This window comes from Dreissena polymorpha, chromosome 1 (assembly GCF_020536995.1).
Source record: "Dreissena polymorpha isolate Duluth1 chromosome 1, UMN_Dpol_1.0, whole genome shotgun sequence".
Taxonomy (NCBI): domain Eukaryota; kingdom Metazoa; phylum Mollusca; class Bivalvia; order Myida; family Dreissenidae; genus Dreissena; species Dreissena polymorpha.
In genome coordinates this window covers 116,302,024-116,443,329 of record NC_068355.1, presented here as the reverse complement: position 1 = coordinate 116,443,329, position 141,306 = coordinate 116,302,024, and the positions used below count along the sequence as shown (strand labels likewise).

General features: G+C 34.6%; 3 protein-coding genes and 1 long non-coding RNA gene across 8 annotated transcripts; 3 read left to right on the top strand and 1 right to left on the bottom strand.

The window, feature by feature from the left end:
* Nucleotides 1-25,445: 25,445 nt before the first annotated feature.
* Nucleotides 25,446-69,339, top strand: LOC127846228 (inner centromere protein A-like). 4 transcript variants are annotated; one of them, XR_008033456.1, is made up of 5 exons: nucleotides 25,446-25,754; nucleotides 38,274-38,344; nucleotides 52,817-56,765; nucleotides 61,546-68,303; nucleotides 68,455-69,339. XR_008033456.1 is itself a non-coding variant. In XM_052377400.1 (4 exons), the coding sequence occupies exons 3-4, from the start codon at nucleotides 52,852-52,854 to the stop codon at nucleotides 61,571-61,573; spliced, it is 3,942 nt and encodes a 1,313-aa protein (XP_052233360.1). In that variant the 5' UTR covers nucleotides 25,446-25,754; nucleotides 38,274-38,344; nucleotides 52,817-52,851; the 3' UTR covers nucleotides 61,574-69,339. The 4 variants fall into 4 exon arrangements, 3 of the variants coding, with proteins under 3 accessions (XP_052233360.1, XP_052233366.1, XP_052233376.1); XM_052377400.1 differs by having other exon boundaries at nucleotides 61,546-69,339; XM_052377416.1 differs by lacking the exon at nucleotides 38,274-38,344 and having other exon boundaries at nucleotides 25,484-25,502; nucleotides 25,679-25,754; nucleotides 52,819-56,765; nucleotides 61,546-69,339.
* Nucleotides 69,340-74,232: 4,893 nt separating this feature from the next.
* On the top strand, nucleotides 74,233-80,254 carry LOC127866881 (calponin homology domain-containing protein DDB_G0272472-like). Its single transcript, XM_052407716.1, has 6 exons — nucleotides 74,233-74,695; nucleotides 75,514-75,606; nucleotides 77,160-77,254; nucleotides 77,787-77,895; nucleotides 79,206-79,288; nucleotides 79,701-80,254. Exons 1-6 carry the CDS (start codon nucleotides 74,383-74,385, stop codon nucleotides 80,067-80,069), a joined length of 1,062 nt encoding a protein of 353 aa, XP_052263676.1. The 5' UTR covers nucleotides 74,233-74,382; the 3' UTR covers nucleotides 80,070-80,254.
* Nucleotides 80,255-85,859: 5,605 nt separating this feature from the next.
* LOC127846220 (uncharacterized) lies at nucleotides 85,860-87,396 on the top strand. Its single transcript, XR_008033455.1, has 2 exons — nucleotides 85,860-85,947; nucleotides 86,883-87,396. It is a non-coding gene; the product is annotated as an uncharacterized LOC127846220 (long non-coding RNA).
* Nucleotides 87,397-87,862: 466 nt separating this feature from the next.
* On the bottom strand, nucleotides 87,863-90,958 carry LOC127846207 (gastrula zinc finger protein XlCGF26.1-like). Of its 2 annotated transcripts, XR_008033454.1 has the most exons (3): nucleotides 90,868-90,958; nucleotides 89,913-90,059; nucleotides 87,863-89,377 (listed from the first exon to the last, which is right to left on the bottom strand). XR_008033454.1 is itself a non-coding variant. In XM_052377381.1 (2 exons), the coding sequence occupies exons 1-2, from the start codon at nucleotides 90,053-90,055 to the stop codon at nucleotides 89,101-89,103; spliced, it is 420 nt and encodes a 139-aa protein (XP_052233341.1). In that variant the 5' UTR covers nucleotides 90,056-90,770; the 3' UTR covers nucleotides 87,863-89,100. The 2 variants fall into 2 exon arrangements, 1 of the variants encoding a protein (XP_052233341.1); XM_052377381.1 differs by lacking the exon at nucleotides 90,868-90,958 and having other exon boundaries at nucleotides 89,913-90,770.
* Between the last annotated feature and the right edge of the window lie 50,348 nt (nucleotides 90,959-141,306).

Sequence of the window (141,306 nt, the reverse complement as noted above, 5' to 3'; positions counted from 1 at the left end):
TTTTCCTTTTTTTAAAATTGTTTTCTTGTTTTTTTACTGGAAATTTTTAGTTAAAATGTTTAAATTTATCAATATAAAGCATTAAAAGCATTTAATGACAATACATGTTAAAATCTGTTGGACGGCGCCTTGAATATTAAGTATCACTTACAAAATATTGATTGATGTGAATCCATTTTTGTAAAAAGACATTCTGTTAAGGACATACAGTGAGAAAGGATGTGTACTATTATTTTCAGTTTTAGTAGGTACTGAGTATTTCACAAATGTATTCATATCTTTGATTAAAGCACTTATGTACATAATTGTGTTATTTTAATCCCCTAAGTTTGCAGCAGTCATTGAGAAACAATAAACCGTTGTTGCATGTTTGCATTTCCTAACTCATAAAAAATGAGCAATACTAGTATACTAGCAATGCACCCCCCCCCCCCACACACACACACACACAATGCCATGGCACTTAATCTAAGTCAACAGCCATGTTTAATCCAACTATTCACCTTAAACGACCTTTTACATAACGCCAGCAGACCCGAATGAAAACAGTGCTTTATTCTTTGGGCTGATTTGAGCACAATCCCCCGGAACATTAACAACATCAGTTCGTCTTTGTAGTATAGGATGCAACAATGTTCAGTGTAGGGAGATGCGGACTACTCTCTGCATAAGCATACGCAAATTGACACACATTTTGGCAACATCACTTCGTCTTTGTAGTATAGGATGCAACAATGTTCAGTGTAGGGAGATGCGGACTACTCTCTGCATATGCATATATATGCAAATTGACGCACATTTTGGCTCAGTTAGAATTGCGGTAAATGCTATCCCCAAGACTTTAAGGGTAAGTAAATCGCCAGGGAAATACGGACTGTTATATCAGTAAACGCCGTATGTTGATAAAACAGTATTGCTTTCAAAATATCAAATGACACGAATACTAGGGAAAGAAATTAATAAAGACCTATCGGTAAATGCCGTTTGTCTTGTATTGGGAATCAAAACTAGTGTTCATTATAGAAGGGAAATTGTTTAATTATCTAGCCATACATGTGTGGCGTATGCAAGTCCGAATAACATACCGACATTTGCCCGTTTGATAATAACACAGTGTGACTTCAAGTTTCTATCGGAATGTATAGTGGTTTGATGTTCGATTTACATGACTGAATGCGATTTTAAAAGACCCGCTTCATGCGAAAATGGGTCTTCTGCAATATGCTGCCAGCGTAGCTCCAGCCCAGCCTGCGCAGTGATGTTATGACATGCATACTGAACAGGCAAAGATACCACAAAACCTTGCTTGCCTTTTGACAACGGAAAGCGTGGCCCCTGACCAGACTTCGCAAGCGCGCAGGCCATATGACAAATTCTCGCATGACGAGGATGTAACAGTGTTATTTTAATGTGTTGAAAGAAAACTGTTTCGATGAGGAAGACATACATTTGCAATAAACCATGTTATGACACATAATTATAATGTGATCCCACGCAGTAAAATTTGTACCTACGAACACGGATATGTGTGGTTTAATACACGTGCGCTTCATAACAAACAGAACCAACATTGTTCTAATTAAATCTATCATGTTGGATCTGATAATCTTCAATTTTAATATAATTATTGAGGAACAATTACGCATGAAACGTGAGGATAACTCTGTACATGGTATATTGATGGTATATTTTTCCTGTGCTTTCTCTTAAATCCCGTTTATAATTTATTGAGTTTATGTAAATAAATTAAATAATGTACATGTTATAATTTGCCTAAGAAATTATGTCTTTCGTTATCAAAAATATGTAAAAAAGCAACAAATTCGTTGAATTGATACAAATGTATCTCCCTCAAAATAAAGCTTGTTTATGGATCGGTGCAAATCCCCTTATTTACAGTAGAATCATTAAAGGTAGGGTAATAATAAATGGGTAATAATTAAGTGCATGGTAATTGTTTTATAGATTGCAATTCTCCTCATTGATATCTACACACCCATGCAGTTTCATGTTAAAATCTTGAAGCGTATCTGAGATATAGCCTTGCAAGGTTACATCATACAAAAACAAGAAAGGGCAATAACTCTATGTTAAGAAAGTGCATGGTTATGGTTCTTGTGCATTACACTTCTTCTCATTCTACACATCCATGATGTTTCATGTTGAAATGTTGCTTCATATCTGAGATATAGCCCAGAAAAGTTACATCATAAACAAGAGGGCCATGATGGCCCTGTATCGCTCCACTATTTTTATGCGAAAAAAGCGTGTAATGCGCATGGGTTGAAATGTACTGAAGCATGTGACTTTCTCTTTCTATCCATTGTCCCACTGGGCGCTTAAAGTTGGAAGGGTGAGCATTTTTATATATGGAAAACGTTACTACGGTTTTAACTAAACAGACTAAAAAGCCCGGGAATTGTCGCACAGGTCCTTTGCATATAACGTAGGTACATTTATCTCTCCAAAAGATATTGTAGTTCTTTCTATTTAACATATTTTTAGATGCTGAAGATCAAATCTACGCATGTTCTACAAGATTAAGTTCATTCATTCAATCATGAATCTTTTTCCAAAATTCCAAATAGTGTTTGTAGGTTTCAAAGTTTCTGTTACCTATATCGTTCATAGCATAAATTATGCAAAATACCTAATGACGTAGATCACCTGAACTTTACTTCATTCTTGAGGCATAAGTGAGTGTAGCAGGATTGTTAACGTGGTGAAGAAATTGTTTATTGTACAAAGAAGATATTTTCCTGAGGAAACATAAAGTTACGAGTTTTTCAGGTTCATGAGGTGCCGAAAGGCAGTAGGAATGATAACTTTGTAGAGTTTTTTTGTTAAACAAAGTAAATGTTTATGGGACAAAAAAATAAATTATAATTCATCAAGATGTTGCGATCATGGCAACACTACTTACATATGGCGTGAGGTTTAAAGAGATATCATGACAAACAATTAGCTTGACCTAACTTTCCTTTACTTTTTCGGCGTAGCTGTATTAAGCCAGCTTTTCACCTTACCTGACCTTTGTAAGTGTCCAATAAAATTCAAATAAAATTTCCCGCGGCTAGGTACGAATGAATACACTTCATTTGTTCCATTGACTGATTTAAGACAGAGTATACCACCAGAAAATTGGAAACATATCCGCGTCTTTGTAACACTGTTTGACTGCATGAAACAATTTTATCTCTAATGAAAAGGCTTAATTACACTCAATTCTCGACATCAATACAGTTTGTGCGTGCACCTTTATTTTCAGAGGATTGCCAGGGCAAAAGCGTTCTCATATTCAGTACTCACTTCCATATTCCTGTCAACGTGTTAACATGTAAAAGTATAAAGAGCAGTGGAAGCAATGCCTCACTTTAAAGCATTGCATTTCAACCCGCGAGGTATCGGGTCAATTCGCGGCCAGTCTGTGAATGTCAGAGTTTACATACAGGTCATCACCGGAGTTCGCGGCCAGTAAAATAATCGTTATATAATAAAGACGCTATCCGTGAACTAGGTGACCTGGAATTTTCTTTAGACCAGAAATATGTTAAATGAAGATATTCAGCAATATAATTATGGTATGTCAATAATAGATTCTTAATGTGTTTTCAACAATGCAATGATTATGGACAGGAAGATTTTTAAAGCTTACACAAAAATAGGCTTTATATAAGCATATGTTTAATTTTGTGACCCCAGGGGCAGGGTCAAAGTTGACCCCAGGGGCATAATTTGAACAAATTTGAAAGAGGTTCGTCCCAGGAACAATTGTGAGAAGTTTTATCAGAATTGGACTTGTAGTTTAGGAGAAGATGTTTGAAGAAAAAGTTAACGCACGCACGAACGGACGCACGACGGACACAGGACCATAACATAAGCCCCGCTGGCCTCTGGCCAGTGGAGCTAAAATCAACGTGCAATAACTGCTATTTAAGAAGGTGAATGTTATGGTTCTTGGAGCATGGTACTTCTCTTCATGGATATCAATACACCAATGAAGTTTCATGTTGAAATCTTGCATGGTATTAGAGATATAGCCATGATACAATTCATCATACAAAACAAAACAAAGGGCAATATCTTATAAAAGAAAGTGCATGGTTGCGGTTCTTATGCATGGAACTTCTCCTCATTGAGATATATATACACATCGTATTGTCGCACTGTCGTCATTGTATTATCGCACTATCGCATTGTCGCCATCGTACTATCCCCATCTTATTGTCGCACTGTCGTCATCGTATTATCGCATTGTCGCCATCGTACTATCGCGTTATCGCACTGTCGTCATCGTATTATCGAATTGTCGCCATTGTACTATCGCACTGTCGCCATCGTATTGTCGCACTGTAGCCATCGTACTATCGCATTGTGACCATCCTAATATCGCATTGTGACCATCATACTATCGCGTTGTCGCCATCGTACTATCGCACTGTCGCCCTCTGGATTTTAATGTGTAACCACGATGACCCTGACGGTATTCCGTTGTGTTTGGTTTAGTGACTTGCTTGTGTGTCTCAATGTTTGGCAATTGGTTCCTTCTCATAAATTGAATGGCCGCGTCGTATGGTAAGAGATTACTCCCCTGTTGGTGCAGCTTGAGTTACAATGTATGTGTATTTATTTTGTACAGCGGTAAGCTCGACCTCTCTCTGGATCAGCAGATGATTTATTTCATACACAGGAGTCCGGAGATTGCCGGTATATCGCAATTGGCTCGACCTTAGTACACATCTGTAACCGGAAAGCTTAAGACTGTTCAAATGTTCGGCGTCGTTTGTCTGCAATTCCGAGAACGAGCCTCTCGTTCGGAATCACGAAGAAGATACTGCGTCAGTTTCAATTCGAAGAGACTACCACAATTAAAGCCTCGCCGTCACCTACCTTGGGTCGTTACTGTTCATTTTTAACCCACATGTGTTATTAAACCTTCAATGTATTAATGGGACAGTTTTCATGTGTGAACTTCTTGTAACTCATTGAGAGAAACTCGATAAAAATATATTTCTTTCGATCAATATTGTTTATGGTGGCTTAGAGGTGACATTCACTCCTCTTGTTGTTTTTTTAATTGCCACGAGTTACTAAGTCGAGGCCACCAGATAGTAAAAAGGGGAGTGTAAAACTAAATAAAAGAGGAGTGCAATTTAAAAAAAAGAACGATGCCGCTCGTTTTTTTTTAAATTGCACTCCTCTTTTATTTAGTTGTCCACTCCTCTTTTTTCTATCTCGTGGCCTCGACTTAGTAACTCGAGGCCACGACATAGCTAACTCGTGGCCAAGATTTAGTAAGTCGTGGCCTTGAGTTACTAAGTCGAGGCCACGAGATATAAAACAGATGAGTGCAATTTAAAAAAAAGAGGAGTGAATGTCACCTCTATGCCACAGTAATTGTTTGCATTATTATACACTGACTGAGAATGTTTCCAATCCGTATGTTTGAATCAAAAGCGCTAGAATTAATGTACAATTAAGGATAGAGAGTAAACCTTTATCCAGTGACATAGTTGAATGCGGGGAACAACTCTGTTTAAGCAAAAAGGTAAATTGCTTGACAATATTGTGTCCCCTGTATAATTTACTAATTGGAATCTGTAAAACCTGTTCTTTTAAACCGAAATGATTTTACTACGTACTCTTGTATTTTGCAAAAAAGCAGGATACACCATTAGCGTTAATACCGGTACTAAAAGAAAGAAACTTTATATAAAACAATGGCTTTATGCCTAAACTAACAATTCTTCAGTCAATGCTGAAATTTCGTTATGTATTTATGGTGACTATTTAAGTACAATAAGACCAATCAATATAATAATAGTAGTTTCAGTAAAAGTAGTAAAAGTATGAGAAGTAGAAGTAGAAGTAGTGGTGGTGGAAGTAGTAGTAGTAGTAGTTGTAGAAGTAGTAGTAGTAGTAGTAATAGTTGCAGCAGCAGCAGCAGCAGCAGCAGTAGTAGTAGTAGTAGTAGTAGTAGAAGTTGTAGTAGTAGTAGTAGAAGAAATAGTTGCAGCAGCAGCAGCAGCAGCAGTAGTAGTAGTAGTAGTAGTAGTAGTAGTAGAAGTAGTAGTAGTAGTAGTAGTAGTAGTAGTAGTAGTAGTAGTAATAGTTGCAGCAGCAGCAGCAGCAGCAGCAGTAGTAGTAGTAGTAGTAGTAGTAGTAGAAGTAGTAGTAGTAGTAGTAGTAGTAGTAGTAGTAGTAGTAGTAATAGTTGCAGCAGCAGCAGCAGCAGCAGCAGTAGTAGTAGTAGTAGTAGTAGTAGTAGTAGTAGTAGAAGTAGTAGTAGTAGTAGTAGTAGTAGTAGTAGTAGTAGTAGTAGTAGTAGTAGTAGTAGTAGTAGTAGTAGTAGAAGTAGTAGTAGTAGTAGTAGTAGTAGTAGTAGTAGTAGTAGTAGTAGTAATAGTTGCAGCAGCAGCAGCAGCAGCAGCAGCAGCAGCAGTAGTAGTAGTAGTAGTAGTAGTAGTAGTAGTAGTAGTAGTAGTAGTAGTAGTAGTAATAGTTGCAGCAGTAGCAGCAGTAGTAGTAGTAGTAGTAGTAGTAGTAGTAGTAGTAGTAGAAGTAGTAGTAGTAGTAGTAGTAGTAGAAGTAGTAGAAGTAGTAGTAGTAGTAGTAGTAGTAGTAGTAGTAGTAGTAGTAGTAGTAGTAGTAGTAGTAATAATAATTGCAGCAGCAGCAGCAGTAGTAGTAATAGTAGTAGTAGTAGAAGAAGTAGTAGTAGCTGTTGTTCTTGTTGTTGTTGTTGTTTTAAATGCCACGAACACGATTTCGTCTCAACTGATTTGAAATTAAAAAACTTAATCACGGATAAACTGATATGAGCCTAATATACACGGGTTCAGACGAGGTTTTTAAGGTTTCCACAAATATTTGCTTTATATTGCGAGCACTCAGTTGTACATTAAGGTTCTTTAAATTGACATTTATGTCCTCAATTGCGCCCAAATATATACATACTTCCATATTTCGATTCCGAATGGTGCCAAATATATTGTTTATGGGGCTATTAACTTTACTAAACGGGTGAATACAGAAGTCGAGTGTCGGACTACAATAGAGAGGCATTATTTAAAAGGGTCAAGAGTTTCAAACGCCGGCCTCTTAAAGTTTGCTGTTCACGGTACCAGTTGTAGATGGTCTTGGTAGAGTGCCAAACAACCAACGAACATGAGAGCATGTGGGATACATGTAAGCGATATGCTGACTTTAAATACCCAATATATGCATATACATGCACCCTTTTATATTAAAATATGAAGAAAATGAAAGTTTGAAAATATATAATTTACTTGCTGCACAGAATGAGGATAATATGCCTCTTCATCTTCATAAACCAACTTAAGTTTTTTTTAAATAACTTAAATGCTTTTTCAAGCCCATTGCCAGGGATAATTCTAAGATACCGGTTCCATGTCATGGATTCTAAAGAACGTATTTATTTTTGTATCTCTATTATTTGTAATAACCTATGTAACGGTCTCTCTCCCTGAACAACACGTTAACCAACAAAAACCTCTTCTTGTGGCTATTTGACAGCTGAGTAAATGACACAGCGCGAATCGCACATAATGTTATTGCACTTATCACCGCGCACCTATCTAAATGAAGTAATCATCGCGCATTTATCTCACTGCACTAATCATCAAACACATATGTCACTGAAGTAATCACCACACACGTGTGCCACTGCACTAATTACCATGAAAATATGGCATTTCATTATTCACCGAGCACATGTGCCACTGTACTAATTACTAGGAGCATATGCCACTTCAATAATAACAACATACATATGCCACTGCACTAATCACAACAACATATGCCACTGCACAAATCATAACAACATACGCTATTGCACTAACCACAACAAACATATACCACTGCACTAATCACAACAACATACGTTACTGCACTAATCACAACAAAAATATGTCACTGCACTAATCTCAACAAACACATGCCACTGCACTAATCACAACAATCATATGTCATTGCACTAATCAAAACAAACATATGCCAATGCACTAATCACAACAAACATATGCCACTGCATCTATCACAACAAACATATGCCACTGCATTAATCAAAGCAACATATGTCACTGCAATAATCAAAACAAACATATTCCACTGCACTTATCACAACAAACCTATGCAACTGCACTAATCACAACAAGCATATGCCACTACACTTATACCAACAACATATGTCACTGCACTAATAAAAACAAACATATGTCAGTGCACTTATCACAACAAACAAATGCCATTGCACTAAACACAACAAACATATGCCACTGCACCAATAACAACAAACATTTGCCACTGCACAAATCACAAAAACATATGCCACTGCACTTATTACAAAAAAAACATGTGTCACTGCACTAATCACAACATCATGTGACACAGCACTAATCACAACAACATACGGTACTGCACTAATCACAACAAACATATGTCAGTGCACTAATCACAACTACATACGCCACTGCACTAATCACAACAAACATATGTCAAAGCACTAATCACAACAACATATGCCACTGCACTAATCACAACAAACATATGCAACTGCACTTAAAACAACAAACATATGCCACTGCACAAATCACAACACACATAATGTCACTGCACTAATCACAACAACTTATGCCAATGTACTAATCAAAACAACATACGCCAATGCACTTATCACACAAAACATATGTCACTGCATTAATCACAACAAAATACGCCACTGCACTAATCACAACAAACATATGCCACTGCACTAATCAAAAGAACAGACCCCACTACACTTATCACAGCAAAAATATTTCACTGCACTAATCACAACAGCATACGCCACTGCACTAATCACAAAACATATGTCACTGCACTTATCACAACAAACATATTCCAATGCACTAATCACAACAAACATATGTAACTGCACTTAGCACAACAGACATATGCCACTGCACTAATCACAACAACATATACCACTGCACTTATCACAACAATCATATACCACTGCACCTATCACAACAAGCATATTCCACTGCACTAATCACAACAACATACGCCACTGCACTAATCACAACAAACATATGTCACTGTACTAATCACAACAACATATTTCACTGCGCTTATAACAACAAACATATGTCACTGCACTAATCACAACAACATATGCCACTGCACTTATCAAAACAAACATATGCCACTGCACTAATCACATCAACATATGCCACTGCGCTAATCACAACAACAACAATTGCCACTGCACTAATCACAACAACATGTTCCACTGCACCAATCACAACAAGATATGTCACTGCACTTATCAAAACAAACATATGCTTCTACATTAATGAAAACAAACATATGCAACTGCATTAATCACAATAAACATGTGCCACTGCACTAATCACAACAAACATATACCACTGCACCAATCACAACATACATATACCAATGCACCAATCACAACAAACATATACCACTGCACCACTCACAGCATACAACGCACACATGCCTCTGCCCAATCACAACGCACACATGCCTCTGCACCAATCACAACGCTCGGGTGCCACTGCACTTATAACCACGCTCGTGTGCCACTGCACTCATCAACGCGCATATATGCAACTGCACTTATCACTACGCACATATGCTTCTGCATTTATCACCACGCACATAAAGCTATGCACTGATCACTACGCACATATGCAATTGCACTTATCACTTCGCAAATAGAGCTATGCACTGATCACTACGCACATATGCTTCTGTGCTTCACATATTGCAATGCATTTATTACTACTCACATATGCAACTGCACTTGCCCACATACCTACTAGCACTGAACTTATCACCTAATGCAGAATAGCACTGCACGTATCGCTACTCACATATGCCACTGCACTATACTCCACGCAGATATGCCACTGTACCAATCACAACGCACACATGCCATCGCACTAATCACCAAGGAAATATGCCACTGCACTAATCAGCACGCACATACCACTGTACTAATCATCCTGCGCATATGACATTTCAATTATTACCACGCAGATATGCTACTGCACCAATTACAACGCACATATGCCGCTGCACCTGCACTTATTACAACACATATGTGCCATTTCAGTAACTACCACGCACTGAATAGAACTGCACTAATCGCCCATTATACTTATGACATATACAAATGCACTAATCGCCATGCACATATTGCGTTATACTTATGACGTATACTAATGCACTTATCGCCATGCACATATCGCGTTATACTTATGACCTATACTTATGCACTAAACGCCATGCACATATTGCGTTATACTTATGACATATACTAATGCACTTATCGCCACACACATATTGCGGTATACTTATGCATATACTAATGCACTTTTCGCCACGCACGTATTGCATTATACTTAAGGCATATACTAATTCACTTCTCGCTACGCACATATTGCATTATACTCATGACATATTCTAATGCACTTATCGCTGTGCACATAGGCACTGCACTAATCATCCAGCATATAATAGAATACGTTTGAGTCAGTTCTTATGAGTGCGGATCGAGTTGTAGACATAATTATAAGGGATATTTGCAAAATGAGACTTTGACTCAGTGGTGTTTTTACGCTTAAAGTGACCTTTTCACGTTTCGGTAAATTGACAAACTTAAAAAAAGTTGTTTCAGATTCGCAAATTTTCGTTTTAGTTATGATATTTGTGAGGAAATAGTAATACTGAACATTTACCATGCTCTAAAATATCAATTATAATGCATCTTTTGACGATTTAAAAACTTGAAAATTATAAAGCGTTGCAACGCGAAACAATTTAATAATTTGGAAAGTTCTGTTGTTGTCGTTATATTTTGTGAAACTACGAGGATTGCTTATATAAAGTGAAAAAATTCATTCTCTCAAAGCATGAGCACGGATAGCCGAGGGCGGAAGCGGAAGACTTACTCCAGGGGTCAGTGGTTCTAGCCCAGTTGAGGGTTACTTTTTTCTTTTCTTTTTTTAAATTGTATTCTTGGTGTTTTTGTACAAGAGATTTTTAGGTCCAATGTTTATATTTATCAATAGAACGCATTAAATGACAAGTTTCAGTACATGCCAAAATCTGTGAAAAGGCCCCTTTAATAGCTTCCGAAATTGTAAATTTATGTGAAACGAGGCTGTACAATGTTCTTTTCAACTGCACAATACATCGTTTTCCCCGGTCCTTTGAAAGAATCTTAATAATTGCACAAAATATTGAAAATTAATACTAATTCGCAAAAATGTTTTTATCTGTTATGTTAACAGTTTAAAGCCCACTAATTATTAGGAAACCTACATTGTGAGATAAATAAATAATCAAAACAATTGACACATATGGAACTTCTGAAAACAAAACTCTTAATTGTTAAGTGTTGTTTAAATAGTGAATAATTCCAGTTTAACGGCATCTGTTGGGGGGTGGATGTGAAAGAAAAAGCTAGTCATTTCGGACTTACCCCGCTCGATATACGCAATAGAGAAATAAAGATGATTTGAAACATGACTGAAATATAAATTAACCTGGTTTTGTAGTCAACACTTGTTGATTTCATTCGTAAAAAGTTCAAGAGACACTTGCCGGTTGTTTATCAGCTATCAGAAGCCGTGTGGGGTGTCGTTAGCTACCCGGCGTCGCGTTAAATAGATAGGGACATACATGAATGGAACGTGCATATGCCAAGTATATCCTCACGCTGATAGAGGCGGCATCGCATGGTTATCTCATTCATGTTCATGTCGCATATTTGTGGGAGATTTATTTTTAAAATAGTGAGGTAAGCTTCTCAATCCATGCTTATTGCTTTCATAAGAAAATATGTAAAACGGGCTATTTACAGCGTGGGTTGTTGTTGAAACGATTGGGCGCTGAAGCTATTTTGAGTATACATGTATAGTAAAACTGATATGTTTACGTGACAAGATCCCAAATCAAAATAAAAATATTAATATTACTATTCGTGCTTCCAATATGATACACTTCACATGTACACGTATATGCTATCAACATGCACTTAAAACTTTACACTGGTTTTATTTAGCCCACATCAATTCCGTAGAGGACTTGTTTTTGATTGAATAAAAATATACTAAAATATACGAGAACCATTCACTCGTAATGTAAATTATGTGAAATGTGAAATTTGCCGAAATAAATTCGTCAATATGTCCATTGTCATATTAAAGTCTTGAAACGTTAGAAACATTCGCAATATCATTTCTATATTATTGCATAACTATATACCGAGATTACTCATACAATCATTTTCAATAATGGTGATTGTCTGTGGGCTATATCGAAATGTCGGAAGGGTGTGTATTTAAAAGCTAAAATGTCAAAACCTCAATTAGGCTCAATAATATCAACAAATCGTATGTCAAACTTTCAACTTTCTTGTTGATATGTTGACAATGGAACGCAATTAGGTAAATTGAAACCAACAATAACTCTGTTAAGAATGTATTATGTGAAAAATTAGTGAAAATTGATACTCGAACAAAACCAAAGTATACAAAAATGTACACTAAAAGTTGAATGAAAAAACTTCGTTCCATTTTTCTTGTGAGGTTTAATGGCCTCCTATCGACGTAACCGGAATTGACGTAATATAAATCCCCGGTCAGTCGGAGTTTTCGTGGTTCTGTGTGTCATGCAGAAAAAAGATGAGGATGGTGCGATATTTCAAACAGAACTTAAGATTGATGAAACTCAGTACGTCGATGGAGTTCCACAGGGTGAATATGCACGTTATGGCAATTTTTGTCAAACAAAATAAGGCTGCTGTGGTGACATAAATAAATTAAAAAAAATACAATATGCATCCTGAAATATCAAATATATATATTCTAAAAAATGCTAGGTTAATGAAACTTGTGGATTTCCGCTTCTTACCCCGAATCAATTAACGCTTGATTGGCCATTTTCGGCTCGGGTACTTCTTAAATGTACCCCGGGTACACTTAAGTATACTTAGATGTACATGTACACAGGGTACGGAAAAAATACTAAAACGTACCCGAACCTCCGCGCAGAGATTTGACTGGAACCAGCATAGCTTAATCAAATCCCCGCCTTCATAACCAACCACGTGATAATAGCCTAGCCACGTGATACAATAATTTTACCGTTGTTATTTGAACTTTTCTTAATCTGGGTATGTTTTTATATTAAAAATCTAAACGTTTACAGTATTTTTAAAATATAAAAGAAATTGATACTACTTTTCATAATATAATATTTAATAAAAACAATAATATCCTACCAAATCTGGTATGATTTTTTGCGATGGCAGAGATTGTATGTGAGAGCATAGAGCGACAACTCTGCATAGAGATTGAAACGTACCCGGCAAAATAGCACTGTAGGTTACAATATACTAAACCATTTTGATGTTCAATGCTATACCCTCTAAAAAATGGAACGTCATTTATTTTAAGACACAATTCTCTGTATGTGCACTTGCCATGACTTTATTTTTGAATATTTCTGTGTGCATGTGGTAGGGAAAACATTGTTGTATACTACAAATTCAGTGTTTTGCTTATAGATTGGAGACTACATGAGATTTTGACAGATGGCGGGAAACCCTCATCAACTGGAGATCAGCCGGTAAAAAGGTGGCCTTAAAACAGTGACCGTTGATTCGCGTCGAGTTCTTTCTTTCATACTGCATGACCTATCTTTTTTATTGTTTAAATCCATTCGGCTTGGCATGCTCTTTAAGAAAAGGTATGGGTATGGGGGTGTCTACGCGCAAAAGTTTGACTTTATTTTTCGTTGAAGTTGTTGATTTTACATTGAATTTGTTAAGGAAATCTTTTGGTATATTATAACCTGTACGCAAGTTTTATTCCCGCCCAAAATCAGATGTCGTAAAACGCGCAAGTGAATATGAAACAAAAGTCTCTTTGAACAAAACCTGCATCTATTTTCTTTTTTGAGTATGTGTTTCGATAATATAGAGGGGAGTTTACAAAATATGTTCATAAATGTGAACATAATTAATTTGAGGAAAAGGCCGACAAAGTCCAATTAAGCGTTTTTCGGGTACGCTTTAGTATATTTTATGTACCCGGGGTACATTTAAGTATACTCAAGAGTAATCGGGGTACTTTAAAGTTGTACCCGAATGACAATGACCGGTCGAGCACAATTAACTGTGTAGGGCACGGCTTGTTTCACAGCGACAAAGATCGTGTTGGTATACCTCATTATATATTTGGACCGTACTCTGTGAAAAGGGGGTTTAATTCATGTGCGTAAAGTGTCGTCCAAAATAAGCCTGTGCAGTTCGCACAGGCTAATCAGGGACGCCACTTTCCGCTTTTATGATATTTTTCGTTTCAATGACGTTCCTTCTTAGCAAAAATCCAGTTTAGGCGGACTGTGTCGTCCCTAATTAGCCTGTGCGGACTTCACATGTAAATCTGGGACGACACTTTACGCACATGCATTAAACCTCAATTCCACAAGTCGCGGCTCATTTTGAACGAAACATATATTCAAAACTCTCATCTAAATATTGTATGTGTAAAAGATGGATGTTTTGCCTTAAAATAAAAAAGTGAACGTTTTATTTAATGCGTACTGTCTATGCCCATGTGTATTCTTTATTATGCATTATAATGTAATATAAAATATATATGGGTATGTTTTAAACATTTGAAAACAACACATCAACAGCATGTCTTCAAATTATTGGTAAATGCATTTTATAATGTTATACACAAAACATTTTGCGAGTATAATTTTGTTTCATTATCTCTCATGCGGATATTCCAGCATTAGAGTATGTTTGGACACAGGCAGCCATTTTTGTAGCTTAATTTCTCAACCCGCACAATGGTTCCTACATGTACGTGCCCTTACAATACCGGGCCAGGGTTTGTATGTCATGTTTGAAAATCGAACCACCGTTTGTATATTTTCTATTCTTTAACCCGGGTCGTATGCAGTACGTTGTTTAAGTATTTTCTATTTTTGTTAGACTTTCGATGAAAAAAATCTTATTGTAGTTCAACCTTTCGCAAAACAACGATAGTAAGCATAGGAGTGAATCTCTAGGTTGTCAAACACACTTTGGAAACAATGTCAGAGCTGTCAAATTTTCGTTGAAACCAATGTCTGAGTTGTCAAACCAACGTTGGAACCAATGTCCGGGCTATCTAACTAACAGTACCGGTAATGCCAATGTCAGGGCTGTCAAACTAACGTTTGAGCCAATGCAAGGTCTGTGAAACCCACTTCGAAACCACTGTACGGACTGCCAAACTGACGTTGGAACCACTGTCCGGCAGTCAAAATTGCATAGACATCATTGTTTGGATTGTTAAATAACGTGGAAACCATTAGCCGCCTGTTTCAAAAGTAGAGCAGAAACCATTGTCCGTATGAACTGATATCCTAGATTATATTTCAACATGTACAATCTTCTATACAATTTGCGTGACTTATCACGCCAGAGAACGTTTTTAAACACTGAAAGCAGCAGCTAACAACTTTAAACAATAGTATTGTTTTGTTTCAACCGTAAGGAAGGGCATCTTCTAAGCATATTTTTTCAGAAATCTTTTAAATACGAATGCAGTGCAAAATAAAATTTCTTTCATTTCTATAGAACATATTCAAGTCACGTTTGCAGTGTTTTAGTTAATTTAACTGTTGTATTCTAGTTAAAGGCCAATAAGAAGCAGCGTCTGTAAACTTGAAACCATTAGCTGACTACCGTTACACTGTTAAATATGATATTGCAAAACGTAATACTATTCAACCCAGTGTAAAACATTGCTTTTAAACGTTGATAATCATCCCGTGACACATGCAGTGAACCCATCGAAACGGTTACTATGACCGCTGTCAGATTCAAAATCTGCGTCTGCATTAACATTCTACTGGATCGACTTTCTTTCAAATTCAAACGTTCAAAAGTTCAAACGGCCAGTTTAAAGTTGACTTGCCCGCAATGTCCAGTGGACCTTCCCATAAACTACACAGAGACTAATTATTGACATGTTCATAAATACCGATATAATTGTATCCATCTAGAATCAGTAATCGTCATTCTCTCGTAAACTTTACCGTTCTAGTACTTTCATAATATATCCATATTGTATTTATAAAATCTACGCTTTGGATATTACCGTAGTCGGTTTGTTGCATAAAAATATATGTGTATGTATCTGCACAAATTGACAAAACGTTTTAAAACAGAAATAGTTTATAATATGTCCGACTTAAACTGATGACCTTCTATGGTATTCAAAAATATTCCTACCCATGCCTGTAACGTGTATGGATATTGCCAAATGCACTAGAGCAGGCATTGTTTCGGGATGCATGTGTTTCTTTTCTACGAGCTTGATATTTGTCGTTTAGATATACTACCATGCTTACTAATGTATGCTTTGTTTTGATACCGTTAAGGCATTATATTACATTAAAACGTCTCGAACAATGATATTAGCTTGTCTAATTAATTACGCCAAACCAATGACGATGACCAATGTCGAATCCATTACAGAATATTTCAAGAAATGACCATCGCATGCGAGTTTTCAGAACTTCCGTTTCCGATGTTTGCAATTTCATTTTCAGGATTTAAATAAATTTTGAAAAAAGGGTACAGATACGAGTATGTTATGTTGTTTATTAATTTTGAAAATACATAAAAGGGTAAGTAGGAAGTCAAGCGATCTGATGGAGGTTTCAGTATCTTTTTAACGGCCACGTCCATTGGCGATGTAAACATCTCTAATCCTCCCCATTAGCCGTATACTGTCACACGTAAGCTCACTTTTATACAACATTAAACATCCAAAAGGTGAAAATACCCATAAAATGTTCCACAATGGTTAATATCTCATTAGTCAGTACTTACCTGTCATTACCCAAAACGAAATCAGTGTTGCAATCTAAAGACATTCGCTGTATTATCTATGTTCAGTGTCGCTTAAGGCCATTGCCATTTTAGTCAATTTCTACGCAAACAAATGATCCTTACAGACACTGGCAGAAGCATCTACCACAAACCAAGTGCCACCGTGTCATTACCTTAAATTTGGTTGCTTCACGCTCCGCTGTATTTAGTACGTAAATGCAAGTTTTTTCTGTGATGTCTTGTTTTATGAATGAAAGATTGAGATCGAGCTATTACATTCGATTACATTCAACCCTTTGAACATTTTATTGCATTTGACACGTGAGACGGTGAATGGAGTAATAAGATACTACTTCGGGCTTTGGTGATGACTCAAATTAAATTCGCGACTTTTTCTGCGTAGCTTTTTATGATGGATGATGACCTAGACTTCGTATTATATTTAACCCATTTATGCTTAGTGGACTCTCCCATCCTTCTAAATTGGATCAATTTATTTCCAAAACTAGGGATGTCTAGTATATATATTTCTATATTTAGAATATTTATTACAAAAAATCCTTTAAGCAAACAGCGCAGACCCTGATGAGACGCCGCATCATGTCTCATCTGGGTCTACGCTGTTTGCCAAGGCCTTTTTTTCTAGACGCTAGGCATGAATCGGTTAATGTATATTCAGCGGAAACATTGACTGTTGATAGAATTGTGCACATGTTCATTTTCAAAGCTTTTCAAACTTTATAACAATGGTTTAGTGTACAACAAACACGGTTGCAGATTAATATTCGCACATTGTTTAAAGTAACAAGTTCAAATAAAACAAAAGCCATGTTATCGCCCTATTTTCTAGAAATGCACATCTTAATGCTGTTGTTTATTGTATGTCAGGACCTGAATGCTACATACGTACACAAAAGGAATACATTTTTTATTTAACCTAAAAAAGGAAATCATGTATGCAGGACTCATACCTAATTTGATTACTAGACTCACGAAAGTTTGGACGAATTTTTAATTAAAGTAGTGCCAGGAAAAAACCCACCTGTCCAGTATGATTCCCAACAACCAAAACTCCAAAGCGCCGGGAATTGGCATTATATGCCTATAATCATTTTGTTAAAACGCTATTTCATGTTGTCAGTGAGCATTTCCGTATCAATAGAAGCGCGACACATTTTTTTATGAACACAAATTTATTTAAAAAGAGAAAGGAAAAATAATTGAACAAAGAATTGTATTAAATGGAGAATAAATGCGCATAAACATAACATGTCGAATATTCCGTTTCCGAACGATATCAAGAAAATGACGGTCACATGGGATGTAAGGAATACGCATATCATTTTGACATCAACCGGTCAAAGGTAAAGGCCACGTGGGCTTTTAAAATGAAATGCTGGCCATTTCGTTTTCAAAGTTCAAATTCACAAAGAGAATATTAGAATATATATTAACAATTGTACATATTGGCGCTTCGATTGGGCTGCTTATCAGGAGCGGGGATGGGTATATATCTTTCACAACCGTGTATTGTTGGATAGGAAAACGTACAGCTTCTAGACACATCAACGAGATACGCTTTATGACCTTTTTGCTTGGTTAAGTGAAGTGAAATGGACATATTTTCTCCGACTTATTGGCAGGACAAACGGGTGTGTGCACTTAAAAGGCTTCATTTTATGTTATTCTGACCAAACGGCAAACATTCAATTTAAAGTAGCAAGATATAAAAGTACCGCAAAAAAATAAGTCTGTAATAACAGTCAATATTTTTACATATCTGAAGACATGCTTTTGGTTTAAATAAACTCAGACAATCATGCTTATTAAGAAATGGTTTGGTTATGGAGGTCTGCTTGCAAAAAAGTATATAAGGATAAGAAGTAGTTTAGAATCACATAAAATATGTTTTATTTAATCTCCTTATTGTGTGGCAATTTTAAATTTGTGAAAGGGGCCTTTTCACAGATTTTGGCATGTATTGACGTTTGTCATTTAATGCTTTGTATTGATAAATGTAAACAAACACGAATAAAATTAAAGAAAGAAAAAAGTAACCCTCAACTGGTTTCGAACCACTGACCCCCAGAGTAAAAGTTTTACGCTGAGACCACTCGGCCATTCGTGCTCATACAATGAATGATGTAATTTATACTTTAACTTTATATAAGCAATCCTCGAAGTGTCGATATAACAACAGACCTCTAAAAATTATTAAGTCGTTTCGCGATATAACGCTTTATAATTTTAAGGTTTTTAAATCGTAAAAAGATGTCTATAATGGATATTTTAGAGCACCGGTGGTTAACGTGTGGCTATGATATTAATTAGTGAAAACATCATTGGTGTGGTCTGATCGTTGACGAGTGGGTCACACGAGAAGTGTATCGTGTTATTTCTTAAAATTCGCCCAAGCATTTGTAAACAATATTGATAGATATGTTCATTTCTACAAAGGAAATTCATTTATGTGTGTAATAAGACCAAGTTCGTTGAAATCGCAGCACAATTGATGAAGTAATGGCTATTCAAAGCTTGTTATATGTATAATCATTTGATATTTATAGATATTTTTCAGAGAGGTTGATATTTCGTTAGAATTTGATTATTTGCCATTCAAAATGCTTTTATTAATTAATATCATAGCCACACGCTAACCACCTGTGTTTTAGAGAATGGTAAATGTTCAGTATAACTGTTTCCTCACAAATATCATAACTAAAACGAAAATTTGCGAATCTGAAACATTTTTTTTAATTTTGTCAATTTACCAAAACGTGAAATAGCCCCCTTTTAAATTTGCCCGGCAATTTATTTATCAATTATTTATGATCAGCATTCCGTTGTTTTGAGTTTTTGCTTTGAATTTCACAGTACCGGGGTAAGTTATATTAATATATGATTTGATTTATAATTTTGAGTAAATCTCCAAAAAGGTGTTGGACATTTGTGTCCGAAAAAAACCCGTTTGAGAATGGTCATTACGAGCAAATATATGGGGTTCAAAAAGACATGTAACTACACATGTTAGTCTTTGTGTTGTATGTGTAAGATAAAAGTGGCATCATGTCAATGAATTGACAACTGGTACGTACTGACGCGTATAAAGAACAAGAAATATCTTTAAAAAAGATATACGGCGTTGATTGTGGTCGATGTTTATGAACGATCAAAAGTTATCTCTATGAGATAAAAAGTAGCGGATGCCTTTTTTCTGCGCAGTTCTTAGCTACATTATAAGCAAATCAATTACGGGGTGTTGCGCCAGATTTCGTGGCTTATTATGCTTTATGTGATATTATTACTCAGATATCTATATTAACAGAATAAAAAAACACAAGAAACATGAAAATAAACGAGTGCATATAGGTCAGCCGGCAATACTCGAATCTTATTTAATTGCATAATTATAGTATAGTGAATTATTGTGCTCATGCTTAATAAACTGGTCTAAATGGATAAATATTTCTAATTAATTTTATCAAAATTGGTCCTTATCATGCCAATGTTGAAACCATATTAAAAATCGATGATTGACATACCACAATAATATCGCCGAATATCTTTATTTAGTATCTTTCTGATCAAAACAGACTTCAAGTGCACAAAGTTTACGAGACGGCGTTTATATAAAGATTTCTGCAACTGACCGCAAACTGACAAACTGACCTTGATACCTTGCGGATTGGAATGCAATGCATTACAGTCACTACGTTATTGTCAGTAAGACCGGTGTAACACAATGATCGCAACCCCTTCTGCGAACTCCGACGATGAACTGTATATAAACTATGACTTTCACAAATAGCCGCTTATTGACCCGAAACCTCGCGGGTTGAAATGCAATGCAAGTAAGTACTAAATATGACAACATAGCCTTTAGTATAAACGCTTTTGCGCTGGTAATTCTCTGAAAATAAAAGGTGAACGCACAAACTGTATTTATGTCGAAAATTGATTGTAAAACTGTTCTATCTATTGAGCCTTTTCATTAGAGATAAAATTGTTTCATGCAGTAAAACAGTGTTACAAAGACGCGGATATGTTTCCAATGTTCTGGTGTTATACTCAAATCAGCCAATGGAATAAATGAAGTGTATTCATTCGTACCTAGCCGCGGGAAATTTTATTTGTGTATTATTGGACCCTTACAAAGGTCAAGTCAGGGTGAAAAGCTGGCGTAATACAGCTTACGCCGAAAAATGACTTCTTAGGCGTATTGACGCGTAGATTAAGTTGCAATTGATGCGTACTGACGCGCATATGTTGTGGATGTTGATGCGTATCTACGCATCGTTTACGTTTAGCTGAATGAGTATTGGCGTATTGATTCAGTCATGTCAAATGCGAACTGATATGTATATATAGTGATATGTGATTCGTATTAATGCGTGAATTAAGTGGAAACGGATGCGTATTGACGAGTTGATGGAATAAATTATAAAACGTCGATAAAGTGACGGCTTATGCGCATAGACTCCTATAATGAAGCGAGATCTGGTGTTTAAATATAAGTTGTTGAAGTTACGACAAAATTCAATATGCATTAATTACTTCTATTAAGTGACAACTGATGTGTATTTTCGCGTCGCTGAGGAAACAACTGATCTCTTGACGCATCGATGAAGTGACGTCTGATGCGTATTGACGCGTTGATTAAGTGACGACCAATCAATTTAGACTCGCGTGTGGTAATACGTTAGTTGCATATCGATGCTTATGCGAAGTGACGAAGAAATTGCGTATTGACGCGCTGATGAATTAACCACTGATCCGTATTGAGACTCTAATTGGAACCCCGGTGCGCATTCGATCGATTAAGGGACGCCCAATTAAAAGTGTAGACGCGACGATACATACTTATTTATGCCGTTTGTGCAATTAACGACAATTTAACGAAGCGTATAGAGTGACGATTGTGCAATACCATTTAATTATTGGCTATGCGTATTAAATTCCAAGTCTCACTAATGCCGGTAGAGCCCCGATCCATCCCGGTTTGCAAACGCCGGTCGACCGGCGAGAACCGGGATGATGCGTATAATTTTTTAACGCGGTCACACTATTTCCCGGTGCCGCCCCGGTTGGAGCCGGTCAACAACCCGGCAGAGGCCCGGTCAGCCCCGGACTAGCTACGGTTTATCTCGGTAAAGCCCCGGCAGAGCCACGTTTATCGCCGGTAATGCCCAGGTGGAGCCCCGGTGAAAGCCGGCAGCGTCCCGGCAGAGCCCCGGTATACCGTATTTCCACCGGCACTCACCGGGGCTATACCGGCATCAGACACCGTCAGAGCTACGGCAACGCCCCGGTCGTCTCCGGTAATGCCAAGGCGGAGCCCCGATGAATGCCGGTGGCGTCCCGGCAGAGCGCCGGTTTACCGATGTACCGTAGCTATACCGAGACTATGCCGGCATTCACCGGGGCTCCAACGGGGCAACACCGGCGACAAACGGGATTGCCGTACCTGCCAGGGTCTGAGTGGGCCAGGTGCCGAACCGGTTGTTCCCAGTGCCGTCCCCGTTTTTCCCGGTGCCGCGCCGGTCTTGCCCGATCCTTCCCGGAGGTATCAAACATTTCAATACTTTCCCGGTGGAGCCCTTGTCCCCGGTTCATCCCGGTGGAGCCCCGGTTCATCCCGATAGAGCCCCGGTTCATCCCGGTAGATCCCGGATCACGCAACCGGGCTCCACCGGCATCATAGTGAGACTGGGCCTTAAGTTATGATGAATTTATATTTCCAAGTCGACTCGACAAAATGACAAATATTGCGCATGGACGCAAAGGTTGAGCGACCGATCCAACTTGATGATACCGAAAAAGCCGCTCTTTCGTAAAATTCGTGATAAAATGCTCATTATTTCCTCCACATAGTTCAAATGCGACATTCTTATTTCGTTATTGTAATCAATGGAATGTCTTGACCCACCTGAATGAACGGGGCTTATCGTTTAATATGCCACTATTGTGCTATTTGGGAGAAGGCGAGCCAGCTATGGGGTGATTTATCAACATAAAATGACTATTACATTATATAGAATCCCCCTCCCAGTGACACAGTTACTGATAAGACCAGTTGTTGAGAAGCTTCTCCGATACAGAACAAACCAAAAGTAATTGAAAAGTCTTAGTTGGTTTCAAATATCTATTCGGCGCAAGTATGAAAACTTAAATATTGTCATCATATTTCGCATCATATTATGTATCGTATGAGAGTGTACAAATCCCATGTTTCAAGGCAAAAACAGAGTGACAAGACCGTTGCATGTGTTATATTTACCTGCAACGCAGCATGTTGAGGGCCGAATGCAACATTGATAATCTGATTACGAGAAGCTAATAATGATGATAATGGTGCTGCTGGTGCTGCTGATGATAATGGTTCCTATAGATTTGTTAATAACTGTGCTTTCGACAGGTATTTGATTCGATTGCCTGTATCTACAGTTTAGGCTGAAATAATTGGTCAAATTGATGGTATGATTCATATAAAAATAATCATACAATGATTTATGTAATGCTGTTGTTAAAAAGACACTAATAATATATTTTTTAATAAGTAAGTATTTACCTTTCCCTGTGTGCATGATAGATTTTGCGTGCCACGATCAGCTTCTTGTAAGATATTTCTGGTCTAAAGAAAACTCGTGCTTCGCCTGCGTAGACGCGATAGGAATGAAACGACGATTTCCTGACAGGGCAGACCGCACGGACCACTCTGAATCCATGGGATCAGCAGACGATTTATTCCATAAATAAGGGCGAGTCCGGAGATAGCCGATGTATCACGATTGCGCACGGACTTTAGTTCCGTGCTTGGTGGCATATTTTAAGGCAATAGAAAAGTGGTCACATTTGCGTCTTTTTAACGCTTCATATAAAGGTTATATATTTTTAAACCAATAGATTTTTATTAAGGCACCGCACCAACACTGCAAAGTTTTATATTTATACTAATGGTACAGCCCAGTAAAATCGGGCTGTCCATTTTATGGCCTTTTTTATGCAGAGTTCTATGTTAAGCAGTGTGCTCGGGCAATGGTTTTTAACCGAAGTCCCGAGGGTAAATAACCCCATAAGTCAGTCGGTCACATTTGGTCTCGGTCAGCTGCTGGAGCGTGCGCGTCGCGACCGAGGCGAGAGTCGCCCGCAGAAGATTTTCTCACCTGTACATATTTCCTTATAGAGGGGAACTTCTGCGGGCGGCTCTGCTAATCCAGCAGAGTCCGTCACCCTCGAGCCGGACGTCTTCCACACTGCTGGGATTGCTGTCTTCTCCAAGATGCAGCGGACTTGTCACCCGCTGTTTATCGTCGAGAGTTCGCCGGCCCGGACCTGCCAGAGGTCCCGTCTGAAGAGGGCCGGGGACGGCAGGACAGCAAGACCACCAGTGTGGGGGACATACGGGACGGACCTGGGTCTGTGCTTTGAGCGGGGGGGACCCAAGAACATCGAGGGGTGGCTTTAAAGAGGGACCCCGGGGCGGCGGTACCTAGTGCGCTCAACGCGCTGGGGAACCGTCTCGGGGATGAAGACGACGGCTGATGACAACAAGTGGGCCATAAAGGCGGAGCTGTGTGCTGCAGCGGTGCTGCGTTCAGACATGAATTTGTCTTTTGAGATTGTCTAACTACCAGTGCACATTAAGGTCTCATTGGCCACCGTGCACTGGTCTATTTGAATCTAAATTATTTCTTTGGCGAATACCCGGGAAGCCGGGGTAAATTTGACCTACTTTGGCTCTAAATTAATCTTTCTCCCCTGAAAGGTCACAGGGGCAGGTCGGGCTACTATAACCTCGTGAAGAGGCCAGTAGGACCTGTAAATAAACTCTGAAATACACACACACACGGTCACATTTGGTACCAGTGCACATTAAGGTCTCATTGGCCACCGTGCACTGGTCTATTTGGATCTAAATTATATCTTTGGCGAATACCCGGAAAGCCGGGGTAAATTTGACCTACTTTGGCTCTAAATTAAATTTTCTCCCCTGAAAGATCACAGGGGCAGATCCAGCTAAAATGGCTCCGTGAAGGGGCGTGGGACCTGAAAATAAACTCAGAACAACAACAACGGTCACATTTGCACGACCAGACCGAATCATGTAACGCTCAATATTTTAAATATGTTTAAAAATGAATAATGAAAACGAAAAAAAAACAGCATGTTTTTTTCAGAATATCATGGGAACATGCAGAAGAAGAATTATTTTATTTGTATTGTACAAAAAATAGATAGTCACTTACATTTTTGTTAATGCAAATGTGTCAAAATATTGAACGCTGCACATTTTCTATTTCGCGCATTTATTTTTATTTCTTAAAAATAAGAATACTCCAGTTAGTCTTACGAGCCTTCTGGTGGGATTTTTTTTCAAGATTTCTTGCGACAATTATAAAGGTCGAAAAAGATCAATATCAAGGTAAAAGAATTGAGCCGAAAAAAGAACGAGACATTAAACGCGACGACCTTACCCGTGGATAAATCCTACCTTGACACCGCTACGCTGTACTGACTCGCATTAAATAACTCTCCGCCTTTGATGACAGTTTACACACAGTAGTCGCGGTTGTCTGTATGAAAAAAATAACAAATGTTGGAAATAATATCTTAATAAACCGTGCATTATTTTGTGTTTTCGTAAAAGGTGCCGGTCGATAAAAGCTGGTTTGAGATTCACATACCGTAATGGCGAGAAATTGGAATTTAAATTGAGTTTATTAACTGGTTATTTAATTATTTGTTTGACAGCTGCAGACGACTTTTTGAAGTTATTCACAGACACGAGAGGATTTTTGAGTTACACCTGAAGGGATTTGATCTATGGGTGAATATTATACATGTACTCCATTTTATATGCCTCTCAAATAACTTTAGGGCATTTTCCGTTGTTATCAAATGGTCTTGTAACTGATAAATAATTTAAAACACCAACTTGGTTTAAGCTTATTAGCTGCGCCATTCTTGACCAATTTATTTTTGTAAATTCTCATTTATAAACTTTAATCTACACAATTATATAACTTATATAATTATTAGTCTCTATAAAAACATATCCATTAATTATTAATAATTAGAAACTATTTGTTACATATTAACCAACTACATCATGTGGAAAGTTTGGAATCCTAATAATACTTTCTTATTTTTACATAAATGAAATTCAATTTAATGGTCTTATGGACAATACTGGGTAAAACTTGGTATCCGTGTTTTATCTGTTTATATAACTTATATAATTATTAGTCTCTATAAAAACATATCCATTAATTATTAATAATTAGAAACTATTTTTTACATATTAACCAACTACATCATGTGGAAAAGTTTGGAATACTAATCATACTTTCTTATTTTTACATAAATGAAAATCATTTTAATGGTCTTATGATTTACATTTTATTAACAAAAATATTATTTTTCTACAAATATGATATGATATGTAACAGAATGGTATTTATGCAGGAAAAGGGAAATGGGTAGAGACATGAGGGATTATACATGTAATATATATTTTTGTTATCATTCAAATAATTAAGTTGATCTTATGTTGCATTAAGACTCATGCCCCAATTTAGTGTTTTAAATCATTGACACAGTTTTGTGTCATCATTTATGAAACACAGTGTGTAAAACTAACAGTAACACTGGGCCACTTAGATAAACATAGGACCTATTTGGGCCACATTAGGGCCAGACAAAGACCCTCTAACTGTTTATTAGGGGCCATAAAAGATACACAGACTTGTGCCAATTAGGGCCCTCCCATAAACTGTGAAAATATGCTTTGATTGCTACAGTAAGTGACAGATTCCTGTTAATTGTGTTTCAATGTCTGAATTGATAATGAGGGATCATTGAAGAAAAACTTTTTAGTATTTCTTCAATGATCCCTCATTATCAATTCAGACTTTAAAGTTTAATGATTTTGTAATTAATGAACTTTGAGGTCTGCAGTAAAATTTTATATATTATACAGTGACAATATGTTACTTCTATTGCAATATCTAACAAACTCACTGAAACCAACAGATATAGGATATTTTTACTTTATTAATACTTGCTTTAAATTTAATGATTTAGATGCATATTATTACATTTTGGTGAAATAAAAAGAAATGTATAAATTTAAGATTGTGTTTTGTTTATTCTAAATATTTTTTTTTATTTATCATTATTTTTATTTTATTTTCAAAGTTTTTTCTGTCTGTATATTCTTGAAAAAAGTATTTATGATTTATATGCATATAATAACATTATGGTGAAATAAAAATAAATGTATATGAATTAAGATTGTGTTTTGTTTATTCTAAATATTTATTTTATTTATCTTTATTTTTATTTCTTCAAGTTTTTTTCTGTCTGTATATTCTTAAAAAAAAGTATTTATTATTAAGATGCATATTGTTACAGTCATTCTGGTGAAATAAAAAATAATGTTTTAAATGATGGCTGCTCAGTAAAATAATTTGAGCAACCATTAATCTCATCAGTGTCATCTTACATGACAAATCCAATTAGTGGTTCATAAGTTGATTACACCTTTCTAATCTAATCAATATCTTGGTGGGTGTAATGTCCAGGCTTAGAGGGTGTAATGACCAGGGGTGTAACGTCCAGGGGGTGTAATGACTGGACACCGTTTAAAAACTTACATGACAGTTATTGTGAGCCTCCTAAAGTATATAAGCTTATTTCTACTGAATCTGTTCTCATATCAAACTCTAGAAAATATTGTAATCAAAATTGTATAGATAATTTAAGTTGCATGATTTACGTTTAACACATGAAGGTCGGTCTTAAAGGAAACATCCTATAGCTTAAAAGGTGATGGAACCTGCCAGGGTCCTCTGAATGGTAATAAATAAATTGCTAAGGAGCTAGTCCAACACCAAGACTGTTGGAAATTTAATTATTTTTCATGACCGATCTAAAATTAAGTTTATAAAAACTAGCTTTTTCATTTAGCAGAATTAATAAAATTGACAAATAATTTTACATGGTATTTAGGTTTGATATGTATGGGTGTTGATCAATCTGAATGTTGTTGATGTCATATCTGTCACTATTGTTTTTATGTAAAAGTTATCCATATGACCACATCAACCCTACATGTACATACCACCATCCTAGAATACATAATAACTTCAAATCATTAAGCAGTCAAACAAATAATTGCTGTAAAATCAAAAGCCCCTAAATTGGAAATGCAAGACAGAAAGGCAAACCAGTTGCAACAATAACAGAAAGCGGCTGAAATAAGTAATAATCTATTTAATGTCAAAACAAAAAGTGCCACATACCTTTAAAATAAATTATAGCAAAGTCATTTTCATGCAAGTGATTTATAATTCCATTTTCACACATGGTATTCCACAAAGTAAAACAAAATTTGTAAAGAAAAACTTATCTTAAATAAATCATAAATCAATTATTTCCATTTGTATACGAAATGTACATTATTTTGTTTAGGATAATGATTTGCCTTTTCCAATTTGTTGTTTGAACTTCGTTTTTATTGCTTTTTTATGTTAAATATCATAACTTATTAACTTTAAAGCAAAGATAATTATTATGTGTAATTAGAAATAGCCTTTATATTATAATCACAGACGAAATACCAATGTTGAACATCTAAGTGTTTTATCTGGGGCATATTGCATATAAATGCATTACTTACTGTTATCTCAGTTACATTTTTATTCAACAGAAATCATTCTATAATGACCCTACAAGGAAACTGCCCTATGACTACTGAATAGTACATGAGAACAGAGAGGTCAGCCAACCACAAACATTGCATTCCATTACCATTGATAAAAATCACCACTATCAAATTTTAAATCTATGTGGGTGGCACCTTTGGGTAGGTATTTGGATAGTTTGAAGTAAATTTAATTTAGGGATTTTGAATTTGTGAGCTTGGTCAATATATACTGAAATATCATAGACTGTGCGTTGATGTTGTAAATATCAGACACTGTATGTTGATGTTGTAAATATCAGAGACTGTGCGTTGATGTTGTAAATATCAGAGACTGTGTGTTGATGTAAATATCAGAGACTGTGCATTGATGTTGTTACTTGTAAATATCAGAGACTGTGCGTTGATGTTGTAAATATCAGAGACTGTGCGTTGATGTTGTAAATATCAGAGACTGTGTGTTGATGTTAAAATTATATCAGAGACTGTGCGTTGATGTTGTAAATATCAGAGACTGTGCATTGATGTTGTAAATATCAGAGACTGTGCGTTGATGTTGTAAATATCAGAGACTGTGTGTTGATGTTGTAAATATCAGAGACTGTGTGTTGATGTTAAAATTATATCAGAGACTGTGCGTTGATGTTGTAAATATCAGAGACTGTGCATTGATGTTGTAAATATCAGAGACTGTGCGTTGATGTTGTAAATATCAGAGACTGTGTGTTGATGTTGTAAATATCAGAGACTGTGCGTTGATGTTGTAAATATCAGAGACTGTGTGTTGATGTTGTAAATATCAGAGACTGTGTGTTGATGTTGTAAATATCAGAGACTGTGTGTTGATGTTGTAAATATCAGAGACTGTGCGTTGATGTTGTAAATTATATCAGATACTGTGCGTTGATGTTGTAAATATCAGAGACTGTGTGTTGATGTTGTAAATATCAGAGACTGTGCGTTGATGTTGTAAATTATATCAGAGACTGTGCGTTGATGTTGTAAATCTCAGAGACTACAGTGCGTTGATGTTGTAAATATCAGAGACTGTGTGTGGATGTTGTTGTCTAAAAGCCAAAGTCTGCAACCACTGGAAACAAAATCTTTGTTAAAAGGTATCCTATTCTGATGAACATCTTACTAAAAAAAAAAGGAAAACCCATTTTAATAGGTCAAATAATAACAGATTGATGACTACCAATTGCAAAAGATTACCAATTGCACAGTTTCAATACATGAAATTACATGGAATGTTCATCTAGAAAAGCGAGAAACATACTACGTAACATAAGTAATGTAAATTAAGCATATGTTTTACTCACACCAAGTACTTTGACAAATTAAAATAATAAAATGTATTTACAGCAAATAAAATCTTTTTAACTTGCATAATGTTGTTCTCTTCAAACATCCAAAAGCATGCGTGATCAATTATTTATTTATGGAAATAGGTTTTATGAGTACCGGTTGGAATACTGTAACAAACGATTATTCAGGTCTGTAGATAAATAAAACACTGACACAAAAATGAATATCCGTTTACATGGGTGTACCTACTAAACACGATCATCCATGAATCCTGATAAATGTTCAATAGGCTTTTCTACAAATCAGTCAACAATGACAAATGATTACCAATTAAATTAGTCACTTCAGCTCTCATCCCTTACAGAGTTTCAAATATCATAAAATTGTTCATGCATTTTATGTTAAAATTGTATCAATTTATTACCCAACCTTTGAGTTTTAAGTGTTTTGATATTTTAATATTTGAACTTAAGTTGGCAAAAATATTTTTATTTTATTATAAAATATTTTTTTAACCACTGAGATTAACCGTGAAGATTAGGTTGCAATATATCAATCATTGAAATTAAAACTGTTGAACATGCTTTTTATTTGTAAATGAGATACACTAGTTTATAGGGACCTTTTCACAGATTTTGGCAGATATTGAAGTTTGTCATTACATGCTTTACATTGATATATTTAAACATTGGATCTAAAAAGCTCTAAAAAGTAAAAACCTAGATTAAATTAAAGAAAGAAAAAAACGTAAACCACAACCGGGCTTGAACCACTGACCCCTGGAGTAAAAGTATAATGCTTAGACCACTCAGCCATCCGTGCTCATGCTATGATTGCTGTATTTTATACTTAACCCTTTGCATGCTGGGAAATTTGTCGTCTGCTAAAATGTCTTCTGCTGAATTTGTAAAATAAGCATTTTCTTCATTTTTTTTCAAAGAATACAATCAGAATAGCAAACAGTTTGGATCCAGATGAGACGCCACGTTCTGTGGCGTCTCATCTGGATCCAAACTGTTTGCAAAGGCCTTTAAAATTCGGTTCCCGCACTGAAAGGGTTAATATAACCAACTCGAAGTAACACAAAATAAAACAACAACGAAATTCTCCAAAATTATTAAATCATTTCACGTTTCAACGCTTCATAATTTTCAGGTTTTTAAATCATCAAAAGATGCATAAAATGGATATTTTAGATCATGGTAAATGTTCAGTATTACTGCTTCCTCACAAATATCATAATTATTATGAAAATTTGCGAATTTGAAACAATGTTTTTAGTTTTTCAATTTACCAAAACATGAAGAGGTCCCTTTAAGAATTATGAAGGGCTATGCATCATGGTCCTTAAGGTTTTAAAAAAAAATCTAGTTTATACTGAGTATTAAAAATGTAAGATTGTTTACATTTTTTAAATGGATTTTTTGTCAATAGAATGATGTTATTTTTTAGACAGAAAACATCGTAGAATTATTATTTCGTCTTTACCATACCTGTAATGACAAACTTGCAAACCCTATGTTAGCTAGTACTTAATTGTCCTACATAACAATACCATCTGCATGTAAACTGGCAGGTTGCTACACACCCTGTCAACAGGCCAATATCCTACCCTTCCATCAATCTTGTGTTGCATTGTCCTGTTCAGTCAGGCTACATGCTGCGACTGTCATATCAACATCATGGACATCATTAGCATTTTATAAGTTCTTTAATTAATTGGCAATGAGTGATGTTTCATGTTCCATGTGACAGGTACGGTACACTTGTTTGCATTTTTGGCGAGGGCTTTAACATCTCCTGTACAAGACATCAGAAGCCACGTACCAAATTAATTAGTTTTTTCGGCGTAAGCTGTATTAAGCCAGCTTTTCACCTTACCTGACCTTTGTAAGTGTCCAATAAAATTCAAATAAAATTTCCCGCGGCCAGGTACGAATGAATATACTTCATTTATTCGATTGGCTGATTTGAGTAATATTACCACCAGAACATTGGAAACATATCCGCGTCTTTGTAACACTGTTTTACTGCATGAAACAATTTTATTTCTAATGAAAAGGCTTAATAGATAGAACAGTTTTACACTCAATTCTCGACATCAATACAGTTTGTGCAGGCACCTTATATTTTCAGAGAATTACTAGCGCAACGCGTTTATACTTAAAGGCTATGTTTTCATATTTAGTACTTACTTCCATATTCTTGTCAACATGTTAAAATGTAAAAGTATAAAGAGCAGTGGAAGCGAGGCCTCACTTTAATACATTGCATTTCAACCCGCGAGGTATCGGGTCAATTCGCGGCCAGTGTATGAATGTCAGAGTTTATATACAGGTCATCACCGGAGTTCGCGGCCAGTAAAATAATCAGTTATATAATAAATACGCTATCCGTGAACTAGGTGACCTGGAATTTTATTTAGACCAGAAATATGTAGATTCTTAATGTGTTTTCAACAATACAATGATAAATATTATTTTTGATTAATTTAAAAATAATTATTCCACCATATTGACCAATGTATTAAGCATGAGCGCAATGATTATCAATACTAGCTGTTAATAATCGAATCAAATAGCAATACCCGACAAACCACTAAAACAGGTTTGTTCGAAGAACGCGCCTATAAATACGGATATTTCGCGTGTGACCGGTTGACTCGTATGTTTTAATTTCACTTCCATTCTTCTTTTGGTTTTCTATTTTGTATCTATAGGTTTATGACCAGCAATATGTAATAATGTAAAATAAGCCGCGAAAACTCCGCGTAACATCCCGTACTGCGTGTGATGCAGCTAAGAACTGCACAGAAAAAAGACATTCGCTATCCTTGATCTCATTCATTGAACTATCAACGCCGTATATCTTTTTAAAAGATATTTCTTGTTAATATTACTGCAAGGTATGTGTTATTTTTTCATTTGTTTTCACAACATTTAAATATAACTGAGACTGAGTATGGTCATTTTTAGCTGTTTGAAAAATGTCAGCATAATGTTCTTGCTTGCTCATTGCATTAATTGCATGAAATTATTTAAAACACATGCATTTAATTGAACGATATTTATTCAAACATGTATCGAAGAACATAAAAAAGTACAATGTGCTTAATACAAAATATGGAAAAAAATGAGTAAAAACTGATATTTGGGTAGATCTTTGATGTTTATTGACTTAGTTATCTAATATACTGTACTTGACTTCAAGTTATCTAATATACTGTACTTGACTTCAAGTTATCTAATATACTGTACTTGAGTAATTCTGTTATCTACCATAATGTTCTTTCAGTTAAACAGAAGCTTAAATGTACGTAGGACAAAAATAATTGCTTTTGTATTTGATGCATTTAACGCGCTTGTCAATTTTTATGACAATTGATGACAAGATACCATTTAATTTTTATCTCATTGTTTATTTCTTCAACCGTTTGTGCCAAAACTGATGTGTTTAGAAATGTGTACCATGGAGTATATCTGAACCTTGAGCAAAATGCCTTTTTTGTTATTTACCTGTCCCACAATGCTGTTTAGGTATTGTACTTCTACAACAATTATCTCCACACATTGTACTTTATATACTAAAAGGGATTGAAATATCTTGAAACCTTATCCTGTTTAATGGTTTCACACAAGTCTGGCATATTGTTCTGTGCAATTGTACCAAATCAAGCCCGATGGCTTTAAAAAAACGCTAAGAGCAGATAAGGGCATGTATGAAATTGGAAACCCTAATTTCGTATGTTGTATTGTCCCTGGTGAATTTTTCGTACTCATTTAATGTAGATAATAGAAATTCAGCCCAGTTTTCAATGTTCATAGACTGACAGGGTATAAGATATATTTAGTAGCGATTCCTGATTTAAAAAACAGTTTTAATGTTACTTCATGTGTATGAACTCCATTTTAAGTTAATAATATTTGGTAGCCTATTCAATAAATCAATTGACGCTTGATATAGAGATCAGGAAATGCTAGGTAGGATACCTGGAAGTGTTCTTTAAGACCTCTTACGAAATCAAAAACAATCAAAGCGCTGAAGGCACTGAAGATGTTCGCTATTGCATAATTTAACATGCAATTCATTTTTCAAAATCAATCACAAGTTTGAAATGAACACATGCCATTCAACTTTATAAAGTGTGTGTCATAGCGCACGGGTTGAGTTTTGTGTGCACTTTTTATCATCCTTATTATTTCATTGAAAAAACTAAGACAAAATATAAACAACATGCTTTTTGGACGTTCTGAAAGCATAGAAAGTATGATAAAAATGGTAATGAGAACTTCATATAAAGAAAATTTGCAGTCACCATCATATTAAAGGAATATTTTTTCTAATATCAAATAACTATCTCACCAAGAATATAAATTCATAATGAAATTTCAGTGTACAAAACTTTTGATTTTTGACACCATATACAAAGTCAAAATATACAATAATCTCCGTATCTTGTATATGGAGGAATAAAAGTATATAAACACTGCTGTTTATGCTTTACTTGTTACCCGAGCAGTTCACACGGTGTCAACAACGCTGACTTAAACATAGGTATAGAGCTGACTAATGCGCTTTTAGGCGTAGCTGTTTTACTCAGTTTTCATCTTAGTGACTTTTACATAACGCCAACAGACACGCATGAATATTTTTGAATATTTAATAAGCTGATTCGAGATAATACCTCTAAATTTTTGCTACATTACTGCGTATGTGCTCAATTCAAAGGATGTAGCACTGTTCAGTGTTAGGAATTCCAGACTACTCTCTGTATGCTCAAACGACACAAATTGTGGCCCTGTTACAATTACGCATTACAATCCATCTCGCAGAATTTCATTTTCGCCTCCAAGATGAGAAAACAATCATTAGCGAAATAGTATAATGTCACGATAAGAGAAAATCGTTTAATTATCATACCACAATGTTTGCCGTACTTGGTCAGCACGTCTGGAAATCATTCCTTAATGTGTGGATAGGCTGCCATTATTAACAAGTTTGCTATTTTGAATTCAATTTTGTATCAAAAAGCATTGTTCTTAAATGTGGCATTTTCAATTCGCAATGAGATTTGTAATGACCCTCGTCATGCGAAAATGGGTCTTATTCCATATGCGCCCATCATATAAATAGCCCACTCAACTATCTCTCCTTCTGGTAAGGAGAAACATAACATTTTGAGGGATTTTATAGCGAACAGCATGGCCTATGGCCTGACTGCCCAAAAGCACATGTTGGGTTTAACAAACTCTTGCCGAAACGCATAAGACCCATTTTTGCATGACGGCGCTATTGAGGTGTGATTTTAATGTGTCGAAAGAAAACTGCGTTTAAATCAAATATCAACGTACGATATATTTCGATAGTGAAGAAAGATACTCATAACAAGGCATATGAGGACACATAATGAAGTGCTCTCCCGTAGTATATTTTTATCTTCTCACACTAATGTGTGGTTTGACAATGCTAACACACATTTCATGCGGTGAAAATGCAACTTACAAGTGAAAAACACAACACAAAAGTTTAACTTTTGTTTAATTGTATTTATTTATTTAGAAAAGTAATTTGCAATCTATATTACAAAGTCAGCGTATATGCCGACTACATTTTTAAAAGATATTTATTGTTATAAATAATATATTAAGTTGTTTTCGGTTTTAGCGATTATAAAGCATTTTCGAGGTTGCCTATAGTATGCCTGTAGTAATTGATGAACTCATATACAACTGTCTATGTATTGAGAACTGTGAATATAAACAAGCTAAACCTTCTACTAACCTTCTACTATTGCATTGCTAGCACCCATAAATACAAAAGATCGCCGCTATCTGTTGAGAACCAAAGAACGTTTTCCAGAAATACCCGCTGTAGTAGTATGAACGAGGTTAAGAAACAGGTCATTCGTATTATTATTATAAATTGTTTGTTATATTCGGGTTTAGCGATTATGAAACATTTTTTTGTTTTTGTCTATCGTATCGCTGAAACTATTGTTGAACTTATGTTCAATGTTTTATAAATTGAGAATATAAATAAGCGTTAACTTTTTCCCAATTCTATTAATAGCCTCAATTTACGACCTGTAATACGTCATTGAGGTGTATGTGAGAGCGTAACCTATTGCGTTGTTATCGCCCGTGGACTTCCCTTTGTTTATTGACAGGCGCATCTATTAATAGCCTCATATCAGGAATGGACTGTGCAAAAATACTACGTCATGAAGACGCTGCAGAAAGTGGACTATTTTATTCATTCATAAACAATCTCCTCCGCGACACGTACAATACGATCATTGTTTATTGATTCTTTTCTATAAAAGCACCGTTTGAAACTATTGCATTTAACACGATATTAATATCATGTTCCCATTTGTGAATGAATATAATTGGAGAGCTCAAACCTCTTGCATAAATTATACAACTCTTTCTCGCGCGGATACGCATAGTAAGCGGGTATTGGGCTACTAGTAGCTAAGGCGTATCGACCTGAATTTTAGACTAACCACCTTAGACGGTCGCTAAGCGACCATCTAAAAACTCCGAGTTTTTGGCTTAAAGCAAGATACCTGGCAAGACGCTCAAACTATTTTAAGTTTGGGGTGTCATATGTACAGAGGAAGGGAATTACCAAAATATTAATTTTAACACATTTTGGGGGAAATATGCATGATGAAAGAGACATTTTACTGGGTGTGGGAGTTGACAAGTGAAGAAGCCTGTTATTGGAGGTAAAAAACACTTGAATATGTATTATCATAGCAACCACGCCCACTAATTACAAAATAATCTTTAATTTAAAACATTTAATGGAGCTGCAGAGACTACATGCTGTCATCTCATAATTAATGGACTGAAATGAAAAAATATTCAGTTACTTTTAATGTATTTGCTGCTTTCCCTGCAAAAGAATTCAAGAAATGCCCATGAACAAGTTCAATGAAAATATTAAAGAAGAAGTTCATGAAGGTGTTCAAGATATATAATGATATTTGCAATTGTGATGATGGTCATGAAATTGTGATAAAATGATGATGACAATGATGATAAATTATTACATCTATAATGATTATTAGCTCGGCGTTTTTGGAGAAAACCCGAAGTATTGTCATAGCCAGCTCGTCATCCACCGTCTGACATCCGCGTCGTGCTAAAACCTTAAAATTGGCTCTAAAATAAAAGTGCTTCCACCTACAACTTTGAAACTTCATATGGTGATGCACCTTGATGAGTTCTACACGCCACACGTATTTTGAGGTCACTATGTCAAAGGTCAAGGTCACTGTGACCTCTTAAAAAAAAAAAAAAAAATCTGACAAGCTTTCATTTATTCAAAACTGCACCCGTAGCCGAGTGTGGCATCCGTTTTGTGGTGCTCTTGTTATAATAATTATCTTTTTTTTAATAGCTAGAAGGTTGAATTATACTGTTTTTAGCTCTGATGTTTTTGGAGAAAACCCTGAGGTATTGTCATAAAAAGCATAGACTTTTTTTGCAAATATTAATAAATAATCCAATTTGCATTCCAGTAATATTCTTTTTTCCCTCCCTGTAGAGTTTGAAATGGAGACCAATAAGAGACAATGTAATTAACAGTTGGATAAACTGACTATCAGGAACAGTGAAATGAAACACTGGATATAATCAACTGTCTAGGGATGATAGGTGTTGATGTCTGTGTGTTTAAAATCATGGTATAAATTAAGCATGTTAAATAACTGGTCATTGAAATTTATACTAACAAATTACCAGTCATTAACAATTTTTGAATTCATTTCTCATACAGTGAAACAATTTCTTAAGAGTTGAAAGTTAATGAACCAAATGTTCATGAACATTTGGTTGAGTTAATGAACTAGTCGTTTCATGAACAACAAAGTCCCTAACCTTTTTAGTTCATGAACTACTTTGAATGAACTTTTTAGTTTGTAAATCATGAAATAATGAACTGTGTTTGTGAAAACTTTTAGAGTTCATGGTCACTGTTTATTAGCCATTTCAAGAAGTTGACTGTTCATAAGCTTAATAAATGGTTAATGAACAGTTCATAAACTAAAGAAATGATTTATGAACAGTTTGTAATTTTTTCAACATAGGGTCATGAACTTTGTTGGATTTGTTAATAATTTCTTGAACATGACATCCCAAGGTTGTGAGTAAATTATTTCAGATGTTCATGAAAGATTCATGAACAATTGATAAACATTCGTTGATTTTTTTGCAGGGGTTAATTAGCCTTATAGATCTAAAATTATATCTGGAATTGCGACTTCAACTGGTCCATTTTACCAATTTGTGTGTCTTCTTTTTTAAGGTATGATTTGTTTATTTTCAGGTTGCTTTGGAATGAAACTAATTAACACATTTGTATGGATCACCTTGCATGATTTAGCAACCGCAGTAAACTGAGGTAATTACATATGTATTTGCTTAAGATCAGATTTCATATACCCTTGAAGCTTAATGTGGACTATATTGTCTTGGGAGAGACAAGACGCTTCTCTTTATAATGCTTATATATGAAATATCTTGTGTAAGAATGAACATTCCATAGCATGTAAAAAAATATGTGTCAATTAGATAGATTATTACATGATTAGTTGGAATTCCTAGAGTGCATATTTTGTCTCATCATTTAGCAAGGAGTCTCAGAAACGGAAATAACAATCATAAAATATTCAATTGCTGTAAAATGATGTAATTCATTATCATTTTTTCAATTGGTTAATGGAAAACAAGTGTGCACTGTCTCGATCAAGTTAACACACTTGTGTATGTCTTAAAATAGTACAATCAAAAATTTGCAATTTGATCCATTACATGAAATTATGTACAAGATATTAAACAAAATCATGCATATTAACTATTGTTTTAATAGTATCGCACTGACAATGTTTAAGCGGTTTTACAGATTGGAAGCTTTAAATAATGTGTTGAAAGGTTTTTGAGTATTTAGACCAATCTTAATTCTCATTGTTGAAAGCCTATTGTTAAGTTTGATCGTTTTAAGTCCATAGTTGGCAGTATACAATCAGAAAAAGTAGACCATGATATAACATAAGTACAACTGTAGGTTTAACTATGTATGAGTCATTTTGTTGTTGATTGCAGGGCTCGAATTTAACTTTTTATTCTACTTGCAAAACATTGCGAGCAGCTTTAATACCAACTCGCAAAATCAAAAACATTCTCGCAAATTTTGCTGGAAACATAATTTAATTTCGTTTTTTTTAATTCAACAGTTAACTTTGCTTTATCTTTGGTATTGTTATTTCCATCTGTGGGCAAAAAGAAACTAGTTATTTTTCGCTTCGACGCCATGTCTGTTCAAGTTCAATGAACACGTGTGAATTAGTCGACTGTTTAACGTTCTTTGTACCAATACCATCCTCGTATCTGTACTATAAGTATACTAGTCTATATACAAGGTGCGCACTTCCGCATACGGATATTAGGACGTTCTATGACCTATGGTTTAGCGTTCAGGACGTCGAACGCATTTAGCAATATTACTTTTTTTTTCACTATTTCTTTACTCGCAAAAAATTACTAGTGGCTTAAAACTTAACTCGCAATCGGTATTTTTCACTCGCATTTTGCGAGTGTGCGAGTGTTAATTTCGAGCCCTGGATTGAACACTTCTTATTGCAAGAGCTCTAAATGTAGGCTCTTTCAATTTAATTTTAAATGGAAAACTTCTTAACGACATTTTCAAGGACCTTGTTTTTGTGTATCGATTTTTGCTCATTCCATTACATTATCAAAAAGCATATATTTTTTTAGGGTTTCAAGGTTTTTATTTGTGAGCGTTAAATCACAAATAATGTAGAGGCAATTTTGCAAATCAGTATGGGCTTAACTACGCTAGGAACCGTAACCCGTGACTGCCTGTGTGGATAACTGCAGTAAAATTAAGCAGACGACAAATGCTAAAATGCTCTAACCACTGCATCTGCCTGTTTATAGTTCCCACTGGTACACTACATTAAGTGTGTATGTATTCAAAAGTATTTAACAGCTTGTAAGACAACGTTTGCCATGCAGTCTAGTGTTTATCATTGAAATCTGTACATATTGGCTGCTTTCAGGGAAAACAGGGCTTAATGCATGTCAAATAAGATTAACCTGTGCACACTGATTAGCTGTATCAATGATTTGAAAAAAACCACATCTCAACCTGTGCTCTAAGACACACTCTTTATAAATTTGAATCGGTTGTGGTCATTTCAAACTTGTGATATAAAAAGCTATAACATAATTTTGAAAACTGGGTTGCGTCTAAGATTAAACAACAGCGAACAAATTCAGTACCTTCAGCGCTTTGATTCATATCAATATAAAATACTGAAAACACTTTATTCTCAATTTTGTGGTATTTATGTTAACTAAAAAATTCTAGTACAGATTTCTCAAACTTAGTTATTTATCATTTCCAAAATTAAATGTCCCAGCCTTTTCCCCAAGTATTGATGAAAAAACACACTCAGAATTGTATTGAAATGCTCTAATCCACTACTTATAATGCGAATGGATTTTGTAGTTCATTTATCATGTTGTTAGTTTTGCTTGGATATTATAAAACAGATAGGAATTTTCAAAAGTCCAAAGTTTGTGTATTTTTGGGATATATCTCACATACTTATATTAAATCTCAAAGATTCCTTAACAGGTAAGGAATTTAATAAATGGAAATTTAAAAATGAAATCTACTTGAACAACCTGTGTGTTTATATAATATTAATATTTAAACCATTTATGCCTAGCGTCTAGAAAAAAGGATGCGGCATCTCATCAGGGTCTGCGCTGTTTGCTAACAGGAATTTCTGTTAGAAATACCGTATATGCCCTCATTGACTCTCATGCCCTTATAGACGCACAGGCCATCATATCTAGAGTTCATCAGACTTTATCGGAACCATAAGATAAGATTTATGTAGCCTGTAATTGAAGAGTGGCACATAACATCTGAAAACACTGTTTTTGCAGCCATTTTGTTTGCAACACGGTGACATCGTAAAAAGCTACCGTGCGAGTATACTACGTAGATTACAAACCAACAATAATAATAATTATTGTCATCAGCACAGGTGAGTGATTAATCATAGAGATAGAGACTCGTTTTATTGTCCCCAACCGGTTTCACCAGAGGAGACTTATGGTTTGCGCTCCGTCTGTCAGTCAGTCACACTTTTCAAGATCCTGCGATAACTTTAAAAGTTCTTAATATTTTTCATGAAACTTGAAAACATGGATAGATGGCAATATGGACATTATGCACGTTATTTCATTTTGTTCCTACGTCAAAAATTCTGGTTGCTATGGCAACAAATAGACTAGAAATACCGCTGAAAATGGTGGTTTTCTGGATATTGGATAACTTTTAAAGTTCTTAATTTTTTTTCCTGAAACTTAAAACATGGATAGATGGAAATATGGACATTATGCACGTCATTTCATTTTGTTTCTACGTAAAAAACTCTGGTAGCTATGGCAACAACAACAATTCTGAAAATGGTGGAATTTCTGACAATTGTGGAGCCGGTAGGGGACTTTATTGCTTGGCAATAGTCTTGTTTCTTCTTTCATTACAGACAAACAAATGATATTGGTCTAATGACCAAAACTATCATAGTCTGTTTCAACATCCAGCTCCTCGTCATCCACTTGATGATCGTGATCGCATACAATAATTATGCATTTGATTTCTTAAAACAAAACGGAACGAGTACGCTGTTTCTGTTAAGCAATTACCATTTACATTGTTCATTATTGATTATACATTTTGTCGATGTATAGTCCTCGAGGACTGCGTGTAACTCGGGTGCTAGGCAACAGTGAAAGGACGTTGTCATGGGTTGCATGTGCACTTTACGCCTATGACGCCAACTGAATGGTATTGAGCGTTCTGGTGTATTGTTTGTCACACTATAAATGCTTATCAACTAGACGCAGTGAAGGCACAAATTACTGGGTCAAACTGGATTTAATGGTGAGCGTCTCAGACTCAATGGGGAAATATTTAAGTCGATGAAAAATAAAATGGGATCCACGGGCATTTGCGTTAAATTGGACATCGCGATGTAGCGGGTCTGCAGCAGAAATGTCATACGTTTGGATTAAACAATGGTCAATGTTGTGAGCGGCAGGTAATAAAAATGTTACACTGTTCAAATGTGAGGAACAGGTAATAGTGGTTCGTATTTAACGCGCAGGGGTCTTGAAAAACACGTGCAGTGCGCGTCAGTAAGGACATATACGGTATACTATATATAGAAATAAATATACTAGACATCCCTTATTTTGGAAATAAATTGATCCAACATATAGAAGGATGGGAGAGTCCACTAGGCATAAATGGGTTTAAAAGCTCAGTGACTCTGAATGAGTTAAAAAAAAAAATTTGTTTCTTATTGTTGTTTGAAAAATACAAAGTATGTTTAACATTTCCTATCTCAATATTTCTTTTTAATTATGATGAAATATACGCATGAAAGAAATCTGATTGTTGAGATCGAGTTACATGTACACATGTGATTCAAAAAGTCAATGTTAGTTCCAGCCACGCTTATTCTTCATGAATATGGAATGTAATTGATGTAAAAAGTGGGTCAGAATGATGATTATAAAATCTGTTCAAGTCTGTGAAGGGTACATTGTATATGGACAAACACAGTTTGGTCCATGTTGAAAAAAGGTGCAATTGTTCTCAATTGTAGTTTGCTATTTCCCTTAAATGCAACATATGTGACAGTTATTTATTGTTATCATAACCTTGTTTAAATAAATACTGTATTACAATGTACCATGCTATTTTCACATGGGTGGATGGTTCTTTTGTGTTGTTTCAAAATAGTCATTGTCAAAAATGTACCTATACACAGAGTAAGAATTTAATATTGGAATTTAATAAGTGACTCACTGAAATGGTAGACAAGTAAATAGTGGTATTGAAATAAAATCCACAAATACATGTATTATATGATTGTTTGTAAAATCAAATCAAAATTTAATGTTTCCATAATTTTATCAAAGTGAACATTATTATGTATTAGGAAATAAATTAAAACAAAATGGCCAGAATACTTTTTTAATGTACTTGTTCATTTGCCTTGTCATAAATAATGTTTTTTTCGATTATGCTACACATATTGATAAAAAAAAGTATAACATGTCACTATGATTGCATTTAATATTAATTCAACAAGAACAGAATGATAATAACAAAATTAAAAAAAAAACGTCTTAACAGGCGTAGCTCTGGCCAAGAGTTGGCATAAAAGCAGCCAGGTCAGATTAGCTCCCCTGTCAGTACCGGGTATATTAATTGACTTTATAGCAGAAAGCATGGTTCTTGACCAGACTGTTCAATTACTCAGGCTGGTCTGGAACTATGCTGGATGAACATTGCGTAAGACCCATGTTCGCATGAGGCGGCTTATACTGGTCTCAAGAGAGCTCCAAACATTAATAGAAAGCATATAACTGTCAACAGATTTATGGTTACACATGAATCTGATTGGATTGTTGAATTTGTGCAAGATTTTAACTCAGATTAGCCTTTGTCATTTACTTTAGATGGATGGTTTTGTGACTGAGTGATTTTCATGAAAAATGATTATTGTAGAATGTTTGTTTTGTAAACTAAAAAATCCACAAAATATAAACATGACATTATATAATATACAATTATTATAATTGTCATGCAAAGTAAAGAGCGCAATTAAATATTTAAAGGATCAAACTGACTATTCAAAATTATAAATTGTTCCTTGTGAATGACTGCAGTAGGCATGAATCAATAAAGTACTCAATAAAATACGGAAGATATACAAATACAATTGTACCACCAAGTACTTTGAATGCTTCTTGAAAAGGTGTGTTTGAATCTACAAATATTTATACAGGAATTTTAATTCGATCTTAAGAGGCCTGTGTATGCATTTGTCTACATACACACCGATACTGTAGGATTAAATTTATACCTGGTTTTAGGTAAATTTGTTTGAAAGAAATATGATTTGCAAACATTTCATGTTTGATTAAATAGGTAAAGATTTTGGCTCAACTTCAAACAAACTGGTGCTTGATTTACAAATGCCTATTTATTCATATTTTCAAATGTACGTATGCAATCACCTGGTTTCTTCCCATGGTAAAGTGACATTTCACTTTCATTATTTGAATTTCATTATTTATATAATAGGTAAAAATAACATGGTTTTTATGCCCCCAATAGGGTGGCACATAGCATTTGAACTGTCCGTCCGTCCGTCAGTCTGTCCGTCCGTCTGGGAACTTTAACATTGGCCATAACTTTTGCAATATTGAAGATTAATTTAAGCAACTTGATAGTTGGCATGCATGTGTATCTCATGGAGCTGCACATTTTGAGTGGTGAAAGGTCAAGGTCAGCCTTCAAGGTTAAACGTCAAAAAATACAATCCAAGGGAAGTAATAAGCTTTAAAAGGGAGATAATTTCTAAACCTGCCAAATGATATATTGACATTTTATTTCAAAGCGGCGCAATAGGGGGCATTATGTTTCTGACAAACACATCTCTTGTTGGTATCAATAAATTGTCATTATTTAATATATTTATGCCCCCGGTAGGGTGGCATATAGCATTTGAACTGTCTGTCCGTCTGTAAGTCCGTCAGAATACTTTAACATTTGCCGTAACTTTTGCAATATTGAAGATAGCAACTTGATATTTGGCATGCATGTGTATCTCACGGAGCTGCACATTTTGAGTGGTGAAAGGTCAAGGTCACCCTTCAAAGTCAAAAGTCAAAAAATACAATCCAAAGGAAGTAATAAGCTTTTAAAGGGAGATAATTTTTAAAAGTGTCAAATGATATTTTAAAATTTACTTCAAAGCGGCGCAATAGGGGGCATTGTGTTTCTGACAAACACATCTCTTGTTTTTATATCAAAACATGGTCATCCAGGGAATCATTATGGGTGCATCAATATTCATAATTGTGGTCAGTGTTTTATCATTTAAAATTGGTCAAAGTAGATAGATGCCCCCCCCCCCCCCCCCTCTTTCATAGTAAATAAATGATAACCAACACTGCATTCCACTGTATGAAATATATACGCATATAACTTTTAAACAATATTTTTTTTTTTTAAATCTTGTTGCAACTTTTAGCATATTAAAGCATAATTATTAATGTCTACCACTAGTAGAGTGGAATTAGAAGTTTGTTTAAACTCACTGTAACCTTTTTGAACCTTAACAAATCTTTTCAAACATTAAAAACTCATTTGTCAGTAACTTTTTTCTGTTATGCGTTTAATGTCAATGCAAGTTTTAAACAAGAAAATCATAATTAAATGTCATAGGCAGTAAAAATATAAGGTAAAGCATAAAAGCAAATGGTGCAAGAGGCATTTCTGCAAATAAAACTTAAACATCTATTGTTTGGCAAGAATTTTGGACACACATAACTTATTTGACTCACACAGCCATTACCTCACCCACTACTGAGGAGTGAATCAGGCAATAATTGTTAGAACACTTAAGTAATTTGGAAAGTTTTGGTAAAACTGTTTTTAGTTGTGAATAGTTATTTCTTTGTTTTATGTAATTAAAATCATCTGTTTCAAGATGTTAAACTTATAAGTACACACAGGTATACAGTAAGCAAACAAAATACATTTTAAATCTGGTCATAAAATAGTTAATATGTTGAAGTAGAAAAACTACATTAACTGCATTTTAGTCGTCCTGTTATCAGGGGTTATATTAAGTTAATTAGCGAATGCCAGTCACGTGGTCTTGTTCACATACTTATTTTAAAGTGTTAACATTTGATAAATGTTGTGACCAAACGTCACAGAAACTGTTTGTTTTGTTTTCTTCTCCTACTTCATTTCAAAATTTTGCCTTAAAAATCTTAAATCTGGCCTTGATTGTCAAGGTAAGACTTCAGTATGAACCTTTCTACAGACACTTATAATTTCCCTGATCAGACAATGTGTTGAACTTGAATTGAACTTTCTAAACTAGTTAAGTTGGTTGAGACTGTTAATGTTCAAAATGTTAAATTGTTAAGTACTTACACACATTCCATAGCCTGTTTTCAGTAATGTAAAAAGTGGAATGGAAGTGTTCAAATTTCCAGAATTCCATTTGTTTTATTTTTACATGAAAATAACTGTAAATTTTTTTAATATGTCTAGACGTTTATTGTTTAGATCATTTGCTTTCATCATATTAAGTTCACCTACATAGCCATGTAAACCTAAGAATTAAATAATTTCTTTATAATAATTTTGAAAATATTTATATAACTTTTTCATAAATGTCCGTGCCACTCTTAACTATTTATGCATCCAGATCAAGTGTTACAAACTCTTTTAACTTTAATTCAAATGATGATTAGCCATAAATGAACCAATATCTTCAACATTTTTCTTAGTAAATCACGTTATTTTGCTTGTTTAAACATAATTCATAAATTCTTTTTTGAATATGTGACAATTATTTAGACAATATTCATTTCACCTATCTTTGAGTCCCTTTAATATTAGATTGATTATACGAAATTGTATTGATTATTAATTGCTTACGATCAAATTCAGAAGACACATTAATGAATTATTGATCAGATAAGTAGTTAAGAAATACTTGTGGACAAATACTTTCACATTTTAAGCCTGTCAGGCATAATACTGCATAATCGGCCATTGCTGTCAGTTTTTTAATAGCCTTGGGGCAATATAAACAGTCTTCCTTTGATAAAACATGAAGTTTTCAGTAACTGTCTAATTAGGGACTTATCAGTTTCAAGAATCTAATTTGCATCCTGTGAAATAACTTTATTAAGATTGCCGTTGTGATACATATAAATGACAGTTTTAAACCTGGTGTGTGTTTTTTGTCAAAGTTTTTACCATCTGTATCATAATTACAAATCATATTTAACATTTTTGTTCTGAAATATATACAAACTTGTAAAGGCCCACAAATGAAGTTCTATTGTGAAACTGATCAGGTTTACATGTTGACAGCTTATTTTATTAAAGTGTAAATTATTCTATGTAAGGATGGAGGAATTACATTTTCAGTCATGGGTGAGTTAATATGAAATTGAATAATACTAGGAGGTGGCATGCAGCTGAGTTGAGGCAAGATTGGAGAAGTAACCTGCTTGTAATTGCAAACCAATCGGTGACCATTATAGTGTGTCATTTGGGGAACGTGTTTTAGCTCTGCCATAACCCTGAAGATTGGTGCATGTTTGCTGTTACAAAAGCATTTCATGCCAGTGACTAGAATGTTTGTGGATTTATTTAAGCAGTGCTTAAGAAAAAGTCATTGTTAAAATCGGATTTAATTCATTGAAACAGGTGATACACTATTACTAGTTAGTAATTGTTTCTGAGTGCTGGGGACGCTTCATATGGTTTATAACGTTTATATTATGGAATCTTTGAGTACACATGTAGATTGATCACTGTGAATATTTATCCTTTCCCCCAAACGAATGAAAGTGAAAACGGCTTTTGCAACCAGCATAAAACCAGAACAGCCTGCAAGTAAATTACAGTCTGTTCTGAGGTTTTATGCTGTTTGCTGCTCATCAGTAACTAAAGATTTGAAATGAAGCCTTTACAACTTGAATTAAGTAACAAAGGTATTTAAATAAATGTAACTTTCTGAAGGACTACAATTGCATCAAAATATGATTCTAAGTGATAAAGGGTTATACATTGATTGCATTTGAGCTGTGTTATGAGAAAATATGTATCAGGCCAATATGTTTGCAAGGCCAGCATACCTCCTGACCAGCCCACTTAATGTTGCAATCTTGTAAGGAAATATGTACTCTGCTTATTATTGTCCCCTACCAGTTTCACCGGAGGGGACTTATGGTTTGCGCTCTGTGTGTCCGTCTGTCTGTCTGTGAGTCTGTCTGTCACACTTTTCTGGATCCTGCGATTACTTAAAGTTCTTAATAATTTTTCATGAAACTTGAAACATGGATAGATGGCAATATGGACATTATGCACGTCATTTCATTTTGTTCCTACGTCAAAAATTGTGGTTGCTATGGCAACAAATGGACTAGAAATACTGCTGAAAATGGTGGTTTTCTGGATCCTGTGATAACTTTAAGTTCTTAATATTTTTTCATGAAACTTGCAACATGGATAGATGGCAATATGGACATTATGCACGTCATTTCATTTTGTTCCTATGTCAAAAATTGTGGTTGCTATGGCAACCCAAAAAAAAAAATTCTGAAAATGGTGGAATTTCTTACAAATTTTGGAGCCGGTAGGGGACCATATTGCTTGACAATAGCCTTGTTAAAACTATATTTTGAGGTCTCATAAGTGGACAGGGTTACCTTCAACCTGAGACTGCATGGATGTGCGCGCTGACCTGGAGCTAGTCGCTGACCACACATGGCGTTAACTTAATGTTTTTAAGGATTAAACTTAATTATGTTTATCTATGCATTGAATGATTAAAATTTCCATTACTGTGGATTAAAATGACAACGTCAGAATTAACAAGGCTGACACATCTATGTAATTTATTTATGCTAATTATTTGGTGAAGATTTCATTTCAACATTTGAATCAAAATCAAGTAATTTCCAATCTGGCTGGAGCCTTGAGAAACAGGATAATTGCCAGAGCCCTTGTTATCTCCACCATAGGGTAAGAAACTTGAAATAATGCAAAAGAGTTGAAGCGTTGGATATGGACATGTAACAATCAAGCTGTTGACATTGCCCAGGTAAATTGATTCAAGGTTTTCTGTATTAAGTGGCTGTTCTTAATGTAATACATTGTCATCGGATGGTGTGTTTAATGCACCATAAGTCACTTGATAATCCAAATTAAAACACAATTATTGCCTGAGTTAGTTATGTTTCAGCTTGACTATTTGTCGATTTGTTTGAGCTTTGCAGTGCATTTTATTTAAGCGACTTTTTTTCTGCATTTTATGGTTAAAGTTTTTTTGTATTTAACAATTTATGGCTAATTTTACATCTTTTTGTAATGAAAAATAAATGTTGTAATTTGCAAATAACTTATTCTTAAGATTAATTATTTCTCTGTTTCAGTGATCTTTTTTATGCTCCCCCCAAAATTTTTGGGGGGAGCATATAGTCGCCACTACGTCTGTCCGTGTGTGTGTCCGTCCGTCCATGCACAATTTTTGTCGGGGCTATTTCTCAGCAATTAAATGACCGGAATTCAATTAAACTTTATGGGAAGCTTCACTACCAAGAGGAGATGTGCATATTATCAGCTGGTTCTGGTCGGATGCTTTTTCACAGAGTTATGGCCCTTTGAAATTTTATTTAAACTGTACATATAGTGCAATTCTTGTCCCCCCAACTACTAGACGTTTCCGTTTATCTGAATATATAATGCAATATTGTGACCAAAAAAAACTTGGGTAAGTATCACCCGTCTTCAACGGTTTCTTGTTCCCCTGCGAAATGTTGTTCTGCAGTTCACAAATAATTCGTGAACAGTTCATGAACTGTTCATGAACTGTGTTCATGAACTGTTCACGAATAGTTCGTGAACAGAAAATGAGCCACGTCTGTGAAAAGTTCTTGAAATTTTAGTTCATGAACTGTTCATGAACACTAATGGCATGAAGTGTTCATGAAAAATTCTTGAAACCTAATTGCATGAAAAGTTCATGAACTATTCTTGAACCCTTAATGCATGAAGTGTTCATGAACTATTCTTGAACCCATGTGGCATGAAGTGTTCATGAACTATTCTTGAACCATTATGGCATGAAATGTTCATGAACTATTCATGAACATCAATGGCATGAAGTGTTCTTGAACAGTTCATGAACAACACAATTCTTGAAAAATTCTTCAGGGTTTTGCTGTTCACGAACAGTTCATGAACATTTTCCTTCTATTTTTCAATGGCTCATTTTCTGTTCACGAACTGTAAGTGAATAGTTCATGAACCATAGTTCTTCAAGAGTTCATGAACTGGGGTGGCATGAAGTGTTCATGAACTATTCATGAACAAGAATTTGTCAATTTATGCAAAGGTTATCATAAGTGTTACTAAAGCTCAACAAACAGGTCAGGGTAAGAAGAAACAAGTCTTGTATTAGCACTTAACATATTGATAGCAACATATAACAATAACTTAAATATAACACTAATAACTGAGATACAAGTGGTTTGATAATACTCTTTAAATTTCATAATACAACTTTGCACTATATGTTCATGAATAATTCATGTATTGAAAAGATTATGAATAGTCTCATTTTCAGTTCAAGAATCATTTACTAATCAATGGTTTCCCTGAAATGGTTACACTTACAGTGCCAAAGAACTTGAAATGGAACCAATGGCTCAGATCAGTTCAGCCGGTAATTTATTAAAGACTTACATTTTCAAATATAACATAAACCATGTGCCTTCCGTTTCAACTTCCTGTGCACACAATATTCTTTCTTTGTAAAAACAGCAATGCAATGTACATTGAGTTCTTGATATCATCTTAAACTGTTCTTGAAATAAGATGTCCTTAAAACGTTCTTAAACTTGTCTTTTAAGTCTTCCAAGAACAATGACAGATCCTTTTAAGAACATATTGGATTCTTAAAAAGTCCATCATACGTTCAAAAACATTGTGTAGACCTGTTTAAGAACATCAGAAGGAAACATGTTGTTCAAAAAAGTTCTTAAAGTGTTCAAGAATAGTTTAAGAATAATTCAAGAACAGAAAAGGTCCTTAAAAGTTATTGAAGTGTTCCTGAAGGCAGTTCTTGAACAGTTCTTGTACAAATGTTCTTAAAATTCTCTAGAACAGGTCAAGAACTCTAACTTACAGTGGTGAAAGTACTATGCATATTCATACTAACTTCACAGGTTTCACAAATCTACAAGATTTGTATGCTAGACATTTCAATATTACTTTCAAAAATATGTATGAAACATCTAGCACAAAGGAATTCATGAATTATTCATGATGGATCCTTAAAGTCTGTCTCAGAAAAGTCATTAGAAATACTTGTGCATGAAATGTTCATCACTAAGTATTTATGGTTAGATGAAGAACTGTTCATGAACTTTGAAATGTTCAACAATAATTCATAAACAGTTCATGAACATGTCTTAAGAACAGTTCATGTCCAAAAGTTCATGAACCAAGCTCAGGAACTTTTTCAGAACCGTTCATGAACAGTTCTTGATTGGCTTGAAGTGTTCATGAAATCATGAACAACATTTCGCCGGGGTTGTATTTGTTTTTCAAATTTATCATATTGGGCAGTTATAATTGCTAAAGAAAATTTAAAAGAAATCAATAATATCCTGGTGTGTAAAGTCTTCTTCATATCACAAGTCTCACCTGCCAATAAATATAGAATCACCTAAAGCAACAATATGTTTTAAATATATAGAAAATCTGGTATTGTATATCCAATACAAAATGATTATTTAATTCTCTGAAGTTTTTTCATCATCAGAAATCAATGCATTAAAATGGAAAGGAATGTTAAATAAGAAATATAAAATATCATATACCATACCAAAGTTAAATGTTTTGTGTTTTTTTTGCAATTAAATTCAAAACAGCCATGTTAATGATACCTACACGATTTCTTATATTTAGTTTAGTATTGTATCACTGTGTCGTTTGAACAAATATGCGTTTAATATTGGAGATTTCCCAACAGTGGACATAACTTCAGTACACGAATGAGGTTTCGACTGTACAGCTGAAAATTATTTGCGCTTGTTTACAAATTTTAAATTTGTTAATTTCGGCTTTTTGGGTGGCATCTTTTCAACTTCTTTTTTAGTTTTTTACTTAGCCATTTTAATTATCCCTTAAATTTTTTTTTTTTACTAAGATTGTATGTACTGGCATTAATATTAACACTTTTAACTGGCTAGATCAATAATATAATGTTATTATTTATTTCTCCAATTGTCGGCAAGGTATCTACTTTAAATATTTGTGTATTCTCAATAAAAGCATTAATATTATATCCTATAACTGGAACTCAGCCATGGTGTTAAGTCAAGTTGCCAGAAATTTGCAGCATGTCTTGATCTATTCAGTCTACAATTGTACATGTACATTCCTAGTTTAATGTATGATATACAATGAGGTCAATAATTATCAATTGCTTCTACAGTTATTGCCCTGATTTTCATATCTGATCATGGCCAATATTCAAAACTGCAAAGTCATTATTGAATAGTTATTCAGAATGTAAACAGATTAAAAAGCATTATATCAATTATTACAATAACCAATTCAATGTGTTCATGTTGTATTACATGTAGGTTCACATTCTGAAAAACTTTATCCGATTAACTTTCTAAATGGACATTGTACTATTAGTCCTGGTTATACTTAAGTTGGTAAAAGTTGCACTACATATCTGAAGGTCATGCATGGTTTTGTTTTCCAGTTCAGCAAAATTCTTGTGGGAGATTGGCCATGAAATTATTTCTTTTACCATTATCATTTTACCTTCCTCTGATTGAATCCTTTCCCCGGAGTCAGAAGCAAACTGAAAATGGCTATGTGCAAACAGCATAAAACCAGAACACGCAGCCTGCGAGTAACTCGCAGTCTGTTCAGGTTTTATGCTGTTTGCTGCTAATCAGTATCTAAGGGTTAGAAATTAAGGGCAGAGGGCAGTTGTGTCAGTAATTGACACTTAGTATACCAAAAAATAGTGACCAGTTCAACTCAGAAATTATCTAACTGAAAAAAAAACTGTTTTTTAAAAATCCACTTTTTATGATTCTTAAAACATTTTATTCAGGTGCAGTTAAATGAAAAGTTAAATATCATTTTACCATTTGTTGTTGATGGTATACTGATATTGATCATGATGATATATTTACAGATTTCTGAATGAGCCGGTGAGATCTCTGTAACCATGGGTAATAACCATTCTCGCCAGCCTGTGACCCCCAGCACAGATGTGGTGCGGAGTCCTCCCGCCAGGCCAGATGCCCCACCCAGCGCCCGCCCGGTCAGTTCCTTGGGGCCCCAGGGTCCAACCTACAACAACCCAGTAAATCGTGTTCTTCCAAAGGAGCTGCCTTCTATCCTTAAACTCCGACCTGTGTCTATGGAATTGAGTAAATACAATTCTGACTATGAGAACTTATACTCCTATCAAAATGAAGGCACAGATGTTGATGCCAATAAGAACAATATTGAAAAGAATGACCAACCGTCTGGGTCTGAGCCGCAAAATGATATGATTTCAAGTGCTCCTGCTCCACCTATGAATGGTTATATTCCTAATGGTTCTCCACCAGTTGTTCCTCCAGTTTCGAATGGAGATGTGCAATCTACCATGCCTGTACCCAGCGTTTCTACCAAGCAAGCTCCATACAGACCAAGTCATAGACGACAAATGTCCCTTGGTCAGCAGGAGCATACTATTATGGAAGAACCAGAAGAAAGCATTGAGTCTCGTGTTAAACTTGATCCTTTCATGCAGTCGTACCCGGGCGCCGTTGGTCCTTCCCTTCCTGTGAAAAATAACTTTAATCTGGATTATTCTTACCAACTCACATATGTTCAGCTGGCTGAACATAGACGAAGCAAGACTATTGAAGAACTTGAAAAACGGACTGGGAAAAAGCTTAGTGATCTGACTGCTGACTTGAATGAACATTCTGAAAAGCCAGCCTTTGTGCGGGAATCAGCTAGTCGGGTGTCATCCCGTAGTGCAGGCTCTGCCCTGAGCAGTAAGAAAAAGAAAGCCCCCGCTCCCCCTGTCCAGGTGCCACCACCACATTCTTCCAAGAGTACACCATCAACGCCTAGAAAAGATACCTATTCAGTTGACAATGAACCCCCAATAGATTATGACATTGAATCACCAAGGAGACCGCCTCCACCTGCTCAGAATTTTAAACTTCCACGATATTCAGTAGTTCCGGTTTCTCGTTCACAATCATCAGTTAAGATGCCACCAGCACCTCCACCCCCTCCCATGGGTATGACAACAAAGCAGCCGAACACTTCCTTGACAAGGAGTGAAAGTTTGAATGCAAAACCAGAGCTTGTGCTGAAGAGAACACCAGATTTGAAGCCAGCTCCAAAAACAGCTGATGCAAATATAGGGGGTCAAGTTCCTTGGTTGCTTGAAATGAAGAACCTTTCAGAGACAAAGGCTGCTAGAAGGCAGCAGTCACAGGAAAAACAAGGAACAGCAACTGTAGATGCAGAAGAAGAGAAAAATGAAACCAAAAATAGCAGCACTGTGAATGGTAGTGAGAGACAGGAACCTGCAGCTAAACTGGTGTTTGAAAGTGCTAAGAATGAAACAGATTCTGTGCAACCGAAAGCAAACATTGAAAGAAGTAATTCAATGAAAGACAAAGATTTACCTGTGAGTGGAGCTCCAAAAGTTCTGCGACATTCGTCAACCACAACTTATGACCGACTTCCACAGCCAAGTTTTCAGAGGCAGAGTTCTGATCCTGCTGAACTTGGGGTATCACAATCAAGTACTGATCCTGTTAGAAGGCTGAACTCACTTCTGCAGCATGATATTATGACTGCAGCAAATGCAAAATGTGTGAAAGTGGTTAAACAAACAACTCCTGTACCTCCAAAACCAAAGGACCCACATACAGTTTTTCGAGAGCAGTTGCAAAAAGCTTGTGCTGCAAGAGATGAAAGGGCAAAGGTTGAGGGAACTATTGATGACAAGTTGAAGCAGAACACAAGCAACACAAGTCTTGATATGGAAGAAGTTCTTGATGATGACAAACCCTCATCTTCAAGAAAGGAATCAACTGCTAGTAGTAGGTCTAGTGAACCTCCTGAGATACTTCCTAAGCCTCCAAGATATCATAAAAATGTGACCATGAACAAAACTGGGAATGTCTATAGCAAGGCCCAGAAAGCTTCAGTAGGTCCAAATGCCTCCAATAGGCAGCAAGTTCCAGCTTCCCAAGACTGGACTCCTGAGGATGACCTAGATTCAGATGATGACATATCTGATAGAGAGATTGTCACCGGGCGCAATGCCTCTGCAGATGGCTTCAAGTCCACAATAATTCCTAAGTCTATGAATGATTTGAAGGTCCAGAAAAATTCAAAGAAAGACAAAAAGGCTAATAAATTGGTTCAAAATGAAGAACAAAAAGCAAAATTTGGAAGTGTTAAAAGGTTTAAGAAGTCAATGCATAAAGGTGTTAGAAATGCATTTGGTTCTATAAGCAAAGCATCAGGAAAAATTCTACGCAGACAGAAGGCTGAAGATCTTGAAACGGTCGATGATACCCCCAAAAATTGGAGTTTAGATGCAAGTAGTGGGGAAAATTCAACTTCACGGTCAAATGGATACCACATTCCAAAGTATGGGGAATATGATGACGATCCAGATGACTCTGATGTGGAGCAGAATGGTCTTGATCATGACGCTGCTGAGGTTGAATACAGGACAAATCGCCTTGGAGAATCTGACAATAGTGATGAGGATATTGATGAACCAAAGTTTGTCAGTCCTAGATATGAAAAGGTCAAATCACTGGACAGGAAGAAGCATTCCAATGATCATTTTAGGAAAGAAAACCTTTCATTAGAAAGGGCAACTGAAGAGCGCTGGGCTAAGGAAAGAAAACTTGAAGAGGAAAAAAGAAAGCAGCTGGAATTAGAACTGGAAATGCATAAATTGAGAGAAGCAGAGACTAGGGAAAGACTTAAGCGTCTAGAAACAGCACATCTTCAGCAGCAGTTGGCAGCGGCCCAGCTTCTACAGCAACAGCAGCAGCACTATGCTCCATCAGTGCCCCATCAGAACCTGAGCCTGATGCCAGCTCCTACCCTGCCGCCTGTCAATGGCTTCCATAACTACGGGACTTTGCCCGATCCCAATCAGCCACAGAATTTCTCAAATACAATGTTTAATCAACAAATGCCTCGTAACGGTTTTCAGTCAAATTTCGGACATTATTCCCAGACATCCCCTTTCCTCAGTACCTCCATGTCTGGCAGCATGCCATATGACCTCAATGAGTACATGAGAATGCTGAGTGTTCCGACTCCCCCAACATCACAACAAATGGCTTTCTTTTTAAATAGTATGACACTGACTGGGCAGCCTTTTGAAAGGAAGTCGAATCCATTATTGTTTGACATGTTCAGCAAGCCACAATATCCAAGTAGCGGTGATGGATTTCAAAGGCTAGATCCCACTGACTTGAAGAAGCAGGGGTTTCAAAGTTGGGCAAGTTCTCCGAATATAAATTCAACAGCAAGTGTTAATACTGGGAATGGTGGTGTGCAGCTGTCAGATTTTGTTGCTAGTTATAATGGTGCTAATAGTGGAAATAACTCTGTTGTAGATCCTAATGACATGAAAGTGAAGCCAACAAACCCTTTGTATAACAGTGATTCTGATTCTGAACTTTCTCCAGGAAAAACTGTCGTTGCTCGTGTCCAGGTAAAGGACTATAGGAAAGTGCCAGTTCGAACTGAATCTGGAAAATTTATGAAAAAATATGCTAGTGAACATTTAATTCCCAGTGGTAACCTAAATTTTGACACAAACTCCACACAATCTTTAAATAGGAAATCATCTTTTGACATTTCGGAACAGCTTAACCACCATCGTCAGAGAAGTGTATCCCCAAGCAATAGTGTTTCCACTGTGGATAGTGCCATCTCATCCTCAGTGACCCTGAGTACACCCTCATCTCCCACCCACTCAGTTGGGGCTCCTGGCTCACCTCAGGTGTGTCCAAGGTCACATAGCTCCACCCCCAGCTTCAGGACAGTTGTGGACCTCTCCAATCCCGTCACCGCTGGCTCTGCACAAATTATTGTGTAAGTAGCTAATTTGATTCTTCTTTGTTCACCACCACCCCCCTCTCTCCATCCCCAACCAAGCAGCAATTCTGTTCATTCATTCTTCTGTCTATGTTACAATAAGCGATATTTCCTACATTGTTCTTAGGATATGAAGTTGTGGATGTGCAATTTATTTTTATGCAACAAATTTATGCAAAGGAGGTTATTAGAAATCCACCCATTTACTCCTTACTCGAAGTTGCTTTTTAAGTTTATGCTCCCCTTTTTTAAATTAAGATTTTTTAAACAAATATTCAAAAATTGTTATTGCTGCTATTTATCATATTACATAGTATACATCAAAGTCTAACCCTTTTGATCCAATTCTGTAGGCAATTGTTGTTTCTCAGAATATATTAGAGATGTCCTATGCTATCAAAGTTTATAAACTGGATCTCACATCAATATGTCATTGTAAACAACAATCTCTATTCAATGTTTAGGATTTAATGCCAGTTTTATGACCCATTATGAAGGATAAGGTCCAGCAATCTAATTAGAATAAGGACAGTGAACTTAATTTCTCGACTTATTTATTGTGTAACATTGCAATTTCTTGTTACAGTATCAAATCATTGTATGTTTTATATCTGGTTTATGTATCAAATCACTGTCAACTTGGGATTTAATTATCTTATTAATTGGAGTATTATGTAAAATCTAAAGTGTTTTTTTTACAAAGAAGAACTTTGGTTTGAATTATTAAAATTACAGACAGTATGGAAATTCGCTCGTGGAGGTTTCTCTGCTCTGGTTGATGCATTATTGAGTAAATTCTTGGACTCAGAGCCGAATTTTTTACCTTGGAATTTTCGAAGATATCACATCTTCTTCATCAGCTGATCACTGGCTAACTGACGTCACAGTCACTTTTGTGTTACCCCTCCAACCATCCCCATAAATGAAATCATCGCTTCCACAGAACAGGTTTGCTACCAATTAGAGGATAAATCGGCCGCTGAAAGTTTAAGGGGAGAAGTTGTAAAGATTCTAAAAAGTGCCACCAAACCTAAAAGCAACATCACCACCAAGGAAAGAGATGCCTTGCGTGACTTAGGTAAACGGAAAGACATTGTAATTCTACCTGCCGATAAGGGTCGTACTACGGTTGTGATGAACAAAACTGAGTATGTAGCCAAGATGGATAAGCTCACGAGCGACAAGGATACCTATGAACCACTGAAAAAGGACCCAACCAGGCAAGTGAAAACTAGATTGGTTAACATCTTAAAGAAATGGAAGAATGAAAATCTAATCTCAGATAAACTGTACCATCAACTATATCCCACAGCAGAAAACGTCCCAAAATTATATGGACTACCCAAAATTCATAAAAAGGATGCTCCTTTAAGACCAATTGTATCGAGCACAGGAAGCGTATTGTATGCAACCGCTAAATACATTGCTTCGGTCATTGGCCCCTTGGCGGGTAAAACGGAACACCACATAGTTAACTCGGTGGATTTCGTTCAGAAGATCAAGGATCTTGAAGTACCCCCAGGCACGAAATTGGTATCCTATGATGTCTCAGCACTTTTCACTTCAATTCCAGTACCTAAAGCACTCACAGTGATCAAGAACAAATTGGCTGGAGACACCAAACTCAACGAACGATCTGAACTCAGTGTTGAACAAGTGACCGAGTTGTTAGACCTCTGCCTTAGTAGCACATACTTCATATACAATGAACAATTCTTCCAACAGAAGCAAGGTGCAGCCATGGGTTCTCCCGTATCGCCGATTGTCGCGAACTTATATATGGAGTTCTTTGAGAAGCAGGCATTGGAAACTGCAAGGAATCCACCGTCCCTCTGGCTGAGGTACGTGGATGATACCATGACTAAAATCCATGAATACAACATCCAAGAATTCACGGACCACATCAACTCAATAGACGAACATATCAAGTTCACTTCAGAGCAGGAGGAAGAAGGCCGTATTCCGTTCCTGGACACATGTGTTCACGTGGCAGACGATGGGTCGACGAAAACCACGGTTTACAGGAAACCGACGCACACCGACCAGTATCTGAACTTTCAGTCCAACCACCACCTTGAACACAAACGATCAGTTGTACGTACCCTACTACACAGAGCCAAAACCCTAATAACAAAAGAAAAAGACCAGAAAGACGAAATTGAACATGTGAAATCCGCTTTAAGAACCAACGGATACCCGGATTGGATATTCAGACTACCCAAAAAGAAAGAGAAAACACTAGACAAAGATAAGGGAACACAAAAGAGACCGACTGCAGGAATACCTTATATCAGGGGCACCTCAGAAGTTTTGGCTAGAGTATTCAAAAAACATGGAGCCAACATCTTCCACAAACCTTTCAATTCCATCAGACAGAACCTCACCATAGTTAAAGACAAAACAGATAAAATGAAGAAATGTGGTGTGATCTATCATGTCCAATGTGAGGACTGTAAAAATGACTATGTAGGTGAAACAGCGAGACAATTAGACACTAGATTGAAAGAACACCTTACACGAACTTCTTCTGCCATATATGAACATTGTAAACAAACAGGTCACAAGATCGACCCTAACAAAACTAAAGTACTCACCTCCGAAGAACATCTATGGAAACGCAAGGTGAAAGAAGCAATTGAGATTAAACAGCGGCGGCCATCACTTAACAGGGACGAGGGACTCGAGCTACCCCGGGTTTATGACAGTCTCCTCATGTCACGTGACCCTTCACCGGTCATGTGACTGTGACGTCAGTTAGCCAGTGATCAGCTGATGAAGAAGATGTGATATCTTCGAAAATTCCAAGGTAAAAAATTCGGCTCTGAGTCCAAGAATTTACTCAATAAAGTATGGAAATTGTCTGATGAAAATTGTTACTTTTGAAAAAAAAGGTTTATACAATTTTTCACTATTGGTCGAGGATTAATAAGCCATTACAAGACCAATGGCCATTATAAATTTGCATAATTGATTAAAATCCTTTCAAACATGTAGAGCGAGCGCACCTTTTGTTGCAGAAAAACATTTTTCAGAAAAATCTTTGTTATACATTCAGAAAATTTTGAACTGTTGCTGGGAAATTATACTGGCTTCATATAAAATGTGATTAAAATCTTGTGTTAAACATAACAAAATATAGCAAAACAGAATAAAATAATATTTCAATATCGACTTTAGCAAGATATCACACAAACAATTATTTCAGGAAGCATATTTCCTCAATCACATAGTGTAGTCAATGGGCACATGCCTAAATGCAGTTGTTATTTGTACTGCTGTATGTTTAGCCCTTTCCCCTAAACATGTAAGAAGCAAATTAAAAATTGCTTAAATTGCAACCAGCGTAAAACCAGAACAGCCTGTGAGTAACTCGCAGCCTGTTCAGATTTTATGATGTTTGCTGCTCATCAGTATCTTAGGGTTGGAAATGAAGCCTTTAAAACTTGAATACAGTATGAATTTTTTAAAATTATATTTAACTTTTTAAGGGACTACATATGCGTAAAAATATGTATCTAAGTGGTAAAGGATTATGCCGATGATTTATAACTTATAAATAGCAAAAATAATCTATCAGGATATAAAGTGTATAATGTTCATTATCACTGGTGGGGACAAACCTACAAACTCAAGTCCTTTAAACTAGCACTGAACTGTATTAGGCTCATTTATCACTTTAAAAGAATCACTTCTTTTGATAGAGTGTGATTTATGCTGATCCCAGTTTTAGAATACTTACTGATGAATTGTTTGAGAACAATCAAGCATCAATTTATTATGCTTGGTAATAAAACCTCTAGCAACTTGCACACTTCATTGAAACAGTCTATGTTCAACAAAATGCAGACAAACTACTGGTGTGCAACATGGTAATAAATGCAGAAATATCAAATAATAGCTGCTATACTAAATGAGTGGTTACAAACAAGAATTTTGTGTGCATGTATAAATGACGAAGCATGTGTGCATGTGCAAATGACTAAGCAAGATTATTTTCAAATTTGGGATGTACAGTATTTGCACTAATCATGCGGTTAATGTTCCGCTTGATTTGTACACCTATTAGGTATGCACCGGCAATGTCAAATAACCTGACAAAATGTGATGATTACCATTAATAAAGTAATCCAGTAATCTAAATTCATTAGTTTTTTGGTATATACTTGTTATCATTATATATATGCAGCACTCTATTCTCCCATTATAACACAAATGTCATTATTGACAAGATGCACATTGCACAAGAATCATAACTCTTGCTGTTTTGAAAGTTATTGCTGTTTGCTTATGTATTGCATTTGAATTTTGAATGGTTTATACTTTGCAAACTGTAATGGGTAATTGCATTGTACATGAACTTGACATTAATGAGGTAGGTAGATCGTTCATATTGAAATGTGTGTTCAAGGCATACATGTATCTATACTACAATATGAGGTATAAATGCAAAACTTCATAAGTGTAAAGCATGCATGGTAAGGAGACCAGTTCTTAAAACTGAAAAGCACATGCTGTATGACACAGCGGCATGTGTTTTTTTTTCAGACATGCAGTGACAGCTCTAGTTTTGAATGGTTCACTGTTTGCTTAAAAATAGCTGATTAAATTGAATGATTAATAAATTGTAATATGTCTTAGACATTTTGAAGGCCTGCATGATGGGTTTGAAATTATCATGACAAACTTCATCATCAATGTGAATAGTATCAGATACAATATAAGTCTACTCCCAGCTTTTCTAAAACTTAAAAACTGATTGAGTTGCTCTTAATTTCAGATCAAATGTGGATGATGTCAAACTGTAAGGCAGAACTTGATTGATTATGGGTTCTTAAGAGGATCTTTACCTGCACTGGGAGACCTTGTACAGTGGCAACTCAACCCAACTGCAAGTGAATTGTTTGGCAGGAGATCAAGTGGAAATCTTCCTGAACACCATATCTTACTTTGCAGTATATAAAGATGGGAAGTTTGTGGAGTATTGTTACTTCCCTTATACGTTTCTATACCACTTGTTCCCATTCAATCAAGCTGTGGAAGTAGATCTATTATAAGAAGTGTTTGTCAAGTTTGATTGGAAATACTTTGAAATTATCAGATTGATTTTATATAAAAACTAAAGTTGTTAATATTTAAAATGTATATCAGTGATGAGAAGTCCAACAAAATAAATACATATTGTTGTCTTTGTACAAACTGTATTAAATTATTTGTAATACAAACCTTTGAAAGGTTATTATACTGTCATAACTAAAAAGCCTTAGTTTTCAAATACCTTGCACAACACCTTTAAAGCCATTTAAATATTTGAGTAGCTGTCCTTTTAAAATGTTTGGCACTGATTTATACCAACTGAAGATGGTCAAGACAGATTATGTGTGATGACTGAACAGTCAAAATTATCTTCAGTCAGAGGGTGTGTTTGTTAAATGACATCAATTGGTACAAATATTTTGGGACAATCACTGCTGGCAATCTTTGCGATTTGGCATTTTGGATATGGCCATTACAAATTACTTGGATGGTATCAGAAGTTAGTTGTTTGACAATTTGTGTTCATGCTCTTGACCATTTAGGGGTGGACAGGTAGCGTCAAACTATTTTTTCATGTGCAAACCATTTAGAAGAACATCAAATACGGTGATTGTTGTTGATAAGAATCATTATTAATATGGTATTGATTTGGAATGTTTTAGGATAGTATATTTGCAATGCAGTTCATACTTCAATGTATGTCCAACCTTTTTATTAATTATTCAGCATTTTGAAATTAGTAGTACTTTGGTCTGTAATACATTTTTGGTTACTGAACATTAAAACATGTCAAAATAAGCACTGCAAATGTTCATATTCATGTTAGAATAGGCAATATGGGCACACATTAGTGCTGTTTTTTATTATTTCTTGTATATTTTCAGATATCAGTTTATTCTAAATAGGACATGTTATTCTATTTATTTGGAACTAAGAAGTCCTCAGCCCTTTCCCACTCAAAAGCAAAGTACAAATGGCTATGTGCAAACAGCATAAAACCAGAACAGCCTGAAAGTAACTCGCTGTCTGTTCAGGTGTTATGCTGTTTGCTGCTTATCAGCATCTAAGGGTTGGAAATAAAGCCTTAAAAAGTTGAATCCAGATAGAACGTTTTTTAATTAAATTTAACTATCTAAGGCACTACAAATGCGTCAAAACACGAGTGTTAAAAGGTTAATTAGTTACATATTGGTTGTTGGTAATCTGAATAAAACAAACTCTTAGTAACGTTTTGTGCAAGAAATTCCTATGGATGCATAAACATAGTGTTATTGTTTTGTAATGTTGCATATACATTTATGTTTTTATGGCTTTTAACATTTCAATTTTTTAGCCTTTTGTGACCGGTCTTTGTCCGTTGTCCGTTCGTCTGTCGTCCGTCCGTCCACATTTGTTTGTAAACACTCTAGAGGCCACATTTATTGTCCGATCTTCATGAAACTTGGTCCCAATGAAATCTCGGTCAAGTTCGAAACTGGGTCTGCTGGGTCAAAAACTAGGTCACTAGGTCAAAAAAAGGAAAAAAACTTGTAAACACTGTAGAAGTCACATTTCAGGCCCAATCTTCATGTATCTGTGTCAAAATGTTTGTCTTAATGATATGTTGGTTGAGTGCAAAAGTGATTCCGGTCCGTTGAAAAACATGGCCGCCAGTGGGCGGGTCAGTTTTCCTTATTTGGCTATAGAGAAACCCTGTAAACACTTAAGAAGTCACAATTTTTGCCCAATCATCATGAAAGATGGTCAAAACATTGGTTTTATTGATATCTCAGACGAGTTCGAATATGGTCCAGATCGGTGAAAAAACATGGACACCAGTGGTCGGGGCATTTTTCTCTATATGTATATAGTGAAAACATGTGAACACTCTAGAAGTCACATTTTTGGCCCAATGTTCATGAAATTTGGTCAGAACATTTGTTTCCTTGATATGAGAGTTGAGTTTGACAATGGTTCCGGTCAGTTGAATAACATGGCTGCCGGGGGGGGGGGGGGGCAGTTTTTTCATATTTATATAGTAAAAAAAGCTTGTTAACACTCTAGAAGTCACATTTTTTGCCCAATCATCATGAAACTTGGTGAAAAGATTGGTTTTATATATATCACATAATTAATGCCATTATTATTGCCTTTAGATTGTCCAAATTTTCATTATATTTACAAAATCCTTGTAAACACTCTAGAGGTCACAATTTTGTTTCAGATTTTATGAATCTTGGTCATAATATTTATTTTTGTAAGCAAAGTTTGATGTTTGGTAAGGGGGGTCAACTCAAAATATAGGTCACCAGGTCAAATCTTACAAAAACAAAATCACTCCATATGCCAGAGTTTTGGTTCAATAATGATGAAACTTGACCAGGACGTTTGGTAAAGATTGAATGAACCGACTCCACTCAGGTGAGCGAACTTGGGCCATCTTGGCCCTCTTGTCTTATGGTCTAGACAAAAACTGTTATTAGTGACACAAACCATAATGATATCAAATAGTAATCAATCAATGTTAATTTTCAGGTATTTGTTGGTTTAAGGTTTTATTATTTACGTTGGACTGTTGATTATTGTTGCAAGATGTTGTTATAAGCTTTGATATCGTTAGCAAACTCTTACTAAAGGTTGTTTGCATGCTGTTAAGTTTTTATAATTCAAAGCACTAGAAGATTGTAAATATTATATAGTTATGAAATGACAGTCATTCAAATTAATTTTGTTGTAATTTGGTTTGAAGATATACATTCAGAAAATTTAATGTTGTAGTTTAGCTGCAGTAAAATAGCGTATAATCAGTCACTATTTACTTATTTACATAAGCATGTTTTGAGCAACATACATTGTACACATGGTCATAAACAGTAACTTTGAAAATGAACATGTTGGATATTGTTTTCCAGATTTGTGTTATTATTTTGATTCTTTAAGAAAAAGAAAATCATTTACATCATAATGGTTCTCAATTAAATGTATGCCATGAGAATTTGGTTGCTTTAATATGGACATCTTAACTCTCAAAATTGTTTTTATAGTGATCAGTTACACTAGCTGTTGCTGCACCTTCAAACAAGTTTATAATAATATTTTTATAATTAATACAATTTCTACAGTAAACTGTTTTTTCAATACAAACAGTTATCACATAATGGTGTTCATACTTTTCATTCTTATAAAACTGTAATACAAACCATGCAAATTGTTTAAATGGTATCATAATTGAAAGTTACTATTAGGGGAATGCAAGAACTTAAAAAACCGCACACAATTTGAAAGATATAGATTGTATATGTATGTAATTGCATTGTATTTACATAATGTCTTTGGAGCTTTTTGTTCTAAAGTAATGAATATTTTTAACCAGTGTTAGCAAGTCTGAATGAGAAACTAGCTCATTATGTGTAAACATGCTTTCTATATTAAATTTAATTCATAGATCATGGGGAAATTGATGGATGATTTATATGCTAACATGACAGTGTTTTGATGTGGACTATAGAACTGTGACCACTTAATTTTTTTTTATGCAATAAGAAAGATAAGAACCGATCTGAAATAAGATTGCAATGTACTTCAAATTCATTTGTATTCTTTATACTAGGATGTGAAGTAGAAATCTGGGATTAGTTTGAAAAATGATATAATATGCCTGTGAGAAAACCAGGCTAAATTCATAAAGTGATGTCACAGATAAGCCTGTATAGACTGCACAGGCTAATCTGTGACAACTTTTTACAACTTGAATTTATTTTCATTAAGAAGAGATTTCCTTTAAAGTAATAATTTCATTCCAGCAGAAAGTGTCATCAAGTATTATCTTGGGCAAAATGCACAGGCTAATCTGGGACGCTACTTACGCACATTCATTAAGTCCAGTTTCCCTATAGCAAGCCAAAAGAAAGGTTAAAATATATTGTAAAAGTTGTGTCTAAAATCTTACATTTTAAACAGGTAAATTGATGTTAAAATATCAGTGCTGTAAATAAGAAAGACTTAAAATGAAGATAATATCATAATTTTCATTTACCTAAGAATGCCTGATTATAGTTTTAATATTGTTGTCAAGCACAAAAAAAAAATATGTAACCGTCATATGTTTTTTCTCTTAGGTGAGCAAAATACATGTTATGTTATCTCTACTTTTAATATTTTTATATGTATTGTTTAAAGCTTTAGAAATACTTCTTATTTAAATGAATGTTAATATTTTTATCTAATAGATCTAATAACAAAATTTTGGATTTTTACCTGAAATTGCACAAATGTTGCTGAAAGATATAGTTAATGTATTTTCATAGACAAAATATTAAGTTGTATTATCATTTTATTAGGAATAACAACCATGTGATATTTGATGACAATGTTGTGTATGTCATCATTTGATTTTCATGGGGTTCTGTCAGCGTTTATCTTTTTTTATATTTTCAAAATAATGATTGTAAAAAAATATAAAGATGAACATATTTTCTAAATACAAGAAATGTTTATTATCTTAATTCTTAGCATAACAAAGATTATGCTGCAGATTTTCTGAGCCTTACTGCATAAACGTATCTGTATTCAGCACTGACTGAATTACTCTCTTTATCTGTCTATTTTTTGCATGGTATATTTGTATGTGTTCCATATGTAGATATGGAAGTGACTGGAAGGATCTCGTTCTATGTTAGCAATATACACTTCTTGTAAATGTTTGTATTTGTCTGTTTTGCGCTGTTTACAATTCACAATGTGGGTATTGCATCAGTTATACGAACACCACTATCTTTACATACTAGGTGTGGGGATTTATACTATTCGTTAAAATATTTATATTATTTATATACGTTTTGTTATGCCCCCGGATCGAATGATCGGGGGTATATTGTTTTTGGCCTGTCTGTCTGTCATTCTGTGGAAAACTTTAACCTTGGTTAAACTTTTGCAATAATGAATAACTTTTGCAATATTGAATATAGCAACTTGATATTTGGATTGCATATGTATCTCATGCAGCTGCACATTTTGAGTGGTGAAAGGTCTAGGTCATCTTTCAAGGTCAAAGGTCAAATATATGGCTTCAAAGCGTCGCAATAAGGGGCATTGTGTTTCTGACAAACACATCTCTTGTTGTTTTTAAATTCATTATGGTATCATATGAAGTCATGTAGAGCTCACCACTGTTTAAGTAGATTGTATTTGCATTTATATTTGATGGCAAATCTATTGATTAGTTTTGAGAAAGTGCTATATTGTAAAAAAAAATTAATGATTCAACGTTGTTTACATGTATTTTCCCCATGAAAATTATGTTTGAGTACCAAATATCTAATCAATGTGCATTTCAGTAAAAGTGTACATTCTATGTTTGTTTCGCACAACTTTTTCAGTTTTTTCAGTTTAATAAATATTTGCAATTTGTGTTTTTGTATATTCATTTTAAATGAATATTGTTAAATGAAAACATTTTCATTGCAGGAACGCCTTTTTATATTTACAAAATTGTTAAAAGTATGGCGTTATGATAAGATACACTCATTGAACTAGAAATGGCGCGGCAGAGGCCGACGCGTATCATCACGCCGCATGTTTGACCCAGGGGCGCCCAATGGTTGGTAATGGATCCATGCATAGTTGAGATTGACTTTATTGTCATTAGAAAAGTTCAGTATCAATAAGAAGTAAATCTGTGCAGAAATGAAGAAATTATAGTAAAAGACACTTTTGGGTGGGTAGGGCCTATTATGGGCAGGGCGCCCCAGGGTTGGTAAAGGGGCCATACATAGTTGAGATAGACCGCTTTGTCATAAGAGATGTTCAGTATCAATTTGAAGTAAATCGGTGTAGAAATGAAGAAATTATAGTAAAAGGCAATTTTGGGTGGGCGTGGCCTATACGGGCGGGGCGCCCAAGGGTTGGTAATGGCGCCATACATAGTTGAGATTGACTGTATTGTCATAAAAGAGGTTCAGTATCAATTTGAAGTGAATCGGTGTAGAAATGAAGATATTATAGTTAAAGGCAATTTTGGGTGGGCGTGGCCTATGTGGGTGTGGCCTATTATGGGCGGTGCGCCCCAGGGTTGGTAATGGGGCCATACATAGTTGAGATTGACCGTATTGTCATAAGAGAAGTTCAGTATCAATTAGAAGTGAATCGGTGTAGAAATGAAGAAATTATAGTAAAAGACAATTTTGGGTGGGTGTGGCCTATTATGGGCGGGGCGCCCCAGGGTTGGTAATGGGGCCTTACATAGTTGAGATAGACGGTATTGTCATAAGAGATGATCAGTATCGATTTGAAGTAAATCAGTGTAGAAATGAAGAAATTATAGTAAAATGCAATTTTGGGTGGGCGTGGCCTATGTGGGCGGGGCGCCCCAGGGTTGGTCATGGCGCCATGCATGGTTGAGATTGACCGTATTGTCATAAAAGTGGTTCAGTATAAATTTGAAGTGAATCAGTGTAGAAATGAAGAAATTATAGGAAAAGACAATTTTGGTTGGGCGTGGCCTATGTGGGCGGGGCGCCCCAGGTTTGGTTATGGGGCTATGCATAGTTGAGATTGACTGTATTGTCATAAGAGAGGTTCAGTATGAATTTGGAAAGAATCGGTGTGGAAATGAAGAAATTATAGTAAAAGGCAATTTTGGGTGGGCGTGGCCTATGTGGGCGGGGCGCCCCAGGGTTGGTTAATGGTAATGGGGCCATGCATAGCTGAGATTGACCGTATTGTCATAAGAGAGGTTCAATATCAATTTGAAGTGAATCGGTGTAGAAATGAAGAAATTATAGTAAATGGCAATTTTGGGTGGGAGTGGCCTATGTGGGCGGGATGCCCTAGGGTTGGTTATGGGGCCATGCATAGCTGGGATTGACCGTATTGTTATAAGAGAGGTTCAGTATCATTTTGAAGTGAATCGGTGTAGAAATGAAGAAATTATAGTTAAAGGCAATTTTTGGTGGGCGTGGCCTATGTGGCCGGGGCGCCCCTGGGTTGGTAATGGGGCCATGCATAGTTGAGATTGACGATATTGTCATAGAGAGGCGCAGTATCAATTTGAAGTAAATCGGTGCAGATATGAAGAAGTTAAGTTAAAACAACATTAAAAAATGAGTGAAAATCTCTGACCCGGCCCCGACCCAACCCCCATAACTTTTGACCCAGGGCCAGATAAAAATTCCGTCACTGTCACCGTCGCACATAGCTACCATGTATTTAAGTTTCAAGGTTCTAGTGCTAATAGTGTAGGAGGAGCAGGTGGCCAGGACGGACAGACGCACATCAATACAATATCCCCACTTTTTCTCCGTAAAACATGGGGATAATTATGCGTTTTTTATATATAAATTTCTGAATAATATAAATAGTAATTACTTCATACATGTTATTATTTAAATATACTTTAAGTGCCAATGTGTTGATAAGCACATTTACGATATATCGATTGTTCATGTATTCAGTATGACTGTTTTATAACAATGTATCAGTTGAATCACACTGGTATGATACCTATAACATTTCATTTATATATGATATCAAACAAATAAAAGATATATTATTAAAGGTATATCAATTTCATGTTTATTACTGACCATTACTATCATGTTTATAGTTAAAGACCGAGATATACGTGGTATCTAGAAAAAACTGCATCAACATGATTTAGAGTGTGAGTTTCGATGATATAGACAACGCGATAGTACGATGGCGACAATGCGATAGTGCAATGGAGACAATGCGACAATACGATGGCGACAGTTCGATAGTACAGTGGCAACAATGCTACAATGCGATAGTACGATGGCGACAATGCGATAGTGCGACAATACGATAGCGACAGTGCGATAGTATGATGGCAACAACGCGATAATACGATGATGACAGTGCGACCATACGATGGCGACAGTTCGATAGTACAGTGGCAACAATGCTACAATGCGATAGTACGATGGCGACAATGCGACAGTGCGACAATACGATAGCGACAGTGCGATAGTATGATGGCAACAACGCGATAATGCGATAATACGATGATGACAGTGCGACCATACGATGGCGACAGTGCGATAGTACGATGGCGACAATGCGATAGTGCGATAACACGATGACGACAGTGCGACAATACGATGGCGACAGTGCGATAGTACGATGGCAAAAATGCGATAATACGATGACGACAGTACGTAAACGCGATAGTACGATGGCGACAATGCGATAGTACGATGGCGACAATGCGATGATACGATGGCGATAGTACGATATGACTATCGCATTGTCGCCATCGTACTATCACGTTGTGGCATTGTCGCCATCGTACTATCGCATTGACGCCATCGTACTATTGCGTTGTGGCATTGTCGCCATCGTACTATCGCATTGTCGCCATCGTACTATCGCATTGTCGCCATCGTACTATCGCATTGTCGCCATCGTACTATCGCATTGTCGTCGTGGCGTCATGGATATTGTGTCCGCATAGCGATCGGTATGTCACGGGTTCGATCCCCACTCGGGAGGCGTTCTCTAGACCTCTTACGACACCAAGTACTGGTTATAGGCCCAGGAAACGGACTCAAGAGCGTTTCTATAAGCCTGGTGCTTTCGATGCAATCGAGCTATAATAAATGTGTTTAAAATAAAATAATACTTTTTTTCGGCGTAGTTATTTTACCCAGCTTTTTACCTTTTATGACGCTGTACACAACGCAGGCAGAACCGAATGAATACACTTCATTTATTCCATTGGGTGATTTAAGCATTATCCCCCCCAGAACATTAGCAACATAACCGCGTTTTCGTAGTAAAGGATGTAACACTGTTCATTTTATGGAGCATGCACGGATTTACCGGCCGGGGGGGGGGGGGGGGGCACGAGGGACACGTGTCCACGCCACATGAAACCTTTTTATTGCTGAATTAATAAAATCGAAACAGACAAGTGTTGCTTAGAACTTTGAAATTATATCATTAGGCTACTTTGTATAAAATTCAATAATACGTATCATTATTATTACCACAAACATTTAGGACTACAAATTAAATTTGAATAAACTTTATAAAATACGTTGTTTTGACTTTTACTATTGCGTCGTCGTTCTGGGATATTTGTCGAGGTTCCGAGTGACCTATGAAATGCAACATTAACCCATTTATGACTAGTGGACTCTCCCATCCTAAATTTGATCAATTTATTTCCGAAATTAGGGATGTCTAGTATATTTATTTCTATATTTAGAATATTTCTTACAGAAATTCCTGTAAGCAAACAGCGCAGACCCTGATGAGACGCCGCATCATGCGGCGTCTCACCAGGGTCTTCGCTGTTTGCCAAGGCCTTTTTCTAGACGCTAGGCATAAATGGGTTAATAACACATGCTCACCAATGAAGCAGCTTTATATTGAAATAACTATTACTCGCTTGTAAGTGTTGTATCTCTTTATGTTTTTCTCACCATATTTTCTTCCTTATGGGTAAATGTGTCAGTTTCATAACAGTGCGATACCATAAAATCGCAACATTCTTTTATAACAAATGAACGCCCGCCGGTAACTGACTCAATGAAGTTACAAATTGTGAAGAATGTTGATCGATCTGATAACATCGCCTTGTTTTCTGTTGCCGCAACCATAAAAGCACAATCAGCACCTTTTAAAAACGAACATTAAGAATTAGCCTAAGGGTGCTATGCTATAAAAATACATACACTGTTCAAGCCATAATGTTCAAATCTTATCTGGTCATCGTGGTGGTAAATGGTAGTTTGATAAAAAACACAGAACGATCAAATTTGTTTTATTGAATAAAATGTAATGTAATCGATGAGCCTCTGGCAGGTCATACCATGAACAATTAAAATGAAAAATCGTTTGTATTTATACATCATCGAAATCATGCTTTAAAAACAAAATTAGCCAAATAAAACTATTTCAGTAAATAGAACAAGGAAGATTAAAATGCAAAATAGTTTGGATAAAGTTTTTTACTTATCATCTTAGCTCACTGTTCATGTATAGAACCTTCTCAATTACCGAACTTGAAATAACGCTGCATGCACCCCTGGCCTAATGGGGAAGAGGACAACGACAACGAGCGAGGCATGGTATTGAAATGCGCATGGGGGGGGGGGGGGGGGTTAGAGGGTTAGGTTAAGGGGTAGGGTTAGGGTTAGGGGTCGGGTTTGGGTTAGGGTTAGCGTTAACCATAACCTTAACCCTAACCCTAACCATAACCCATGGTTATCTCCCCTATACCATGCCTCGCTCGTGAAGGGAAAATATCATTGTTAATTGTCTGCGACTTCGGGCGTTCGGCTTAAAAAAAAAACGCACCCTGGTCGTTTGAGCATGACCTTTCAGTTGTATCGCATTCGTCGTACCGTGACGCCTTCGCCGATCCTCTTTACAAGTGTGATTTTGGTAAAAAAAATGCCCCACATCAATAGTTATTAATCGCAGATTTGTTCTTTGAAAATAAACATTCACAAAATGTACACGAAACAGCCTTGTTCTTATGCTCTACAATACATTCCTTAAGCAGCTGTGTGATTAAGTGCCAGTAAGATAAGTCAGTTTTGGAATCCCACAAGATTCCACTGTCGGATACCCACTTTAAACCCAATCATAATAATTTTGACATGACGCATAAGAATTATATGCGGCGTGTGTCCGAGGATTACTTAATGACATTGGGGAAAACCAACTTTATTTGGAACTTACCTATTCCTGAGGTACAAACATCTTTACTGTTAGATACACGTATCCAATGAATATTCGCATATTCAATATATTTGATGTCACTATTGTTTGAATGGAAATGTAAAACGTCGTGTATTAATGCCATTTTTCTTTGATAATTATATATGTTTTAATTTTTCATTGATTTACGATTATAAAATTTTCGATATATAAATATTGCCCAGAAATTGAGACCCGAAACAAACTCATTCCTTTGCGCTTCTATCAGGCGAATGTTATAGCGAGATAGGGTACAGAGCGACTAGGTCGCGTATAAAGTCGCCAGTCTCTATGCTTGTTTCAGTTTAGTTTAAATAAACCCATTGAATTACAACATTGAGACACTAAACACTGCACGATAACAATTTTTTCCACGCGTGTGCGGGATGTCATTAATAATAAGTGATTATACATAAACAACTTTGTGCACTGTAATGTAAGTGATTATACATAAACAACTTTGTACACTGTAATGTTCAACCATAAAATTGATCATAATCATGACATTGCCATCCGCATGATATGTTTCAAGTCGCGTATGTGTATTATTAAAGGGTCCTTTTCACAGATTTTGGCATATTTTGAAGTTTGTCATAAATTGCTTTATATTGATAAATGTAAGCATTGGATTTTAAAAGCTCTAATAAAAAATCAAGAATAAAATTAAAAAAAGGAAAAAATAGCCGATACCAGGGCTCGAACCAGTGATCCCCGGAGACCTGGAGTAAGTCTGAAGTAATAACGCATTAGCCCTCTCGGCTACTCCGCTGGGTATACACAGATTAAGTATTTTAAAATTTATATAAGCAATCTTCGTAGTTTCGTAAATTTAAACGACAACAACAGAACTCTCCAAATTATTCAATCTTTCGCGTTGCAACGCTTTATAATTTTTAGGTTTTCAAATCGTCAAAAGATACATATAATGGCTATATTAGACTATGGTAAATGTTCAGTAATACTGTTTCCTCACAAATATCATAACTAAAACGAAAATTTGCGAATCTGAAACAACATTTTTCAATTTTGTCAATTTACCAAACCGTGAAAAGATCCCTTTAAAGGAATAATTGAATAATTTGGAGAGTTCTGTTGTTGTCGTTTAATGTTGTAAAACTACGAAGATTGCTTATATAAAGTATAAAATACGTGTTTAATATATACTTGGCAGGATGGCCGAGCGGTCTAATTGGTTTTTACTCCAGGACATCGGGGGTCACTGGTTCGATCCCTGATGCGGGCTACTTGTTTCCTTTTTTTAAGTTGTATTCTTGATTTTTTACTGGAGCTTTTTAGATCCAATGTTTACATTTATCAATATAAAGCATTTAATGACAAACTTCAAAACTTGCCAAAATCTGTGAAAAGGCCCCTTTAAAATATACGATGCAAATAACCACATTGATGCTTTCGGTTCTTTAATTACGTTATATTTAAAGGGAGATAATGACGGAAACTGATCGGAATTGGTTTCGTAGTTATCTTTCTTGCTGATATGTAATATTAATGGGTAGAACAACAAAGTATATACCGTCGTAAATGCATGTGAATTTATACCGAACATGATAGTATTCCCTTATTTATAGTTCAGACCATATTTCATAGATGAATACAGGGAAAAACAATGTCGTTTGATTGCTAATTGATTTAATAATAAGCGTATAATAATATTAATGTGTCTCCCAGAGGATGTCATAACTGAAAAACTGAAGAAAAAAACGTTACGGCTTTATGACGTCAGAATTCATAACGCTGTTGCTACGTAAATCACGTCGCTGGAAAGTACGGCTCAACACCAAAAGCGCACCGTCGTTAAACTAGCCAAATTGTGTAGTCAAGAAAACATGACTTACCAGTAATATTCATTTTAATTGCAATGAGCATACCATGCAAACTCGGGCATTCGGTTGGTTCTCAGGCTGGAATGGTCAACATGCGGATGATAGGCCAGTACATAGTTGACCTTCTGGAGAAATGTTACGAGATTCAGTCTGCGTACCGGACGTGTCAGGAGGATCTGAAGCAGGGTCGGGAGCTCCAGGCGCAGAGCGAGCGCTCCATGGACGCCTTGGGGAGCACCGTGGAGAAATTTCGGTGCGCCATGGATCGGATGGGTGTGAGCATGCTGCAGGATAACGTCACACTTGCCAAGATGCATCTGCAGATCGACACACTGAGACGCGAGATAGGTTTGGGAAACAGTTTTGTTGTATTAGGAGGTCTTATGTACGCGCATTTTGTTACGATGCTTGCAAATATTTGATGTTAATATTTATTATAATTTTCAACACGTTCGAGCATTTTTATTAGGCTGCATTTTTATTTAATACCAGCAGAGCAATTTTAAATGCATATAGATTAAACAAACTTAAGATAAAAGTCTGCTTTTTTATGACAAAACAATCCAAAACAATTCAAACTTTGCAACAGTTTCTTTTTGATTGAGTTTGATTTGAGTTGGTTGAGCTTGATTTGTTTTGGGTATAATGTGCAGAATGAAGTAGAATGATCATCTACATTCCATAGAAAAATACATAGAGAATTGGCGTGTCTGTTATATTATAAATAAAACATAATTGTCGTAAAAAAGATCGGTACGTAAAAGCAAAAGAAAACTTAGCAAATATCATAATATTTATATAATATTTTTTATCGACAGCGATACAGAAACTATATGATTGTATAATATAACATACACTACACATCATTTTTATGTCAAATTTATTAATTCAAAATATGCATGATCTTTCCGGGTAGAGCAACTTTCGATTACTTTTTCAATTGCAATAAAACATGAAAAACAGATGAAATACCCATTGCCTTTGTGTTCATATGTGTTCATATGATCCATATATTTTCACTCATCTTTTTACCATCGTGAAAATGTTTCATATGACTACTTATGAAATGAAGACTCTGCCTTATTTGAAGTATACAAATACACTCAACGCGCTCTGACGAAACGTCTTACGTATTTGTCCTTCATTATTCCACGTTTTCTATTCAGCGGAAAAGAAGTTACGGCTAGAGTGGCGCGCTCTGGAGGTCCCCAAGTACCAGGACACTGGTGAGCGCATCCGGGACCTCCGCAAGGGAAGGGGTGAGTACACGTCGTAGGGGACTGGAGTGTTATTGCCTATAAGGGGAATGAAGTCTGCCAACTAGCAGGGGAGAGGGTTTGTAAACCTAGCAGAGGACTGGCCCTGCCACATTGCAAAGATCTCTCACCTTATAGAGGTCTGGAATCTTCATTCTATTAGGGGTCTGTGGTCACCAGGAATATGGTAATGAAGATTCAAATCTAATAGGGTATTGGGGTCTACCACTAGGAAGGTACCTTATGGATGGTGTATACTTTATCTAGTCGTGAGATCTGAGGTATGCCACACAATACAGGACTAGAGTCTCCGATCTGTTTTTATATATGAGCCGCGCTATGTGAAATCGGGGTTTTATACATGTGCGTAAAGTGTCGTCATAGATTAGCATGTCCAGTCCGCACAGGTTATTTAGGGACGACACAAAATTTGGATTTTTTGCTAAGAAGATAATTTAATGAAATAAAAAAATGTGATAAAAGCGGAAAGTGTCGTCCCTAATTAGCCTGTGTGGATTGCACAGGCTAATCTGGGACGACACTTTTCGCACATGCATTAAACCCCTTTTTCACGACCCATATATATCTCAAACATACTCGTGAGCGGAGTACGCCGTAGTAGGTGATCTCAATTTGTTAGGCACTATATTGTTACGTCGAATCAGAAAAAAGGCGTCTCCCATCTATTTAAGCGAGCCCATCTTATGAGAAACTGATGTCTCACACATAGCAGGCGTAATATCACTCGTTGTAGTGGACAGGAATGTATAACTTAGTAAGGTTCTATGATCTATTAAGTATTATAAGTATATATTGCAGTCTAATAGAATGGAACCCCCATCTATTAAGTGACAGAACTCCTTCTTAGCAGGGGTATGGGGTCTCAGACCCAGTAGAGACTCAGGGTCCTCGACCCAGTAGGGGACTATGGTATCTAATCGAGGAGCCATTCGAAAGTCCCATCCAGAAGGAGACGGAGGTGTCCAAGCCAGTGAAAGACAGTAGTTCAATGCCCAGTAGAGGTTATTATGTGATGTAGGTGCAGGTGGCTGAAGCATCACACTTTTTAAATGTCTTGGCTTTCCAACCTGGTTATACAAATTGTGCTGGTGAATAGTATAAATATATGTAAAATAATTTTGAAGTTGATATGCTTTCATTTTACGATGTGGAATTAATATTTAAGCCAAGTTTAAAATACGGGTATTTATATTTCAATAATCTAACTTAAACAGTAATTTAATAGTATCTAGCTACTTCTTGACATAAACCACATCGGGGTTTGTAAATTTAACTTCTTGCGCAGATTTTAAGCACAGGCATTGTTTAGTGTCAATGCAAATACGCTATGAGTGTAAGCCAGTTAATCCCCTGTGTCTGTTTTAATGGTCAACACAAATGCGCAATAGATCCACGAGTTATAGTGCCTATGCCGTTTGCCAGCGTCAATTCAAACAGGCCAGACAAGCTATGACCCAATGTGACGGGCTTCGTTGTGAATACAAATACGCAATAAGTTTTCGCGACTTACCGTTCATACGTGTGCTTTGTTTCAGAGCGTCTGGAGCTGCAACTGACAAGGGTCAACAACGACGTCGACACGCAGTATGAGGAGCTCTTCGACGCGCAGGAGAGGCTCTCAGCGCTAAAGGTAATCACATCGGCCGCTTTATACGGAGTGTGTGTGTGTGGGGGGGGGGGGGGGGCGCCAATAAACCACAGCCAGAAAAATCCCCGACCACATTTTAGATTGATTGAACCCGGCACCCCTTCCTGTTCCAAATCAGGAAGACACTCTATCGCGTCGCTATAAAATTAGCTCAATGCCATATAGAAATATAGAATACGTTCTTCTTGAGTTCTTATACAGCATCCTGCTATAGGCGCGGTTTAAGCCATGTCATCTCCCCGCTAACAATGTGCTTATTATGCTACTGTTATATAAGATAACAACACAATCTGTTATTTCGTTGAACATGGCTTATTATATCATTTTTGTATTATGTTAATCCATTATATGATAATCGTGCTTGTGGTATTGATTTTAATGATAATACGTCTTTTCTAAATATATCACATGTTACCGAAAGTCCGAAGGGACATGCGAGTATAACGTTATCTTTCTTCATTTTGAAAATGAAATCTCCTTAATACGTAAACTGCACTTCCGGTCCACCTCGCAGGCGCAAAGGGAAGCGAACCAGATGGGGAGAGAGCGCCATCTAACGGAGCTTAAGGAGCAAACCCGGAATCTTGATGCACAGAAGAAGGCCATCTTGTCTGTGGATTCGGGTACTGTAGTTTAACAAACATAATTATAAACATTTCGTTTTGATTTGCTGTCATACTTAGGGTTATTAATAAATCTTGTTCTATATATATATATATTTGAACACGCGCAACAGAGACAATCATGTCATGACGAGGATAAATGGGAACACGTTATTTACAGTTTCACCTGGTAGACATTTTCAGGTAGCCTAGTGTTTTAGTGTTTAAAAAACACTGAATTTATTGAAGGGGCTTTTTAATCAATATGTGTTGATTATATCAGTTTACTGCCTTTTTAAGTGTTCAAATGTTTATTTTTGGGTACTTCTTCATCTGGTTTCGTTTGGCTTATATTTTTTGAATTGACTTGTACTATTTTATAGATACACAAACAATACCAAGCTTTGTAATTTGACCTTACAGAACCTTACTGTAGCTTCTTCCTGAATAACACGACGATGATCTGAATGTTAAACTTTATAATGCTATGTCTCTGAAGCTTTTTGTATTGAAACGAGATGAATTCAAAGCTTTTTACTGATGACGACATGTAGCTGGTACTCGTTTTGGTTTTAATATAGAAAGTTACGGGTATTGTGCTCTGGTCAGTTAATTGTTTACTTTAAAATGAGGTTTGTTTTTATTTACACATACATGTTTCATAAAAAATAGTATGCCTAGTTTGAGGTTTTGTGGTCCTTAAAACAGGTTTAAGCCCCTCTTGTGTTTTTTTCATGGAACGTTTCTAGCGGTGACCGCATATTTATACACTTTCCTTTTTTTGTATATGTGTTAAAGTTTTCAGTGATGTCCTTATATATTTTTTTATTTGTCACTATCTTTGGGCTAAGGGTTAGCTTTTGAGCTTCATAACACCACTTTTGAGCTTCATAACACCTCTTTAAACCAGCAATGATTTGCATTGACCGTCCAAAGGCGGTGACCCACCCATGTTGTTGTTCGTTTTGTCTGTTATGTGTTTCCGTCTGTGTCCTTTCTTCTGCATTCGTTTTCGGCTGATTGCCATTAATGAAAGTCCGGATTTTATAATAAGGGTTATCTAATGCTCTTGCAGCTGAAGATTAACTTTGTTAATATTTTAAATTAATAAACAGTAATTCAGTCATATCATAACCAGATAACGATAGTAAATATTACTCTCACTTCACCGGTCACAGCAAGTTTTCAGCCGAAATTAAACATACAATGCACTTACGCCAGATGCCCTACTTGAATTAGAGGGACGTGGAGAGTGGCCGTTGACCTCTATGTTTGACAATTTTATCTTACAATAAATGAAGATAATCATAATTGTTTAATGTTTATTTTAGGATCACTTAACATGTCAGAACTGTACGTGAATCCCGCTGATGCCAGGCGCATCGAGACGGAATTAGAAAACCTACGTCACCAGGTATGCGTTTACACAATTAACGATATGTACATGTACTCCAATATTTATAGTTAAACAATTTTAAAATAAAGTAAAATAACTGTATTAAATAATCACTTGTTAAAAGCTTTTTTTCTCAAAACAATGCTAACATTTGCCCGGTTGTAATCTCCCAATTTCCGTATTATTATTCCTACCTGTTTTATACTGTACTAAAATTCGTAATATGTTTGGATTGCAATATACCCGATGTTACAGTGAAAACTACGCGTTACAAATATAGAATCGTTTTGTATACTTTTATTTTATATTTTATTATTTACATCATACTTCAAACATTTGATTTCCCCGGTACTGGCCAAGAGTTTAATATAAATGTTTATATGTTTAAATGCAAATATGTAAATGTTTGTTGTAAATGTTTTAAAAACAGCAAGTCCTTGCGAGCCGTCACATTCAGCAACAGACCGAGGACCGGATCTTCCTGAGAGAGACGGCGGCTCAGATACGACAGCGAGTGGCGGCTCTTGAAGCTCAGGTTCGCAAAGAATCCGGCGACCACCGGTTGCTGTCGGTCCTCACTCGGGAGCCGAACTGGTATCCGGATATGACGTCACCGAGCCTCTGGTACTCGTCACCACCACTGTCTCTCGAGCAACTTCGGTGGATGCGGGATCGCCAACATAGAACCAGCGTTCCCGTTCCGGAAACAGTTAAAATCGATGACATTGGCGCTTCAACGAGTTATATTTCCAATTCACTCGTCATAGACATAAGTAAAGACAGCAGCAGCGTTGTATAATATAACATGTTTTACCTTGGTAAAGGTAATTTATTGTAATTTAATTATATTTCCGTTAGTTAAACTGCTTTTTATTAACGTCCTGTTTGTTTTATTAATGTATGATTTTTTTCCATTTTAAACAGTAAATTGCAGAGCATGCCTGTGGTGTCAAAATGCAGATTTTAAATATCGAAAATCTCAAACTATTGTTTAGTTATCATTTCCTGTTTCTACGAGAGTATTAACTGTTCGAATATTTCGTTGTTAAAATGTGCACAGATTACCCTTACAATATTCTACTTTCACAATATGTATTTTAAGATAACAGTTTCAGTGCGAATTGGCATTGCATATGGAAGAAACAAATACTAAAAAGTTTGCTGAAGATTCGATGAAATGTGATTATTACAGAGAGCTAAAACGACGAGTTGAAACAAAGCGCAATAACTCTGAAGTGCTTGGAATGAATTGGCTGGTTATCGAACTTTGTCTCCATTTTCTTTCAAAACACGTTAAGTTAGCAGAAATTCCGCATTTGTTGCATAAAGAAAGTGCTATAACTACCAAGTGCTTGGTACAAATAGCCTGGTTCTCAAATCGGTCATTCCGAGCTGTCATCCATTTAATTAACACAAATATTTTCATATGATTTGAAGATTCGATCAAACTGTTACGACTTAGAGAGCGGACATAATGAATGTTCTGCCAGCCCAACTTCCCATCAATCCGCCACCCCCTCTTGACAAGGGTGGTTCCCATAATACGTTGAGTTGAGAGTCAGGCGTATACATAAGTTTCCTACTAAGAAGAAGCGAGCATATTTTCGGCTAGCAAATGCTTTGTTACGAATTGAAGCCAAGATTTCAGGATTTAATAGTTCTTTTATAAGTATACACAGATTCATGCATTTTCAGTACATAATGATTCGAACGAACAACAGAGTGACTGTCGGACAGAAATGAGGACACAGAGACATAATGGATGAAGTTAAACATATTGTCTGGTATGGGCCTAAACACGCGGACAACACTAGGAAACACAATCTGAACACGTCGTTTTAATGTATTTCAGAGAACAACTGTAAATCAAGTCTTTATACGATGTTGGATCATGACATGACATTTTTTATTTCCTTCAAGCCCCATTGATAACCATCTGAACTTTCATGTCGAATGGATTTGCAACCTTGACGAAGGATTAACACCATTGACAACAGTGTTTTCTGACGAAGATTTCATAACAAATAAATCATTATCGGAAGTGATCATATCTCAGATGATAAAAATCACAGGACCTCTTCTGTTTGATCTTCAAAATCACCTTTAATTAGGATGTTGCATACCTAACACACGTGGTATTAAGTATGAATATAGATTTCCGTTCGTTAAAGCGCCTCATCAAAGCATGTCAGTATGGATTTCGAGAGCTATTTATTTGAGCGTATTTCTGATTTATCTTTTGAATATTATCAATTGAGAAATATTCAATTCAAGCGACTAGGTCGGAGCTTAGCGCTAGGTATGGAGCTAACACAAACCCCAACTCTCTTAAAGTTCAAAGATGACCCCGTTTTATTCATTTAAATGTGTATTATGCGTTTTTATGACATAAACTACCGAAACATGTCTTAAGTATACAATTATTATTTAAACAAAGACATTTTTTTGCGCGAACTATTTATCAGTGAACGAAGTTTTTCATCAGGATTAATATTTATGTTTATACACACAAATATTATATATGTATAAGTTTTCGTACGCTAACCGATTGTAACCATTTATTCGTGTTTGCTGATAAGCCAGAAATGAGTACTGTTTCGTTCTTATCAATCTGAACAATATATTTGGGATGTAACTATAGACGGTATGTCGAGGTATAGTAGATTACTTGTATTAAATGTTTACTTAAATGAAAACCTACTTTAATTACATCGATCTCGTAGAAAGCATAAGGATGTTAAAGGTAGGTTCAATATTTGGTGTGTTTGGGTAAAATCTGAAGAACGCTCTCACAGCGGGGATTGAACCCATGACCTCCCAGTTGCAAGACGTTTACCATTTTTACTGATTACATTAGGATATTTATTTATTTAATAAAACCTCTATTTATGTTTGTCACGGCGGTCCTGAAGTGGTTTCCAGTTAATTTCCTTATGCAGGTCAGTTAATGAAACTAGTTTAGACGATCCACAAGCGATTCGCGCGGCTTCATTTTGAATTTTATCAATTTCGTTTTTTTCCGCTTGGGTGCAAGTGTTCCATTTCAATCTGAAAGAGGTCGAATATACGATATGTAAATTATTTCAAGAGATTTCCGATCAAGTGTGAACCTTAGTTTTCGCATAATATTAATTCGATTCCATGCTTTTTCTGTTATGTATTTAATATGGATGTTCCATTTACAGTCTTTAGAGAGGAAAACCCCTAGATGTTTGTGGGAACCGACCTCTGGTATTTGTTTAGACATCATTGTAAAAGTACATCGTCGCTGTTCTTCGAAAACCGCGTAAGTAAATTTTAACAACTTTTCAATAGGCAAAAAAAAAACATTTTTAAAATATAATAATTTAGATTGTCTAAAGGAACCAAATATTAAAGAGAAAACTGCGTAAGTCCATTTTTAGAATTAAAATAACAACTACAGGCTTTTATATTTTCATAAATAAAAAGTATGCCCATTTTGACTAAGACTATCTAAATTAATGTATTTTAAAACTTCAAAAAATATTTAAAAAATGTTTTTTGAAAAGTTGGAAAAATTGACTTACGCAGTTTTTGCAGAAACAATTAGTGCACCAATTAGTGTAAAGGATTTTCTCACGTGCTTATAACTATGCCTTCCAATTGGATATGAAATTCAGTATTTTCGCAGAAAATGACCCGTGAACCCGAAGTTCTTATAAAAACAAATAATAATTTGCGCCAAATTTAACTTACGCGGTTTTCAAAGAGCAGCGACGACATGGATTTGGATGTTGCTTTCTGGAGAATGTTAGGGAATCAGATTTTGAAGGATTAAATAATACATGCCAATCTAGCTCATTTAGATATTTTGTTGATATCACTTTGTAGTATTGAATTTGAGATGATTGAATCATCGATAATAATGTATAGGGAAGTGTCATCAGCAAAAAGGCGAATATTACTTTTGGTGTCGTTAACATGTTCATTAATAAAAATAAAAAATAACAGAGGCCCTAATATGGAACCTTGGGAAACACCGGCTTCTAATGTTGCCCAGTTAGAGACTGCGCCTGGAAGTACAACGCGTGTCGTCTATTATGAAGATAATTAGTAAACCAGGATAGTAACTTTCCTCGAATGCCATTTGCATTTACTTTATGGAGAAGACCTTTGTGCCAGACCTTATCAAAGGCTTGACTGATATAAAAAAAGACAGCTTTTACCTCTAAACCATTGTCGAGGGCTTTACAAAACGTTTCGTATATATATGTCAGTTGGTTAGTAGTTGAATCACCTGGCAAAAATCCAGACTGAAAAGGCGTAAGTAACTTGTTACTAATGAGGTGATTATATACGTGTTTGAAAATGATTTTTTTCAAAAACCTTTTCCATTGTATTTAAGAGTGAAATTGGTCTATAGTTGCTAACTACTTTTGGGTCGCCATTTTTGAAAAAAGCATTAACGTTAGCTTCTTTCCAACAACTCGGCATGATACATTTATTAAGTGAAACGTTAAAGAACTGACAAAGAAGAGTGGACAGTTGATTTTGGCATTCTTTTAAAATTAGATTATTTATTCCATCTGACCCCGATGCTTTGTCCACGGGAAGGGACTTAAGAATGTCAAGAACATCAGTAGGTGTAATGCATAGAGACTGCAACGAGTTAGCTATCGGTAAATTAGTGAGATCCGGCATATCTTCATTAGCGATTTCAATTTTGGACTGACTTTGAAAAAAAATGTTAAGGATATTTGCCTTTTCAAAACAATCGGTTGTGGTATTATTGTCAATGGGATTTAGGAGTGATGTATTTAGGTTATTGCTAGGCTTATTAATAAATGACTGAAGTATTCTCCACCAGTCCTTAGATGAATGGTTGTTTTGTTTGAGTTTATTGCTTAAACTTTCGTAATGCTGATCTTTCGCTTGCCTTATTAATAAAATTGTCTTATTTCTTATATTACGAAATTTAGACCAATAATAATTTGAGTTTTTAGATTTCGCGTGATGATAGGCACGTTTGCGTTTTCTTATCATTCGACGAATGTGCGTATTAAGCCATGGTGGGTCACGCTGTTTAATTTTTGTAGACTTGTTTGGGATACAATAATTAGCGTTAGAAACAATAGTAACGGTGATATTAACGCAATAAGTGTTAACATCATCATTTGCAATAGAATCCCAATCAAATGAAGAGAACCTTTCGCGAAGCAGGTCACAATTTCCATCTGCATATTTCCATATGTGACGCTCATATACTGTTGAATTTGGCTTATTATATTTAAATAGACCATATATGGGACAATGATAACGGTTTTGTTGATCAAGAAAAGGATCATCAACACCTGATAAAGTCATGCTATTAAGATTACTTATTAATAATAGGTCAAGAATAGATAAAGAACCTTCCGTAATGTGCGTAGGTTTGTCAATAACTTGAGCAAGACCATATTCAGTACACCAAGAATAAAGTTTTCGGGCTTGTGAGGGTTGATTGCTGTTAAGATTAAAGTCTCCGGTTATTATAATATCGGATATACCTGTTTCGATTGCCAAACCGATGGAGTCATCAATTAACTTAGTGTATGCTGCATCCGCGTTTGGTGGTCTATAAAATACCCCAAAAAGAACATTCCGTTTACTCTTAAAAAGTAGTTCAATTCAAATAGTTTCTAATGCAGTAAGTTCAAGATCCAGTCTACGTTCGTAGTGTATAAAATCTTTAACATATAGCATTACCCCACCGTGGCTGTCCTGTGTTCGATCTTTACGTTCCGGTGTTTGGTATGAGGGGATAAGAAGTTCGTCAGTTACGATTGTATTATTAAGCCAAGTCTCGGAAAAAGATAATAAAACAAAACACGAGAGCTCTGCTGTGAGGATGTCCATCTTGTGCCGTATACTTTGTACATTATACTGAATAAACGAAAAGTTGTTTTGCAATGATAATATATCAGGAAAATTATTGGACTCCGTGGCAGAGGATTCAGAAGAAAAAGTTGATAACGGGCCTGGATTTAATTCGATGTCTCCAGAAAGTAACATGAATAATGTCAGCAATGACTATAAGAAATATATAAAATATTCTTTTTAAGAAATAAGAATTGGGAATCAAGCGTTTTCCAACTATCGTGCGCTTGTATGGTCGTTTAATGGACCGGGACAGTTGGAATTGACTTTTGATTATATTAAGTGTCGATATAAGAGCATTTTCATTGTTGTAAAGTGAGAGCAGAAAAAACAGATTTAGGAATATGAAAAACAATTCGATCGCTTAGTATTTTGGTAGGATGTTATGGGTATCCATCGTTAAACAATTGAAAAATTAGGTAGTGTACGTTATATTTTCGAGTTATAATAGACCAGAAGAATGCAACGAATCCATCATTATTTACATAGTCAAAGAATAAGAAAATGAAAATAAAAAAAAAGAAATAGGGAACAATATCAAAATTTATGAATTCATTTTATGAGTAAAGGTCACTGCAATAATTTTTAAGTGCTTAGTACATTTTAAACAATTGGTAATTTTGGTGATCGGTTTTGTGGGCCAAAGACGAAGTGATGCATTCGACAGAGATAACAACCTATAATAAGTTACACATAGATTCTGACGATCAGGAAAGTCACCGGGGATGAACAACTTTTGTCACGTGACCACAAAAGTCAACGCAGGTTGTTGAATTACATCAGGAATCCCGCTCCGTCAGGTAATTTTCATCTTTTTATAGAGAATATGTTAAAATTTCTGGACAATACAAAGCTTATGACATGCTTCATACCTTTTCGCATATTAAGACGCATTGCACTTGTTTCGAAGCTTTGCAGTTTTTAAGAACACTTCGACACAAACTTTAGATTTTCGATGCAAACGCAGTTTGATTTTATATTTTTTTACTTTCCATTCACGAATAAATCATATTTCTAGAAAAATGAGAGCACACGATGCTTAATTTTTGATGATTTATTGTATTTGCGATATAAGTTGTTGTTGTTATATTTAATTTGGGCAGTTCTTGCTATTTCAAAAATTTACAAACGCGGGTTGGTTGAGCAAACGCAGTTTGCTGAAGCTGGATTATGGCAAACGCAGGTTGGTTAAGATTACGGAATCTATATTCTTGCCCTTCTTTCATCAAGGGCGACACACGACACACGAAGCGATACACGATATTTTGCGCGACAGTCGCGGCGACGCGCGATATTTTATTATTCAAATATCGCCCATATTATCCGAATTTCGTGTAACGCGGTCTAATTTCAGACCGCGACACACGACACACGAAGCGATACTCGATATGTACTGTTCAAATCAAATCATCATCAACATCTTCATCATCATCATCTCCATCTTCATCGCCATTATCATCATAAAATAAATCGCGATTCGGAGCGGAGTATTGTAAAATGAAGATCTCAAAAGAATTGAAAAATAATTTGTCGGAATGTTATTTTTCTCATGCTGTTTTGTTAGTTGTCCAAATATATTTAATATTAAATATTATCTTAATATTAAGATTTGGTAGTTAAAGAATGCAATTTGAATGAACACAATTGTATGCATATGTTTTGCTCAGCTGTGAAGATTGAGGGAACAATTTATAGAAGAACTGTGAGAATCATCTCTACAAATATCATGTTTCAGGGACCACGAATTTGACATTCCAAAACGGAAGGAACCTAAACGAAAATTTGACACCGTGTCAACAAGCAGAAACGCTCTCCAGAAGGGAACGTTGGGTGTCCGATGGGAGAGGGCAAGACGAAATGACAGCAAAATGCTTCTAACATCAAAAATGGGAATTGACATTGACCCGTAAAAGGAAATCATAATATCATACGACAGTTTGTAGTTCTTTAAAAGACAGCTGTCATTTTTGATATTCGTTAACCAACGTTACCTATATTGATTCCGTGTAATGCTACTGAATTTGATTTTGTGTTGCTCTTTCTATGTTTATGCATTGAGGAGCTACCAATATTGGGGCCGTATAATATGCTGCCTATATTGACGCTGTGGGATGCTTCATTTAACGAGGCCTACCGGTATATTCAACCTTTTTGGGGGATTTGAAACAACAACAGACATATTGGATCTAACTTTATTTTGTTTGCTGTTATTTGTTTCAAGTTTTAAAATTACAGTTTCTAAAAAATGCCATGTATCTTGTATCTTGTTAATTAAAAAAAGGTATCTTTCTTTTAGTTGCATAATGATAAATAATGTGGACCTATAAGGAGAGAGGTATCATGAAGCAAATAAAACAATCGATTCCTCTTATTCTGCAAGACATAGTTTTCATTTTAGGTGTATACCATTATCTTTTGATCCGAAACTTTAAATATAATAATAACTATTGACCTTTACATGGGCGCCTTGCAAATCACTAGTGTCTTCATATTGGTCATACAATATAATGTCTTTATGTGTAACGTGAGAATCCTGACAATCTTACAATATGATTGTTGGAGATAATACTTAAAATAAAGCTGAAGGCATACTACATCCATGACAAAGTACACTTCACCGAGATAAGTCTAACTATACTGTGAAAAACATTGAAAAACCCAGCGGTTGAACGCAAACAAGATCAGTGTCTTTAACAACAAAACGAACCAAACATATGCAGATTAATTGTTTTATTGCTGCAAAGAATATCCCGTATCGCAATAATAGCTTATACGCAAAACATTAAACTGGCCTATGTGCAACTTGAGAAGGAATTACAGATTTACATGTAATTGTTGACAATTCGCACAATGATTCCAATGAGACAAAAAGCTAACTCACCAAAAATATATTTTAATCATATTGATTCGAAATAGATAAACAAAAATCGCAGATTACAAATGAGTCTCGCTCTGTGAAAAGGGGGTTTAATGCATGTGCGTAAGGTGTCGTCACATATTAGCCTGTGCATTCCGTACAGGCTAATTAGGGACAAACCTTTCCGATAAACTCGATTTTTGCTCAGAAGAGACTTTCTTTTAACAAAACATATCATAAAAGCGGAAAGTGCCGTCCCTGATTAGCCTATGTGGACTGCACTTTACGCACATGCATTAAACCCCCTTTTCACAGAGCGCGGCTCAAATGTATATTCCAGCGGATATGGTGAGATCAACAATAATCACAGATAATCAACATAAATTACAATGATTTTGAAAAGATCAACAATAATCACAGATAATCAACATAAATTACAATGATTTCGAAAAGATCAACAATAATCACAGATAATCAACATAAATTACAATGATTTCGAAAAGATCAACAATAATCACAGATAATCAACATAAATTACAATGATTTTGATAAGATCAACAATAATCACTGGTTATATAAATCACAATTAATCGGTTGAGATCAACAATAATCACAGATAATCAACATAAATCACAATGATTTTGATAAGATCAACAATAATCACAGATAATATAAATCACTATTAATAGGTTAAGATAAAAAATTCAAAGATAATCAACATAAATTACAATTATTTTGATAAGATCAACAATAATCACAGATAATCAATATAAATCACAATTCATGGGCTGAGATCAACAGTAATCACAGATGAGCAATAATGAACACAATAATTTGTATGAGATCAACCATTATCATAATCATTTTAAATTAGAATGATAAATATTACAACAATAATCTTATTAAAAACAGGAATATCAAACAAAACAACACAAGATAAACGATATGAAACACAATGTTTAAGACGCAAAAACACGCGTAATACTATATATTATTGTATGACAGTCTGTATTTTCAATAATTAAGAAAATAACCACGGCACATTGGTAAGAATTAAAAATAATTCTTGGTCTTATCATCGTCATGCAACAGATGACTAGGCCCGGTGCTTTGCAGATCTGTGCTTTGATAGACTACTGCGGTGCCTGTACCTCTTTTCACACATATCACAAGCAAAGTTTTTCTCTCCATTGTGGGTGGCAAGGTGGGCCTGAAGGTCAATTTTCTCCCGGAGCGTTGCATTGCAAATTGAGCAGGTAAATTGCTTTGCAGCAACCTCCCTCCGGACGTGACGATTCAGGTCATCTTTGGTTGAAAACTTTTTGCCGCATTGTTCACAGGGGAACGGCTTTTCAACACCATGAATGCTGCATCTATATAACAAAAACAAATGGAACTGTTGAATTATTATTCAATACAGAAAAATACACACAGAATATTATCCATAACAATGTGGAACTTAACAAAATGATGGTCGTCAGAAGCGCTCCAGATAAGGCGCGTTAACGCGTATTTACGCATTTCAAAATCCAAAATACGCATTAAATAATATGTTTAAGGGTCCAATTACATACGTGAAGTATCGGAACGCGTACATTCTGGATTTATACGGTGTAAATTCCAATTGTTCAGTGACAATTTGCATTGAAATTTATCTGGACAATTATGGTCGTTAAAAACTAAATACTATAATGAGCACACCAATATGCACCACACTAGTAATAATGTGTTAAGTGTTTTAAAGCCGGCTTTTTTCGAAAACACCATTCAAAACATTTTAAATAGTGCTTTGCAACTAGGTTATAAAAACATACTTTCGCTCAGAATGCAATGACCTATGTTGAATTGTATCTTGATTTTTAAACCGACAGAACCTAGCATTGTACAAAAAACAAAAAAAATACAAACCTGTGTCTGTTGAACGCCTGTTTTGTGTAAAATGTTTTTCCACAACAGGCGAATCGTCCAGTCCCTCTGTGGCGCTTATCATGAAGCTTTAACCCCCACTTCGATTTAAATGTCTTTCCACAGATTTCACACACGAGCGTCATGTTTCTGTAATGAAAGAATTACTTTTTGTTAAAATATATTTCTAAAATGTTTTTATAAAGTTTTAAAGACTACACCAAAAGAGATATGAAACGCAAGTGATTGGATGTGACACACTATCTGCTATTCTTTTCGTCACAGTTCAATAAACATGCGTGTTTACTAATGCACGGGATTTTCGTGAGTTTTGGCGCGTTTAGCGTCATTCGAGGTCCGCTTAAAGGAGGCAACGCACGTTGTGGTTCAATATACTTGTAACAGTACTTAATGTGTTGATAAGCATATTTCCGCTCTGTTTAAATGTCCTCAATTGAAGTTCCGTAGTCATATATTGTGTTGAATAGTTAATATTTTCGTATTTGTAACCATATCATATTTTAGAAGACTTTCAAAAATGTGTACAGTGTGCGTTTCATTATCCTTTGAATATTCTCGCAACCTGCGTTTGCCATTTCCTATTGCTCAAGAAATACCAACCTGCGTTTGCAAAACAAAACAAAACAAAAAAATAAGATATTTTTCAATTTGCACCGCTATTTTTGTCATGAATCTTATTAAATATATTAAAATGAAGTGTAAAATCATACTAATTCAGTCGTTAAACCAATATTGTTGAAAGAAAATCATCAACACCACATAAACAAACAGCGTTTGCAATGCATTTCAGAATTTTGTGTCGAAGTGTTCTCGGAAAGTGGAAACAGTAAAGGCAATGGAATCATTTCAAATAAAAGTTTATTTAGTATACTGTGTCATAGGCTATCACTTGTTAAAAACTGAAATTTTGATTATATGAAAAAACAACAAAACTTACCTTAATGTACAAGATTACAATCTGTTTCTGCAACCGGCGTTGACTTTTGCGGTCACGTGACAAAAGTTGTTCATCCCCGGTGAAAGTGATGTTCACAATATAAGTTAGAACGTGAGAATTAGGTTTGGCACGTTAAACTTGTAATAGTGTGAAAGCAATTTAAGGAAATGTTCATGTGTAGAAAAAAAAGAGATTGCTTGATATACTAACTCGAAAATGTGGAAAACCGTCAAAAGTATTACTACCGAGAATTAAAAAATAATACGGAATACATGTTAAGCATTAAACTTAATCGTTAGATATATATAAACATTTACATAATTAATACTTAATTAAGTACACAGTTGTTCAAGCACACTAAAAAGCAATAAGGCATAGCAAATTGGCTCAATCAATATTAGTACATTGTTTACAAAATAAAATATGATAATAACTTAAAGATCAAGTATTACGTACACGTTAAGACTGCTCACATAAGAGAGAACGACTGTCGTTGTATAAAGATTCTGATAATATAGTCAGAATACTACTGCAAACTTTAAAAAAATATGTTAAGCATTAAGTTTAACCCTTAGACATATATTAAAATTTACATAATTAATACTTAATTAAGTACACAGTTGTTCACGTAAGAACGTGCGATTTAGATTTGACATGTTAAGTTTATAATTGTTTAAGAGAAATTTACAGAAATGTTTACGTGTAAAAAGAGAGCTTGCTAGATATATTAATTCTGAAATGTAAAATACTGTCAAAAGTACTATTACAAGAAACAAAAAACATACATGCTAAGCATTAAGCTTGAACGTTAGATATATATGAGCATTTACATAAATAATACTTATTAAGGTAGACAATGGTTCATGCGCACTCAAAAGCAGTAAGGCATAAACAATAGACTCAATCAATGTAAGTACATTGTTAACAATATGCAATATGAGTGTATCTTAAATATTGATTATTAAGTACACGTTAAGACTGCACATTTACGAGAAAACGACTTTCGTTGATCAAGGATTCTGAAAATATGGTCAAGAATACTACTGCAAAAATTAGAAAAAACGTGTTAAGCATTAAGCTTAGAGGTTGGATATGTATGAATATATACATAATTAACACTAATTTTAAGTACACAGTTCTTCACGTGCACTAAGAAGTAAAAATGGAAAACATAACGAATTAACTCAGTCCAATGTAAGTACATTGTTAACATTATGCAAAATGATAATGTCTTAAATATTAAGTATTACTGTTAGACTGCATACTTTAGACGTTATATATATTATATGAACATTTTTATATTAAAAACCTTTAAAGTCTACAACTGTTCACGTGCACTAAAAACAGTAAAGCATAACTTTTAGACTCAATCAAGTGTTAGTACATTGATTACAGATGCAATAAGACTATGTCTTAGCTGTTAAGAATTACACGCACTATTAGACTGCACGTTATATATTTAGGTGGATATATTCATATTTAATACATATTAATGTCCACAATTGTTCACGTGCACTTAAAACAATAAAGCATAACAAATTGACTCAATTTAAGCGTATCCTACATAGGGGATATGTAGGGTCCGTCTACGGAGCCCATTGAGTCTTCGTATAAGTATAGTTAAAATACGTCATGCTTTGATATATGTGTTATATCCCAAAGAAAGCAGCCCTTCTACGCTTTGTGAAAATATGAAAAAACTTATAAGGGATTTTATTTCTATCCAATAGTTTGCAGTGTCAGCTTATGTGTCTTGTTAATCAAACCGACTTTTTAGTAAGATTCTATTAAGAATAGTAAATTTAAGAATTTAATTTTACCATTGACGATGGCTGTGGCTAGAAATGAACATTTCTTGCTTACGCCGATTAGAACAGCTATTTGCCTTAATAAAATTACTAAATCCTTCAATCTTATTTGGTTAAAGACTTGTCAAATTAAAAATACCATTTGTCATAAATGACGGAACGAATGTAAATGAACACAGATATTAGTTACGCAAACGGATAGACATGATATAAAGTCTTAAATATTTAACAAATATTTTTTACATGCACATTTCATCCTATTGCGCTTGTTAAGTGTTTATTGTCACATCAAATCTTTTTCATGGAAAAGTGAAATCGTGTGCGCATTAAAGCCACACACCTTGAAATAAAATACACGTTAATCAATACATATAGATGTAATTTGAAAGTGTGCACAATTGTCAGTAAATATATAGCCTAGTTAGCAAGTCATTTATTATTTTTCAAACGGCTTTTAAAACCGAAAGTAGGATTTCTTAACATATGCATGTGTACGTTCATTTCTAAAAAACGCGATTATTTGTAAGTTTTAAAGAGCAAAAAAGACGGATTTCTACCTTGTAACCACCATATATACTCTAATTGGCTAAGATAAAATTAAATCTATAGCCTAGTTAGCAAGTTATTTATTATTTTTCAAACGGTACCGCTTTTAAAACCGAAAGTAGGATTTCTAGACGTATACGTCCGTTTCGACAAACGCGATTATTTGTAAGTTGTTAAGCGCAGAAAAGCCGGATTTCTACCTTGTAACCACGAGGTATATTCTAGTTGGCATATATCAAATGTTTTCTTATTTATACTTTAATTTACTATTCCAAATAAGGTGTGTGGCTTTAAGCCTTATGACGTGAGGCGCACCTAACATAATTCGAATGTATTTAAAGGGACCTTTTCACGTTATGGGAAATTTACAAAATTAAAAAAATATTTCAGATTCGCAAAAAACCTGAAAATTATAAAGTGTTCCAACGTGAAACGATTGAATCATTTGGAGAGTTCTGTTGTTGTCGTTATATCTGGTGACACTTCGAGGATTGCTTATATAAACTATAAAATACATTAAACATTGTATGAGCAGGATGGCCGATTGGTCTAAGCGTTAAACCTTTATTCCAGGAGTCAGTGGTTTGAGCCCAGTTGAGGCTTTATTCTTTAAAGTTTAAATTTTATTCTTTTTTCCACTGGAGTTTTTTAGATCCAATTCTTACATTTATCAATATAAAACGTTGCAGCGCTTTACAATTCGGTTTTTAAATCAATTTACCAAAACGTGGAAAAGGTCCCGCTAAGAACCATTTAAAGCTTCGATTGATGTTCCACTTAACGAGTTTTGAACGTACCATATTATTAAATGGCTTTATCGGAGTGAAATACGTAGATCTACATTGTACAAAAATTCAGATACACATAATGCTTATGACGGGAGAGACACACCGGTGTCGTACTACGGTTTCGCTTTAAGCAAATCGATTTGGTGGTCATTGCTCCAGCGCGAGTTTGACATGATCATATTACTATTGGGAATAAAGGTTATTACAGAAATATTAACCACATGCCCAGTGAAATGAATCACATCATAAATCACACTGATATGAATCATATCATACATATCTGCCTGAAATAAAGGTGCCTGTTGTTTTTGTTATTTGGAAGAAGGTCGTAGTGCTCGGAATCAAACATACGTGATTATTTTTGTTAACAATATAATCAATTTCAACAAAATAAAATATATTTGTCACCAACGTGTAATATAGTTTGGACACAAAAAGGAGCAAAAAGAGCTTCAGACTTATTTTGAAAATATCAAGAGCAAGTACTCGTGACGTCATGATTTGACTTGGAACGTCCTACAACACATTCAATTAAGTTATAAATCAAGCGTCCTGTCAATGATATTTTATCATTTCTTTCAAAATGGTAACGTAGAGGTTTGATCAATAGAAAACAAATCAGGAGACTTTTCTATACTTTCCTATCATTTTGCAATATATCAGGCTTGGGTTGAATAAAACAACAGCGCGACAAGCCTCGAAGTTAGTGTATTCTATGATACAGGCCACTAACAACTATATTATTGTTAGAATAATACGACATAAATGTATACGTTTTAGTTTAACATTTTCAGGCCGGTAAACTGGTTTCATTACAGATTGCTTGTCACTCAAGGTGGTGCTCTTAGCAAACTGATTATGTTGAATTATGTATTGTGTTATCGTCCTAAAATGTAACGCTTACTAGTTATTTACCTTAAGTTACCCATGTTTCTTTCATGATAATGCTTCTTAAGTCTCGTTTTTTCTGTATTACATGCATTTGAAATATATTTATAACATTATAAAATGGGACAATGGTAAGAATAAAACGCATTTATGATGGTGTTACATAGTAGGGCGTTACAGTTAAGTAGTGACCATTTTTTGAACAATTCAGTGAGGTCAGGAATCATTTTGTAAACACACGTTCAGTTATCTGACACATTTTTCTTATAAAATAATATCAAATATATTTTATAAATGCAAGTGGTTTTACTGATTCTATTTTCGTAAAGAATGCCAATCGTCGTATCAATGCACCTTGCAGATTATTTGTGTGCAATTCAAGTGAATTTCACACTAGGTTTACATGAACGTATCTATGTATACGAGATTTCAAACTAGGTTTGGCTCATACATTTCATAACGGTGTACATGCTGGATCTGTATTGAGGTCACGCTAAAATACTGTTTAAACGAAATGTTAAACTACTTTCTCTTGATTATTTATTTCGATTCTAAAGTCATATCGCTGTTTTAACAACACAACAAAAACAGATCTCTTTATGCTATACATATCAATGGTAATACGCAATCATAAGTTTAAAATCATATTCAACAATTTCTTGACAAAAATATACAAATAACTCATATGGATTTTTCGTGATGATATAAAGCCTAGTTGTTGTTCTACTCTCTTGAGAAACCTTACGAAGCACAACTGATTTCTGTTTGTTATGTCTCTCGTGACATCGTAACAACGGTGTTAGGAACTTCTGGAAGATAGGCTGTGTTTACATGTTAAGTGTGCGCTGTGTGTCTAATACTGAGAACTATTTGCAGATGATTCCATGACAAGCAAAATCATTTTAGTTTAAATTTCTCTCTGACTATTATAACTATTTTCTCGGGTTTTAAAAGAATCGATATGGTTCATTATTATATCTGAGACACACATTAGAAAACATTTCAACTTCACCCAATATAATTTTACACACACATACGTTTTATGTCCGTTATTTACAAAAGATCTCACACAATCAGATTTTTCTTTAAATATCTAAGATGAACATTCTAGTAAAAGCTAATGACATTTGTAACAGACGATTGCTTATTATTAGGGGTAGTATAAGAATTATTTATAACGATGTGTTATAGATTTTTTAACAACACTATATATTCATGTATCACATAGCCACACACACACATTGATATTGTCAAAAGTGTTTTCGCACCAAGCTAGGCATTCGAATTAATTTCCTAATTCTTAAATAATACCAATTCTTAAATAAAAGCAATTTGATCCTGTATTTCGATAACTTTATTTTAGAAGTTGAATGCAGTACACTCCTGTCTAATGCAGCATTACACTTCCGATCACTTACCAGAACCGATTGTTTTGTTACTAATCATTGGAATGGTATGCGAGCCTTGTTATCTTATATGTCTTATTGGGAAAGTCGTCCACTAATGGAACAACTTCCGTTAAAAGCTTTACTCTAAAAGACAAATTAGGACAACAATCAAGTATTGTTTGTGAAAAATTCCACAAAGGAAACTTATCGGCATTGTATGTTGATGTTATGTATTTAAGCATGTTAAAACAAGCAATGGAGTTTTCTGTATTTAGTAATTGTCATAGATTTATGTTATTATACCATGTTTCCTCAAACTTGTTGAAATGTTTAGAAATTTAACTTCGCTCATTTAGGATTTTGCCGTTGCTTATGTTTAAAACATAGAGCACTTTTATATTCAAAAGCTCATTTAAACACACATCTATTTTCTACAATGTATTTTGATCATGAAAACGTTAAGGCATAGATAGATTTTTCCGTCTTAAATGAAAATTGAGTGACTGAATTCAAACTATGTAAACGGTAAATATAAACACGACATAACACTACGTTATAACTAAAACTAATTTCCTTATAAATAAATGTACTTAAACCTGAAGTTCCGGTGCTGTTTATTTATTTTTTATTTGCAATTACTCATTATATATAAACAAAGGAATTCGATACTTATCATATAAATAATTTATTTGTAAAATTTGGCAGCTTTAAAGTCAATGCTTAGACAATAATTTATTTTTTTATTTATATTTTGAAATCATAAATATAAATATTGCCTCCTCATGTGGTTTCCGGAAATCTCAAATGTATGCAAGGGTGTAGTAATAATTATGACTGATGTTCATTAAATTGTGTTGAATTAGAGTCGGTAGAGATGGTCATTGCGCTAATATAGATAAACGATTATATTACAAACCAAAAGCTCTAAGGATGGCTCTACTAAATATGGCGTTCATTGCCAAACATGTATATGTCGCGCAGCGATACTGCAAAATAGTTCTTTGTGTAAGAAGCAAGACCGATTTTTGAACGCAAATCTTCCCCACGGGGACTCTCTGATTGATAAGGAACAATGCAACAAATACAACGCGCCCTTCGCCGCTGTCTGGCTACCGACAAAACGTACCGACGTTATTCCACCAAATACTGACAAAACCGTCAAAATATTTTAACATCAAGATCCCATCGTGTTTGTCCTTGCGGTGAAGCAAAAGTTTGCCAACTACGTATTGGTAGCGTCCGTTTTTTTCAATTCTTCAATGTATAGTTTTTTACATATATATATTTATTGATCAATACACAATATAATTACACGCATGATATAATAGCAAAAAAAAAATACAAAGAAAATAAACAATACTACAAACATATCTGTCGAGAGTCTTACATGAGACTGTAGCATACATACTAATCGAAGCATAATAATGCATATTCAGATTACAATTTTTAATGAATTATGTTAAAAATCTATTCCAAATTGTTCTAAAAATTTATATTTGATTTTTATTGAAAGCAATTATCTCCTCAAGTTTAAGCCTATTCTGAAGATATGTTATAACATGATTAATATAGGGTATACTGTTCTGGTACTTATTTCTAAAAATATAAAATTTTGCCAACAATATGATAAAATTAACAATCTGTGACATATTCGAATGATCTGCTGAAACGTTACAGAAGGTTATATGTTCATAGTAAAAATTTGAAATTAACGGTAAATACGCTGTTTGTTCGATATACACTTTAACACCGTTCCAAAAATGTTGAATTACAGGACATTCCCAAAACATATGCACATTCGAATCTACTGACATACTAAAAAAATCACAAATATTGATCTGTGTTAAACCACATACCAATAGATAGCTATTGTTTGGAATAATTTGCATAATATATTTACACTGAAGCGATCGTAGCTTGGTATCATGTGTCAGTCTAAAAGGTTGAATAAAACATTTATTATTTTCTATTTCTTTATTAAAAAAATAGTTCCCATTTTGCAATTGCATTATTTGGATTGATTTGATTTGTCAGTACGAGTTTTTGGTATACTAATTTGCAGATTTTAGTTGACTCTGAAATAGATGAGAGTAAATTTTTTTGCGGTTGATTACTTCTGTTTTCATATTTCAGCTTTTCTTTCCATTCTAGTGGCACACTTTTTAGAAGACTAGAGTATTTCAGGAAATCTCTGGTATTTAATCCATACAAGTTTTGTAATTGCTCAAAACTATAAAATTGCCTTGTTCCGTAGTCGTATAAGTGTTCTACATGAGTGATTCCTTTATTATGCCATTCTTTGTAGAAAAATAAACCGTGTGAATTTTTTATAAATGAATTATTCCAAATAATTTCTTTTCCGATTTGTGCGATATTATTTTGTTCGTTTACCTTATTCCAGACCTTTAAAATGTCCTTTAAAAACACTGATCGAATATTTAGTGTTTTTATATCGTCATGTTTGATACGATTCTTTAAAATGAAATAATTACCATAATTTTCTAGAAAAATACTGTATAATTTGGTTATTTTTGATTCAGGTTGATGAATAAATCGTTTAATCCAGGTAGCTTTGAGACCATCCACAAAGCTATCTATATCAATCATTTTCAAACCGCCATTTTCATATTCCTGTATAATTTGATCACGTTTTATCCTGTCGGGTTTGTCATTCCATAAAAATTTGAAAATATTTGTTTTTAAGTTTTCATTTTTTCGTCTGGTCTTTCTAAAACTGTAAATGGGTATATTAGTTTTGGTAGTGCAAATGTTTTGATAACTGTAATTTTTCCAATCAGTGAAAGATTCCATTTTCTCCATTTGTGTAAACAGTTGTCAAATTCTTGAATTTTATTACATATATTATGTTCAGCCGTTAAATTAGTATTATTGTATATTGTGATTCCAAGGATGGTCGCGCTTTCACAGCTCCAATCAAATTTTTTATGTGGACAAAATTTTACATTTCTGTTTATAAGTGCACCTAATTTCATTACAGAGCATTTATTGTTATTTAATTATAAACCGGATATAGTGGAGAATTTGTCAAGGGTATTAATTAAAAATTCAAATGACCTTTGACTGCCGTCAAGAAGAAAACAGGCATCATCTGCGAATAGTGTTTGTTTAAGTTCGATGTTGCCTATGTGAAGTCCTTTTATATTGATATTATGTCTTATATAGTTAGCTAGTAATTTAATACATATTATAAAAAGATAGGGCGAGAGGGTACAACCTTGCCGTACTCCTTTTTTGATGTCAAAGAATTCAGAAAAATACCCATTCTTAGTTACAGAAGATTTTGCATTACAAAAAACAGTTTCACCCACTGTATTAAAGACTGGCTAAAGCCCATGCCATCTCAACATTTGTACATAAAATTAAGCTATCAAAAGCTTTCTGAAAATCGGAGAAAAATATCAATCCTGTTTCATTTAAATCGTTCACTTTATCAATTATTTCATTTCAAATTCTTATATTTTCTCCAATATATCTCCCTTTTATGAATCCTGTTTGATCTGAGTTAATAAGTGTTTGAAGATAATGTTTTATTCTATTTGCTATAGATATACTTGCAATTTTATAGTCAACGTTTAACAAAGAGACTGGTCGCCAATTAGTGAAAGATAGAATATCTTTATCTTTTTTTTGGCAAAAGTGCAATAAGCCCTTGTGTTTGAAGTTCAGTTAAATGCCCGGTTTCAAAAGAGTAATTTATCGAGCTGATTAAGTTTTTTTTATGTCAGTCCAAAAGAGTTTATAAAATTCTGTTGTTAGTCCATCTGAGCCTGGACTTTTGATATTTTCCCTGTCTTTTAGTGCTTGGAAACATTCGTTTTCGGATAAATGATCGGGGTATTGTTCTCTATCTTTTGATAATTTGATAATAAGTTTTATAATCTTGATCAAATAGAAGTGAGCTATTTAGTTAAAAATAACCTGTGCCCCGTGTTAGCGTATAAAAAAGAATGCTCAGTAAAACAATTGAGTGATCCGATTTGAAGCCAGGATTGATAGTACATTTTTTTTGCATTACTAACCAGTGAAGATGCGTCCGTTTCTTATCGTTTCTTTTCGAGGTTATTTTTTTTAAAGAAAGCAATTATGTCGCAAAATGAATTACAGGAGGCAAATTAGTTTTTTCTGGGAAACGCATAAGTGAATTTTCTTTTAGATACTGTTGGCAAATTTAATTATTGGCAAGACGTTCTAGAAAATATGGTGTAAGAAAAACAATTAAATAAATAATTCAAGAACACACTTTTTGTTTTCATCTCGAATCTAATTGATGAAAGATGTAAAGTTTTCGCACTTATAGAACTGCCCTTAAAAGATTATGGCAACATACATACAACGACATGTCTATTTGTGGTCTCAAGAAATAAAATATCTGCCTATATACAAATTAGAAAAGATATTTACGGCGCTAACATGCAAATCTTCTACGATAGTGTTTTTGTAAATTTAGAAATTAATCTTTCTAATATTTATTAAACTTCACAGGAAAAAAACATGGGTGGTGGTTAATGGCATTTTTAATGATATAATAAAACTTTTCAAAACCGTATTTTAACATATAAATTTATATCATGTTTGATACAATCCTTGTAGATATATACTAGGCCCCAATTACATCTCTGGCATGAGAGGTCACATTTGTCATTGTATATTCATTTAGTGCATAATTATACTCTGATCAGAAAATGACAGCTTTACCCGACGCTGTGATTGATGAAACCTTCTAGACCACTGACATGTGTTTTGATGAACCCATTATAACTGTTCATGCTCTAGTGTAATCTGTTATTATCACATGCGATTTGTTCCTTTGTGCGATGGTTTAAAATCAATAATCCATAGGGCGAACATATTTGTTCAGACGGAATACTGTCGGCGTCCGCAGGTTATAGTGTGACATTTGTATAACATATTGCACTAAAATAAATTTGATGGAAAAGCAATTTCGTGATTTGTCATAGATTTTTTCGATTTAAATTACGATTACATATGTTTAATTTCGTGTAGTGTTATCATCCCGTATTGTAACGCTTACTAGTCATTTGCCTTAAGTTAACCACTTTTCTTTTATGATAATGCTTCTGAAGTCTCGTTATTCTGTATAACATGTATGTGAAATATATTTATAACATGACAAAATGGGACAATACTAAGAATAAACGAATTACTGATGGTGTTACGTAGTAAGGCGTTACAGGTAAGTACTGGCCGATAATTGAAAATTTCAGTGAGGTCAGGAATCATTTCGCTAATACACGTTCAGTTATCTGACAAACATATTTTTCTTATAAAATAATATAAAATACATTTTATAAAGGCGAGGGGTTTTACAGAATGTATTTACGTTAAGAAAGAAAATCGACGTGTCAATGTACCTTGCAATTTATTTGTTTGTAATACGGGATTACAAACTAGGTTTGGCTCATACATTTCATAACGGTGTGCATGTTGGACTCTGTATTGAGGTCACGACTAAAATACTTCTTTAACGAAATGTTTAACTACTTTCTATTGGTTATTTATGTCGATTTTAAAGTGCTAACGCTGTTTTTACAGCATATAACAAATACAGATTTATTATGTGCTTTATAAATCAATGGTCATACGCAATCATAAGTTTAAAATCATATTCAACAATTTCTTGGCAAAAGATTATACAAATAACTCAGATGGAATTGTCGTGATGATTTAAAACCTAATTGTTCCACTCTCCTGGGAAACCTTTGGAACAACGAATGGTCTCATTTTGTAATGCCCATCGTGACAACTTTGTTAGGAACTTCTGGAAGATAGGCTGTGTTTACATGTTAAGTGTGTCTAATACTGATTACTCTTTGCAGATGATTCCAAGAAAAGCAAAACAATTTAAGCTGAAATTGCTCGCTGACTATGAAAACATTTTTCTCGGATTTTAAAAGTATCGATAGTGTTCACAAATGCTAATCATATCGGAGACACACATTAGAAAACATTTCAACTTAACCGTATGTAATTTTACACACAAATCAGCTATATGTCCGTAATTTACAAAAGATCTGAGAAAATCCGATTTAAAAAAAAAATGTATAAGAATTTATAATCACTTAACACATAGCCACACACACATATTGATTTTGTAATATCTGAACGATTGCAAACGGGTCATCTCAACAGCAGTAATAAATTAAAATGACATCAGCCAAAAAACTGTCAACGTAGAGTAATCGTTAACATTTAAGTGTATTAAGGTCAATGTATTAACGTTTGCCGCCTCTTAAAAGAACATGAATGAGCAATACAGTAATAATATAAAACAAGATTTATTAATTGTTTTCGTGAAGTACAAGTTTATTACACAATAACGAAGTACATGCACTAAGCGTCCTTTACAGAAGGGAAACATTTTATGCTACCGTGGTACTGTGCGAGACTCCAGAAAGATTTCCTTTTTCCAAGGAGAATATACAAGATTTTAATCTTGTGTGTAGGAGGTATCATTTCAGTACGTACTCAACTACTCATACATACAGCAAGTAAAGTGTCATAATGAAGTTAAGAACACAGTTCACGTGAATATAATGTTAGAAAATCATATTGCACGGTTTTCGGTCCGATGCATATTGAGAGAACACATTTGTCTGTACCATTTTATTTGTTGTCATCATTTATATAAAAAAATAAGTTAAAACGTTAACATATCTGCAGGAAACAGACCACCATAAGTTTCAGTCCTGGTCTGTAAAAAATGTTTGTATAAATTATAATTATCGTTAGATCTTGACAAACAACCAGAAAAGTGTTTTCGCAACAAGACATGAATTCTAATTAATTTCGTTCGTCTTAAATAATACTAATTTGATACTTTTGTTTGGTTTCTGTATTTAAGAAGTTGAATGCAGTACACTCCTGTCTAATTCAGCATCAAAATTCCGATCTTTTACCAGAATCGATCGTTATGTTACCAGTAATTGGTATGCGAGCCTCGTTATCCGTCGTCTTATATGTCTTATTTGGACAGTCGTGCGCTAATGGAACGACTTCCGTTATGAACTTGGCTCTGACAGACACATAAGGACAACAATCAATATTATTGTTTGTGCCGAATTCCAGAACGAAAACTTATCGGCATTGCATGCATGTTATTGTTATGTATTAAAGCATGTTAAAACAAGTATTGTAGTTTTCTGTATTTAATAACTTTCATACATTTATGTTATTACACCATGTTTCCTCAAACTTGTTGAAATGTTATGTTTAAAACGTAGAGCTCTTTTAAATTCAAACGCGTATTTAAACACACATGTATTTTCGATAATGTATTTCCAATTTTACTCATGAAAACGTTAAGGCATAGATAGATATTTCCGTCTTAAATGAAAATTGAGTGACTGAATTCAAACTATGTAAACGGTTAATATAAATACGACATAACAATACTACGTTGTAACTAAAACTATTTTTTTTACAAATGTACTTAAGTTCCGGTGCTGTTTATTTATAGTTTATTTGCAATTTTTCATAAAATATATACAAGAGTATCCGAAACTTATAATATAAATCAGTAAAATTTGTCAGCTATCAAGGCACACTATCGATGCTCAGATTCAATTTTTTTATTTTATTTTGAAATCATAAATATAAATATTACCTCCCCATGTGGTTTCCGGAAAACCAAAATGCATGCAAGGGTGTAGTAATAATTGTGACTGGTGTTCATTAAATTGTGTTGAATTACAGTCGATAGAGATGGTCATTTCACTATAGATAAACGATGATTTTACAAACCAAAAGCTCAAATGATGACTCTACTAAATATGGCATTTATTGCCAAAAATGCAAATTTCGCGCAGCGATACTACAAAATAGTTCTTTGTGTAAAAAAGACAGATTTTTGAACGCAAATCTTCCCTAAGGGACTCTCTCATTGATAAGAAACAATGCAACAAATACAACGCGCCCTGTGCCGCTGACTGGCTCAAAATAGTTCTTTGTGTAAAAAGCTAGACCGATTTTTTAACGCAAATCTTCCCCTCGGGGACTCTCTGATTGATAAGGAACCATGCAACAAATAAAACGCACCCTTTGCCGTTGTCTGGCTACCGACAAAGCGTCCCGACGTTATTTCACCAAATACTTACAAAACCGTCAAAATATGTAAACATCCAGATCAGATCGTGTTAGTCGTTGCGGTGAAGCAAAATTTTGCAATCTACGTATTGGTAGCGTCCGTTTCTGCTCGTTTATTTTCCAGGTTATATTTTTTTAAAGAAAGTAATTATGTCGCAAAATGAATTAAAGGCGGCAAACTAGTTTTCTTCGAGCCGCATAAGTGAATTTTCTTTTAGATAATGTTGGCAAATTTAATTATTGACAAGACCTTCTAGAAAAATGGGGTAAGAAAAACAATTATATACACAATTCAAGAACAAAATGAATTTCTCTTCATTTTGGATCCCATTGATGAATGATGTATAGTCTTCGTAGAACAGCCCTTAACAGCTGATAGCAACATACATACAACGACATGTTCATTCCTTGTTAAAAGAAAAACAACTGCCTACATAAAAATTAGAAAAGATATTAACGGCGGTTACATGCAGATCTTCTACGATACTGATTTTGTAAATTTAAAAAAATACTCTTTCTAATATTTATTAAAATTCACAGAAAATAATATGGTTCGCGGTAATTGGCATTTTTAATGATATAATACAACGTTTCAAAGCATTGTTGTTAACATATACATTTATATCATATTTTATACAATCCTTACTGTGGACATTCAATAGGCCCCAATTACACTCTGGTATTGGGAGGTCACATTTGTCATTGAATATTCATTCGGTGCATAATAACACACTGATCAGAAAATGACAGCTTTTCCCGATGAAACCTTCTAGACCACTAACATGTGTTTTGATGAACCCATTATAACCATCCCTGCTCTGGTGTAATCTGTTATTATCACAAGCGATTTGTTCCTGTGTGCGATGGTATGAAATCAATGATCCACAGGGCGAACACTTTGTTCTGACGGAATACACTCGGCGTCTGCAGGTCATAATGTGACATTTGTTTTACATATTGCGCTAAAATAAATTTGATGGGAAAGCAATTTCGTGATTTGTCATAGATTTCTTCGATTAAAATTACGATTACATATTTTAATTGAATACGACCAACAGCATATTGGACGTTTTCAGACTTGAAAACGCAATTCAATAGATATTATTTCAAAACGAAATCAATGACGGTGAAATAATATATCGCTAACGTTATAATATATCGCTAACGTTTACCTTAGATGAAAAGCTTGCAGTGCAGTGTTCATGCTTTGCAGATATAAGAAATAAATTGTTTCTGAGATAGATTAAAAAATCATTGGGTCCAAATTCTTGTATAAATAAGTAAGTTCAGAACATCTGCGACATTTAAATATCGTAAAACAAAAGTAAATTATATCCTTTCTGGCTGCTTTTTTCATTGTGACAGGGACCTTTTATTGACTTTGTTTAACACTAGTACAAACCGTTAAGGTAAAGGTTTAACTTTTTTCTCGAATCAAGACACATGACGGTTCTATTCGTTTTGTCTACTTTACTAAAAACAATCAAATAACGCTCCAAATTAACGTCGAATTTATTATGATCCAACATGGCGCTGAAATGTTGATTTTATCAACCAGTTACTATATCGAATAACATCGCCGATTGCGTTAATAGTCTATTGACAAGATACAGGGAAGTTTATGCTGAAGTACATTTTAAAGGAACACTTTATGAAATTAAAATATAAATAAAATAAACTTTTTTTATGAAGAATAATACAAGTAAAAGAAACAAGAAGTGATGAAATATTGTAATATTGACATATTCGTAACTCTCACAATATTCGCAGTATTCAATACAGATCACAACTGTTGACACAACTGTTGACATGATCGTTCCTACCATCAACTTTAAACTTATGGAACAATCTACCGGAATCGGAAAGAACGGCTCCTTTTCTCTCTGCTCTCAAAACAAATCTTAGTAAAGATAAAAAAGAATTTCCCAGCATTACTACGATGGGGAGCGGACGTCTAATGTTTACGAATGCATTGTAGCAGTTAAAATGAACATTTGTATGCAAAAAAACATTGTACATAATCCATATTGTCAATGTGGTGCGATTGAAGATACATATCACTTTTTCTTCAATTTGTACAGAAAAAAGAGTTATCCTTTTTAACAATCTGTCCAGTTTCCAACCCATAACTTTGCAACTACTTCTTTGCGGTGTTAAAGACGGATCATATGAAGTAAACTCATTAATATTCAAACATGTTCAGTCTTTTATCCCAGATAGTCATAGATTCTAACCCAACCCTATCTCAGGAACAAACCATAGCCTGCTAACGATGCCCCGTTCCCACAACTGCTTCTTTTCATACCGCAAGTTCTCTTATTCTGAAACTCTACTCTTTCACTTCTGTCCCTTTCCTTCTCAACTAATTAGCTCTTATGCTATCTTTCTTACTCTGTTATACGTTTTGTTTGATAACTTATATTATTTGTCCATTTCTAAACGGTAAACAATTGCCTATCACTGTACTATAATTTTCGTAATTTTGACATGTCTTTAAATAGTTGTTATACGTTTGGTTGTTAACACCATTACAGCAGCGCTTCTAACTGACAGAAGAGAGACATAGTATAAGCATCGAGCTTCCTTCTCAATTCTGTCCAATTGTATTATACAGCCTTAATGTTAAGCAATACTGCAATTCTACCTGCCTAGCATATTGTTCGAATATAATATGTATGTTTGTATTGTATTGCTTATATGCACTTTCAATGAACTAAATAAAAAGTGTTTAAACCAAATATTGCAAAACATTTTATATTAATCGGAAAATCAGAAACACATATGCTGGGTGCTTGGATTTTGCGAGAAAGTAGATTCCCGGGTATAAATGTTATTTCTTATTGGCGTTAACATAAGCTCTAGTTTTAATTTTGAGAATAATAATTCCCTACAGATCTTCCCTTTTTTGTGTGAAACGATTAAGTATATTTTCTCATAATTATTAAGATTTCTTTGTAATATTAATATTTATGAGACTTAATTCGGAAGCTAAGGTCAAAGTTATATCTGTGTGGTGTTCTGGTTTTGTCTGTTACTTTTGTTTATACTATTACGTTCGCTTCGATATCATTTAAAAGGAAAGGACGATTCTTATTTGTTGTTGTTGTTGCTTTTATATTTACCGAACATGTGACTCACACAAAATATTACATGCACGCTGTAATTCGGATAACACGTTATGAAGTTGTACATCCTTATTCAAATTATTAAATTAATATGGACCAAAATGTACAGATTAATATCAAAGCATTTAAATTTGAAACACCTTCTCGTTCCGCCCCTAATCGCATGGTAAAAGTTTACCGTCTCAAAGTTTAACGATATAACATCCTGACATTTTTTATTCCCTTCAATATAAAGAAGTGAAACTCAAGCCGCTGGAGCAGTATTGAATTCTTATTATAAACAATTAGTTGGTCCTTTATTTAAGGCAAGTGACCGATTGCCCAAGCAGTACAAAACAGCACAAAACAGCACAATATAAAACAACATAAACACATATAAAAATAAACCTGGGGCACCGCCTTGGAACGGTCAATGCAAAGCATTGGGGGTTTAAACCGGTTATAGAGCGCTCAACCTCACAAAAGTCCCATGTTGATAGCCATGTGAATTTGTATGTCAAATGGATTTGCAACATTGACGAAGGATTAACAGCATTGACAACAGTGTTTTCATCACAAAAACATTTTTATCGGAAGTACTCATATCTCAGATGATAAAGATATCTTCTGTTTCAAAATCACCTTTAATTAGGATGTTGCATACTAACCCACATGGCATTAACTATGATTATACTTTTCCGCTCGTTACCGCGCCTCATCAAAACACGAGAATGGATTACGATAGCTATTTATTTGAGCGTATTTCTGTTTTTATCTTTTGAAGATAATCAATTGAGTAAATGTTCGATTCAAGCGCAAGGTTTGGAGCTAAACAACCCCAACTCTGTAACAGTTCAAACCGGTGACCCCATTTTATTCATTTTAATGTGCATTATCCGTTTTTATGACATACAATTAGCGAAATCGGGTTTAAGGTAGTTTAAGGCGGTGATCCAAGTTGTATTCATTTGGAATTGTTTTTATCCAGTGTTTTGTCGTGTGTCTTTATGGGCCATTGGCCTATAAGTAATTATAAGAATGACCTATTACTGATGCAATTGGAATTTTACTTGAGTTCTATAATATGATGCTAATTTTTCAGATATTGTTTACAAAAAAGAATAATTCATAATTAGATATACGTCATGTCCTCCTGCCTTAGAAAGTTGTTATTCTGGTGCATTTAACTAATTAAGTAAATAAATTGCATTTTAATCTAATGGGAATGTTTGTTCTTTTTTCATTTACATAACCATTATCTGATTTTAATTTTTATTCATACGTGCGTGTAAGTGATTAAGTTTGAGTTTGTAATGCATGCTTAGCCTTGTGAAAATATGAAAGAACTTTTGCGTTATTTTATATTTATACAAAACTGTCCAGTGCCAGTTAATGTGTCAATCCGACTTTTTAGTAAGATTCTATTAAGAATAGTAAGATGAACAATTTAATTTTACCGTTAAAGATGGCTGTGGCTCGAAATAAACCTTTATTGCTTACGCTGATTAGAACAGCTCTTGCCTAAATAAAATTACTAAATCCATGAATCCAATTTGGTTAAAGACTATTGTCAACTTAAAAATGAATGAGCAACGAATGTAAATGAACGTGTGTATTAGTAACGCAAACGGAAAGACATTATATCAAGTCTTAAATATTTAACAAATATTTGTTACCATGTACAGTGTATCCTATCGCGTTTGTTAAGTGCTTATTGCCACATCAAATATTTTCCCTGGAGATAAATTATACAGGAAATGTAAACTTGTGCGCATTAAGCCCTATCAAGTCAAGCGCCCCTTACAGCATTCGAATGTATTTGAGAACTACGATAAATGTTCCACTGAACGAGTTTTGAACGTAAAATACTATTAAAAAAAATTGGCTTAATCGGAGTGGAAAACGTAAATGTTAATAAATGCATATATAAATTTTGTTATGACAAATGAGACACACCAGTGTTGTACTACGGCTTCTCTTTTAGCAAATCGATTTGGTGGTCACAGCTTCAGCCCGAGATTGTCAGAAACATATTACTATTGGGAATAAAGGTTATGGCAGAAATATTTACACATGCCAAGTGAAATGAATCAGATCATATATGATCACACTGATATGTATCCTACCACTACATGAATATCTGCCTGAAATAAAGGTACCTGTTGTTTTTTGTTATATGACGTCAGTAGATTTGGAAGCAGGTCATAGAACTCGGAATTAATCATATGATATCATTTTTTTTACAATAGAATCAGATTCAAAAACAAATATTATAGCTTTTTTTATTTTGTAATTTTCATAGATTAATTTTGTTATACCATGTTGCTTCAAATTTGTTGAAATGTTTTGAACATTTTACTTCGCTCATTTAGTATTTCGCCGTTGCTTATGTTTAATACATAGAGCACTTTGGTATTCAACAGCGCATTGAAATATACATTTATTTTCTATAATGTATAACTGATGTATAACGTGTGTTACTCATGAAAACGTTAATGCATAAATATATTTTCCGTCTAAAATGAGCATTGAATGACTAAATTCAAACTATGTAAACGTTTAATATAAACATGACAGAACAATACTACGTTGTAACTAAAACTAATTTCTTTAAACATGTACTTAAGTTCCGGTGCTGTTTATTTATATTTTATTTGCAATTACTCACGTATACAAGATATTCCGATACTTATAATATAAATCATTTATATGTAAAATTTGGCTGCTATCAAGGCATTCTATCGATGCTATGACAATAATCATGTTTTTAATATTTTGAAATGATAAAAAAATATTACCTCCCCAGGTGGTTTCAGAAACCCCACATTTATGCAAGGGTGTATAAATAATTGTGACATTTCTATTGGTGTTCATTAAATTGTGTTGAATTAGAGTCGGTAGAGATAGTCATTTCGCTTATATAGATAAACGATGATTTAACAAACCAAAAGCTCTCATGATGACTCTCCTAAATATGGCGTTCATGGCGCCAAAAAATGTAAATTTCGCGATTCGATACTACCCAATAGTGCTTAGTGTAAAAAAGAAGACGACCGATTTTTGAACGCAAATCTTCCCCTCAGGGACTCTATGATTGATAAGGAACAATGCAATGAATACAACGCGCCCTGTGGCACTTTCTGGCTACCGACAAAGTGCCCCGACGTTATTCCACCAAATGCTGACAAAACCGTCAAAATATTTCAACATCAAGATCCAATCATGTTTGTCCTTGCGGTGAAGTAAAATGTTGCCAACTACTGCTTGGTAGCGTCAGTTTCTGTTCGTTTATTTTCGAGGACATTATTTTTTTTGAAGAAATAATTATGTCGCAAAATGAATTAAAGCCGACAAGTTTGTTTTGCTTGGAAACGCATAAGTGAATTATCTTTTAGATACCGTTGGCAAATTTAATTCTTGACAAGACATTCTAGAAAATGTGGTGTAAGAAAAACAATAACACACATAATTCAAGAACAAAATAACTTGTTCTTCATATCGGAACCAATTGATGAATGATGTATAGTTTTCGTGCTAATAGAATTTCCCTTAATAGTTGATTGCAACATACATACAACAGCATGTGCAACATGTGCAGAAAAACAACAACTTCATATATACAAATTAGAAAAGATTGTCGGCGCTAACATGCAGATCTTCTAAGATACTGTTGTTGCAACTTAAATATTTAAAAATTGATTAAAATTCATAGGGAATAATATGGTTCGCGATAGTGGGTATTTTTAATGATATATTAATAAAACTTTTCATTCAGTCGATAAACATTATTGTAAACATATACTTTTATATCATGTTTGATACAATCCTTACTGTGGACATTCAATAGGCCCCAATTACACTCTGAAATTGGGAGGTCACATTTGTCATTGTATATTCATTCAGTGCATAATAACACTATGATCAGATTATGACAGCTGAACCCGACGCTGTGATTGATGAAACCTTATCGACCACTGACATGCGTTTTCATGGACCCATTATAACCTTTCCTGCTCTAGTGTAATCTGTAATTATCACAGGCGATTTGTTTCTGTGTGCGATGTTATGAAATCAATGATCCACATGACGAACATATTTATTCTGCCGGAATACACTCGGTTTCTGCAGGTCATAGTGTGACATTTGTTTTATAAATTGCACTAAAATACATTTGATTGGAAAGAAATTGTGTGATTTGTCATAGATTTGTTCGAGTCAAATTACGATTACATATTTGTCATGGAATAAGACAAACAGCATAGTGCACGAGTTTAGACTTGACAACACAATTATGTAGATATTATTTTCAAACGTAATCAATGATGGTGAAATACTATTTTCGCTTACGTTACGTCCTTAAACTAAGATGAAAAGCTTGTAGTGTAGTGTATGGCAAGCGGTTCGACGCATAATCCCAAGAAACTAGGTTTCTCATGAGAACCTAGGTTCTCAGAATGAGAACCTAGGTTCTCATGAGAAATATGGTTCCCAAATGAAATTTTGGGTTCTCATGAAAACCTAGGTTATCGGAGAGAACGACGCGAAAAGCTGTCGAGAACCTAGGTTCTTGTGAAAACCTTTGATATTAAACGAGAACTTAAGTTCTCAGAATGAGAACCTAGGTTCTCATGAAAACCTAGTTTCTCATGAGAACCTATAAGTTGGCGTATGGAAAAGGTCGCATATACCCGATCCAGATATACCACTTGCAACGAAAGGACATTGGTGGACCAAAAACAATGATACAGGTCTGATTGAACCCCATGATGTATTGGAGGACATGGCAAATGAACTTGAAGAAGATAATGACACTGATGAAAGTGATACTGAAACGGAAAGAGTTTGCAAAGAAGATAGTTGAGAAGTATATATTTTAATTAAAATAACAAGTAAAAGCAGCAATGAGCAACGAAATAACTAATAGAAAGTGATAATGTTATTTTCCTAGTTTTATATGTTTACCCCAACCACTTTTAGGGGCGTGTTAAATCTATTAAGCCTCAAGAAATGTATTTTTATCGTTCTTTTTGAATGTCTGCAATGAGTGGCTTATGCTGACATTAACATATTTACTGAAAACAACCAGCACTTAAAATATTGTAGTCTATATAGTGGTATTTGTCTATTTTTTCCCGATTTTGTTAGTTTCTCTTCAATATTCATGAATATGCAAATGAGATAAATACATAATTTAGTCTTTAAATGCACAATGTATAGCCTTTGTGTAAACACTAATTTGTTTGTATTACGATAAGATATAATATTATTATGATGTGATATTGTCGCACTGGTCCGTTTTCCAATTTTGAGTGGCGGTTGCAATGGAAACTGGTTGATATGAACATTTACAATTTAGTTTATCTTTGGGGACAAGTGAACAAATTTACTTACTTGAGTTACTGAACAACTTGTTATGGGTAAAAATAATCCCGGGGGGGGGGGGCGGGGGTGCATGGAGACCCCTATTATGACATGGCCTATAACGACAAAGTGTCTCGACGTAATTTCACCAATTACTGACAAAACCGTCAAAATATTTCAACGTCCAGATCTCATGATGTAAGTACTTTAGGTGAAGACAAATTTTGCCAACTACTTCTTGGTAGCGACCGTTTCTGTTCGTTTATTTTCGAGGTTATATTGTTTTGGAAAGTAATTATGTCGAACAATGAATTAAAGGCGGCAAATTGTTTTTTCTTGGAAACGTATAAGTGAATTATATTTTACATACTGTTTGCGAATTTAATTATTGACAATACGTTCTAGAAAATATGGTGTAAGAAAAACAACAACATACAACATTCAAGAACAAAATAACTTTGTTTTCATATCGGAACCAATTGGTGAATGATGTATAGTTTGCGTACTTATAGCACTGCCCATAACAGCTGATGGCAACATTCATCCAACGACATGTTCATTCCTTGTCAAAAGAAAAACAACAGCCTATATACATTTTAGAAAAAATATTTACGGCGCTTACATGCAGATCTTCTACGAAACTGTTTTTGTAAATAAAAAAAAAAAATTCTTTCTTATATTAATTTAAATTCACAGGGAATAATATGGCTCGCGGTATTTGGAAATTTTTAAATGATATAATACAACTTTTCAAAACAGTATTGTTATTGTTAACATAAATTTATATGATGTTTGATACATCCTTACTGTAGACATTCACTAGGCCCAAATTACATCTCTGGAATTGATAGGTTACATTTGTCATTGTATATTTATTCAGTGGATAATAACACTAAAATCAGAAAATTACAGCTTTACTCGACGCTGTGATTGATGAAACCCTATCGACCACTGGCATGCGTTTTCATGAACCCATTATAACCTTTCCTGCTCTTGTGTAATCTGTTATTATCACAGGCGATTTGTTCCTGTGTGCGATGGTATGAAATCAATGATCCACAGGGCGAACATATTTGTTCTGATTGAATACACTCGGCGTCCGCAGGTCATAGTGTGACATTTGTATTACATATTGCACTAAAATACATTTGATTGGAAAGCAATTTCGTGATTTGTCATAGAATTGTTCGATTTAAGTTACGTTTACATATTTTTCATTGAATTAGACCAACAACATATTGGACGTTTTGAGACTTGAAAACGCAATTAAATAGATATTATTTCCAAACGTAATCAATGATGGTGTAATAATATTTTCGCTTACGTTGCCTTTAAACTTATATGAAAAGCTTGCAGTGTAGTGCTCATGTTTTGCAGATATTAGAAATTAATTGTTTCTTAAATATATTTTATAAAAATGTTTGGGTTCAAATTCGTATGTTATGTTCAGAACATCTTTGACAGTTAAATATTAAAAAACAAAAGTAAAATATTTCCATTTTGCCTGCGTTTTGTTTTCATTGTTACGGGGTCCTTTTTAGGTAAAGTTTAACATATTTGTTCTCGAATCAAGACAGCTTAGCACATCACGGCCCTATTCGTTTGTTTTTTTTTTTGTTTTTGCTAGAAGCCATCAAACAACGTTCCAAATTCAAGGCGCATTTATTGTCATTCAAGAAGGCGCGGGAATGTTGAATTCATCAATCAATAAATATTTCGAATAAAATCGCTGCCGGCGTTGAAAGTCTATTGGAAAGATACAGGTAAGTTTCTGCTGAAGTAAATAGTAAAGGAAAAGTTTAAGGAATAAAAATCTGAAAGGGTAATAAAAGAAATGTTTTATGAACAATAGGTACAAGTAAACGAAACAAAAAGTGATGAAATACTGCAAAATATTTTATATTCAATCGGAAAATAAGAAACACGTATCCAGGGAGCTTTTTTGCAAAGAAAGTTATTTCCCGGATGTTAATGTTATTTCTAATTTGCGTTTACATATGCTCTTATTTTAATTTGGAGCAAAACAGTTAACTACAGATCGGTCCGTTGTTTAACAAAATAAATAATGTTTATATTTTTCATAACTATTACAGGCTTCTTTGAATTGCAGTCAAGTTACCATCATTACAAATAGCTGATCAATTTGATGTTTAAGAATGCGTATCGCGATTGATAGTGAACTTTCTAAGATAATACTGTGCAAACAGATCATTCGAGGAATTGTCTTTTGAACGCGATATTATTTTTATCAGAATCGGGCACCTCTTTGTCAATAATTTTGGTGCATTTTGCTGACATGTACAAACGACTTTGTTAACCTTTTTCTCGTTACCCTGAAATCGAGCGTCTCCTGGTTTCAATCATTTTATTTGCATAAACAACGAGGCTCTCGTGATGAGGTCACACGCATGCGCTCAGAAAACTATGTTTCACTTATATAACTATCCCTCAAAAGCAATAAAAACACAACCAAAATGCACTTCAAAAAATCTAACTTCAACTAAACTAAACCTAAGGTATCCATATTCCACACATTTTATTGGTCGTGTTCATTAAATTTCCAAATAAATTGCAAAGTGAAGCAGACGACTGCGCTAGTGTAAACAAAACACTTTCATTTATTTCAGTTTATTAAAAATATGCTTTCTCTTTATTCTCAGAAAATATTGCATCACAAATTCTAGCATAAGAACCAAATGGTTTACATATTCAAAGAGGGACTACCCCAACCCGATCAGACGTTTATTTCAGGAACACTTTTAATAGAAACATATAGCCGATCATTATTTGAAAACATGACAAACGATTGTGTTTATGAAATTCGTGAGCACTGTTATGTGACCATATGGCTCAACAGAAGAAAGATATGTTAAGTGTGTTTTATGCCGTACCCTCCCGTTCCGGTGCGACGGCTCGATACGAGGTAACCACGCGCGTAGTTAATGGAATTGCTGGTGTGTATGGAACTATCGGCTTGGCATGTTTAAACTGGCAGTAAAATAAACAAGTTTGACATAGATTTAAAGGCAATTAAATACATCGTTGAAGTTGAATCGTTTATTGTAACTTAAATTAGAAATAATATTACTCGTTTCCTTAACCGCTCGAATCAAGGTAACTGACGAATAATTTAGGGAAAAATGGCATCTTTGAAACAAGTTGTGGAACAACGATAATTTTATCAAAATCTCGTTCCCATTCAATTTTGAAGGGAATTTTAAAAACTTTTATGTATTTTTTTCAAATGTCATTAAATATGATTGCTTTCAAATCTGTAATGTTTTAATAATTTTAACTTATATTTATAGTTATGAATAATTGAACGAAAAAAAACTTATATCGCCGGGACACGAACCTTTATAATCGGGTACCGTGAGCGAATGCGCGTCCACTGCACACGTGAACTATCATGAACTGCCGCGAAATTTAAATCCTATAGTAATCGATTTCTACATCGTCTGCCAACATCCGGGGAACTTTCTGACCGCCTTAAAACGCACCTGACTGCGAGACATGTATATGAAAAATAAGGCATGCAATAAATAATTAACAAATTTTGCTTTTAAGAGCTTACCATGATTATTTTAATCCGAAATCTTAAGAAAATAATGCATTTTCCTTTGCACAAGCGCTTGTAAAAATGTGTATGGATCAGTTCATAGAATTACCCCAAAACAGATATAATATTTGTTATTTATGATCATATTGTCATGATCATTGTAATGAAATGATGCACTGAATTACACGCAAGCATGCAAACACACAAACACAACCGAACACAAACACGTATATATATTATATGTTAAGAGTTACCAAATATGCATCAAATACTGTTAATTTATTTTTCATTAGAACTTTTACCCTTCAACAACGAGGACTAAATAAAAAATTAGCAGGAGGTGGGTCGTACGTAAGTAACGGGTGTTACATAAACGGAAAAAAATTGTTACTGGTGTGCAAAATAGCGGCAAACGGCCGATTTTTCGATTTGCTCTTGCGAAATTTTGAAAGGTTTGTTCATTAGCCATACTTATTGGAAAGTATCTTTACTCGCAGGATGATCTGCTGATATTGATTTAACCTCGGTGTAAAACTTGTAGATGCGTTATTACAAAAAAAGTATTAATTACTTTATACTCCAGTTCGTGACTGTTTACGATTGACACGGTTAATTGTATGTGAAATTTTAGGTCATCTTTAAAATGTTCTTAGCATGTTTCATGGCAAGGTGAATTCAAGAACCATCATAGTTTTCATTGCATGAACACCAGCATGCTTCAATCAGGCTATCGCAATATATGTCTCATCATTAGAAAATTAACACCCATTTTCATAACTGGTGAGCACATTGTAAATGTTTGCTTCAATTATCTGGGCAGATCATTTGCATACTCATATATATTAATACATTTTTTAAAATAAATATATGATTATGATATAGATGAGAATGTGCAAACAAACAGATAGATAATATGAGTAGGTACCGTAAAAATATGCTAAGACACATCACGAACTAAGTTTTGGAAGGTAAGGCAGCGTCTTTCAAAGTCTGCTTATCACATCATATAAATTCATGTCCAGCAAAAGATGTTAAACCGGTTACGCATTTTTTTCGGATTGCATTGACATGTTTATGACTGTTATCAGACTCGTTTAGTAATTCGCTGTTATTATCTTATATAAATACAAAATATTCATAACTTATACTTGTATTGTTTAACAGCCATATTGCTATGGTAGTTGACATAACCACCACAGTTCTTAAAAAATCAACATCAATATACTGTTCCCCACCCACAATAAAGATTATTAATTCGGTTGATTGTTTCTTAAAATATATAGGAAAATAGATTACGTGTGCTAGAAAAAGTGAATACGAGCGCACGTATTCACTATTTTCAGGGTGCAGGAGCATGTGAATTTTTGTTGGGGTTCAACATTTTAACTTTGACGGATATAACCAACGGTAAGTGGTGCTTCATTGCAAATAACTTTTTTTTAAACAAGTTTTCTTGCGAATTTCAACTAGTTCATACAATACAGACTTTATGCTGTTGATGGCAATGTGAAATACACCAGAATAACTTTATTAAATAAGCATGTGTTCTTGCTCAAAAATTCAAGTTTTACTGCATTCATTGAACACGGTAATGTGACACGCAACGTGAAATTGTGTCACCGATTTCAGACGTAGTCAATTATTTATTCTCATAACTTAAGATATCGGCACAGACTTCAAGAAAATCTGTCTTTTATGTACTATAGAGTTTTGCAAACGTATTTCAATAACTTGAGTTATTTGCAAAACGTTAGTTCTTAACGGCCTGATTACATTCAGTCCAGTCCGTGTTTAAACCCCTGAAAACCCCGTTGATTCTTCACCGTGATTATGTGCGCATATGAAAGCAATTCGAGAGCACATGAAAACAATTCGTGCGCATATGCAAGCAGCAAAACGTCCGCGCGTGTATTGCAAAAAAATGTTTCCCATGGCCGCTCTAAGCCTCCGTGGTGTGACTCCACAAATTATAGACACGCACCATCAATCATCAAAGCAAATCTATACATGCGTATTTTATTCGGTCTTCAATTTTTGTCCCCTACCGGTTTCACCGGAGGAGACCTATGGTTTGCGCTCTGTGCGTCTGTGAGTCTGTGAGTCTGTGAGTCTGTCACACTTTTCTGGATCCGGCGATAGCTTTAAAATTTCTTCATATTTTTTCATGAAACTTGAAACATGGATAGATGGCAATATGGACATTATGCACGTCATTTCATTTTGTTCCTACGTCAAAAATTATGGTTGCTATGACAACAAATAGACTAGAGATACTGCTGAAAATGGTGGTTTTCTGGATCCTGCGATTACTTTAAAAGTTCGTTATGTTCCTACGTCAAAAATTGTGGTTGCTATGAAAACCAAAAAAAAATAATCTGAAAATGGTGGAATTTCTGACAATGGTGGAGCCGTTAGGGGACCATATTGCTTGACAATAGCCTTGTTTAATTTTTGTACTTTTGTATCAGCACCAGTTACGAAAAGTCGGGTTCGGTGCTCACTCATTAGGAAAATGTGGGTTATTTTCAAATATTGATGCATATATTGCATTTTCCTGTCAGAAGCACCCCTGATCATGCAAGTTTAACTAATGTTACTAATGTTCTCACTTACACCACACCAGTAATTTGCGTACGGCCCATCCCCTGATAAGTAGTTATACTAGTGTAAGCATATGATTAAAGCAATACCGTGCCGTTCGTGTGTTATTAATTGAGGTAGCCAACATCTGTACATTTACAGCTTAATACGTAATTAACATGTTTAACATGACATAAACAAGTTTAAACTACAATCTCATACTAATATTGTTTTAAAATCATGATTTACACTCTACTTATTAATGGTGCTGTTATAACGCTTTTCGCTGCTAATTGGTCAATGAGTGTGTGTACTACGTCTACTGATCGGGATGTTATTTTTTACCACTGGTAAGCGATTCCTACTTTGGCTCCTTGGTAGAAATTGAAATCCATTTTTAAGATTTGCTCAATGCCAAAAGCGATTGATCAGATGGCTTAAAGACTTAATTTTCAAAGTGTTCTAAACGAAGATTGGCAAATTGTATCGTGAAGCATTAACTTTGCATATTTTAATAATAGCTTTTCGGTAACACAAAACAAGGAATTATCACTTGTCTTTCAAAGGATACAAACCCAAACATTTTCTTTAAACTGGCAGACCTTTTACTTTGCTCAATTAAGTCTAAAATTACGATGTGTAACCATAGCAAGTAGACTTAAAAAGCAATTACCAAATCTCATTTTACAAGACAAAACTGGTTTTGTTTCAGGAAGATACATCGGGGACGATAGCATATTACTCTATGATATTATGATTCATGCAGATCCTAACAAAATATCTGGTCATATTATGCTGCTTGAATTTGAAAATGTGTTTGACACGTTGTCTTTCAACTGCATGAAACTAGCTTCATACGTTGGTTAGTATCCTAAATAACACAGAAACAATGGTCCATTTACAGGAATTATTATTAGAAAGCTTTCGAATAGGTCGCGGCTGTGGACAAGATTATCCTTTATAACCTTATATATTATGCGCGGAATTATAAGCGTTTAAAGTTAAACCGTTCTGATATAAAAGGCATTACAACAAACGGTATAGAATAATAAATTTTGCAATTTGATGACGATACTTCTTTATTACTGGATGACCCTGATACCTCTTTAAAATGTGTATTTGATATGCTCCAATTTGTTTAATTGTTTTCCGGACTTTATTATTTTTATAAAACCATTGTTATATGGATTGGCGCCCTAAAATATAGCTCATAAATCAATTAAAACTATAAACAAATTAACATGGGGTGTTACCAGACATATATTATTAGGAATAATATTTGATTTCAACTTACACAATTTGTTTGATTAATAATTTTACGAAAAAGAATAAAGAGATCAAACTAGTAAATCGATGGTAAAAAAGACTACATACTCCTATAAATAGGAATGATAACTGTTATTAGGTCAATAATACTTTGATTATATACTCACTGTATTTATGCTTTACCAACCCCTAAGATGTAGATCATTGATACATTCAATAAACTCATGTTTGATTGTGTGTGGCAAACCATATATGGCATATAGACTAAGAAGCTCCAGTCCAGTACAAAAGAATTAAAACGGTTATTAAATATGTTTGACATATATGCATATTCTTAGCAAATAAAACTTGCATGGATACGCAAACTGTATTCAGGTTGTAAAAGTAAATGTGTCATTTTGATTAAAACGCTTGTTAGTATAGGAACACTTTTTAACACAGGAAAACATTATGCTACTGATGTAAACAAATACTATAAAATGATATCTTGTTCACAGTGTATTCATGCTACGAACAGTTTATCCACTTGTAAGATACTCATATGTAAACAGTGTCTTAAATATGCCTCTATATTTCAATCATAATTTAAAATCGGTAATGAACATTTTTTAAATAAAGAAATGTATGACAGACGATACAAAAATTGTTGTGATATAGTTATTGATTCAAACTAATTTTTGAGCAAATAATACTTTGAACAACACACTGGTAAAAATATTAATTTATTCATGATGAAGGTCTTAGTCACTTCGTGAAGACATTGATTAAATCTTTAAATCTAGAATTTAGCAGCAGAGACGTGAGTGTCCAAATGCTATGCTGTGCTAACTTTTTTTATCAACTATACACGTCTAGCTAGATCTATATATGAAAAATTTGTTAAAAAGAATGTAGAACCGATCGGGATAAAACATGGAAAATACTCAATAAAGAAGCAAATACATGCACCGATATTTTCAAAAATCATTTCTTCATAACAAGAGATACTTACCCACAGTGGTTTCAGTATAGACTTATTCACAAACTATAAGGTACTAATTATGTTTTGTATAAAATGAATTAACTAAAATAAAAATAAAAATTGTATTTGCGTAACCAAGAACAAAAAAAAATCATCTTTTTGGGGAATGGGACAATGCCAAAATACTGATTAATTATCTAACTGCACACTAAGTGCACATATTAAATATACTTTATATAATTTATTGTACATTTATTCTTGGAAGTACGCGCGTTTGAAAAATATAGAATGAACATATTAACTCTAAAGGCAAACAAGAATTGCTTCTAGAAGTAAGAAAACGTTACAATATAAAGAAGTGAAACTCCAGCTGCTGTAGCAGTATTGCATTCTCATTATTAGCAATTAGTTGGTCCTTTATTTAAGGCAAGTTACCAATCGCCAAAACAGTACAAAAAGGCACAAAACGAAACAACATGCACACATACAAGAATACAGCTGGGGTCACCGCCTTGGAACGGTCAATACAAAGCATTTGGGTTTAACCCGGTTTTAGAGCGCTCAACCTCACACTTGGCCCAGCAATATTCATGAAATATATAAGTGTAGATATAATTAAATCTCAAAGCATTGGAACTAAAATTAAACAATATAATAGAAGGGATTTAAAACGCATTCAATTAAATTGCCATTTAATTACTCAATGGTAGGAAGGAGACCAGAGTAACAACTTTTTTAGGAACGATGAAATGAAATTACGAACAGGTGTCACCTACATCACACTTTTTAGAAAACGATTTAAAGCGGGTATTAACGATTTTGTATATGTGTTTATTTGTAATATATTGATAAAATATGTTACAATTACACAAAATAGACAAGAAAAATTATACATTAAAGCCAAATTTCATAAAATGCAGCAAAGACAAATTAGCGGCCCGAGCCGATTGTGACGAACATATTTTCCTACAATAACCGAAGTATTCGTTTTTGTATTAGGATTGGAGTTAGTGTTCGTGTGTCGTATGAATAGATATCGTTGCAGAAATTCAAATAACCCATTAAACTAAATTTAGATTCACATTGTACATGTATGATATACATGCTGGCGAATTCGGCTGTACAGCCGTTTTCAATTTGAGAATTAAATATCTGGCTTATTTCGCATTTTTCGACACATGTTCTTCTTAACTTTTATTTTAATTTATATTGAAATATATATAAAATTAGTTTTTTACACATTTTATATAAATTCATAATATTTGACAAAATCGTATATACCCGCTTTAAGGGTAGAGATTCATATTTTTAATATTTCAGATCATCATCGTACGAATAGAGGAAGAAGCAGTAATAATGGATGTAAAAGATCCATTTTACATAGCTTGGTTGTTTATGTGACTCCTTAAAAATTAATTAAACAAGAAACGCCCGTCAGAGAGAAAATATTAATATAGTTCAAGGATATAAACGCGATGACCTATGCATGCAGCCCCAAACAGTGAAAGTGAGTCGGATGACGTAATTTAGAAGCGATGACACGATGACGTCAAACAATCCAATATAATTAAAGGTGCAGTACCGTAAAATAATAAAAAAAATATTAAGGGGGCAAACTGTAAAATCTTATTATCAATAAAACCAGCTATGTTTTTTATGAATATTTTGGAATCAAACATATAAAATTGTCATTATATAACATTATAATGGATTACTTAAAAGTTTATCAGAGGCTTACCCCATATATAATAATATATAACTTACGGAAACAGGAAAAGATCGATGGTCAGTCATTAAAGAACTTCTTAGCATACAAACCTAATCACTTTATACATAAATGATATAATTGTCACTTTAAAAAAGTTAGGATGAGTGCATAAGAATTGATATGCTTCTTTGTGTTCAACGTACTTTTCTTTTTATTTCGTTCTTTTCTATCCTTGTTGTCAAGAAATAAATGTACACAATTTTGGTTTATGTTGGTACCCTAATGATAGCTTTATAAATAGTATGTATGCGCGTATGTTTATATGAATTTTTGAATAAAAGCTTATAGAAAAGATGTATATTTATTTATCTCATTTATAGCTGAGGCGCATTTATATTGTATCTTATAATTTCTAACGAAGCACAAATGTTAAGTAAACATATCAACGATCTTAAAGCTTAAGTTTCCTGCTTTTACAAAGTTTAAATTCTATAGGAATATTAAAACCATATGGATCTCGACCGATCAACGACTTAACATTGTTTGCGATTTTTTTTTTTTATTATTTTTGTTAAATATAGGTTTCAAAATATGTAATTCTTGACACCTCCATATTTGTTTGTAAATATATGAATGACGTAAAATTTAACACAAAATTAGGTACTGGCCTGTTATTCATAAAAGGTCTGAGAACGTCGGATTTTTTTCATATTTGAAGATCAAATAGCAAATTTCTAGTAAAAGCTAATTACACTTGTGACAGACGAATCTTTATGAATCGGGTGCCGTTTGAAATAAAACTGAAGCTTTCCGGTAAAAACTATATTAATGGTGGTAAACAATTATTATTCTAAATAGTCGAAATCATCTTGCTTTTTTAAAAGTATAATGTAATGGAAATCGTCGCACAGTGTCATCGTGAACGTATATTTATATACATGGGTTCAAGTTTTCTGACCCTTTAACAAACATTAATGAGCAATACAAAAGAAATGTTTATGAGTTATTCTGCTCCTTATGTTCAAGACTCCAAAAATAAGCAATTTCAAATTCCATGGAGCAATTAACAGATTCCGCTCGTTTGTTTAGGAATTATCATTTCAACACACACTCATTTACACACAGCAATTCAATTCAAGTCAATAAAGTGATAGAACGGTTCACAATGCACTTGAATTTCAAGTGAGCAAGTCACATGAGAAGACTTTTGGTTCGATGGATATTAAGAGAACAATTGTAATTTTTATTTGTTTTCATGTTTGGTTTTTACCTTTTTTATTTAGTGAACATCATAGAAGCATTCTAAGCCATGGTTTGTAGCTAACAACAAGCAATGCACCTCCAAATTAGAGCGTATACGTGTCTGCATAAAACAGACCACCATACATTACCGTCCTGTTCTATAAAAAAATGAATAATGAAAATTTATAAAAATTATTTGTATATATAATAATGATCGATAGATCTTGGAAAACAATCAGAATTTCGCAACCGCATAATGAATTCTAATTTATTACCGATCGTTTTGTTACCAGTAATTGGTATGCGAGCCTCGTTAAACGTCGTCTTATATGTCTTATTTGGAAAGTCGTGCACTAATGGAACGACTTCCGTTATGGACTTGGCTCTGAAAGACACATTAGGACAACAATCAATATTATTGTTTGTGCCAAATTTCACAAAGAAAACTTATCGGCATTTTATTCCGTTGTTATGTACTAAAGTGTGTTAACACAACTATTATACTTGTCTGTATTTCGTAATTTACATAGATTAATGTTGTTATACGATGTTGCCTAAAATTTGCCGAAATGTTTTGAACATTTTACTTCACTCATTCAGTATTATGCCGTTGCTTATGTTAAATACGTATAACCCTTTGATATTCAATAGCGAAATAAAGCATACATGTATTTTCTTTAATGTATTACTCATGAAAACATTGAAGACATAGATAGATTTTTCGTCTTAAATGAAAATTTAAATTTAAAATTATTTTAACGGGTTACCAGTAATATAGACATGAAAGAAATATAATACGTTGTAACTCAGACTATATTCTAATTTTCTTAAAAAAGTACTTTACCTTAAGTTACGGCGCTGTTTATTCATTTTAATTCGCAAATACTCATATCTTATATACAAGGGAATCCGATATAAATAATAGCAATCATTCATATGCAAAATTTGGCAGCTATTAAGGTACACTAGACCATTATTATTATTTTTTTTAATTTTCAAATTATAAATATAAACATTACATCCTCATGTGCTATCCGAAAGACCCAATTCAAGGGTGTAGTTATAATTGTGACATTTAGATTGGTGGCAATTAAATTGTGTTGATTTCATGTCTGTAGAGATGGTCATTGGTTTATATAGGTAAAACATGGTTTTCAACCGAAAGCTCTCTATGATGACTCTTTTTAGAATAGCATTCATTGTCAAAATTGTATACTTCGCCATGTGTTACTACATTATATTTCTGAGTGTAAGAAGTTTGATAAGGAACAATGCAACGAACACAACACGCCATTTGCCATTTTTGGCAATCGACAAAGTGCTCCGATGTTATTCCACCAAACACTTAACAACCTCCACATTTCTAAAACGTTTTCCCTTGTTGTGAAGCAAAATCTAGTTAACTACTTCTTGGTGCCCTCCGTTTCTGTTCGTTAATTTTTATTGTTATTATTTTAGAAAGTAATTATGTCGCAAAATGAAGTAAAGCAACACATTAGTTTTCATTGGAAACGCACAAGTGAATTTTCTTGTAGATACCGTTGGCAAATTACATTATTGACATGACCTTCGAGAAAATATTGTGTAAGACGAAAATTCATCATTCAAATTCTCGAACAAAACAGCTCTAAGAAAGAAAGACATTTTGGTGTTTTAATTTTAGCATTCAATATTGATGCATCCTTATATTTTCACATAAGTTCATCAGCTGGAATGACACAAAATGCTCTACTGCTTGAACAGACTCCGGAATAAATGAACATGCGGTTATTAAAAAAAAATGTCAATCGTATCATGTGCTTACGCCATTATATGTCCTTATATAGGATCCAATGATGAAATGTCGCACATACTTGCACTTCCATAAATGTGTACTTTTTTCTCTTGCGACGTGCCTAGTCTCCTAGGGAGCGGATCGTCGCGTGTGGGTGTTCGAGAGCAGGGACATCGGGCGCATCTACAGTGCGAGCCAGGCCAGGGCCCTACCAGCGGGGCTTGACGCGTCATGCCTGCTCGGCGCGGTTTTTCAACCGAAGCCGGGCGGTGAACGGTCGAGCGTATGATGTAGCTCGCGCAGCGGTTGCTGAAAATTGACCGCATCTCGCATAGCGCAGCTTCCCAATAAGTGGGTGAGTCGGTCAGTTGGCCGGTCGGCTGGCCGGTCGGCTGGCCGGTCGGCTAGCCGACGGTTGGCCGGTCGGCTGGCCGGTCGGCTGGCCGGTCGGCTGGCCGCGCATTCCTTCGGCTCACTTGCGAACACACAGTCGCATCACGAGCGACTTGCAGGGTGATTTAACACATGTATTCTTAAGTTTCCTAATATCCGATGCAACTTTCCAAGAAACAGCAAACGACAATTATGGCCGGAGAGACGAACGGCGGACGGAAAGACAACGCCAAAACAATAACCATTCGCCTTCGGCAGGAAAACAATTTTAAATAGACTTGTAGATACATGAAAATGGAAACAAATAATGTTAGGTTAAACTTCTGCAGTAACATATAATTTCCGTTTTATGCCGTAATTTCCGTAGTCGTCCGCGGCATTTCGGAACGACTGTCAATTAACATTATTGTATCATGCATGATTGTATTATACTTTGTGATTGGATGAAACTCTCATCGTGCCATCGCGTTAAACCAACATACACATACCCAGCATTCAATTTACGAACATTAATGATGCATCTGTAAGTATGAATGATACCATTAAGCCGAATGTAAAAATACATCCGTCATCAGGTGACTGTAAAGTCATCAAGCATCAAAAGGTGTCTTCATACAAACTGAAAGTAACCTCAAGAATCATGACACAGTCATAAAGAATGATGTAATTTTAACCTATATACTACTGATGGCAACATTCATAAAACGACATTCTTTTCAGCATAAATAAAAATGTCTATATGCACAAAAGACAAAAAGAAATAATCGGTGCTAGATGCAGAAACGCCATTTTTTGTAAACCTTTAAATATTTTAATATTATATAAACTTCATGGGGGTTATTCATTCATATGATTCGCGATCATGGACATGTTGAATTATATAATTATAATTTTCAGAACTTTATTGTTTACATATAAATTTGATACAATCCTTACTGTAGACATTCACTAGGCCCCAATTACATCTCTGGCATTAGAGGTCACATTTGTCATGGTACATTCATTCAGTGCAAATTAATACTCTGATCAGATTATGACAGCTGTACCCGACACTGTGATGGATCAAACCTTCTAGACCACAGACATGCGTTTTGATGAACCCATTATAGCCTTCCTGCTCTGGTGTCATCTGTTATTATCACAAGCGATTTGTTCCTGTTTGCGATGGTTTGAAATCAATGATCCACAGGGCGAACATATTTGTTCTGACGGAATACACTAGGCGTCCGCAGGTCATAGTATGACATTTGTATTAGATATCGCACTTAAATCAAGTTAATACGATCTTGTTATTTGTTATAGTTTTGATAAATTAACATTCCGAATGAATATTGTTTTTTTAAATAAGCCTAACAGCATATTGAACATTGTTTAAGAATAATGAAGTTATTGTATCTGTTTTGCATATACATGGCATGACTTGGTTTATAATTAGATTTCTAAAAAACGATTCACAGTGACATTATGCACTGCGTATAAGTTCCAAGCACAAGTATTGTATTGACATCAAGATATGCATAGTTCAGTTGTTCGCCAAAAAGCGATTCATACGCTGTTTGTTCATCATCAATATTGTTGGCTGTAATAAACATCCAGGTCCATATTTCATGTTATTCTCGTAATCAAGAGTTACCCTTTCCGAAAATGCGACCACGAACCCGTGCGTAACTTAATAGAGGACAACGTAGCTCCTAAATGGACTGGAGCTGCGCTTGCCGTATGTTAACTCGGTTCCTTTTTACTATTGACATTATTGTGCTCGATATTGATCCTGAATCTTCTTTAATACGATAGCGAAACGTTCAGATTGAAGTCGTATATGTTTTCTTTTTACACAAAATAAATGTGCCACGCATTGATTGAAAGCTGTACATAAATGTATCTTATACCACTTAATGAATTATCCCGAAAATATCGCTGGTACATTTTATTATTAGTATATTTATGTAGAAAATACGTGGCCTTAGAAATGTCTTATTCGAAATAACATTCAGATTCAAGTCAAAACAATGCTTACATCAACTTTCTATACACTTTAAAGTTGTATATGTATCATTAAAACTATCATTAACAGAGAAGGTAATCACGTGATAGTCAAAATGGCGACATCCATACCGAGACAGTTATTTTTCGCCGTTTTATACCCTTAATTACTTCTATTTATTTTTTAAATGACGTTCACGTTCCAGCCATATCAATAAAAAGATGATTAGCGCTTATTTCAAATTTAAATTCGCTTTATATCTCGATTTTACTCCGCGCAAATTTTCTTTGTGGATCCCTAATTAGGTCATCCCGCTAATAAATTTCGCACTGAGTAAAGTTGCGATATAGAACGAATATTACTATGAACTAAAAGCCAGTAACTTTCTTCCTAATATGGCTGTAAAGTGATCGAAATAACAAAAATAATACAAGTAATAAAGGGTATAAAACGACGAAAAATACCTGCCTCAGCATGGACGTCGCCATCTTGTTTGTCACGTGATTACCCCCTCTGATTTAGATGTTTGTAAATTGATAAAAGAATCACGACATTGACCAGATGATATTGGGACGCAATGTATACCTTGATAACGGGTATTTATTTCGAGCTCCGTTTTGTTACCATTTATGGCATTCTGAATTCGGAACACACGCAGCTCAAGAACAATCGATACAATCAACACTGTTCACTGAGTATCGAAGAACGTGTCTTAACCTTAAATAAAATAAAATATCGTTTTTCTGGAAATTATTTAGCAAATTTCTCCTTAGTTTTCCCCTGTTACTTCACTCCTTCCAATTCGCAAATGCGATTTATTTTAATAAACCCGTGTTAAGCTGATATCGCTTTTTTTTTCTTTATTACGTATATTCAAGTCGAGTTCGTCTATTAAACAACTCGATACAGATTAATGGGGATTTCCCAACAGTCTTCGCTGTCTGTCTTGTGAAGATGAAGTCACTCTGAAGAGTTTTGCTGTACATGAATTTTTAAAAAGCTTGATGCAAGTCTACTTTCTTGGCTTATCGGTAAATTATAATAGTGTATTTATAACAATAAGGCTTGTTTATATATTAATCGACTGTTATTTTTCCAATATATCGGTACTGCAATATTTATTTTTTTTGATAAATATCATCCTTAAGAACATTAGAAGAATAAACAGCTTGAACATGTATTCGAATAACAACCAAGAACAAAATATCGATTTCTGCACGGAACTTCTGATGTAAACATAGCATTGCACATTCAAAAAATTTTGCGCCCGATTGTGGCGAAGACATAATTACTATGTAACGACCTGAGTAGAAACATGGCATATGGGTAAGTGTTTTTATTGTGCTAGTTGATGTCTAAGAAGGCCATTGGAGTGATGCTAACACCATGCCTCTTAATCTCAAAATGTCAGATTCAATGCTTATGCGAGTATTACTGATAGTATTTGAATCTTCAACAAATTCATTTAAATAATCGTAAGGGAGGACGCAAACAACATACATAACTTAAGTTCTCAGAAACACTTAACCTAAACTTCACGCAACTTATATCACACAATTACCCAATGTGTTTATTGTGTTGGAAATAAGATAAATATATAGATGTTTCAAAAGTTATATATATTGCGGCGTAAACGGCAAACGTTAACCATCTGGCTGCCGCTACCCAGTTGCAACAAGGTCAACAGTTATAGGGGCCGTTCAATAGATAAAGCGTCGTATCGACGCGATTCAATTTTTTGGGAAACGACGAGGATTGCTTATATAGCTAAACAATACATCCGCTGTAAATGTGAGCGTGGATGGTCGAGTGATCTAGGCGGGAGGCTATTTACTCCATACTCCAGGAATCCAGGGGTCAGTGGTTCGAACCCTGTTGAGGGTAACTTTTTTTCCTTTTTTTAAAATTGTATTCTCGTTTTTTTACTGGAGATTTATAGTTCAAATGTTTAAATTTATCAATATAAAGCATTTAAAGCATTTAATGACAAGCTTCAATACATGCCAAAATCTGTTGGACGGCCACTTTAAATGATTTGGTGAAGAAAAGGAGTTATCTGAACGTTTCGTTTATGCATAAAGCAATGAGGCATCCTGTGAAAATAATGGTATCGAAACTTGCATACTTCTATTCCGAACATTGCTATCTTATTTTCTACATGAGTAAGATTATATGTAGTTAGACATTGCTTAGCTTTTATCAGTTGTATCAAAGTGTACTACACTACATATTAAAATCACAGCACATACATGTTTAAGGCATAACAAATATTAAAAGCAGCCGAAAATAAATGCTAAACAAATATTTGTTGTACAATATTCATCTAACAAAACATCAATTATAATACAGTAAAAGCATATTTGTTAAGTTTCCTTATTATCTAACTACTTATTGACTATAAGCAATATTATATTAAATATACACCGTGCTGTACTTTGACCAACTCATATTTGTTCGTGTATATTTTTATAAAGAAAATGCGCTTACTGTAATGCAACAAGATTGATTGATGGGGATTGGGATGTTTTATTCATAACAAGAAGCAATTTATATTCGTTTCAAAATTGTTACATTAAAAAATATTACTATAATAATCCATCTGTTATTAAATATGTACAATCGCTTCTATCAACCAATAGGTCTGAAATAATAAAACTTTGTTTATTTGTTGAGGAATCGTTGAGTCTTAGATTGAATTTGTAAAATCGTATAACGTAATTTTCAAATTGTTTATCCTGTGTACTTCTGTATATATTTATTTTGTAAATCGACATGTTTGTTGACACTTGTTCTCTGCGTATATACGTATTGACATATATCAATACCAACCACATGTGATGTTGACGATGTACATTGTGCAAGTCAAATAAAACGTCTGTCTCTCTGTCTGTCTGTCTGTCTGTCTGTCTGTCTGTCTGTCTGTCTGTCTGTCTGTCTGTCTGTCTGTCTGTCTGTCTGTCTTTCTGTCTGTCTGTCTGTCTGTCTGTCTGTCTGTCTGTCTGTCTTCTATTGATGTGAAATCTTTGCTAACTGACGAAGTCTCTTCCATATGAGCCGTGCTCTGCGAAAAGGGGATTTTATGCATGTGCGTAAAGTGTTGTCCCACATAAGCCTATGCAGTCCACACAGCCATATTAGGGATGACAATTTCCGCTTTTATGATTTTGTGCGTTTCAAGAAAGTCTCTTGTTAGTAAAAATCAAGCTTAGGCGGAAAATGTTAGGCGGACAGCACAGACTAATCTGGGACGACACCTTACGCAAATCCATATAACCCCCTTTTTCATAGAGCACTGCTCATATATAAGTATCTAGTATGATACAGAATCCGTCTATATTACGCTTTAGGCTGTCCATCTCTTGATAATCACAATGTTCCCAGTAATGTCAGTTGCTTTTTGTGTAAAATATTGCTTCTTATTGGCGGCATAAATCCCTTCCATCATGCGTTCTTAAGCATTATATTTTACGCTTTTATGAGTTACTATATCACTTTTTTGAAGCAAGTGCTTCTCTTTGTTCATGCATATAGTACATTTCGACTTTAGGTCGACATTAAGTACGTACAGGTGTTCATCTTAAAAATGCACTGCCGTTTTGGCATGTGGTTATTATTTTCCCATTAAATATTCAATGGCTAGCTGAACGCTAAGGTTTTGTGTTACAAGTTGTTAAACATGACCCTTATTGGAGTCGGTAAGGGAAATTTATATCAGTGAATAATATTAGAATATTGGAATCGTGAGCCAGTGCATTAATATACGTCGCGTAGAAGCGTTAAATTAAAATAACCAGTTCTTGCAGACACCGGAAAAAGAGAGTTTATATCACATAATTATACTTGCAGTGTTCGATAATGAATTCATACTTCCTAACAATATGAATTCCCTGATATATTAGCCAAATCGACTCGTATAATAACTATACAAAATGCACTGAACAAGCTAATTTGGGACGGCACTCTACGCATGTGCATAGAGCTCAATTCACATGCAACCTGAGTAGCAGCAGTATTTAAAACAACAACATTGGTTATGACGACTATCAACACGTATTCTGTTTGAACTAACAGTTTTTTTTTACAAAACAATATTTCATACAAACTAACTTTTCATTTGAAATAAATATGAAAATAAACATTTATATCTAGACACAAATACCTATACGCATTGATTACTATGTTTTAAAAAATGTCAGAAACAAAAGTTATGTATACAAGTCGATATATATATATTATGTATAGTATGTATGAATAACAACATAAAAAATATTGTTTTCATATGTATCATATTCGTACATGCAACAGTGACTTAAAGGGGCCTTTTCACAGATTTAAGCATATTGTGAAGTTTGTCATTAAATTCCTTATATTGATAAATGTAAGCATTTCATCTTAAAAGCTCCAGAAAAAAAAAAGACAGAAAAAAGTAACCCTCAACTGGGCTAAAACCACTGACCACTGGAGTAAAAGTGTATCGCTTAATAAGGCCACTTGGCCATTCGTGCTTATACAATCCGTGCTGTATTTATTATACTTTATATAGGCAATCCTCGTAGTATCATAAAATAAAACAACAACAGAACTCTCTTAATTATTAAATCGTTTCGCGTTGCAACGTTTTATAATTTTAAGGTTTTAAACTCGTCAAAAGATGCATATAACCGCTTTTTTTAGAGCATGGACAATATTAAGTATTACCGTTTCCTGACAAATATCATAACTACAATGACAATTTTCAATTCTGAAACATTTTTAATTTGTCCATTTAACAAAACGTGAAAAACACCTTGAATAAACGGTTACACTGATACGGGAGTATCAATTTTTATTTGTATGTCCGCTTTATACCGATATTATAAAAATGTATATTGAAAAATTCTATTACAATCGACCTAGTATGCATAAATTTATTCTTTTGTTAGCAAATACTAAAACCAAAGTCCTAAATAAACTCGCGATATATTGTAAAAATGGTACTGATGTATTGCATGCAAACGTGGAGTGATATAATGGTCTAAGTGCATATTGATACCATATTACAAGAAGAAGTATTAGCCACGCCATTGGTAGCCATCTGATGCATTTGTTAAAGGTGTTCGGATATTTGAGTTGACAATTTTGCGATCAAAGTAAGAAGATTAATAAACTAAAATGAAGCTTCGCCCGCAGTTTTAGCACCTTAAATCACGTTTAGTAATAGGAAAACAATAAATTACCATGAACCGAATTTCTTGCATCAGTAAATCCCCATTATATTTGTAACACAATAACATATAAGAGTCATTCCTTAAATGTCTTCATCAAGATCTTCAAATTTACTACGGTACCTATGAATTAATCAAAGCTATTAACCTTATTTGATGCATGCTTGTAAACAGTGTAAGATATCGCTTCCTTAGGTCGGTGCGACTTGTCTTGAACTACTTTACAATATATTGCTGTAGAAATACATTTATATTCCACATACCGATGGACACTGTTCTTAAGAAGGCCACATCTTATTTCCATCACAATGCCTTTCATTCATTCAATCTGAGGACATTGAATACAAACACGTACCTTCTGAATTGGAAGTAATCACCATGTTTGATATTGATGCTCAGACTGGTTTCGAAGAAATTAGCTTTAGCTGTATACGTGGTTGAACCTTCTAGTAGCGACGTCATTTAATTGTAAAAAAAATAGAACATCCATGTTAAATATGTTTATTCTTTAAGAGGACAAAAATAAAACTATATGTTTTTAATTTCGAAGAAAATACCAAATAAGGTAGAGCATATCAGCTTATTGTCCTCGTGGATACACTTTATTCGACGAGTTGAACATATTAGTCGAGTCGAAAAGGCCTTTCGATAACTTTTCCACAAAGGCAACAATATTCTTTATTACCTATAAAACATGTTTAAAATAATTTCGTTTTGGCTTTCGAAACAACATATTATCGTTTTTATCTAAACAATATTTAAAAATGCATTACAGTTAATGTACTAAGACGATTACACGCAAAAGTAGTGTAAAACTCCACTTAAATCGACATATGCCACATTTCATTTTTCATCAGCAAGTAAACGTGTGCATACTTCAGTAGCGAAAAGAAGGTTTGTATTGAAGCGTACATCATAAATGTGTTCATTTGAATTCAACGAAACATAAACATGGACGCCAACGTTTTTGAAAAATGGATAGAAAACACAGCGGCGATCTTCAGTATAATCGTTATCGTTGTTTTTTAAATCAGTGTTAAACAAAAAACGTCCTAAGAAAAAAACGTAATTAAACACTTAACTGTCTATAGCTCTTAGACCATAGTTTTGATAGAATGAAACCATTTTGTTTTTCGCATTTGAGCTACTCTTGGGCGTTGTTAATACTCACACGGTTATATAGAAACATTTGATAACAATATATTATATTGAAACTTCCCTTTTTAACAAGGTTTTGTAAGCGGTAAATTGTTTGTAGATACACTTTTGTTGTTCAACACACTACGACATTATACTTTGGCTAGGCTACAAGTTTAAATAGTCTCAGTGCAAGTGCAAATACTCGAAGACTTCTCCCAGATTACTATATTTAAACAGTTGGTCCTCTCTAAGGTAGTCTAAAAGACTAAGTCTCCATCGCAGCTAGGCAAGTATAATATGCATTTCAATACATTGTAATACAATTAATTTCACCGAATTCAGTCGTTCGATATAATCCAAGCACATGTTATATAAATGATATAATAATATTGCTATTAAAGACACTTCGACCATTGTATACACTTTTCCCAAATATTCATACATGTGTTATTTAACATATTGTATTCCTTCTGTTGCTGCAGTCATGTACAATTTTCATCAAACCCATGTCGAATTTTCGTCAACCACAAATAGATCTTAAGTGCCAAGTTGGTCGTCAATGGTTGTCAAAGGCTCTCACTTCGAACGACTTTACGTTCCTTTTATTAGCGCAGCATGTGAAAACTTTTTATAACACAGGGTAGATGTGGTAATTGCTAATGATTAAAAGCGGTTCCATACGATTTGAAAATACCAGGTTTTTTCAGCTGGTTGTAGAGCTCTTGGTTTGATAAGTGAAATGCTCTATACTGACTCGGTATTTCTATAAAAACAATTAATTAATTCTCTGCTTTTTTTCAAATGAATGGATCATGCCCATTATTATTTGTTCATAATTATACGACTAAGAGTTAAACGTTTAAAATGAGCTGTCGCGACGATTCAACATGAGGCATGTGCACGTTTGGAAAATATGATAGTTGCCATTTACCAAGAAAATATTTATCGGTATTTCTACTATTGCAAACACAAATCCTGTATGAAATATATGTTTCAAGTTCCACAATATAGATGTTAAGGATTATCGAAATGATTTACATTTTCGCAAATATAACCCAACGAGAAAACTATTCGTGATAACAAGTTTTACTTTTTGCAATCGCAGGTAGACAACGCATATATAATGCCTTACAATGCAGAGCATACATTAAGTACGTACACACATGTTTTACTAGTCATAGTATTGCGAAGACCTTGTAATCGTGAAAAAGGCAGACGTTCGTCTTATATTACCGAAAGGATAGGATTTATCGGAATATGTTTTTTATAACCAGTGTCCGCATCCAGTACAGAAAAGTGATGAGTGCATATATATATATATATAAGTCTTTCATTATCTACTTTAACACATAAAAAATATATAAGATATGTCTCGACCCCATACCATAGACACACCGTTTGAACAGTCATGACAAAACACTTCAATTAGAAAAGCAATCAAAGACAAAAATAGTTTGTTTGATTTAAAATTAATTTCTAGATGGATTGATATCCAACAGACCAACACAACTTTTACAAAGATCCGATCCCTATAATAAAAAAACACAGAAATATCATACAGAGATATTGTCTAACATTATGACATTAAACAGACATATTTGTTCACATTATCTTGTAACTAAGTATAGGAATATTTTCATAATATTGACATTTGGTTTAGTTATTTCAGAGGAATATTGGAATCGTTATGCTAATAAATAAATCGTTTGCTTTTTCTCTACGCTTTAGTTAATCATATTCAATCGTACATGTATTTGATTAAAAGTAAGAATGTACGGTCTATATTTTAAGTAAAACAAAGAAGATGATTGACACACATTGTGGTGAATAATACATATGTTTATATAATCCCTAACATAAAGCAATCAGCCTCCTGTGAGCCTTGTTATATAGTTTAAGCAACTCGTGATATCGATGTGTTTTGTAAATAAAGTTTTATACAGAGAGAAGTAAAACAAAAGTAAACTAGATATACTGCTGTACTATTTCAATTGAAAACTGCTGTTTGCGCATGTAACCATTAATTCAAAACTAAACAAAGTAATATGTGTCTTATATCTATAAATACTATGGGACACATATAAGACACGATTATAATGCTGTATATTATGTTAAAATATATTTAGTAAAAATCATATGTCGTAACGCTATTTTCATATGAACCATAATTCATTTAACGCTAATACATCTGACCATTCTTATTCAATGATGGAGATGAAATGACACACGCACTATATCAAATGTAGATTTAATCAAGCATAGTGGAAGAGTACTGGTCTGTAATAATTATCTTGCTGATTGTAAAAAATTGGAATCGTTTCAGCGAATTTTCTTGAAACGACGCGTTATAGCGCTAGGTATCAGGCATGCACGTACGTACGTCTATGTGTTGAACTACAGTCTTTTTTACTGACATTTAATTTAAATTTAATGCACTTGCACATTGTGTCTTACGTTTTTCAGTGGGGTTCTGACTTATTCGATTATGTGAATATAAATGCATGAATTGCGGATAAGGTTATTTGGCAATGTAAACTCATTAAATTATTATAATTTTGCTTTAATGAAGAATATAGAGAAACGTACTAAAACACTATAGTAAATAAGTATTTTCCTGATAATGTGGCAGAGGTAGACTAGATATTATATAACTTTTATTGAAAAACCAACAGCGTAACTTTAAAATCTTTTTGCAAGTAACTTCTAAACCAATGCAGATATATCAATAGGAATCGGACAAGTTTACAAAAGTCAATTCAGAGACACGTATCTTGTATGAAGCTTGCAGGGATAGTTAGTGACAGGCATTGAGATGGTAATGTGATATGGTCTTTGTAACACTGTTAATTCGAGTGGGGAATTAACATATATTTCTGTCGGGAATAAGTAACCTCGTGTGTTGCAGCCTTTTCCTTTTCTCATAGTTTGAATTATACATCAATAAAAGAAAGCGCGTTGGGAAATATTTGTACCGAAGAAGGTTACGAAGGGGGGGGGGGACATTTAATCATGTGTCCTCTTGACAAGTGGCCGAATATCATAAAGGGAATTCAATAATGATGTAGACAGCCGTTCGGTTGTTTACCTTATTAAATATGTGTATTTTGTGTTGCAATGTGTTCATGGCCTGTGGGTGATATTTATTACATTTGTCACTTCCGTTATAAAAGCTCTATTGGTGAAAAGAATCGCTCTATTTTGTTTTTGTAAAATAATCTTCCTTATAGCCGATGACAAGTCATATATCCTTCCGATTTATATGTAAAGCGTAAAGCACCATGATACAGTTGTCGTTTGTTTCGAAATTATTTTTATTGAATGCGTGTAAATAGCCGCAAAGTTATTAAGTAAATGTAGCGGACAACTTTGCCACACAAATTTTGAATGTGTATGTGACTATATAAGAGTATACCTAAGTTTTTGATGGTATTGGTGATTTAACTATGCCCGACATGTTTTTTGAAAGATTATTGATCTTATACAGTTATATTTCAAAATTAACGATCTGTTGAATGCATAAGGGCTTAATAAGTATAAATTTACATGAGTATTAAGATGGAATACATAACGAAATCACATGTTCGAGCAGAAACCTATGTATTAATGTACGAATATTTATGTACAATCCATATTATCAACATTCGATTATTATACTATTCGTTTCATTTTTAAAAAATCCAAAAGTTTTTCTTTATTTACGATAATACATTTTTGCGAAGAATAACCTAAGCATATTTTTTAGGAATACAAGCATGAAGGAAACACCCCGATTGATTTGTTCATTAATCAGAAAGGCATGACGTTGTGTATTAGCCAATGATCAACGATAATGTCCAAATCATTTTGATTCTTTAATTAATACACAAAAAGATCGCGGTGTCGTATGGGATATTGTGTCCGCCTTACGACCGGGAGTTCACGGGTTTGCTCCCCATCGTGCGAGCGTTTTCTTAGATGTAGATCTCCACCATAGACACCAAGTTCTGGTTCTCGTCCCAGGAAACGGACTCGATAGCATTTAAAATAAGCCTTAGGCTTTTGATTCAATCAAGCTAAAATAAATAGGTTTACATTAAAAACACACTGTTTTGAAGTTAAAGCAGATCAGCCTTGAAAAAAAGAATTAGTGTAGCATGTATAATTGCGTAACACAATAGCGATGGTTATGTTATTATTTTTAATAAAGCTTTATTCAGTTTCAATCATCAGGTAACTTGTGAGGACAGTTTTGTATTCACAACATGAGGTACACACAAAATTAATGGGTTTAAATGACGTGTTATCGCACGGTATGTTTCAGATTATTTACTTATCTCATATAAATAAGTTGTACACTGACACTTTACGACAATGAACATTATTCGGTCTACCAAATAAGCATGTGGTCTAATAAGGTTACTGACTTCTAAAAGAGTTTATGTGAGCTTTAAGAACATTTCACTTTACTATTGACGACAACAGTTCAAAGAAACTATTGTAAAATAGTTTTCACCATCATTTTAATTATCCTTTTAAGAACGTGTAAAACGGATGGAAGCACATCGTCACTCCGATGAATCCAGTCGAAGTGGTATGTTTCGCAACCCCATTAGCGTAGGTTACGTGTTGTGAAATGCCAGTATGCGGTGGCAGAAATACATTCCCATTGGGCAATGAGATATAATTACCAGTTTCTTGTGTTTTGTATTGTCGTAAACATCGACTTTTATGATTTGCTCGTTAAAGCGGCTAAACACGAAGTATAGTATATGAAGTGTTGTCATTGAAATCACTGCCACTTTAAGTAACAAGTGCAATTGTGTTTGTTCGTAATATGTTTATGAAACTAGGTAAACAATAATTATTACATTTATTCACCATGAAATGTAATTCTGAAATCAATTTTATCTTTTTCTTTAAAGCAAGCCGTGTCTTAGGCGAATTGTGTTTGTCTTTCGTCACAATTGCGCAGAGAGTTTCGACGAAAACGGACGAACTTAAGGCGTGTGAGCGTATTTTCGGAATGTAGCTGACCTAACCAAAACTTGCATTAGCGCAAAATGCTAATGTTGATGCGTCGTCGTCCCCGCATCAAACACAGACGTTGGGGCATCGTCAGATCATGTTGCGTAAAAACTTGGTCAAAAGCACGTTGTTGAACACAAACTTAGGCCGACACTAGGACATATAATAAGCACACGTGTCTCTGTGCACGGCAAACGTTGCCTTTGTAGGATACTTACTTGCTTAAAGTGGTAAACTACACGGAGAGTCAATTGAAGAAAACCAGCGTCTTAAATAATAATAGATTCATTATTCAAATGGTTATACATGGAATAAGAAGGTCTCGAATAGTTTCCCTTACACGAAATGTCTGGGATGGCCTTCATGATTCACCCAAGGGACACGAGCAAGACAAGATACAGTGTATAAAGAAGCCGACACAAACGGAGAGAAATCTTCATATGCACGATTTGCAAAATTGGGACGCATTTTAATCCTATTTAGAAATGCTCTTTCGTTTCCCTTTATTATAAGGTCCGAACGAGTTGATACAATTAATGGAATAACAGTTAAAGTGTTGACTACAGCAGCGTTTTTTTGTTCGGCTCAAAGGCCCGTGGGACAGTTTTGTTTTATGTTTCGCTATCAAAAAACTTATCTTAATTAATACTTCTGTTTTAATGTTTAAGGTACACAGCTACTGATTCGCTTTGTAAATATGGATACTTAATGTTCATGTAATGCAACATATTCCATGGTATTGAACCTTCTTTCTCCATTCTTCAAAACTGTATTGTTTCTTTATAAAGACTTCTCACTCACGCTTTATTCTAAAGATAACATAAAAAGGTAAAGCCATAACTAAACGGTTTGATTAAAACTTGAGTCTCGGATATTCATTATCAAATCTTTGCAACATTTAAGGAAGATGCAGATTTATTGAAAAGTGCATATATGCTTTTGAATAAATTTTACTATTCCGTAATAATTATTTCTTATTGGAATATCTTTTTAAATGTAACATAAAACTCTATAGCTTAAATTTAGTTGTATATATTGATTTTGTAGAATAACATTGAACTATTTTAAGCCAAGGAAGATTTTTGAAAAGTACATATCTGCCTTTGCCTGAAACTTGTTTTAATAAATACTACTGATGTTCGTTTCAATTTAATTAACAATTAAAAGCGATACATACATTTTGTGATTTTGACTTGAATGTTCTCGATTATTTCATTATTAGCGATTCGTTGCAAGATTTCAAGCTGATGAAGATTTCTTAACTAAAAAGTGCATAACTGCTTTTGCCATTAACTTTACTTTTCTGAATAAACATTTCATACGTGAATAACAATAAAGAAGTACTATAAAAAGATATAGCCAAAAATGAAATGATCGATTTCAACTGAAGAGGTTAAGAAGATATTCAGTAAAGAACCAATGAAAGATGTTAGGCCGAGGCAGACGTTTTTGTTGAAAAGTTCATATCTGCACGTGTCTTCAACTGATATTTTATTGTTTTGTTTAATTCAGTATTATTTTAAAATTAATATAAGAAACTAACGATTGAACTAAAATTTATAATTAAAAATATATTGTTCCGCCGATGTTCGTTACATGTCCTTAACAGATGTACAA

Excerpts from the sequence above, each read along its gene's own strand:
- LOC127846207 (XM_052377381.1), bottom strand. The coding sequence starts at position 90,055 with ATGACGCTCGTGTGTGAAATCTGTGGAAAGACATTTAAATCGAAGTGG. Across the intron at positions 89,378-89,912 it reads CAGGCGTTCAACAGACACAG|ATGCAGCATTCATGGTGTTG; the intron begins GTTTGTATTTTT and ends TTTGTTATATAG.
- LOC127846228 (XM_052377406.1), top strand. The coding sequence starts at position 52,852 with ATGGGTAATAACCATTCTCGCCAGCCTGTGACCCCCAGCACAGATGTG. Across the intron at positions 56,766-61,545 it reads GGCTCTGCACAAATTATTGT|ATCAAATGTGGATGATGTCA; the intron begins GTAAGTAGCTAA and ends TCTTAATTTCAG.
- LOC127866881 (XM_052407716.1), top strand. The coding sequence starts at position 74,383 with ATGAGCATACCATGCAAACTCGGGCATTCGGTTGGTTCTCAGGCTGGA. Across the intron at positions 75,607-77,159 it reads GGACCTCCGCAAGGGAAGGG|AGCGTCTGGAGCTGCAACTG; the intron begins GTGAGTACACGT and ends GCTTTGTTTCAG. Across the intron at positions 77,255-77,786 it reads AGAGGCTCTCAGCGCTAAAG|GCGCAAAGGGAAGCGAACCA; the intron begins GTAATCACATCG and ends TCCACCTCGCAG.